The sequence below is a fragment of the Podarcis muralis genome, chromosome 11, assembly GCF_964188315.1.
Source record: "Podarcis muralis chromosome 11, rPodMur119.hap1.1, whole genome shotgun sequence".
Classification (NCBI taxonomy): domain Eukaryota; kingdom Metazoa; phylum Chordata; class Lepidosauria; order Squamata; family Lacertidae; genus Podarcis; species Podarcis muralis.
The window spans coordinates 10,881,404-11,009,384 of NC_135665.1; the positions used below are offsets into that span (position 1 = coordinate 10,881,404).

At 43.6% G+C, this 127,981-nt stretch overlaps 1 protein-coding gene and 1 long non-coding RNA gene across 3 annotated transcripts; one reads left to right on the top strand and one right to left on the bottom strand.

The window, feature by feature from the left end:
- Positions 1-7,991: 7,991 nt before the first annotated feature.
- On the top strand, positions 7,992-88,743 carry LOC114606797 (kelch domain-containing protein 3-like). 2 transcript variants are annotated; one of them, XM_028749363.2, is made up of 19 exons: positions 7,992-8,165; positions 10,062-10,130; positions 11,251-11,323; positions 11,699-11,741; positions 13,633-13,711; positions 20,793-20,881; positions 23,313-23,459; positions 24,471-24,522; positions 32,939-33,039; positions 34,798-34,883; positions 36,850-36,931; positions 42,210-42,295; positions 46,537-46,621; positions 51,815-51,863; positions 56,827-56,917; positions 63,470-63,570; positions 76,436-76,520; positions 80,687-80,791; positions 87,703-88,743. In XM_028749363.2, exons 2-19 carry the CDS (start codon positions 10,069-10,071, stop codon positions 87,805-87,807), a joined length of 1,521 nt encoding a protein of 506 aa, XP_028605196.2. In that variant the 5' UTR covers positions 7,992-8,165; positions 10,062-10,068; the 3' UTR covers positions 87,808-88,743. The 2 variants fall into 2 exon arrangements, with proteins under 2 accessions (XP_028605196.2, XP_028605195.2); XM_028749362.2 differs by having other exon boundaries at positions 7,993-8,165; positions 10,059-10,130.
- Positions 88,744-91,379: 2,636 nt separating this feature from the next.
- Positions 91,380-121,552, bottom strand: LOC114606784 (uncharacterized). The gene is made up of 3 exons (XR_013394618.1): positions 121,332-121,552; positions 114,835-114,948; positions 91,380-91,694 (listed from the first exon to the last, which is right to left on the bottom strand). It is a non-coding gene; the product is annotated as an uncharacterized LOC114606784 (long non-coding RNA).
- Between the last annotated feature and the right edge of the window lie 6,429 nt (positions 121,553-127,981).

The following is a 127,981-nucleotide window of genomic DNA, read 5'->3' on the forward strand; positions in this document are numbered from 1 at the left end:
CATTAAGATTCTGTGGATTTTGTTATTTAATAGGCAAATGTTTAGATTTCAATATAACTTGATGAAGCTTTCTTAATTTCTAAGAATAGTGATGATCCTTGGGACAGGGTATATGAAGACAGAGACAATTCTTAAGATCATATATTGTTTGCATCAGATTGTTCATCCTGTCAAGTCCCTATAACAATTTCTCATTAGAAAAAAAGCAAATTAATAAAAAAAAAATAAAAGTCCCTATAATAATTTTACTGTATTTCTTTTCTTTCAGAGTCTTAACTTCCTCATACACAAAAACAATTTATGCTGGTGATGAGACTCAATCTTGTCATTCAGAAAGATTCAGTATTAAATCATTCAGTGTGAAATAGTTAAAAAGCATAATGAAGTCAGATGCAACAGGGCCTTTGACAAAAGCAGAACCAAAATCTTCCGCTGGGACATTGGATAGTGACTCACAAGAACAGGTTGAAAGAAAAACAGATTTGATGCCAATGCAAGAGCTAAGCACACCAGAAACATCATTTAAAAGTGAAAGTGGATTGATAAAACATCCAGAATACATTTCCTACAAAAAAGAAGATGTGTTGGCTTTTCGAAACACATATGAGGCTGATGATGAAGAGAAATTTGTAAGTGAAATTGATTTGAGGCCAAAAAAAGGAACTAACCATGTCAGATGCAGAAACTTTTGAATCTACAAAACAGTCAGAACGCATTCCCCATAAAAGAGAAGATGTAGTGGATTTCGTCAATGAATATGATGGTGAAGAAGAAGAAGAGATATCTGATACCACAAAAGTGTTGCTGCCCATATCAGATGCAGAAATGTCAGGAGAGCGCAAAGTGGCTTTTGCAGATGACCATTATGATGACGAACATGTGCACTTTGGTAGTGTAACTAACTTGAGACCAGTGCAGGTGCTAACCATATCAGACGCAGAAACTCCAGAATCTACAAAACCAGCTGAGCGCAGAGTGGCTTTCGCAGATGACCAACCTGAAGATAAAGGAGAGCATCTTGAGGGCAGAGCTGATATGAGGCCAGTGCAGGAGATACCGTATTTTTTGCTCTATAAGACTCACTTTTTCCCTCCTAAAAAGTAAGGGGAAATGTGTGTGCATCTTATGAAACGAATGCAGGCTGCGCAGCTATCCCAAAAGCCAGAACAGCAAGAGGGATTGCTGCTTTCACTGCGCAGCGATCCCTCTTGCTGTTCTGGCTTCTGAGATTCAGAATATTTTTTTTCTTGTTTTCCTCCTCCAAAAACTAGGGGCGTCTTGTGGTCTGGTGCGTCTTATAGAGCGAAAAATTCGGTACCAGTATCAGATGCGGCAACTTTGAGATCATTCAAACAAGCAGAGCGCAGAGTGGCTTTTGCAGATGACTATGGTGATGCTGAAGGTGTACATACTGGGAGCTTAGCTGACTTGAGGCCAAGGCAAGTGCTATCCATATCGGATGCAGAAACTTTGGGATCTTTCAGACCAACAGAGCACAGAGTGTGTTTTGCAGATGATCAACCTGAGGGTAAAGGAGAGCATCCTGAGAGCAGAGCTGATGGGAGGCCAGTGCAGCTGCTAACCGATGCCAAGAGTTCAGGATCTACAAATCCGACAGCATACCCTCCCCTCCCAGTAATGGCTAATGATTAAGGATAATGTGAGAGGTAGTTGTTTATTCCTCCCTGTGGCTTTCGTACGGAGCCCCTGGTCGTCTCACAGACTATTGACCCATACACCACTAATCCACTGCCACCAACCAGGTTCTCCCCAGTAAAATCACTTCAGCCTCAGTCAGGTTCTCAATTAATAGAGAAGAGTGAGAAGAGTGTATTTTATTTCAGCCACAAACTTTTATGGCATTCCAAACATTGTTACTCTTTACTTTCTTAGTCTTATTTTCCTCTATCTCTTCTACCTCCCCTCACTCAAGAACCCACTGCCCTAACTGTCTCTCTATTACCAACTGCCTACCAACTGCTTCTCCAACTGCCTCTCCCAACCAGCCAACCCACTAAAACCAACCAACTACCCACCACCAACAACTACTAATTCAAACCTCGGCTAAGCCCTTTTATACACAGGTAGGCTCCGCCTCTGGCTTTCCTATTGGTCTATATTTTTAACCCTATCTTTCCCACCTGTTCAAACATTTTCTAAATGAATGGGCAAACACCACACCCCCTTAAAGATATAATCTGCATTTAACAACAAAGAGCCCTACTGTATCAGGCCGCAAGCCTGCTGGGTCCAGGATCCTTTTCCCACAGTGGCCAATGAGATGCCTATGGGAAATAGGCTGAATGAAACTGCATCTCCCCCCTTGTGATTCCCAGTAACTTATATTCAGAGGCATACTGCCTCCCAACAGTGATACTAGAACTCCTTTGGTGATCACTCGCACCTGAGTAAGATTGTCTTCCATGAACACAGTCTTAACAGTGAGTCTGTAAGTGACTGTGGAGGTCATTTCTGGATCCACATATCCTTCCACAGTGGGGAATTATGTTTGCAATTATGCAGATTGAAGCCAATCAGAAGTTAAGCAGTGTTATAACAGAATTGACAACATTCCGAACGACCAGCTTGCCAGCCCATGTTCTCTGCCAGAATAGATGGAGTGAGGGAGTGTGTTGAGCCTCGTACAGGAAGTTTTTTGGGTCATAGTTTGAGACAGACATGTGTGCCATTCTATGTACCTTGCTCTCTCCAGAACAAAGAAATTCTGTCCCTGCCCTAATTTTGGTGATTCTCCATTCCCACTACAGTACATCCTCCCCCCTGCTATATTCCAGGCCTTTCCTATGGAGCATGGATTTCCCCCTGCTTCAGAATGTATATTTAAGAACCAAACAAATGAAGACCAAATGTTTTTACCAAAAGTTTTCCTTACCTAAACCAGAGCTTGCCGAAACGTGAGTTTAACGGAATCCATTGTCCTTTCAGGAAGAATCAACCATCGCAGATTATTCCGATTTGTATGCTGAGATTGCAATGCCATGTGACAAGGAAACTTTACGAAAGCCTTTCTTCCCATTGCTTACTCCCTGATCTGTGTCCTGGGGTTCGTGGGAAATATGTTTGTAGTGATGACATTTGTTTTATATAAGAGGTCTGATTCTATAACTGATGTCTGCATCTGCAATATGGCTATTGTGGACATATTGTTTGTTCTCAGTCTTCCTTTCTGGGCAGTAAACTACGCTCTGGACAACTGGATTTTGGGGGATTTCCTCTGCAAGCTCACCAAAGGTACCGTATTTTTCACTCTATAGGACGCACCAGACTTATCACACCTAGTTTTGGGGGGAGGAAAACAAGAAAAAAAAATATTCTGAATCTCAGAAGCCAGAACAGCAAGAGGAATCTGGCTTCTGGGATAGCCTCTTGCTGTTCTGGCTTCTGGGATAGCCGCTGAAGCCTCTCCTGGGCAGCGGGATGAAGGCTCCCCCTGCCCGGAAGAGGCTGTGTGCGGGTAAGCTGCCCTCTGTCCCTTCCCCCACCTCCCGCAAGAGCTGCGCGCTCTTTAAAGGGAGCGCGGTTCTTGGGGGCTTATCTGGCAAGTGGGGGAAGGGACAGAGTCCCACGCTCTGTCCCTTCCCCCATCTCCCGTAAGAGCCGCACGCTCTTTAGAGGGAGCGCGGCTCTTGGGGGCTTTTTTGGGAGGTGGGGGAAGGGACAGAGCCTCGCACTCTGTCCCTTCCCCCATCTCCCGCAAAAGCCGCGGGAAGCCTCCACAGGGCAGCGGGGAGTCTTCAACCCGCTGCCCTGAGGAGGCTTCGGGGCGCTATCCCAAAGCCAGAACAGCTAGAGGGAGCGCTGCGCAGCGCTCCCTCTCGCTTTTCTGGCTTTGCCGCGCAGCCTGCATTCACTCCATAAGACGCACACACATTTCCCCTTACTTTTTAGGAGGGGAAAAGTGTGTCTTATAGAGCGAAAAATACGGTACCTTGTTTGAATCTCTATGCTTCAGGCCATCACATAAAACTGAAAGGTGCTGCATCCCTAATATACAGCAGTCTGTTAGATCATGAAGCAGGGGGTGCCAGAGGCCTTTGAATTATATGGGAATCAGATTTAGGCCACCTAATTGAATATCACAAATGGGAGAGCATCTGGACCTCTCCCACCCTCCTCAAAACAATCTCTGCTGCCTTATAGGAGGCATTACTCAAAGTCATCCTCCAATCGCACTGGACACTGACAAAAATTAATCTCTCCCTTTCCCCTTTATGTTGGAAGGGCTATGGAAGGCTTAGTTCATTTAGTCATGCTTGGTGGGAATGTCCCCATGTTAAACTTTTGGAGTAGAGCCTTCTCCATTATATCCACAATTACAGGCCAGCCCCTTTCTCCAATTCTTAGCCCTGCTATCTTTGGATATAGACTTGGGCTCCCTCCTGCACCACAGGGAACTGGTAGGCTTCATACTGACCGCAGCACGATTAGCAGTAGCTTAGCAACAGAAAAACCAGACTGAAATACCCCTCCACATATGGGGAAATAAGATCTGGGATACAGCAATGTCTGAGTGTTTCACCAGACACAGGAGGGCAAAAAAGGCATAACAATTAGAGACACCGTCTTAGAAACATGGACCCCTTTCTTTAAGTATGTTAATGACCGAACTCAAGACCTTGTTATACCAACCGCTCAATATTTCAGTGAAGGGTTTACATTAAGTATTATGTCTGAATATTGAATGTGCAAGTGTATGTCTAGTGACAATGGATAAAACAAAGACAGTACTGCTGGCTGTACTGCTGGCTAAGTATTCTGTGCTATTAATATTTGTTTACAAACCAATAAAAAATGGCTTGTTATAAAGTGCTATTAGAATGGAATACTAAAGATGAGGAGGTGAAAAGTGTAATGATAAGATGGGCACAAGACCTGGGACATAATATTGATTTTGAAAGATGGAAAGTAATGTGGAATAAAACAACTAAATTCACAGCATGCGTGGCTCTCCAGGAGAACTTAAAGAAAATGATGTACCGTTGGTACATCACCCCGAGTAAGCTTGCAAAAATGTACAGGTGCCAGGACAAATTATGCTGGAAATGCAGGGCAAAGGAAGGAAACTTCCTGCATATGTGGTGGACTTGCACTAAGATTAAGGCTTTCTGGGATATTATCTATAATGAATTAAAAAAGATACTAAAATACAATTTTGATAAAAAAACCAGAGGCATTTTTATTAGGAATAATTAATGAAGAAATTCATTAAAAAGATATAAATTTATTTATGTATGCCACAACGGCACAAAGGTGGAAACAGCAGGAACTCCCTACATTGCAAGATTGGAGAACTAAGATGGTAGAATTTGTGGAGTTGGCGAAGCTGACGGGGAGAATTAGGAACTGACCCGAAGAAAAATACCAAAAGGACTGGAGCAAATTTATTTATTACCTGAAAGAAAATTGTACTTATATGAAAACGTTTGTAGCATTAATGTGATATGTTTTGTAATGAGGAATTATGATTGATTTATAAATAAGAATGTGATTTCTTAATGTTATTATATGATAAAGAAGTGACCATGAGAATGCGATAGGTATGTCAAATGCTATAGGGATGCCAGAAAGAAAGACGGAAGGAAGTCAAGGCTCAATGTGAGCTAACAATATAAGTTGTGAATATGTGTATGGAATTATGATGAAATACAGAAAAAATCAATAAAAATTATGTTTTAAAAAATGGCTTTTTTTTAAAAAAAAAAAGAATGGTTCTTTGTAAAGAGGGTGCAAGAGGCCTGATAAAATAAGTAGTTAAATGGGTCACTTTGAGATACGCAAGAAGAGGAGTGGGTCTTTAGGAAGCCAGCATGGTTGATCTAGTAACTACAGTTTTGGGAGGTGTAGCCGGCTTGGCAGTAGCCACAATTGCTGTCCCAGCAGCACTGGGAGCAGCAGGTTTCACTGGAGCTGGAATTGCAGCTGGCTCTGGCTGCAAAAATGATGTCAGCAGCGGCCATCGCCAATGGTGAAGGAGCAGCAGCTGGGAGCGCTGTTGCCGCGCTTCAGTCAGTCGGTGCTGTTGGGCTGTCCGTTGCTACCAATGCTGCAGTGACAGCTGGTGGAGCAGTGCTGACTGCCGCCTTACGTTAAGAAGAAGACACACATGCACAGAGCCCACATCTACTTGGAAGAGTAGTAGTTGGAAAATTATGCTTTGCCGTCAACGGCATAACTCACTTGACTTACCTTAAGCCAGGGGTCTGCAACCTTTAAGACAAAAAGAGCCACTTGGACCCGTTTCTGAAGGGGGGAAAAACTGGGAGCCGCAAAACCATTGCATGCGTGCCGCTGCCCTCCGATCTGACAGCGGGCGGGAAGGTGACGTCGGGACGGTGCGTGACTAACGCACGCACCGCCCCCATGCGACGTCACAGCCAGTACAGCGCCCGCCACAGTGGGGAGTGTCGGGGCGCACAATGCGCCTCCTCCCCTCACTAGTATCCGCCCCGGAGCCGCGGCATAGGTGTAAAAGAGCCACATGCGGCTCCGGAGCCGCGGGTTGCTGACCCCTGCCTTAAGCAAAATGTGATTTTAATCAATGCTATGTTATTCATGGGACACGGGTGGCGCTGTGGGTTAAACCACAGAGCCTAGGACTTGCTGATCAGAAGGTCGGCGGTTCAAATCCCCGCAACGGGGTGAGCTCCCGTTGCTCGGCCCCTGCTCCTGCCAACCTAGCAGTTCGAAAGCACGTCAAAGTGCAAGTAGATAAATAGGTACCGTTCTGGCGGGAAGGTAAACGGCGTTTCCGTGTGCTGCTCTGGTTCACCAGAAGCGGCTTAGTCATGCTGGCCACATGACCCGGAAGCTGTACGCTGGCTCCCTCGGCCAATAAAGCGAGATGAGTGCCGCAACCCCAGAGTCAGCCATGACTGGACCTAATGGTCAAGGGTCCCTTTACCTTTACCTATGTTGTTCCTACTGGCCAAAATGTGCAAAAACAAATAAAGCTTAGAGAATTAAACAACAAAAACAACTAATAATAATAGTCACTTTGATGGAGATTATGTCCCAACTCATATGCACAGGGCTTGATTTTTCACAATTCAATCAATGTGATGGAAAAAATAATTGCAATAGTCAGGAGAGCAGCCCATTGTTCCAATCTAGAGCTAATCAGAATAGCTGAAGAGTGATGTTAACACCACCTGTCTCCACAAAAAGAAAACCACTTCCTGGCCCGCCAGGAAATGCATTGCTTCAGTAAGAGAGAAGTACATTGTTCGTACTTAGATCTAATCAGACTAGCTAGAAAGTGAATACGACAACCTGTCTCCACAAAAGAACATGCCATCTTCCTGACCCCACAACTCCCACTCGGTCATCTCTTTCATCACCCCCTTTGATCCCATCAATACTGAATTTTCCTTTGCGGCCTTTGTCCAGAAGGGTATAAAAACTGGACTCCTAGACCCATTTCCTGTTCTGATTACCCAGATCTGCACTACAGTGGTACCTCGGGTTACAGACGCTTCAGGTTACAGACTCCGCTAACCCAGAAATAGCACCTCGGGTTAAGAACTTTGCTTCAGGATGAGAACAGAAATCGTGCTCCAGTGGCGCGGCGGCAGTGGGAGGCCCCATTAGCTAAAGTGGTACCTCAGGTTAAGAACAGTTTCAGGTTAAGAACGGACCTCCAGAACGAATTAACCTGTTCTTAACCTGAGGTACCACTGTATATATTTAAAGCTTGTTCCATGCACATTGAAACCACATGGCTTCCCTCAAAGAATCCTGGGATTTGGAGTTCCTACCTCGCAGAGGTATCATTTCCAGCACCTTAAGCAAAGTACTGTGGCTTTTATGGCAGCCTGCCATGCAGGGATGTAACAGGTGGTTTCTGTCCTGGAGATAAAATGACGTGAGTTTTTTACATTGTATGGCCGGAATATACAGTATGGGAAGGCTCTGTTTAAGTTGCCATGGCTCCAGGTAACCCGGAAATAATGTGGAGTCAGAAAGACAACTGTGAGGTGTGTGTTTCTTTCTGTGTACCACAGTGTCATAGCAACTGATGTAAGGCAAGGCAGAGAGCTAGATAAAGCTGGTGAATAAAGCAGACTAGAAATTAATATCTGGCGGCACACATAGAGCTTACAGATACCTGTTTCCGGTGCTCCTGATGAAAGATTAAGGAACCACAGGTGAGTGGAGCATGGGGAGAAGAAAGGAAGTCAGTTCTTATTCATGCTTTATAATGACTTTTTCCCCCCTCCCAAGCAACAGCCAATTAGCAGAACTATTAGGCTCTTTTTGGGACGGGGGTGGCGCTGTGGGTTAAAGCCTCAGTGCCTAGGACTTGCCGATCGAAAGGTCGGCGGTTCGAATCTCCGCGGCGGGGTGCACTCCCATTGCTCGGTCCCAGCGCCTGCCAACCTAGCAGTTCGAAAGCACCTCCGGGTGCAAGTAGATAAATAGGGACCGCTTACTAGCGGGAAGGTAAACGGCGTTCCGTGTGCTGCGCTGGCTCGCCAGATGCAGCTTGTCACGCTGGCCACGTGACCCGGAAGTGTCTCCGGACAGCGCTGGCCCCCGGCCTCTTAAGTGAGATGGGCGCACAACCCCAGAGTCTGTCAAGACTGGCCCGTATGGGCAGGGGTACCTTTACCTTTACCTTTATTAGGCTCTTTACAGATTGAAATCCAGAGGGACTTCTGCAAATGCAACTGAGTGTTACCCAGATTCCCTTTCTTATTGCAGCCCTTTGCGTTCTCTAAAAGCTTCTCAAGGGGACCCTCCATGCAACCTGTGCTTGCACAAAGTTACGGTAACATGTATATTAGACTGTATACAGTCAGTCTTTACTGAGTCTTCATTCTGATTTGCTTGCTGGACAGTTATAGGACATTAAGCATCCTTCCTGTGTCCTTCCTGAGTTGCTTTCAGAGTGTTTAAACTAGCGTTACCAGACGTCCCCATTTCCCGGGGACAGTCCCCAGATTTGCGAATAAGTCCCCAGACAAATTCTGTCCCCGGATTTCATCTAATGTCCCCGGGAAATGCAGCAGCAGCAATCTCAGCAGCCCGGAGCAGTTGGCTCTGGCTGGCTTCAGGAGCTGCTTGGAAGTCCCCATATGATGGTGATGCAGGGGCTCTAAGATGCAGCTTCTGGGCTGCCTCCACCTTCCCTGACCCCAGCAACTAAGCTGTGAAGGGAGGCTTCATGCTGCCTATCGGAGCAGCCTCCCAACTCGTACTTGCGTGCAAGCAGGAGTGGGGTGGGGATCTCTCAGGTGTCAAGGGAGGCTTCACGCTGCCTATCAGAGCTTGCGTGCAAGCAGGAGGGGGCAGGGATCTCTCAGGCAACGGGAAGCCTCCCTTCCCAGCTGAGGGACCCCCGCCCCCTCCTGCTTGCACACAAGTAGGGATGGGATTGGGGCTGCTCCGGTGGGAAGGGAGGCATCACGCTGCCGCCTTCCATGCCTGATCCACAGCGCACCGCTCCCCCCCCCCCTGAAGAACCAACAACTCAGGGGCTACCCAGGCTCATGGAGAAAGGAGATAGAAGCCTAGGAGGAAGGGGAAACGTGGCGGTTGAGGTCAAGGCAGTGGCCGCCCCTCTGCCACCCCCTTCGCTGCAGCATCAACGTTCCGAACATGTAGTATGTAATTAATTAATTAATTAAAGTGTCCCCAGATTCATTGAAAAAAATCTGGTAACCTGAGTTTAAACTCTTCCTGTTAGTCATTTGTCCATCCCACAGTTTTCAATGCATTTCCCAGTCACTTTCCAAACTACAGTAAGTCTGATTGTGTGTGTGTGTGTTTTTTAAAGTGGATTTGTTGGGCTAGATTGACAGAGTTCTTTAATTCACTTTAAGTACGCAAACTTAAAATTCCAGTTTGCACATGAATCCCACAAAATAGTGGCAGGCTGAAGGCACCCCTAAAAACTGGGGTGGAGGGACAGCTGTGGAGTAGATTTCCACTTGTACTGTTGGATCCCATAATAAATATCTACCTGTAAACTTTTTTTTTTAACCTACTGTACTCTCAAGACAATTCATACCTCTTTTTCTGAATACATGTTTTTTCAGTAGTTCCAAGATGGCATTAGCAAGTGGACACTGGATTACAAAAGAAGTGATTGGGGACGCTCCAAGTCCTAGGTATGGGATAATGGTAAAACTGGTATCATAATGAAACATAATTGTTGCAGATTGTTGCAGATTTTTTTTGTCTAAAGAACATCAGTTATTATTTACATTTATTGTGTTGAATTGGCTTGTGATACCACTTAACATTAAATAGTAACAGGATAAGTTCCAGATGAGATATATATTTCTGAGTATTTATTATGAATATGTGCATAGTTAAACTAAGGGAGCTATTAATGGTCCATAGCAAAACTTTTGAGATACTAAACAGTGATGTCTAGATTTTCTCAGTCAGTTTTACCATTTTCTTCTTTTGTTTTTTATCACATCACATATTTGCCGAACATTGTTTTAAAAAGCACACCATGAAAGGCAGCAGCTGCCATGCATAATATGACCTGAAGAATCAGAAACCAGGAAGACCAAACTTTGAATAAGGAATGGGGGAAATATATAATTTACCTTAAAAATCACTGTAAACAATTAAAATTATTAGTAGGGCTGGAATGATACTTGCAGCATAACGTAGAACTATGGTTGTAATGGAGATTTAATAGATTTGGATTAATAGAGAAGTTGCAGGAGGAAAAAAAGTTAACATAAGGACCCACAAAGCGTTGGCGGGAAGTCCAGGGGAATCTACAGAATTCTGTTTTTATTTTGCTTGTTTGTCAATTGTTCGTAAATTTCAAAATTTGAAAAACTAAATAAGAGAGAGAGAGAGAGAGAGAGAGAGAGAGAGAGAGAGAGAGAGTGTAGGGATTGCATCACAAAAGCAGTCATCATCCCTGTTGCAATAATGACATCAAAGTGGAAAACTACAGATAATCCCTCTACATATTTCACAGAACTGGTTTCTTTTTCTTTTTCCACCCTTTTCTTTTTTAAGTGAAGGGGTTGTTCTCTGACAGATTCTGTGGATAAGCTTAGTTTGTCCCAGGCTGCGTCAGCTTCAGGTCATGAGAAACTGCTAGCTTGCTCTCTCATATTAATACCCATATTATACTCGAGTAATGAGCTGTATGAATAGGCTCCCACAGTAAGGCTGGCCTCTCCTCTGAGCAAGGGGGAAAAGATTCACTGTTATTGCTGCATCCAAATTCATTTACCATTGTTTCATGTTGCTCTGTAGACACGGACATGCATTGGCAATCGCAGGAAATATAGCATTTATATTTGGAGGCTGTTCCTTTAATGATACGTCTGTAAGTACCACAAGTTGATGTTTGCTGTCCTTTGTTAATTTCATTACCGTTTGACATCTTGCTGTTGTTGGGAGTATAATAAATGGCACGCCTCATGTACTCTTGCTGTTTGCTTTAAATCTTCTCTATTTCCCACTGTACACAAGTACTTACTGAAGAATCACTGCATTCCAGTCATTGTCTACTAATGTGCATTGTGGAGACATGCCTGCAGATTCTCTCCGGGTAACTGTTTAGCTATTATTTCTACTGGTAGTCACTTGAGATAGCATAAATCTGAATGTAATTTTGAAAGCGCTCCTTATCTAGATGACAATATTGATGCCCTGTAAATAAAGATATCAGCTTCAATCTCTCTTTCTCTTTCTCTCCTAGGATGATCAGCTAACATATTTCAATGACTTCTACATGTTGACAAGTGAGATACTATTAATCTTTTCTAGCAGGCAGCTTTTTCCGTGGGTTTATTCCTCCCTTTGGAGTGGCACATATTTCACTATAATAGACCAGTCATTTGTAATGCAAAAAAAGGCTTATCACTATAAAATTGTGGAAGTGTATTGCAAACAATGAGACTAGAATGGATTAAGGTTAGAGGGTTTTTTCTCTCCTCCCAGGCTAGTTTGAACAGCTGTACAACAACAAAGTTATCTTTTCCCCTGGTATGAATGCACCTACTGTGGTCCAGTTTTTTTGGTCAATAAGGCATAGGGAGAACTGTTGGGTGCAAGTGTGATCACGCACTCACAGGTTTTGTGATTTTCTTAAACATACCTTTTTATTTATTGAGCCACATATGTACTCTACATATTCATAGTATTTCCTATAGAAATAGTCATTCTGCTGGCCTTACATCTCATCTCCAAGTTTAGCTTTAAGCAATTCAGTGTGGGTTTTTGCTTAAAAGACAGTTAAGAGACAATATAAGAAATGCATTAGACCAGGCATAGGCAAACTCTGGCCCTCCAGATGTTTTGGGACCACAACTCCCATCATCCCTGACCACTGGTCCTGTTAGCTAGGGATGGTGGGAATTGTAGTTCCAAAACATCTGGAGGGCCGGAGTTTGCCAATGCCTGCATTAGACATCTTGAATATTTGAATCATCATAATGAAAAGCAAGCTGCTCTGATTTTTTTGGATGCAGGAAAAAAAGGCCTTTGACAACCTGAACTGGGATTTATTTTTTATTTTTTATTTTTAGTTTTGCAAGAAATGAACTTTGGAAATAATGTTATTAAATGGGTGAAATCAATTTATACATCACAGACAGCACAGATAGCGGTAGTAAATATTTGACTTAATCCTGTGATATACAGAAGAGGACATGGCGAGGATGACCATTCTCCTGTTACTTTTCATCCTGGTCTTAGAAGTCTTGCTTAGAGGTATTAGACAATATGAGAGAATTATGGGGATAAAGATTTTAAAAGAGACATATAAACTTGATAGCAATTGCTGACGTTTTGATGTTAACTTTAGGAAACTTGCTGCAGGGAGTAGTTCTAATGGATAAGATCCAAGTTTAGCTTTAAGCAATTCAAAGCACTGCCATCAGATGCAGTGCTGCTACCTGGGGTAACCTGTCCCATTTCACCACCTGAGGCAAAATGGGAATGGTCTCCTCTTGTTGTCGTCTCTCCCACCGCCACCGCAACACTCCCGAAATAATGGCAGGAATAACTAAAATTGACTGCACATTAAAATAGATGCTTGTAAAATCAGAGAATTGTAGAGGTTGGATTCGGAATCCTGCCCACAGCCATCCCTGGGCGAACTCGAACCTGTTGGGATCTCCGCTCAGCCAAGCCGATAAAGCCTCATCTTCCTCCGAGCTGAGCCTTTGAAATCGCCTCTGACGTGTTTAATGACCTGAGCCTTTGATAAGGCCTCAAGCACATTCTATCCAGCAGGGTTTCCAGCACAGGGAAGAGTCGAGAGGTTTGGCTAGAGGTCCAAAGAGTTTTATTTCTAAACTATGCAGAACAGAAAAGACATCCTCTCTCTATGAAAGCAGAGAGCAATTGAAACAAAGGAACAAAGGAAGCAGGAAATCACTAACATCACATCCCGTCTCCCTTACCTTGAGACTTCCAAGAGTCTGGACTGTCTCTGGAATGTAAACAGAGTCCTGTGACTCTCAGCAGCTGCACAGTGAGAAACAGAAACTAACAGAACCACCAACCTTCTGGTTAACATTTGTAGCTTTAGCCAGTATGTTTTGAAACTGAAACACTGTATGGATGTATAGATATATGTTTGTGTATGTGTGTAAACGTACCAATCATCTCAAATTCATTCATTTTCAGTTACTTCCACTGATTTGACATGGGAAAGGATACCACAAGATGGCCACATTCCTTGTCCAAGAGAAGGTCATTCACTTTGGTAAGCAAACAATTCAGCAAAATAAATGCTGGTTATTTCTAGTACTTTTATGTCAATCGCTGAAATGACAAGAAGGTGGGCCTATTCTCTGAGCTAAGCGCGCGTATGTGGGAGGAAATATATTGGAATTAAGAGCCTGCCGCCCATGTAAACGTGCATCTGATTGAGACGCAAATACTTACAGTGATTAATCACTCTGCACAGCCATAAGAAAACCCAACTACCACCAAGCATATATTATTATTAATTTGTGAGCATCTGAGAATTGACAAATCTGAGAGAAAACCGATGACCAAAATCCAGAGCTTTGTGTTTAGCAGTTATGAAGATGAAAATGCTCAATTAGTGTTAGCCGTGCACTTCACGTAACAGACAAAGCTGTCATATCCAGCTTGCACACAGAGTCAACCAGTACAATAAATTCAGTAACATAAACATGGTGCTCATGTTTTTGTTTTAACTTTATAACAAAAGAAAGCCTATAGCTACGTTTTTGGTAGTGAGAGATGTATTTAAAGGTAAAGGTAAAGGTACCCCTGCCCGTATGGGCCAGTCTTGCCAGACTCTAGGGTTGTGCGCTCATCTCACTCAAGAGGCCGGGAGCCAGCGCTGTCCGCAGACACTTCCAGGTCACATGGCCAGCGTGACATCGCTGCTCTGGCTAGCCAGAGCCGCACACGGAATGCCGTTTACCTTCCCGCTGGTAAGCGGTCCCTACTTATCTACTTGCACCCGGGGGTGCTTTCGAACTGCTAGGTTGGCAGGCGCTGGGACCGAGCAACGGGAGTGCACCCCGCCACAGGGATTCGAACCGCCGACCATGCGATCGGAAAGTCCTAGGCGCTGAGGCTTTTACCCACAGCGCCACCCGCGTCCCTGAGAGATGTATTTAGAGAGCACATTTACAGGCGTGATGCTCATAGACCATAGACCTGTAGAGTTGGAAGGGACCCTGAGGATCATCTAAGTCCAACCCCCTGCAATGCAGGAATAGGCAGCTGTCTCCATATGGGGATCAAACCTGCCACCTTGGCATTATCAGCACAGTGCTCTAACCAACTGAGCTATCCAGGCTCGTCTTCTCTGGTCGGATTTTTGCTGTTTGCTTTATTCCTCACTTGGTTTCCTGATTTCCATTTTCTAGTAGCCCTAGAGGTGCTGTTTCTTTCACCTGTATCCTGTTTCAGATAAGCTTGGCAGTGATTGCTTTAATCCTCTCACTCCCTTTGCTGTGCTTCCCTAGTGGAGGCCTTTGGGGTATTATTAAATGCACTCCAGCTATGTCCTCCTCACTGTGGCATTAATACAGATGTGGCTCGCTGTTTCCATGGTTGGGTTTGTGCTTTCACACAAGCAGTTTCGATGCCAGTGCCTCCAGAAACTATGAAGATGTTTTCTATCCACTGGTGGGCAGTGCTTGGTGGAATGTATTCACACGGTTTATTGCTTGCTGCTCTCCTCAGTTAGTACCTTCCTTACCTTCCATGGAGGGACGCGGGTGGCGCTGTGGGTAAAACCTCAGTGCCTAGGACTTGCTGACCGTAAGGTCGGCGGTTCGAATCCCCGTGGCGGAGTGAGCTCCCGTCGTTCGGTCCCAGCTCCTGCCCACCTAGCAGTTCGAAAGCACCCCTAAGTGCAAGTAGATAAATAGGTACCGCTTTATAGCGGGAAGGTAAACGGCGTTTCCGTGTGTAGCGCTGGTGCTGGCTTGCCAGCTGCAGCTTCATCACGCTGGCCACGTGACCCGGAAGTGTCTTCGGATGGCGCCGGCTCCCGGCCTCTTGAGCGAGATGAGCGCGCAACCCTAGAGTCGGACACAACTGGCCTGTACGGGCAGTGGTACCTTTACCTTTACCTTACCTTCCATGAGTTCTGGAAGCCTGAAACACCTTGAGGGCATTTGCAGGTATTTGTTTGCCTGTGCCTGCCTGCCTTTTTTGTTTATTGCAACACCGGCAAACTTATCCCAAAGCAAATTTTCATAAATGCCTTTTTAAAAAAACTCCTGAGTCGCCATTCTCTGATTTGGACAAAATTGCAGGTTAAGAAAATAAAAAAGTGTGTTGAAGGCTGTGTTGCACCCCATCACAGCAAGGAATGCGCAGGGCCAGATAAACCACACTGTAGTAAGATGGGGACAAATTTCATGTTGGTTAATACTGCTATTAGGTATTTCCATTCCAGACAATCAAAGGCTTTGAGGATGTCCAGGGACATGATCATCAGTGGAAGTCTGGTTGTTTTGCTGTGTTCAATCAGATCCAGCAGTTTCCTAATAGAGTCTGTTATGTTGCAACCAGGGACAGAGCCCTCAAGGTGTTTCAGGCTTACAGAACCCATGGAAGGTATGAAAAGTTGGGCCAGCCTGCTCTAGCCATTTCCTTCTCTGTGGTCTTCCACTCTAGGAATCATCTTCAACGCTTTAACAAATACAGTGATACCTCGGGTTACATATGCTTCAGGTTACATACGCTTCAGGTTATAGACTCCGCTAACCCAGAAATATTACCTCGGGTTAAGAACTTTGCTTCAGGATGAGAACAGAAATTGTGCAGTGGCGGTGCGGCAGCAGCAGGAGGCTCCATTAGCTAAAGTGGTGCCTCAGGTTAAGAACAGTTTCAGGTTAAGAACAGACCTATGGAACAAATTAAGTACTTAACCTGAGGTACCACTGTAGCATTGCTTAATTTTTTTCTCCTTCTCAAACTCTCCCAAACAAATGTGTGGCCAGCTTCAACCACAAACATGACTGTAATAAGGGAGGATGTGATACCCATGAAAATTGTCCCCCCCAAAAAAATTTCAGTCTGGGAAAAGGGGGAATCCTTGGCCTGGCCCTTTGTCTTCCAGAGGTCTAGAAGCAGAGCTGCTATTCTGTTTGCAGCTTGAAGAGCAATTATTTGCTGTTGCTAAATCACTCACATCTGAAAGCACCTTATTTTCCATTAAAATGGACAACAGGCCTAGTAAGCAAGAATAAGATCAGGCTGCATGTCTTTGCATTCACTATTAGCCCAGGGAAGTAAAACAAAGCCGAGCAATCTCCCAAACCCAGAAGAAGGGGCTCAGGAGCTATTTTAAGCAGCTAATATCTGCTCATTGAGCTCCCCTTACATTTAACTGTTCCCATATGTTAATCATTTGGATTCTCTGCATGCTTTTTTTAAAAAAAAACTTTGCCTCTGATTTATGCTGTTTCTTTTGCTGCCTTTTGCACAGGCATGGCCCATATGGAAACCATATTGCCTGTAACAGGTTTCAAAATGCTGGAGGAAAGTTGGGGGAGGAAAGTTTAAGAGAAGAACTACATGGGTTTCAGTAGTGAACATTGTAGCACCTCAGTCCTGGAGTTTGGTCCACTTGAGAGTGGGGGGAAATGGCACCCGTGCAGCTCAGCTTTGCTACTTTTAGGACCCAGGACAGTGGCAGTGGCCAAGGAATGTCCCAGCACTAGGGCAAGGATCTTGTGATAGGAATTTTGAGGTCTTAGATATATGTTAAACGTTCATAAGTGTACCAACCAAGCACGTACATAGATCAGTACAGGAAGACCAACCTGAAACCATTTCGATTCCCAAACTGAGCAAATGTTTTCTCTGCAAGGTCAAAGGAAAATGGAAATGCCTCCCCATTGCCTTTTCCTTCACAAAATGGGCATGTTTAGCCTGGAGAAGAGGAGGTTAAGGGGTGATATGATAGCCATGTTCAAATATATAAAAGGATGTCATATAGAGGAGGGAGAAAGGTTGTTTTCTGCTGCTCCAGAGAAGCGGACACGGAGCAATGGATCCAAACTACAAGAAAGAAGATTCCATCTAAACATTAGGAAGAACTTCCTGAAAGTAAGAGCTGTTCGACAGTGGAATTTGCTGCCAAGGAGTGTGGTGGAGTCTCCTTCTTTGGAGGTCTTTAAGCAGAGGCTTGACAACCATATGTCAGGAGTGCTCTGATGGTGTTTCCTGCTTGGCAGGGGGTTGGACTCGATGGCCCTTGTGGTCTATTCCAACTCTATGATTCTATGAAATCCTATCTTAATGGCACATTTAAGATATGAATAGAGTGTGAGCTGTGACCTGGCTCAGGAACTACAGTCATACCTCGGGTTGAATGTGCTTTGGGTTGAGCACGTTCGAGTTGCGCTCTGTGGCAACCTGTAAGTAACGGAGTGTGTTGCTTCCGGGTTTCACCACCTGCACATGCGCAGACGCTCAAAATGATGTCACGCGCATGCGCAGAAGCAGCAAAAAGCGACGTGTGCATGCGCAGACGTGCGGTCGCTAGTTACGTTTGCTTCTAGATGCGAACGGGGCTCCGGAACGGATCCCGTTCATATCTAGAGGTACCACTGTAAGTATTTATCATTACAAAAGACTGGCCAGGCTCCCCAGGCAATCCAATCAAGTGACCGTTAAACAGGTAACCTGGCAGACAGGAGGTAAACAAACCACGCAGATTTCTGCTTTAGACCACCTTTTCTGTGATGTATCTGGGGGGTAGTCTTAGGTTACACCCCTTCTGTGATGTATGTATGATGTATGGAGGGGTGGTCTTGAGCTCCAGGGCAGGGAATTTAAAATATCTATATAAGGGCAGGCACACCTTTGTTCTGGGTCCTCCTCCTTTCCTGCGTGTGAGGGGAGCACCCTGTTGCAACAGCTTTAATAAAGATCAGGCTTACTAGCTGCTTTGCTTCTCAATATTCTCTGGTTGGCCTCTGTTATTTTCTCCTACCAATAAGGAACCTCTGTAGGACTCTATATGGGCTCTTGGATACCCCATAAGGGGAAAGGGCAGATTTTCATTTACAACAATCTCAAAGTCAGACAATGTCAGGCAAAAGATTCCTGCATTGCAGGGGGTTGGCCTAAATGACCTTTGGTGGTCCCTTCCAACTCTACAATTCTATGACTTCCTCTCATGAGAGGCAACTACTCCACCATCTGAATCGGAGTCCTCCTAAAGCCAACGCTGGGACAACTTTCTCTAAATAACAATGAAACTTTTTTTCCTCCCTCAAATGTCTACTACGGATAGATGCCAACACAATTTATATTTTTAAAAAGTCTTTTATAGGGGGGCGGGGGGCCTGGAAAACATTTCACCAATGCTTTTTTCTGGGGGTGCACGGAGTATGCATACCCCTAAACATTTTGTGAATCTAAGTTTGGCCTCATTGAGGGGCAGTCTTTCAATACGAGTAGGAAAATGAGAGTACAGTACCCCTAAATATTTTTTTAGAAGGAAAAAAAAGCACTGCATTTCACTTTTGAAATAGCATGCAATTATTTTCCCTTGATTTTTTTAAGCTACCCTTTTGAGGGGTTTTTTGTAATGTTCACAAATAAAATGCATATCTCTGCCAACCTGAGCATGACACTAGCAAAAATGTGCAAAAGGTCTACAAACATTTGTGAGCCAACAGCTGTCAAAGCTACTTGGCGCATTTCACTCCTCCTCCCCCAAATATGTCAGCTAGCTTGAAAAAACAGTGGATTTTTCTTTAAAGAAATGTCTGGATTTGTATTTCTAACCAGATAGTTTATTTGAATATATATATCACTATGTCCAATATGCACAAAAGGGCTTAGAGGGAGCTCCTTTTGGATCACACATCTGCGTGTGTGTTTATGAGTGTGTGTGAGAGTTTTGTAAGTGTGTTTTGCTTGTTTACAAAGCTATTGTACTACCAACTTTACTGTACACTTGTGAAACATGGACCACTTATAAACACCATCTCCAACTCCTCGAAAGATTCCATCAATGGTGTCTCCGAAAAAATTTACACATCACTTGGGAAGACAGGTGAACTAATGCCAGTGTACTGGAAGAAGTAAAGATCACCAGTGTCAAAGCAACGATTGTTCAACATCAACTTCGTTGAACTGGTCATGTTGGGATGCCTGATTATCATCTTCCAAAGCAGCTACTCTATTCCCAACTTAAGAATGGTAAGCGTAATACCAGTCGACAACAAAAGAGTTTTAAAGACGCTCTCAAGGTAAATGTAAAAAAAAAGTAATATAAGCACTGGCAACTGGGAATCACTGGCCTGCAAGCACTCCAATTGGATAATAGCCTGTGCCAAAGACATCATGGACTTTGAAGAAGCAAAAACTCAGGACAAAAGGGAGAAACGTGCTAAGAGAAAAGCACATTTGGCAAATCCTCACCGTGATCAACTCCCACCCGGAAACCTATGTCCCCACTATGGAAGGACGTGTGGATCCAGAATTGGCTTCCACAGTCACTTGCAGACTCACTGTTAAGACCGTTTTCATGGAAGACAATCTTACTTGGCTATGACTGATCGCCAAAGAAGAAGCATGTATGTGTGTCTTGCCCTTCCTGCTTTGGGCTTTGTGTCTATGTGCCTCTGGCATGGAGCCCTTGACAACATTCCCTTGAGAAAATGCCCAAATGGTTTTGTGCAGTGCCATATTGTTTAATGTGCCATTGAAATCCTTTCCCTATCCCGCTGTAATAAATGGATCCTCTGCTATTTCAACCTAAATTCTCGCGGGTGTGAGTTCTTGGTCTCTGAATTGTTTAGGTGAATTCTCTGAACGGTACATGACCGACCGACCCCCCAAAAGCTTATTCTACCTCACAAGCATGTTTAAGGGTCTTAGAGACACGTGGAAACCCCTCTCTCTATACCACCAATACTTTTTTCCTCATCCAGGTTAGTATTCACAGAGCATGCCAGTTTGTCCACCAGCAGCCCAGCCACTTCATTAGTTGAGTAGTGCTATATGCTGCCACTTACATCTTTCCTCGCTGGAATTGCTCACCTTTTGGTTTCCTTTAACTGTTTTCCACAGAGCAATCTGTTTACGAATGTATACACTGAGTCAGCCCATTGCCAAAAGTGAAATAAGGAGTTGTACAGCTACAGGTTATGAGCCGGTCAAAAGTAAAATCTGCCCAGAATGTAGATTATAGATACAACTGTACTGCCATAGGATAAAAGAGCTTGGTAATGTCCACTGTGACCATAAGTGTATATTTTCCATACAAAATTCTAGCCATGGGGGAGGTGGTTTATGGCCGACTGTAAAAATTTCTCAACTTTTCTTTACAGTGTAGTAAAAGGCAAGATATATTTATTTGGAGGTTGTTCAAGCACGAATGCTGAGTGTTGCCTTCCAGGAGTCTACACCTTTGATCTTGGTGAGTAAAAACATGGAATTAGATTGCCAGGGATTTATAGTTCATTTAGTTAATGGCAAGTCAAAGAGCCTTTTGCTCTTGTAGAATAAAAAGCATTTATTAATTTATTATTGTTTGGGGGCGACAGTGGCAGCATGCAACTACGAATTTTGATGATCCCACCCTTTCCCTCAAACTTGTCTTTCTGAGGTAACTTGGTCATGATGGTGGGATCGGGGAGGGACAAACCAGCTTTGCTGAAAAAGCTAATCATTTTAAAATTGCAAGCTTTGAAAGATATAAACAAAAACTCGACTGGGTGTCCCGGCTCCTTGTTCCTAACTTATTATTTCCCTCCGGTAAGTTTATTTATTATTTCTATTCATGGCAAACCGGAGCTCATTTTGCACAAATATATCTCATAGTGGTTGAACAAATGAAAGATGAATGCCATTCAATTAGGTCTATTGCCATGGAGCTCTGAAGCTGCCTTTCCCATGGCACCTAGAGAACGGAAAGGAATGTAGCTCATTTCAAGCTCCTTTTAAGATATATCTTCCCTTTGCTCAGTGAAGGTGATTTGGCTCTTGGGTTAGGTTCCCTGCTGAGAATGTTCCAAATCAAAGGCTCCCTCATTACTGAATGCCAGTTCATAATGTACCATATTTTAAATCCCACTTTAGACTGATTAGTTCCAGAAGGGGAAATACTGTAAGACGCTGGGTGTTTTAGCCTGGGGAGTTTAGCCTGGAGCAAGAACCCAACCCCAATTTTGGCTGGAATTTTGAAAGAAATTGCAATGAAAACAAACGCTGACTGTTTTCTGGAAAGCAAAAGTGTACGTTTCCCCAGATCTGCTGCACAAGGTTTCATGAATGGATGTTTCGGGGTGCAGTTCTGGCACTCCCGGTCAGCCACAGCTCATGCAGTTTTTCACTGGAGAGTCTCTGCATGGGCGAACAAAACTGGCACCTTTACAATAGAGCAGGGTGGTGCAACATGTGGCCCTCGATGCCTTTTTTGGGTGGCCCTTGGCAACATTTGAGGCCCTCCCTTCCCGCAGCCCTCGCAGCCCCCACATGCCTTCCCAAATCTTGGTAAGTGAGGTACTGAGCTTTGAGAACGAGGCATGAGGGTTCTGGCAGGGTCCTAGAGTCCTCCCCAAAACCTAGTTCAGTTTGGAAAGGAGGTAGAAGGTCTCTGGGACCCTGCCAGAGCTTCGTGCCTCTTTCCCAAAGCCCGGTATCTCACTTAACTGGCTTTGGGAAGGCAGCATGAGGACTGAGGGGCATGATAAATTATGGCCTCGCTGCCCACTCCTACAATGTGCTCTACGTGGGGCTACCTTTGAAGGTAACCCGGAAACTACAACTAAAGAATGCAACAGCTAGACTGGTGACTGGGAGTGGTTGCCGAGACCACATAACACTGGTCCTGAAAGACTCCCAGTACGTTTCCAAGCACAATTCAAAGTGTCGGTCCAGACCTTGAAAGCCCTAAATTGCCTCGGCCCAGTAGACCTGAAGGAGCGTCTCCACCCCCATCATTCAGCTGGGACACTGAGGTCCAGCTCTGAGGGCCTTCTGGCAGTTCCCTCCCTGCGAGAAGTGAGGTTACAGGGAACCAGGCAGAAGGCCTTCTTAGTAGTGGCGCCCGCCCTGTGGAACGCCCTCCCATCAGATGTCAAAGAAATAACTTTGAGAAGGTTATTTTAAATATCCTTTTTATTTCATTATATACCATTTCCCAGTAAGCTTTAACCTGACTACAAGACCACCACATACTACAACACACACACCTTTTTGCATCTGATTGCACATCTGAGTACAGCGGTACCTCGGGTTACATACGCTTCAGGTTACATACACTTCAGGTTACAAACTCTGCTAACCCAGAAATAGTACCTCGGGTTAAGAACTTTGCTTCAGGATGAGAAGAGAAATCGTGTTCCAGTGGCGGGAGGCCCCATTAGCTAAAGTGGTTCTTCAGGTTAAGAACAGTTTCAGGTTAAGAACGGACCTCCAGAACGAATTAAGTACTTAATCCGAGGTACCACTATATATATAGTACTGAAAGCTAATACCCAATTTGTGAGCTATTTTGCTGAAATATGCATGAGAGAAGTAGTGGAATAGATGTCATAATTTCATGGCAAAACAGTAAATTCTCAATGATTTAGCACAATACAGAAGAAGTAAAAACTATTTTTTAAAAATACAAAGAGACAGCTTTTTTAAAAAAGAAACAGTTCAGATAAAATAGCCATTTAAAAACCGAAAGCCTTCCTGAAAAGGCAAGGTTTTTGCCAACTTTTGAAATTGGCCGCACAGCTAGCCTCTTTTAGACAGGTTTCAGTATTTTGTAGAACAAGCAGAATGAGAAAGTGAATTCCTTCCTCCCCCAGCCATCTCTAGGATAAGAGACTAATTTACTGTTATTTCCTTATCTTAAGGTTCCTTAATGTGGCAGAAAGTTGCAGCCACTGGCATCGCACCTCAGACTCTCAATCACAGTTCAGCTGCAGTTGGAGAAAACATCTATGTATATGGGGGTACACTATGTGGAAAAGCTGTTGATGACCTGCACGTGTTCAACACGGGTGAGTAGAACTAAATCTCCTTTAAGAAATTTGGTTTCGTATGTGGTCAATCAATCCACAATCATGCAATAGTGCAGACTATAGCCGTAAGTGCAAATAGAGCTTACTTGATTCTAGGGTTCTTTCTTGCTCTTCAGCATAAAGCCCTAGGTCAGGTTAAAATAATATAAAGATATATTTCTAAAAATCAGTTAAGATAATTTACATCAGAAAAATAGGGAGGGTCCTAAAAATTTAAATATCTCTGGTGTCAAATGTCAGGGTGAAGAGGTGTATTGTGGGTATAATATATAGAAGCTCTCCTTGATTTCTCTTTGTTGTTATTTGCTACATCGTTTCCTCCATCTTTTATGATGATCCAAATCTTTTACATCTCCATTGTGTCCAAAATTCACCCTTAAACTACAAGTGATATTCCAATCCTGCTAGCGATTTTAACTGTTTACAATGGTCTTTAAGATAAGTTATAAATTTTCCCCATTCCTTAACATTTTGGTCTTCCCAATTTTTGATTCTCCCGGTCATTTTAGCCTTTTCAGCATAGTCCATCAACTTGATCTGCCATTTTTCTCTGGTAGGAACTTTATCTTCTTTCCATCTCTGGGCCGATAATATCCATGCAGCTGTGGTTGCATACATAGATAGTCTTTTCTGCTCCCTTGGGATTTCGGCACCTAGAGAAGGCACTCTATTTGGGGGCACACAATTTTTATGTCTGTAACTGTGGATTAAAAAGTACATAGACTCACCTTCACTCATATGGTTCCGTTTTGATAGGAAAAAAATAATATTAAACTGCAGAGGTAGCCAGTGTGTTTGGGTTCCAATTTCCATTAGCCCCAGTCAGCAAGGCCAATGACCAGGAATGATGCGAACTGGAGTCCAGAATACCTAAGGGCCACTATTTTTGCCTCCCACCCACTGTTCTATGGAATGCCATTCTTCCATTTTTGTTGCATTTTTTTTTGTCATAACACCTTTGCTATTGTGACAGTTTATGTTATCTTTCAGTGTCCCAAAGCTGGACCCCGGTCAAAACCTCTGGTTCAACCCCTGGTGCCAGGTTAGTTGCTGATTTTTTTATATTTTAAATTTTTAGGTTAGTTGCTTGTTAACACTAGAGTTGAACCGGAATAAGAAAAGCACAAGTAAAAGATAGTTTAGTCATGTTCTCCGCCAGAGAAACTGCTGATGAAGGTGGAATAATATTTGAAGTGTAAGGACCATTTCTCAGACCCTCCACCATTCGTGTCACCTCGCCATTCATATATACAGAAGGTCTTGCTTTAATAGTACAAAGGGAATATTCCGTGCTATGTTGGAGGGGGTGCCAGGAAATAGGAAATTATGTTCACATGTGGTGGGGGTGTAAATCTGTACAATTTTGGGGGCAAAGGGTGTTTAAGGAGATAACAGAAATCACTGGATTAAAGTCCAGAGGTACAGTAGCATTTTTATAAATTTACGATGGGGTGGAAGGTTCACAGGCTACGAAGGACTTGCTCACAAATTTATTGGCAGCTGCACGCATTATTATAGCAAGGAATTGGAAGGGGCAAGCAGAATATAAAATGGAAGAATGGTATAAATCTGAGGAAGTCTCTCTGGCACCTGGTGCAGGGTGCCGAGGGGCGGGGCGAACCGCCCAGTGGCACATGCGCAGGGCCCATACAGACTGTGCATGTGCGGCGCACGTGCGGATGGCGCACGTGTGGCAGACCATACAGACGCTGCATGCACCCTCGGCCGCTCTACAGCTGGGGGGGGGAAGTAGCAGGCCATCTTGTCCCCCCCAGGGTAGCACCCGGGGTGGACCGCCCCCCACCCACCCCTCCATACACCCCGGTATAAAGAGGTGTGGGATATAGCTATTAACGATAAATTAATGTGTCATTAAGGTTAGATGGGGAATACACAGGAGAAATTATTTTGAGGAGATATGGGTGGTGTTTGTAGAATTTGTACTGTTAAAACAGAAGGGGGTCAAACTATCTCAAGAGGTGTTGTAATTTTGGGAGGTTTGGGTACTTACAATGGAATGGTCTCAGTGGTAGGGGGCACATTTTTATTCTTACTTATGATTAATACTTTGTCATAAATAAATAAATAAATAAATAAATAAATTCTGTCCTTGCATCTTACTTAGCATGAGGATAGAGGCCATAAAAATGAGTAAGCAAGTCTGTGGGGACATGTTTTCTGGGTTCTGGGATGGTGTAAAGCAGAATAAGACCCACTTATTGTCTGAACCAAAGATTGTTTCAGGAAGCCATGACTTTCTTCTATGCATAGGCAAAAGGCCCTAGGAGCTGAAAAGATGCTGGCCAAACATTCATGAATACAGTGCTCATTCTTCCTATCATAATAAGTTGATCCCTATATATTCTTTTCCTGACAAAGGGGAGAGCTCTGTTAATGGTGGCACCAAATGGATTCTGAGAAAATGCCCTCCTTTGCCATTCCAAATAAACAAGGAAACAAGAGAATATAATTATCTCTGTGACCCATTGAAGCTTGAGCTGGAACAGCACATAATTTTTGTTTAATTGGGAGTGAAATATTCAACCATACCGGTAATGGGATCTGAATGCTGCCTTTATGACCTAGTCAACACTCTGTGCCATGTCATGAATAGACGTGACTTTTATTGCCTGGCTAAATATTGCCGAGTCTTCCTTTGAAGGAGAGGAGAAATAGCTTAAAAGGAAAACGGGGACACTTGAAGGGTCTTCAACTAGTTCTACAGGGAGTTTGATACAATTGTGAGGGTTTGACTTTGGGCAAGGCTAATAGTGTATAATTTCCTTTGATTCCTGGCCATCTATGCATCTATACAGGGTCCTTCTGAGGATAAAATGGGAAGGGGAAGAAACCAAATATACGACTTTGAGGTCCTTGGAGGAAACTTGGGTTAAAAATGTAATAATAAGTAAATAATAAACTGTGAGACCTCCAGGTGTAGGGCATTATATAAATTCAATAAATAAATAAAAATGAAATGAAATGGCACATTTTGCTCCTCAAGTGCTCGGACGAGAATAATTGTTGCTCACCTCAGATGTTTGCTTAACTATATTAAAGGAGTCTTGTTCCCAATATGTGGTTTTTCCCCCCCTTCACTGGATCTATTCTCTCTTCCACTAGTACCACCATAACTGGAATAGCTAAGACTGGCTTATGAAAAATTATTCTTTGCTCACTCAGAGTGCAGTGAGGAACGCTTTGTTCATTAACAGTGCTCTGGAGAATGCCCAGGAACCTGAACATGACAAATTGCCGCCAACCTAAAATCATTAGGCAATACAATGCACTAGCTCAAAACACAAGCGTGACAAATTAGTGGCGATTTTCCCTCAGCCTCCACGAATTCTGATATGCGTGCCAGGCAGGCAAAAGGAAGTAAGCCCCATTGAACTTCACGGGGCTCACTTCTGAGTAGATAAGACTAGCAGGGTTGGGGAACCCTTTTCAGACCCCGGCTTCTTCCACTCCTGTGGTGGGTGGGACCAGAAGGAAAAGTAGGAGGAGCAAATAATGTAGATATTACCTTTGTGCAGTAGATGAGCTTCTACACGCACAAAGAACCACAGAAGTACTGTTTTGGGGGGACAGGGGCATAGCTGTCAACATTTTCCTTTTTTTAAGGGAAACTCCCTTATTTCGAATAGGATTCCTAGCAAGAAAAGGGGAAAGTTGACAGCTATGGACAGGGGACGGGTGGGTATGGAGGACTCACTGGTCCTGAATGGAGTAACTGTGCCTCTGAAGGACCAGGTGTGCAGCCTGGGAGTCATTTTGGACTCACAGCTGCCCATGGAGGCGCAGGTCAATTCTGTGTCCAGGGCAGCTGTTTACCAGCTCCATCTGGTACGCAGGCTGAGACCCTACCTGCATGCTCTACTTATCTCCCGCTTGGACTACTGAAACGTGCTCCATGTGGGGCTACCTTTGAAGGTGACCCGGAAACTACAACTAATCTAGAATGCAGCAGATAGACTGGTGACTGGGAGTGGCCGCCAAGACCATATAACACCAGTCCTGAAAGACCTACAATGGCTCCCAGTACGTTTCCAGGCACAATTCAAAGTGTTGGTGCTGACCTTTAAAGCCCTAAATGGCCTTGGCCCAGTATACCTGAAGGAGTGTCTCCGCCCCCATAGTTCAGCCCGGACACTGAGGTCCAGCTCCGAGGGCCTTCTGGTGGTTCCCTCCCTGTGAGAAACAAAGTTACAGGGCCTTCTCAGTAGTGGTGCCTGCCCTATGGAATGCCCTCCCACTAGATGTGAAAGAAATGAACAACTATCTGACTTTTAGAAGACATCTGAAGGCAGCCCTGTTTAGGGAAGCTTTTAATATTTGATGAATTATTGTATTTTAATATTTTGCTGGAAGCCACCCAGAGTGACTGGGGAAACCCAGCCAGATGGGTGTGGTATAAATAAATTATTATCATCATCACCATCATCATCATCATCTCTGTTCTGCAGCCAGACAAGCAAAAGGCATTACAGTGGTACCTCAGGTTACAGATGCTTCAGGTTACATACGCTTCAGGTTACAGACTCTGCTAACCCAGAAATAGTACCTCGGGTTAAGAACTTTGCTTCAGGATGAGAACAGAAATTGTGTAGCAGTGGCGCTGTGGCAGCTAGAGGCCCCATTAGCTAAAGTGGTGCTTCAGGTTAAGAACAGTTTCAGGTTAAGTACGGACCTCCGGAATGAATTAAGTACTTAACCTGAGGTACCACAGTATCAGAGTTTGAGGGATGCATTCCAGCCAGCCAAAACACGCAAGAAGGATGCAAAGCACTGGGGATGTGGTATAGAGTTTGGGGGCCAGATAGAGCGACTTGGAGGGCCACATTTACCCTCCCCACCAGGCCTGAGATTCTCAGGCCCTGGTGTACAGCATTGAGCTGTAAGACTTTTGAACGAATATCCAGTTAAATTTGGGCATAGGTAGCCCACACCAGAGTTCAAGCTAACTGTCATAGTGTTACTTTGTCTATCAGCGAGTGACAAAGTCTCATCACTGTCACAATTCATGAAGTTGGGCTATCAATACAAATGCAGATGCGTCAGATTTCAGACACTATAACTTGTGCTAGATATTGATACGATTGCCACCAGAACGCTTCACAGCAGAAATCTTTGGGCTGCGTTTATAAATAAATGACAATTAAGTAGCTTTGGATGAAATTCTGCCTTGGCATAAGCTAGCGCAAACACATTATTATGCCTTGCCTTTGCCAAGATTGATTTTGTGTTTTTTTTCTGTTACTAAACTACTGTAATAAACATAATAAGTTTAAGGAATCGACAAATGTAGTTCCCAGCATAAAAATAATGAGTATTGTTCCAGTTGTATAATCACATTCCTTATGAGCTGGGCAACGAAACAGTTATTGTGATGGAACAAATTATTCAGTATATTTGTATTTACTACAAGGAAAGCAATAATTTGATCATGGGAGGAAGTGGTGCCTTTTGCTCAAACAAGATTCCTCCCCTCTCACACATACATTTTTACCAATTCCCTGTTCCTACTTCAACTCACCCCACATCCCATCCCATCCCAACTGTTTTCATTTTCGTTACGTATTTTGTGGTTTTATATCTTGATTTTATTCTGTAAACCCCCATGAGACCCCCCGGGTATAGGGCGGTATATAAATTCAATAAATAATAATAATAGCCTTATTACACTTCAGCTCACTTGCCTTAGGAGACTTGGTGCTCCTTCAAAATGCAATTATTATTTATTTACAGTAAGGGAACTTGTATACACATTCAGGTCTTTGAGATTTGAAAATGTGGCAACAATGCAATCCTGTACAGGTCTACTCCTATGTAAGTCCCACTAAGTTCCATGAGGGTTACTTCCAGGTTTGCCTATACAGTACTACCTCTGGATACGAATGGGATCCGTTCCGGAGCCCCGTTCACATCCTGAAGTAAACATAACATGCGACTGCGCATGTGCGCAGGTCGTGTTTCGCCGCTTCTGCGCATGCACGTGACGTCATTTTTAGCATCTGCGCATGCGCGAGCGGCAAAACCCGGACGTAACGTGCTCCGTTACTTCCGGGTTGCCGCAGAGCGCAACCCAAAAATACTTAACCTGAAGCTACTTCGACCCGAGGTATGACTGTATAGGATTGCATACAAAATAGGCTTTCTGCAGAATATTAATGCCTCCTTACGTGTGGCAATGCAACCAGGAAGCATTGTGTTACTGGCACCTCAAACAACTATATGACAGGTGTATCATATAATAAGTTTCATTGTCCCCATTGCTTTTCATAGCACTATTCAGGGGTGGGGACTGGCACAGCAGGTGGGCACAGTCATGGGTTGCCGGTGCTGCTTTTAATGGGAATTAGTGGGGCTCAGAGGCCAACTACAGCACATCTGGCTAACCTAGGGCACTTCAGACGTTATTGGACTACAAATCCCTGAGCATTGACCGTGTAATAATAATAATAATAATAATAATAATAATAATAATAATAATTTATTATTTATACCCCACCCATCTAGCTGGGTTTCCCCAGCCACTCTGGGTGGCTTCCAACTGAATATTAAAATACAATAATCTATTAAACATTAGAAGCTTCCCTAAACAGGGCTGCCTTCAGATGTCTTCTAAAAGTCTGTCAGTTGTTTTTCTCTTTGACATCTGGTGGGAGGGCGTTCCACAGGGCAGGTGCTACTACCGAGAAGGCCCTCTGCCTGGTTCCCTGTAACTTGGCTTCTCGCAGCGAGGGAACCACCAGAAGGCCCTCAGTGCTGGACCTCAGTGTCCGGGCAGAATGATGGGGCTGGAGACGCTCCTTCAGGTATACTGGGCCGAGGCCATGTTGGCTGAGCTTCAGAGGTGGTGCTGCTGGGACAGGAGAGAGAAGGTTGAGCCATGAAACACAAACAGGGAATGAGGGAGAGGAGCAAGAGCCAGCAGGTATTTGGGAGGAAAGGAATGAGCATATACAGTGGTACCTTGGTTCTCAAACGCCTTGGTACTCAAATAACTTGGAACCCAAACGCTGCAAACCCTTCCGGGTATGTGTTCTGGTTTGCAAACTTTTTTTGGAAGCTGAACGTGCTCCATTTTGAGTGTTACGCTTCTGTTTTGAGTGTTACGCTGAGGTCTGTCTGGTTTTGCTATTTATTTTGCGTTTTTGTTTTTGCGGCTCTTTTTGTTTTGTTTTTGTGACTGTGTGGAACCCAGTTCAGCTGCTGATGGATTGATTGTGTGACTGCTGTACATTGTTTATTGCTTTCATTTTATGGATCACTGGTCTCGTTAGATAGTAAAATTCATGTTAAATTGCTGTTTCAGGGGTTGTTTTTAAAAGTCTGGGATGGATGAATCTATTTTGCGTTAATTTCTATGGGAAAACGTGCCATGGTTTTGGAATGGACTTCTGGAATGGATTAAGCTTGAGAACCAAGGTGCCATTGTATTTGGGAGGAAAGGACTGAGCATATAGTGAGTAGACTGGGAAGGGGCCAGTTCAGGAACAGGGCGTGTTGCCAAAACACAGAGAATGCACCACCAGAAAAGAGGATAGAAGAAAGCGCCGATTTGCACAAAATCCTGCGTCGGTTTTGATGCATAGATGCAGATTTAGAAATCATTCTGAAGGGTAAAGATGACCAGTAAGAAACAGAAGAGGAGACATGGCTGAGGGTAAGCCAGTGTGACGCATGGCTACCTTAGTAAGGAAACAAGGGTCTACTGACAGTCCACATAAACTCCTGGTCTTCTCGCTCAACTCCTTAGCAGGTACTTGATATAGCTGTGCACTTGAAAACCCTTAGAGTTAATTCAGAGGGTCTGGATGGTAGAGAGCAGAAGGGATCAGCAAAATGGTAAGAGAGAGAGCACTTGACCTCTTCAGACCTGCCGCCAGAGGAGATGACAGTGGTGAGTTTTGATAGCAGTTATTTCATGAAAAGCACACTTGCTGCTGTATAGATGCAACTCTCAGGGCTTCCTAGAGTGCAGGTCTAGAGGAGTGGCTAAGTGACTGAGCGGCATGCTTCAGGAAGAACGGCGGGAGAGCACTGTTGCTCTCGTATTCTGCTGCTTGGCTTCCCAGAGGCATCTAGCTTAGGGTTACCAGACACCCCTGGTTCTGCAAATCTGTTCCTGGGAAATGTGGCAGCGGCAGCCTCAGCAGCCTGGAGCCAGCCTGGTAGCGCAGTTGGCTCTGGCTGGCTTCAGGAGCTGCTCGCTGCTGGCTGCCGTGGCGCCCGCCATTCTTCCTCGCCGGAAGTCCCCATATGATGTGTTTTGCACAAGACACATCGTATAGGGACTTCCGGGAGGCAAACTGGCAGGCACCAGGGAGGGGGCAGCAAGCAGCTCCTGAAGCCAGCCAGAGCCAACTGCGCTACCAGGCTGCCTCCGGGCTGCTGACTGCCGCTGTTGCTGCCACTGCCAAAGGGGAACCGGGGACGACCGGCGGTACAGATCTCCTGCCCTCTTCCGCCTTTGTTTTGATTGATCAGGGGAGGCTCGGGAGTTGTTATTGGGTGGCCGTTGCCCAGTTTTAAAAAAACTCTGCACATTTATGTTTCACAGGGTGCGAAAGGAGGGCTTTGCACCTTTATACAATATGCATGCCTGCTTGGGCCTACGGTCTTTTGCCTTACCATCCCCGTTACTGACTCCCTGTTGCTACTCAGCTTAAAAAAAAAAGGGGGGGGTGTCCCCGGATTCATTAAAAAAAAAATCTGGTAACCATAATGTAGCTGGCCACTGCGTTCTCTCTGTCTCTGTCTCCATCTCTTTCTACTTTCCTCTACATACAGGGGAGAGGAGGAGGACCCAGAACAAAGGTGTGCCTGCCCTTATATAGACATTTTAAATTGCCCGCCCTGGAGCCCAAGACCACCCCCAGAAACATCATACATACATCACAGAAGGGAGGTAGCCCAAGGCTACCCCCCAGATACATCATACTTACATCACAGAAAAGGTGGTCTACAACAGAAACCTGAGTGCATTGTTTATCTCCTGTCTGGCAAGTTACCTGATTGCCTTATCTGAGTTTTGGTCTTTTGTTGTTATAACTACTTAATTCCTGAATCTAGGTCACAGGTCACAGGCTCACACCCTCTTCATAACTTGAATGTGCCCTGAAGACAGGATCTGTGAGGAAAGAGACAATGGGGAAGTATCCCACTTTGACCTTGCAGAGAAATATTTGAGGACAATTTGTTCGGGACCCTTCTGTGGGATTTCAAACATGTGGTTTATATATGCAGTTATGAGCATTTAATTTTTTTATATATGACCTTAAATTCTTATAACAGCAGCAATGGCATCTTGCAGAATACACCTGCCCCCTGCCAAAGAGAACAGTTGAGGGGGGTGCAACCTTATATACTTTTGATTTCCATGGCATTTCTAATTCTGTCTGAGTTAGCTGCGAGGCACACTGTTAAATACAAATGATGTTTTAACTTTTCAGATCAGGCCATGCTTTTGCAACAATCGGAGAAATCATCTATATGTTTGGAGGATGTTCCGACGAAGATGAATATTGCACTGATCTGTTTGCACTGGACACAGGTGTCTTTCATTATTACAGATCATTTCCCTCACTGTATGAATAACTGGGGTGTTTTTTCGGGGGGAGGTACAAATAGATGAAAGGCAATGCAACAACACTGTACCACTTTTGCTTGTACCTCAGTACAAACATCTGAGAAAATCAGAGCCAGACTTCAGATGGATCTTTACTCATGAAAATCAGCTTTGAACACACAATAAACCAGGGAAAAAACAAAATTTATGGAGATATAAGTAAAAACATGCATTCTGTATCATTATTCAGTAAGAAGTTTGCCTGCTCCCAGTTTCCACTTTTAGGCAAAGGCACTTGGATAACTGATAAGCACTGGGGCATTTGACACTTAATTGTATCAAAATTGTATTATACAATTAATGCAATTAAACTGTATTAAAAATTTAGTGAATCCAGGCCAAATTAATTACACTTCGGTAAAAAGTTAGTTACGGCTAGCCTGTCCTATTGATTATAATGGGAACTAAGTATTATTAACTTGGTTTCGATCCCTTAAGAACTCAAGAGTTCTTAAAGAGTTCCCTTATGTATAACTGTACACCATTTCCTGTTGGCTCACTGGCCATCTCCCAAAAAAGCCATGTTGGGTCCTCGGCTTCCACAGAGCTCAGTTCTTCATCATGTCAAATACTGTGAAATTCTTCATTGCAGTTTTATACCACCCTGACCCTCACCGACTGATGTTGTTGGGACACTGGCTTTTTCAATGCTTTGCTTTCAAAGATGGTACCATGTTGCCAGGAAACATTCCAAAAACTAGTCCTTTCTCAGATTGCCTAAAAATAGCTCCGAAATCTTCTCCCTTAATAATGTCAGCCATTACTAGGCTGACGGTTGCTTCACAAGCCTGCAGTCTCTGATCAGTTACTCCAAAAGTTGTGGGCGTAAAATTAGATAATGCAACTTAAGAGTACAATGAGAGATGCAGTGAGACTGAGGGTACATTCTATCATATATGGTGGAGCTGTAAAAGGGTAAAAGAGTATTGGGAAATAATTTGTAATGAATTGAAAAAGATGTTTAAAAGTACCAAAAAGCCAGAGTCCTTAATGATTGGGATAATTCAGACGGAAAGTCCCAGGTGTCAAAAAAGGTTATTTATGTATGCCACTACTGCGGCTCATGTTTGGTTAGTCCAAAAATGGAAAATGAGTGAGGTCCCAACTAAAGAAGAATAGCAACTTAAGTTGACAGAATATGCACAGCTTGCAGCTTTAACATATAGAACAAGAAGAACCTATGTTTAAAGAAGATTGGAAAATGTTTATTGAATATATGGGGGGGGGGGAATTGTGTATATTTGAAAACGAGAGCAGCATTAAGACAGATTCAACAGCGTAAATATGTTTTGATGGATGTAATAATAGAATACTGAATGGTTCAGTTTATATAAAATATGCAGGGATTTATGTTATGCAAAATGAACCATGGAAAGAGTAGAAGAGAAGTCATTGATACTTTAAGGTTGTTTAAATGAATATTCTAAAATGTAAAACGGAAAATTTAATAAAAATTATACAAAAAAAAAAGTGCTGTTAGGAATGCTTAGAATTCCCTAAACTATTTAGTTATTTGGCTGCCCAATAAGTTCCAGTCTGGGACGATGGGAGGTTAGCTCTGTTTTTATAAGAATAAATGGATGGAAATATTGAAGGCCATGAGCTGCATTCCCTGATGCAAAAAAAAAACCCAGGATGCAATGCAGGTTCTATTTGCTCGTTTTCTTCTCTCCTCTTCCCAAGTATTGTTAACGTGGCAGAAGTGTGACGTCAAGGGAGAAAAGCCAATCGGAAGGACGCAGCACACATTTACAGCTCACCATGATAAGGTAAAAGCCTGTCAGTTTAAATCTTCTGTTTCAAATGATGTTGCGTGTTGAGGTCCCCAAGCCACCCCCTAAATAAATCACAATTCACACAGAATTTTTGTTTAAGGTTTTTGGCATAATTTTGGCCACAGCTTTATTAAAATACATAATGTGAGTGGTTGCTTAGGCATTGGTTACGACTATCTGTCCCCGCCCTGGGACAGAATTGGCTTCCGTATTCCAACGAAAACCAGGAAGGGAAAACAATATTGGGGAGAGAATGGGGCTGGGCACCATACTGTCACCCCTCCCCAAATGTATATATATACATACAGTGGTACCTCGGTTTACAAACACTTCGGGTTACAGACTCCGCTAACCTGGAAGTAGTACCTCAAGTTAAGAACTTTACCTCAGGATGAGAACAGAAATCTCGCCACGGCGGCAGCGCGAGGCCCCATTAGCTAAAGTGGTACCTCAGGTTAAGAATGGTTTCAGGTTGAGAACGGACCTTTGGAACAAATTAAGTTCGTAACCAGAGGTACCACTGTAAATATAAATCCAGGGCTCATCCACACTTCCGCATGTGCTGTGCCTAGAAAGCACAAGTCTTGGCAGTTTCCTGCCTGACCCACACTTTCTAAGCATGGGTCCGAGGAGTTTTCCCCCTTGCCCCATTCCTTTCCAAGGGAAAACCTGCTCTTTCGTGGTATATCAGAACAAATGGCAATCTAGGGTAAACCCAAATTCCTCTTAGTTCTGATTGAGCACTAAAGAGCAGTTGTTGTTTTCTTCCATCCCCCATCCTTCCTCATTGCGCTTCGAATTTCACCAGTGCTTAGTTATGCAGAATATCGCCATGTCTATGCAGAAAAGCCTCCCTATTGGTTTGCCAGGCCACACCTGTCATTGGGAGTCCTCTGAAATGCAAGGCGAGGCGAGTTGGCCGCAGTCCAATCAATCCCAGAGTGTTTTAGCAGATTGTTAATTAGCAGAAGCCGGCCATTTCCAAGGCAACCAGCAGTATTTGTCCGCATGTGTCCCCAGATGTTTCATTGAGGTGTGTAGGGCGAGACTAAGGATTACAGCAGACATCCAGACATCAACAATGAGAAGGGATCAAGGGATCCCCCGGGTCTACTTTGTAGGATGGAAGTTGTTCATAGCCATCTGTGTTTTCTAATGGTAACTCAGATTAGCAGATAGCTGCTTTTCTGCCCCCAGCAAAAGTGGGCAAATATATGTGTTTGGGAATTATAGGGACAGAACTACCTAAATTGTATAGAAATTTATTTATGTATGCTACTACAGCAGCGAGGATGCTACTTGCCCAAAAGTGGAAAGAATCAGAAGTCCTAGCAAAGGAGGAATAGATACAAAAACTTATGGAATATTCAGAAATGGCGAAATTTGCCAGAAGAGTAAGAAATCAAGATAACAAACATTTTATAAAAGAATGGAAATGGTTTATGGAATATTTACAGATAAATTGCAAACCAATAAAAGCATTGGCAGGATTATTGTATTAACCTGCAGTTTCATAAGAGTATATATTTAAAGTAGATAATTAAATGAATTTGGATATGCAGAAGATATTTTATAAATATATATATATTAAGGAACTGCAGAAAGAGGGCGAAGGAAGTCAAACTTCGAAATGTTAAATTGATTGTGAAACTAATGAAATGTATAAACTTGAAAAGTATAAATAAAAACTTTTTTAAAAAGTGGACAAATAACGTTACCCATAAAGTTCAGCATAGGTATTAATGTCAAGTCTCTGCAAGACATTTGGCAGGAACAGTTTACTGTTATTAATAAATGGACTTTCTGACTATTAATCGAAAGAAGGCCTTTAATGAGACATGGAACAAAACCAACTCCAGTAACTGTATTTTTGTGTGGATGTTGCCGTAGAGAAGGACAAAGCAAGGATAAAGGAGTTATTTATTACTTTTGCTACAGTTTCTTTTGTTCTTCCTTTCAGGACATTTATTTGTTTGGAGGAACTTCCAAGTCCGAAGATGGGAGTCAAATACCAAGGAATGATATTATGAAATTAAGTTTAGGTGAGATGGGGGAGCAGTGGAAGAACGGGTGGATTAGATAACGTTGTCCATCGTTGCCTGTTTGAAAGTTACTGATTTTTGAGGTGCATTTTTGCTATGCTATTTGAATACTGCCTTTATCTCTACACTTCAAAACACACCGAGTTCTTTCCATTTCGGCTGATCCATTTGTCTGTTGGTTATCCCTTATAATGTTTTTTTCTTTGAATCTGCGCTTCTTTGTTCCCACTTCTGGGGGAAAAAATGTAGCAACCAAAAATAGTTCCTCCAGTAAAATTTGCTGTGCATTTATAACTTCAGGGTAGTTTCTGATTATTGTTCTTAATTTATCATGTCGCAGGGAAGAGGGGGGAACAATTCAAGAGTCTTGTGGCACCTTCAAGACTAACATATTTGTTGTGAAGCTTTTCTGGGCAGAAAGTGCTTAGCAAGTGCTTACATGTTACTGCTGAAAATTTTGTGTGTGCGTGTGTGTGTGTGTGTGTGTGTGTGAGAGAGAGAGAGAGAGAGAGAGAGAGAGAGAGAGAGACCTGGTTCACATAGTCAGAGACAGCCTTAGTATTATGCAGAATGAGGCAGCCACCTGTGACAGCGATGTCTAGAAGTTATTTAATCCACTATTGTTGCATTGTTATTTTTACTGCCAGAGAGCGCTTATGGGAGTTACTGCCTTTGGCACCAGAATAACTTGGGAAAACAAAGATCGACACAAGAACAAGAGAGAAAACAGTTGTTTCTCTCAAAAAGTGCCAAATTTATTTATTGGTACCAGATGCGTTGCGGAAACAATTCTTCCCTTCTTCAGAGACTGATCTAAGAACTGTGATGCATATGCTTTACAGGTTGTGTCATTAACCTGCCACTTTAAAAATGACTGGAGAACAAAGAACGCAAATATCTTTTTGAGGATAATTGTTTCATCCACGTTTGAACTCCAAACATCCGTTTCACACATCGGAATGAAAAGATTTTTTGCCGTCGAAACCGCATACTGTAGCAAAAAGGCTCCGAGGAGTCTAAACCACAAGAACCTCTCAAGTTTAAAAGGAAAAAAAGACTTCTTCACTTAGGAACTCCTTGTGTCCACACTAGAACGTATTCCCAAACCTTCCTTGTGTTGTAAATAAAATCTGCCCTTTTCCCCTTATGGGGTACACAAGAGCTCGTATAGAGTCCTTACGTGGGTTCCCTATTGGTAGGAGAAAATAACAGAGGTCAACCAGAGAATATTGAGAAGCAAAGCAGCTAGTAATCCTGATCTTTATTGATCTGTTGCAACCATAGCTGTCAACTTACAGATTTGAAAATAAGGGACCAGCAGCCTTGAAAATAAGGGACCAGCAGCCAAAATAAGGGACCTGCAGCCAAAATAAGGGACCTGCAGCCAAAATAAGGGACCTGCAGCCTCAGCTGTTCCAGGCACTCCAGTCTTCCTGTCCTCCTGCAGTCTGGTCAAACTCATGCTGGGTAGCTTCGAGAACACTGTCCAACCAACTTTGTAACCAGAGGTTCAACTGAATAGAATCTGAATCACATGCACCACAAGGCCTATGCAGCCTCAACTTAAGATGGCTCCCTGGCCTGGCTTTGCACTGCAAAGTTTGCAGCAGCACGTGCAACAAAATGGCGTCTAGCATTCAAAAACCTCCTCAGCTTGCATTGACTAGCCACACACAAGGCATGCAAGCTCCACCCCCCAGTCGTTCTTAGACTTCTTATTGGGTGAGCAACACAGCCAAGCAACACAGTTGGAGCCTCCCTCCCTCCCTGGCCGGCAGGGAGGGAGGGAGAGGAGCTGCTTCCTTTGAAATTTAAGGGACATCATTTAAGGGACATTTAAGGGACATCCATCAATAAGGGACAGCAGTGGGACATGTCGCTGGAATAAGGGACTGTCCCTTCAAATAAGGGACACTTGACAGCTATGGTTGCAACAGGGTGCTCCCTTCACACGCAGGAGAAGGAGGGGGACCCCAAACCCAGGTGTGCCTGCCCGTATATAGACATTTTAAATTCCCTGCCCTGGAGCTCAAGACCACCCCTCCATACATCATACATACATCACAGAAGGGGTGTAACCCAAGACCACCCCCCCTCAAACATCATACCTACATCACAGAAAAGACGGTCTACAACAGAAATTTGAATGTTGTTGTTTTTCCATTCTGCCAGGTTATCTGATAATGCCTTATCTGACTCCCTTTCCTGGTGGTCTTTTCTTGGTAGTCTGTCACCCTTTGAAATGGTGATGACTAAATTCCTGTAACAAGGAAGGTTTTTTCACCTCCTCCCTCCTTGCAGAGAAACATTTGGTCAGCTTGACAGTCAAAATGGTTTCAGGACTGTCTTCCTGTGCTGCTTCAGACATGTGGTTTATATATTTACGTACGTGTTTGCTTGGTACATTTATGAACATTTAATATATAAGACCTTAAAAGTCTTATTACACTTGTATTTGTATTTGCATGAACAAGACACAAGGCTAAACAGAAGGGGAGCAAATTATTGGCTGGTCGGCCTGGACAGCTCAGTTGTTTGCCAAGGCTGCAGGTTTGATTCCAGTATGGGGCAGCTGCATAGTCCTGGATTGCAGGGGTTGGACTAAATCAAGCACACCCAACTCTCTAGAGACTGTAATCTATTCCCAGTAAGGTAGAGATAAAGGACCCCTAACCATTAGGTCCAGTCGTGGCCAACTCTGGGGTTGCGGCGCTCATCTCGCTTTATTGGCTGAGGGAGCCAGCGTACAGCTTCCGGGTCATGTGGCCAGTATGACTAAGCCGCGTCTGGCGAACCAGAGCAGTGCACGGAAACGCTGTTTACCTTCCTGCCGGAGCGGTACCTATTTATCTGCTTGCACTTTGATGTGCTTTCGAATTACTAGGTTGGCAGGAGCAGGGACCAGGCAACGGGAGCTCACCCGGTTGCGGGGATTCGAACTGCCAACCTTCTGATCGGCAAGTCCTGAGCTCTGTGGTTTAACCCACAGCACCACCTGCGTCCCTTACAGTATAATAAAACTGGCAGTGATCTACCCATTGTCATTGCCCATATTTGTTGAGCTTTTTTTAGGAACGATTGACCAGAGTTGTTGAGCCGTTTGGGGAGAGGATTGCACATGAAATCGCTCGCCCAACAGTCCACTGACCTCCCTCCTCTGCCCACTCTGTTGCAGGCACTGGGAATAAAACCTTTCACAACAGTGCAGGCTATGGCAATGGGACGTAGCGCCGGGGGCGGGGCGTGTCACAATCGCTCAAGAGCAACTGGATGATCACTGCTTTAACTACCGCAATCAACTGGGAGCACCATGGCGATCTACCTGTCGATCACGGTCGACCAGTTGGACATTGTTGGACTAGATGATCCTCAGGGTCTCTTCCAACTCTACAGTTCTGTGATTCTAGGTCTCACATACTCCTTCCTGGTGGATGGACTTGGCTAGGTGGCTTCCAAAGCTGGTAGAAACCATGCATCCTGCTTTGAGCACCTTGGAGGAAAGATAGAAATGTAATAAAGTGGGTTCTCCTTCACAGAGAGCACGTGTTGCGGTGGGGGCAACCATGACATCCCCTGTTGCTGGGCGGGTTAGTATGGATAGCCACAAATTTGATTAGGCACCTCCAATTGTTGCTGGGGAGAATTTAATGTTGCAAAATTGTTTGATTGATGGAGGTGCTATTTATTCCCTGTTGAGCTGCCTCTTTTCGCTGTGCATATCGGATCACCCTCCCACCCTCCCTTTATTTAGGGTTTGTTGGTGCTGACCTTGCTTTGCCTGTCCTGGGGGTCATCTGCTTTTGGGGCAGGGGCCTGGTAGGAATTTTTACCATTTGGCTGATTGGCTGGTGCCGTTTGGTTTTTTGCCTACTGCGTAGCAAACCGTCACAACTTGTAAGGTTGTGGTTAGGCATTGGTTAATTTTGGTTGGTGGAGGGGATGTGGTTGGCTGTGCCTGCCCCTCCAATGCTGCTGCTGCAAGGGTATTCCGTTAAAGCAGGGGTCTGCAACCTTTAAGACAAAAAGAGCCACTTGGACCTGTTTCCGAAGAAAAAACAACAACTGGGAGCCGCAAAACCATTGCGACATTTAAAACAAATATATCTCCGGAGCCGCGATCTGACAGCGGGCGGGAAGGTGACGTCGGGACGGTGCGTGACTAATGCACGCACCGCCCCCATGCGACATCACAGCCAGTACAGCGCCCGCCACAGTGAGGAGTGTCGGGGCGCACAATGCGCCTCCTCCCCTCGCTAGTATCCGCCCCGGAGCCGCGGCAAAGATGTAAAAGAGCCACATGCGGCTCCGGAGCCGCGGGTTGCAGACCCCTGCGTTAAAGGAATCCAGGGGCTCGCCATGCTCTTGTCTGCACCCCTATCAAGAGCCCTTGGGAGCATTTGGGGAGAGGTGTGAGCTTGGCGCCCAGCTCTATTCTCTCCCCAAAAATGTTTATCCTTACTGACTTCTGCAGGCTTGCGGTTGTCGGTTCTGCTTTCGGTGCGTATTGCGTATCTCCGGGCAAGCCAAGTTTTAGACATTTTCAACAAAATAAAAGATTGCCCAGGATTTTAACTGATTTTATACCTATCGTTGGGGTTTTTTGTTTGTTTCTTTGTTTGTTTCTTTGTTTTTTACTGTTGCTATGATAATTGCTTTTGTTTCTGATGTTTTTGATCTGTTTTATATTTGTTTTATGGTTCTCTTTTGTGGGCTATCGTGAAAATCTAGATTAATAATAATAATAATAATTGTGAGTGATCTAAATGATCAATGACTTAGATCAAGGGGTCAAAATAATGTACAATGTGATTCTTGTTCTCAGCACTCGTAAAGCATTTTGAGAGAACTGACAAATGCAAGATAGTTTATATAGGTGCCAGGTTTATTGCAGTACAGTTGGCTTTCCCCTTCTATTCCTGAATCTAGCCTATTTAGATTGAAGTTGTGGCTGGCTTTAGTAATTTTGAATTCAGTAACTGCACTCTGTAAAAAAAAGAGGCAATAATCTCTCTCCTAGGATCTTTCTTTTTCCACTACCCAAGTACAACTGGAGGATTAACTCATTTCTGTTACAGATCCCTTGTAGCTTTTCTTACTCCTTTTCTCTCTCTAGCGTGTCTTACAACAATTATACAAAGCTCAGGCATTCAGAGGTTTCTCAGTACTATATTTATAGCACTGAGAGCACCTTCGGCATAATCCACGGGAAAGAATCATTGTTTAGATTATTGTCAGTGAGTTTGCTTTCATTATTATTATTTTCTTTTGTGCCGTTCAGCACGGATGAAATGGAAGATGCCACTTTACGTAGGTATCCCCCCTGCCTGCAGACGGAACCATGTGGCGTTTATTCTTCATAGCCATGTAAGTGAAAATCATTTTGAAGCCAGGAGCCTGGTATTCTTCGAATTTTACTGCATTTCAGCCTCTCTCAGTGGACGGATCCATAGAGCTTTTCCATGTTTCGAAAGATTGCAGAATACAAGAGAGCACTTAATAATATGCTGAGCTTTGAAATGGAAACAGGTAACGGGGACTGCTAGATCACTCTCAGAAAGTGAGACTGGGTGTATCATATGGGTTTAGTGATTAAGGCTGCAACCCAAATCCCACCTACCTGGGAGTAAGCCCCATTGAATTCAATACTCCTGTCATCTTTTCTCTTTTCAGAGAATCAGCTGTGGGGGATGGGAGCGATCAAGATCAAGGGTGGGATGAGGGAAGTTGACTTGTGCCCAGGGCCGGATTTAGGTTTGATGAGGCCCTAAGCTACTGAAGGTAATGGGGCCCTTTATATGTCCAGCTGTCCTTTGTCAACAACAAATTGTCACTGTTTTTTGTGTTGAATATATGCTATGTGGTAATTTCTGGACCTGATAGGTATCTAAAGCCATTTGCACATGCAGAATGTAGGCACCCTATATATAGAAATGAGCAAACCAGTGATATTTTAGGGTTTGGGCTAGCAAGCGGGGCCCATTACTTACATCATAGTAGCCTACACAACACAAAACACTGTTGCTGTATGTTTTATATGTTTTTTACCTTATATTTTGGAAATGTACATCCAGGTGTTTTTTTTCTTTAAATTTTTTTGGGGCCCCCAAGAGAGTGGGGCCCTAAGCTATAGCTTGTTTAGCTTATACATAAATCCAGCACTGCATGTGCCCTGGGTGGCAGATTAAAAGGTAAAGGTAAAGGACCCCTGACAGTTAAGTCCAGTCGCAGACAACTTGGGGGTTGCAGCACTCATCTCACTTTAGAGGCCGAGGGAGCTGGCGTTTGTCCGCAGACAGTTTTTCTGGGTCATGTGGCCAGCATGACTGAGCCACTTCTGGTGAAACCAGAGCAGTGCATGGAAACGCCATTTACCTTCCCACCAGAGTGGTACCTATTTATCTACTTGCATTTTTGGCGTGCTTTTGAACGGCTAGATTGGCAGGAGCAGGGACTGAGCAATGGGAGCTCACCCCGTCGCGGGGATTCAATCCACCGACCTTCTGATCGGCAAGCCCAAGGGGCTCAGTGGTTTAGACCACAGCACCACCCGCGTCCCTCTGGGTGGCAGGCTAGGAGGGTGCAAACGGGTGCAACGTGGAAGAGAGAATAGAAAAGAAATTAATGGGACAGAGCTCCTAATTCGCCCTAACCTTCCCCTGTATTGCAGTCCTGATCTGACTTCCACACCCATTTTGTTCAAAACAAAATAATACTAGGGATTCCAATAAGGTCATCCATAGATAGCAATTATTGAATGTTAGCTATATTCTTATATGTGTTCTGATCATTTGGGAGTACTGTATTTTTTGCTCTATAAGACTCACTTTTTTCCTCCTAAAAACTAAGGGGAAATGTGTGTGCGTCTTATGGAGCGAATGCAGGCTGCACAGCTATCCCAGAAGCCAGAAGAGCAAGAGGGATTGCTGCTTTCACTGCGCAGCGATCCTTCTTGCTGTTCTGGCTTCTGAGATTTAGAATATTTTATTCTTGTTTTACTCCTCCCAAAACTAGGTGCGTCTTGTGGTCTGGTGCGTCTTATAGAGCGAAAAATACGGTATTTAGCTAGGTACTTTCACTGTTTGCCATTTCCTGTCATCCTATCTGCTTTGGGAGAGTCAAAGGCAAGGTCTGTTGGTTACTGGGATGGTAGAGGGATTTACTAATATCGAGAACTGAATATTGGGAGTGTGAGGGATGCCTGGATCCTGGCCTGAGCACTGCAGTCAAAGCCAGATCCATTAAAAAGGCAAAAGTGACTGGTCAGTGCTTGTAACCCCAAATTTATTTTTATTTTTATTTTTTTTAATAATATTTATTAGGCATTTCCAATTATAACAATATCAAAAACAAAACATCCCAATTTAAAGTCTTATTTTCCAAATCATCTTTCCAGGACCTCCCCTCCCCTCCCCCTCTTGCATTCCAATTCTTACAAATAAGTTCAGCAATTTCTTATCCCAGATTTTAAACTTAGTGTCATTATCCCAATTTAAAAATATTAACCCACCTCCTAAAATCGACTTAATCCCTTCCACGCGTTCTCCCCTTTAATATACATAATAGATTAAAATATAATAAAATAAAATGTAGTTTTACACCCTTTGGATTCCAAATTTCCCTCCCCCTTTCCCCGGTTGCGTCCCCAATATTTCTCAAATCTAATGTCTTCCTGTAGCTCCCACATTATTTTTTTTTTTTAAACCATAGTCCTTTACCAGTCATTTTTAATTTTGTATATCCAATCTTGGAAGGAGTCTATCTCAAAAGGGCCCATTTTTCCCATCCAGACTTTTTTATACTTGGGAGTGAAAACTCCAGTTTTACTTCTTTATACTTTTTCTGGATGTTCCAAATGTTCCCGCTTCCAGCTTTATCCATTTGTCGATTGTTCTTGTTGTTCTTGTTGATCTGTCTCCTCTTTTTCCCCTCCTTTTCTTTTCCTATTTTCCTGCACAGATGATCCAATTCAAAAAGTCTCTAAATTCCTCTGCAAAGGCTCTGTTATTCAGGAACCAAACATGATGCCAAATCCCTTCCATTCTTCGGTAGATAAGTCCATTGTCTGCTTTACATGTGTAAGCCTCTGTAGCCAAAATAGTGTTCCATTTCTGCAGTTTCCCAGGAGATAAAGAGTTCTGTTCAAATTCAGTGCTGACAACTTGTAATATCCCTCAGCTCCTCTAGGTGAATTGCAATAACTCAGTTCCCTTCCAGATCACAACCAGCAATCATAGTAACTTAGTATTCCTTGTTTTAAACATTCTAAATCCAAATTATAACAAATGTAACCGGTAAAGTCCTTGCAACAAAGTTCTTTTTTGTTCTTCTGCTTTGACAGCTCTTTGACAGCTGTCAAAACCTCTCCTTGTCTTCTCCGGGCGCTCTAGCTAAAACGCTCCCAGGTTCCGTGGGGGGGTTGCTTTTTAATTCACTTCCACTATTCTCCTCCAGCTCAGTCTTATAATTTTCCGTCGCGAAATTTGATAACTTTTTCAAAATAGGGTTGCACTCGATCTTAGATGTTAAGTCCTTTGCTTTAACTCCTCTACAACAGGGGGGGGGGGGCTGACTTCCTTTTTACGCCCTCCCCGCTCGTTCCAAATTTTTTATAAATTTTGTCCTTTTTAATCCAAGTTCCAATTACTCACGGGTTATACTTTGAGTCCGAATTTCCAATGGAAGAAGTCAGCGCTCTCCGTCGAATGGCATGCGGCTTCACTCGGCAGGGGAAGCGGAGTACTCAAAGCACCCCCCCCCCTGTCACCCGTTCCGTAGCCTTTAAAAAGGCTCCTTCGCGGGTCGAGGGGGGGCTTAAAAGGTGCCAGCCGAGTCACCATGTCCATGGGTTTCAGCGCCCATGGTTTTTGAGGGTCTCCGCGTCGCCGGAGCGGGAAGACCCAACCCCTGCCGAGCAGGCTCCCTCCGGAGCTCGGAGGGAGTCCGCCATTCGGCGATGGCGCCAACCCGGAAGTCCTGTAACCCCAAATTTATGAAGGGTATTAGATTGAGGAAGACAGTCTTATCCTATCATATTTCTGAAAGGTTCAAGAGTTGCTGCTGCTGTTTTTGTTCTTCAGAAAGCAATAAGCAGGCACAGCCCTTCCCCGTTAGACAATGTCAGGATTTGGGGTGGGGGAGTAGATAACTTACAGGGCCCAAGCAAGGATAGCAAAATTTATAAGCTCCATGCATTTTCCAGTGCTTGTTAGTCATACCCAATGGGCCTGGTTTGGGAGGAAAGACTGTTAATTTGCGGTATGTCAACCCTCTTTGGCTCTTCGATGAAACACACTATGCAAGTATAGGACAAATGACAGCAAAGTTTGAACACTGTCCGCTCTAATTTCAAAGTGCAGATTTCAGAGTGGGAGTTTGCTTACAGTTTATTATCTGAGACCAGTGGAGATCCCTGGCATCTTGACTTTGTTGGATAAACCCTCCACAATGGCAATTTCCAAAGAGACAATTACGAAATTATGAAATTGTGTGTGTGTTTGTGTGTGCTCCAGACCAAAAGCTTCCATAAATGTGATTTGTGTTACCATTGTTTGAATACAAATTAAGCTAATACGTTACTGCTCATTCTTCTTTCTCTGTATTCACAGCTTTATATCCTTGGCGGCACAAATGAAAAAGAATTAAATGACCTCATGGGAATGAAACTGATAAATCCTTCTGACAGACAGCCGAGTAAGTTTCGTTAAGTTTTTGATGACGCGCCATTAAATTTGAACCCGTTCCCATCACTCAGTTCCGCACCACTCTCACCATTGTGAAGAGGCAAGTAGAAAGTTCTAGGTTTCCAAAATCATTTATTCTTCACAGAACCAACTAATCATTGAACACACTTCTCTAACGTTAGTTTTGTGTGCTGGATATTCACATAAAGTGTTACTGTCCAGCTTTTTTTAAAAAAAACAAAATAATTCAAACTCAAAGTGCATAACTTCCTCGCTCGCCTGATTTCATTGCTGAATATGCTCTATTAGTTTGTCTCATGAATCAGTATCACAGAATGAGTTAAGCCTCATAAAACTGATTTCACCAAAGGTAAATTTCTATACGCTATAAATCTTGTAGCCTTATTGGAGTTCACCGATTGGGTCTGCATTGCTCCCGGACAGGAGGAAGGAAGTCAAATGACACCGAGGTTGGTTCAAAGAAAGATTTTATTCTGCTCTCCGGATAGCAGAAGGCACTTGTGTGATTAGCCCACAGCAAGTCCAAAGAAACGAGAAGTTTCATGCAGTATATATTTCCTCCAGGCACCCTCTCCCTCCTTCCCCAGGAATCCAACCACGTCAGCCTATGTATGCAGGTTGACATCACAGGTGTTCCTGCTCCGGCACTCTTAACCATAAAAGGGTATTCCTTCCTGTACTTCTGACCATAAAAGGCTATTCCTGTTCCTACTCTTATCTTGGAGCAAGAGGTCACCAACTCCAAGAACACTGGGCACTGTTCCCAGACTAGGTCTGTGTTTCAGAGTGTGTCCAGAACGTAAGATAAGACCTAGATGTGTCATCCCTGTTCTACTGGAACAGTCAAGGCCATCCTTGCCATCATGAACTGATAAAGGAGAGGGCTCTGAGCACTTGTTTATTCAGCCGGGTTTTTGTTTATACATTGACTCAGAGCTCAAGTTAATGGATTTTAGCTAAGGAAAAATAGGGGTTTTGGTGCCTGTTTCAAACTGCCTGCACAGTCAGTTTTGGGTTTGGGAAACCCATTCCTTCAGACAGTGCAGAGCTAAATGGACTGACTCCGTAAACGGCAGCTTCTCAAGTTCTTGTGTAATTAGGGTTACATTACAATCTGGATTGCCTTGTAGATATGGAATCCACCTTCCTGCAAATTTGTACCGAAAAAGACTGAACTATGGCAATAACTGAGCAAATGTTTGAGGGAGACCTTCTGGGGCACCCTCTTCTACTCTTCTGCAGTGGTACCTCAGGTTACAGATGCTTCAGGTTACAGACGCTTCAGGTTACAGACTCCGCTAACCCAGAAATAATACCTTAGGTTAAGAACTTTGCTTCAGGATGAGAACAGAAATCGTGTGGCAGCAGCAGCAGGAGGCCCCATTAGCTAAAGTGGTACCTCAGGTTAAGATCAGTTTCAGGTTAAGAACGGACCTCCAGAATGAATTAAGTTCTTAACCCGAGGTACCACTGTACTATGGTTTTGCTGGGCTGATTATTATTTCCTTTTGGTACCATTTCAATGCTATTGCTTGTTTTCATGGTTTTGTGTCAATTTGCAAGGACATCCCTGTGCGGCAAAACTTCCCTTTCTCTCCCCCCACATGCCCCCCCCCCCCATATCTGGTCTGGAGAGTAGGGGAACCCTATACAGCATCTCCTCAGGCTGCTTTCTGAAAAGCACTTGTTTGTTTGTTACATTTATATACCACCTCTCTCTCCCCCCCCCCCCCGATCTCAAGGGGTTGGACATGGTTCTCCTCTTCCTCATTTCATCCTCATGACAGCCCTGTGAGGCAGGTTAGGCTAAGAGATGGTGACTGGCGCAAGGTTGCCCAGTGAGCTTCGTGGCTGAGTGGGGATTCGAACCCTGGTCTCCCAGGTCCTAGTCCAATGCTCTAGCCCAGGGGTCAGCAAACTTTTTCTGCAGGGGGCTGGTCCACTGTCCCTCAGACCTTGTGGGGGGCTGGACTATATATTTTTTTAAAAAAATGAATGAATTCCTATGTCCCACAAATAACCCAGAGATGCATTTTAAATAAAAGCACACATTCTACTCATGTAAAAACACACGGGTTCCCAGACCGTCCATGGGCAGGATTTAGAAGGCGATTGGGCCGGATCCAGCCCCCGGGCCTTAGTTTGCCTACCCATGCTCTAACCATTACACCACACTTCTCTCTCATGGCCTTATGCAGAATGGTGGGAATGGGGCTATAAGTGTTTGCTCCCTTCTTGAAGTGGTTTTAATTGCTGTGATTAAACTTTATTTAATGGTTGTTTGTGTTTTCTAGCTGTGGTTTGAGTGCTTCATTGTTTATTGTTATTATTAGGTTTATTACCGACTAGGGCAGGTTAGGGCAATATGAAATACAATGTTAAAACCATGTAAATCAATTACTGTTCTTGTCAAACTGTCTCTTTTCATTATAACATTATCAGCAATAGCCAATTAAGTTATACTCAGAGTACATCCACTGAAATCAATAGACTTTAGTTTCTTTGTCCATTTTAATGTTATTTTTGGTTCTAATTTGTGAGAGACTACAATCATGTTTCTCTGTTAGAAGAATGGGCTTGGATATCACTCATTGTTTTAATTTATTCATTAGCCACATTGAGCTCATTAAGGAAAGACAATATATAAATGCTTTAAATCAATTGATAATCCAAAAATATAAAAGGGTTTTAAACACAGGAAGAGAAAGAGAACAAATTACAGTTCATCGGACAACTTGTCACTTCTCCTTGACTGATAAATGATCACAGAATTATCACAGAAAGGGGATTGATAAGATTATTGCTGACTTATAATGATTGAAAAGCACTTTGAACATTAAAACTGTTGTAGAAATGATTGATATTTGAAATCCATTTCAGAGGTTCTTCCAAGTAGTTAACTACATTTTATGCATCAAAGGCTTGAGAGGTCCGTATAAGCTACTAATTTTATTTTGCTGTGAGCATTGGAACATTATTTAAAAACAAGAAACAAATCCTCCTAGATCTCTCTCTGTAAATTATGACAAATAAAAACAGTGAACACCATAATGTTAGCATTGCGGATATAATGGAATTACTATACATTGACTTGACCCTTGCCATTGTGCAGAAGCAATGTAATTTGTGGCTTTATTGAAAGCCATTGAACACTCATATGTTCCTGAAGAATAAATGTCACTATTCCACCCCATAGAACAGAGTGAGAAATTAGTGCCTGGATTACTGCATATCAGCATAGATCTACTAAAGTAGACTTTATACTAAATGTGCTGTTGCAACCAAAACTGTAGGGCCATATGTAGTTCTCTGTTCAGGGATGCGGGTGGCGCTGTGATCTAAACCACTGAGCCTCTTGGGCTTGCTGATCAGAAGGTCAGTGGTTCAAATCCCCGCAATGGCGTGAGCTCCTGTCACTCTGTCCCAGCTCCTGCCACCCTAGCAGTTCAAAAGCACACCAGTGCAGGTAGATAAATAGGACCGCAGTGGCAGGAAAGTAAATGTCATTTCTGTGCGCTCTGGTTTCTATCACGGTGTTCCGTTGTGCCAGAAGCTACTGTTAGGTCCATCATAAGATGTCCGCCAACTTCTAATCACAGATACCAGTGGCCTTCAAGCAAGCAAACTTGCCTTATTATCACTCCCTAGCATCCCACTGCCAGAGGATTGCCTCCTTCCATTCACCACTTTGCCTCCTCCAAGTGGAAGAAACCTGGGCAGTGCTGAATGTCACATCCATTGCCAGGTGTGTCCTGCTGGAAATAGAAAAGGGCTTTCCCCTTGGCCTGCCTTTATATCTACTCAGTTGCCAAGTGCTTTTGTGACATCACAAGAAATCCACAGCCAATGGCAACAGCTGTGGAGGCATCATCTTCATTGCTTTGAGCCTCACAATGGCAAGAGGACCTATCAGTGATTGTGTGCTTGTTTATTTGGGACATGGGTGGCGCTGTGGTCAAAACCACTGAGCCTCTTGGGCTTGCCAATCAGAAGGTCAGCAGTTCGAATCCCCATGACGGGGTGAGCTCCCGTTGCTCTGTCCCAGCTCCTGCCACCCTAGCAGTTCGAAAGCACACCAGTACAAGTAGATAAATAGGTACCGCTGTGGCAGGAAGGTAAACGGTGTTTCCGTGCACTCTGGTTTCCATACGCTATCCCATTGTACCAGAAGTTGTTTAGTCCTGCTGGCCACATGCCCTGGAAAGCTGTCTGTTGACAAACGCCGGCTCCCTCGCCCTGAAAGCGAGATGAGTGCAGCAACCCCATAGTCACCTTTGACTGGACTTAACTGTCCAGGAGTCCTTTACCTTTTACCTTTCCACCTCCCATTCCGCCACTTTGGGTAAAATGGGATGTGCCGCATGGCCACCACCATCTAGGCTGCTCACCCTACCCCACCAACATCCGCATTGGTTTTGGGCTCTGCAAAATCTCACATGATTTCAGCATGATCTTGCCCCAAATCAGCACAAATGCTGCCAGTAGGGCAGGCAAGGAACTGGCTGGGGCACCGCCTGAGGCAGAGTGGACCTGCCTCATTCTACCTAATACCTGGGCCGGCTCCATCTCTGTTACGTTTAGCAGAACATCACAACATTCTGCATTTCTCCTCCCACACTCCGCATCTTTGGCAGCCGCGTGGGATGGAGAGGTAACTGTGAAATTTCCGATATCATGAAACGTATTACGTTCTGTTCAGTTGTTACAAAGAGGGGGGTAGAATTTAAAACACACAGCTGTTGTTTTTGACAGCTGGATGTTCGGCAACGTATCTGTTATTAGTGCTTAGACGCCACTCTCTCAGACTAAATTTTGTCAGCAAACATAAAAAATGACTTTACTTTTAGACTTATTTATATATTGTATTTCCATACTGCCTTTCTTCCGAGGCACCCAAGGTGGCTATAATATTGTAAAAATAAATATTGAAAGATATAAAGTGTTACGCTGCTGACGTGAACATGCCCTCAGTCTTGGAGGAAGAAAGCCATAACATTTTTGCTAGGCTCATTTATCACCTGCAGAAGCTACCAAGCAACCCTTGTATATGCATAATGGTAATTACGTTGCCTTGGACAAAACAGACCTCACGGTTTTTTCTTAACGATCAAATGGTAAGCTGTTGATTTCTTTTTAACTGAAACCTAGTGCCGAGCCAATGGATGTTTCTGTCTCTTTTCAGTTATGAAGGAGATTCTTTCAGAACTGGGAATCCAGGGAGTAAGCAGCAGGTATTGTGTCTGTCATTCTTCTTTTCCTCTTATACATTCTCAGAGGGAAAGGGGCCGGAAACACCAATTATTCTTGTAATAATGGTAGTTTGTATGTAATGAAATAGTAAGGAAAACCTCTCCTGTATAACTGTGTGTGTGTGTGTGTGTGTGTGTGTATATACACGCAGACACACACACACACACACACACACACACACATATATATATATAGGACGTGGGTGGCGCTGTGGGTTATACCACAGAGCCTAGGACTTGCCGATCAGAAGGTCGGCGGTTTGAATCCCCGCGACGGGGTGAGCTCCCATTGCTCGGTCCTTGCTCCTGCCAACCTAGCAGTTTGAAAGCACGTCCAAGTGCAAGTAGATGAATAGGTACTGCTCCGGTGGGAAAGTAAACAGCGTTTCCATGCACTGCTCTGGTTCGCCAGAAGCTGCTTAGTCATGCTGGCCACATGACCCGGAAGCTGTACGGCTCCCTCGGCCAATAAAGTGAGATGAGCACCGCAACCCCAGTCGGTCACAACTGGACCTAATGGTCAGGGGTCCCTTTATCTTTACCTTTATATATACACATATATATATACACACACACAGAGAGAGAGAGTATATATATATTTATTTGGTTTTTCAAATTAAAGTTTTATAATCACATATCCAACATACAACATAAAAATAAGATTCCAAGGAATCTCCTGGATTTCCCTCTTCCCCTTTGTGGGTCCTATTGTTAGTCATTTCCTCCTGCATCTTTTTTGATAATCCAGATCTTTTACCTCTCCACTGTGTCCAAAATACACCAATTTTTCCAATCCTACTTACGATTTTAACTGTTTACAATGGTTTTTAAGATAAATTATAAATTTCCCCCATCCTTATTAACATGTTGGTCTTCCTGATTTCTGATCCTTCCGGTCATTTTTGCCCTTTCATCATAACCCATCAACTTAATCTGCCATTTTTCTCTCCCGTATATATCAACACAATGAGTTTGGGATTGTTCCCGCAGCTTTTAGGCTGCAACCTATATCCACTTCCCTGTGATCGAGCCCCATTGAACTCAGTGGGACTCAGTGGGAGCAGACATGTATAGAGTTGACTTGTTAGGCCACATGCTTATACACCAGAGGTTAGGACTCCAACCACTAATGGCCCCAGCCAACAAGGCCACTGGTCAGGGATGATCAGAGTTGTAGCTCAGTCTGTATAACATTTACTGCACATGTAACTTGTTAAGATAGAGTTGTACATTTATCCACTCCATGTTTACAGTATCTCCAGGCTTTGTCTCGCACATGGCACCTTAGTATGTTTGTTTGAATGGTTACAAGTCTATCTCTATTCTAGCTATTATTCTAGTAAATTTGGTTTTATACTTATAAGCCAGTTTGTGGTGGTGTTGTTTTGTTGTATTATTATTACTGTCACCACATTTGATACTTTGTGTATAAACTTACTAGTCACCATATATGTCATTTTTCAGTTAAGCATTACAGTGGTACCTCGGGTTACATACGCTTCAGGTTACAGACTCCGCTAACCCAGAAATAATACCTCAGGTTAAGAACTTTGCTTCAGGATGAGAACAGAAATTGTGCTGCGGTGGTGCGGCGGCAGCAGGAGGCCCCATTAGCTAAAGTGGTGCTTCAGGTTAAGAACAGTTTCAGGTTAAGAACGGACCTCTGGAACAAATTAAGTACGTAACCAGAGGTACCACTGTACGGGATAGTGCACTGCATAAATCTAAAACAAGCAAACAAAAAGCGGAATAAAGGAAAATCCCACCATGAGAAAAACATGGTAAAAAAAGAAGCAAATCATCATACAGTAATGTTAAAAAGAAATATGGACTATGGAAATTTGATGATACAGAAAGGCAAGCCATAAACCCATCACAGCCTTAATGCAGTATTACAGTGGTGCCTCGCAAGACGAAATTAATTCGTTCCGTGAGTTTTGTCGTCTTGCGATTTTTTTTCGTCTTGCGAAGCACGGTGTCGGAAAAGTTTTGGAAAAGCTTCAAAAATCACCAAAGTCTTCAAAAACCTCAAAAAAGGCTACCACACCGCGTTCTATGAGTTGCTCCTCGAAGTCAAGTCGCAACTGTATTAACGGTGTTAAAAAAAAGGAAACAAACTTGCAAGACGTTTCCGTCTTGCGAAGCAAGCCCATAGGGAAAATCGTCTTGCAAAGCAGCTCAAAAAACAAAAAACCCTTTCGTCTTGCGAGTTTTCCATCTTGCGAGGCATTCGTCTTGCGAGGTACCACTGTATTCTTCATAGATTCTATTAAAACCTGTGGCACATAGATTGAAGAAAACGAGCTTGAAATTGGCACGCTAGAATCCAGTGTTCAGATGTTGCTTTTTGCACGTGCAACAATAGAATTGTTACCACGGGCAAAGAAAATGTTTTCTTGTTTCTCAAGGGTTCCATACGAACATGGTCAGGTTATCTGCACAGTTTCCAAATGACGAGAGATATCTGGTTGCTCACATACAACACCCCCCTGTGCCTATAAATATCTAGCTGACTTCCTTTTTACATAATGGGATGTTGATGAAATAAATTGCTTGAAGACGTCAAAGGGAGGGATGGGTCTCTGACTTTTTTCAAAGAAGCTTGCTGTGGATGGGGAGAGAAGAGGGAGAGATTAAGGATTCAAGGACAACACCGACAAAATCCTCAATTCAGGTCCTGCCACTAGCAAAATGTCCGTCATTTCAGCTATTCCTAGTATATATTGTTACACACACACACACACACACACACACACCAGTCTCCAACGTGGGATCCCAGGGAGTTGAAGGCACGTACCCAGGGTCTGTGTTTCCTTTTGGTAAAGATGAGGCACAGCGGAGAATGTGGTGTCTTTATGATATATGGTTTATATACAAATCTATACTGTACAGCCTGAGCCTTGGATGGCGGTATCCACAGCAGTCACACTCCAAGAGGTTCTGCCCTCCTCTCATAAGCTCAGCATTGGATTCAAACAACCCCCAGCTATAGCCCTCTAAGTTTCTACTAGACCATGGATAGGCAAACTAAGGGCCAGGGACCGGATCCGGCCCAATCGCCTTCTAAATCCGGCCCGCGGACGGTCCAGGAATCAGCATGTTTTTACATGAGTAGAATGTGTCCTTTTATTTAAAATGCATCTCTGGGTTATTTGTGGGGCATAGGAATTTGTTGATTTTTTTTATTTTTCAAAATATAGTCCGGCCCCCCACAAGGTCTGAGGGACAGTGGACCCGGCCCCCTACTGAAACAGTTTGCTGACCCCTGGTCTAGACCACTACTTCCTTCTCTGTTAAAAAGGTAAAGGTACCCCTGCCTGACAGGGCCAGTCGTGTCCGACTCTAGGGTTGCGTGCTCATCTCGCTCTAGAGGCCGTGAGCCGGCGCCGTCCGAAGACACTTCTGGGTCACGTGGCCAGCATGACGAAGCTGCAGCTGGCGAGCCAGCACCAGCGCAGCGCACGGAAACGCCGTTTACCTTCCCGCTATAAAGCGGTACCTATTTATCTACTTGCACTTTGATGTGCTTTCGAACTGCTAGGTGGGCAGGAGCTGGGACCGAATGACGGGAGCTCACCCCGCCGCGGGGATTCGAACTGCCGACCATACGATCGGCAAGTCCTAGGCACTGAGGTTTTACCCACAGCGCCACCCACGTCCCTTCCTTCTCTGTTGCTTAACTCCTAATGCTGGCCTATTCTAAAACACATGGCTTCCCTATATCTGTACCCCACCTATTCGCAAGCTCACACACTGAATTCCTTTCATGCTTTGTGTTCTAATGGCTCATTACTCCGCAGGCTGCCACTTCATGCAGGAGCACAGACTGGCTAGGGCTGCTATATTTTGAAGAGTCAAAAAGAGGATTCTAGGACGACTCTCATTTTAAATACCCCTGCTATATGCTAGGGCTATAGAAGCTGAAATACATTGCCGAAGGGGGCAGGAGAGGAGAAGAGGAAAGCAAGTCTTCAACCACAAGTTATGTCTATGTCTCATCCAAAAAGTACAGCCAGAAACGTTTTGGCAAAAAATTTTTACAAATCCACCCAGGCAGAATTTTTATCCCTGAGAAAGAGGACATGTCCTGGAAAAAGAGGACACATGGCAACCCTAAGCCTGGCTTAGTTCTTAACACATGTTAATTTCCTAGGATTTGGAAGTGTCTCTTTTTTCTTATTCTTTTTTAGTGGTGAAAAGAAAAGAAAAAGAGAAAAGTGAATGAAAATGAAAATAAAAGAAAAATGCTCAATTCCATCTCTATACATTAGTATGCAGATATAATTTTATTATCCTAGTAAAAAAATATTTATCAATAACCTATATTCTGTATAAAGTCATCCAAATATCTTTATATTTATCCAAAGGAAGTCTGCATTTATAAGCGGTCTGTTCACATGTTGCTACTATTGTCATGTTGTCAAGCCATTCGTTAAGGGGAATCATATCTCTGGTCTTCCAGTTCATCAGTATCCGTCTCTTAGCCACCATTAGGGCATGTCAAATCCAATTTTGCTGTCCTGTTATCAATTTCCATAAAATAGGTATATAGTTCAAAAGAATATTCACCTCTGAAAAATCTTATTTTTTTTCATAGCATCTTGTTTATATAGTATGTGTCTAATACATATCTTAACAAACAGGTCTAACAACCAGTTTTTAGCACTCCAGCCTTAATTAAATTCTAACACTAGCTTAATCTGGAATTTAGGGTGTCTTGTATCCACAGATTCATAACAATATAGATGAGAGACACGTTCAGGAACGGCTTTGAATCCCTTAAGCAATTAGCTTTCCAAAACCTTATCTCCAATTACGTGCATATTTTATGTGCAAAGCGGGTGAAATACCTTCTCTGCCTCTCTCTGTCTCATTATGATCGTGTGAAATTAGTATAATCCTAAAATCAATCTAAACCCCACCCCCCTCATGTTTGAATGTGCAGGTTTACTCCCACCAAAATCCCCAAAGTGAAATATGAATTGACAGAATCTCCTTTGCTATGTGGATCCGTTTCTCCACCGCCTCCTGTTCTGGTAAGTGCCTTATTTCCATTTTGCCTGATCAAGAAATCTTTACAATTTCTCCATGCTGGACGTAGGAACATGTGAGAGGCTTCTTTGCCTTGCAGCTGAGCGCCTGTGGATTCGCAGGATATGTTTAACACTGTGACATTACACCTTAGGTGTGCTTCAAGTATCTGAGGGGATCCCTGTGTGTATCCGCCAACCAGTGGCGTAGCGTGAGTTGTCAGTACCCAGGGCAAGGCAAGTAATTTGCGCCCCCTAACCCTCCACAGTGGCACCCCCCCAGTGGGCGGTGACCCGGTGGCTCGGATCGGATTCGCACAGCCAGCACTGCAGTGAGAGAGAGAGAGAGTGAGCCAGGTAGGGGCAGAGAGCTGCGAGTGCGAGCGCCCCCCCCCCCCGATGTTGCGCCCGGTGCGGCCGGCCCCCCCTGCACCCCCCACGCTACGCCACTGCCGCCAACTCACCCACCTCCCAGCGAAGAACAAGATCTTTTGCTGAAAAGGCAACAGGCCAGAGCCGTCTTTCCCATGCGGCTTAGTGGTGCGTTGCGCCAGGGCACCAGCCTCTCAGGGGTGCCCTAGCAAGTGGGGGAGCTGCGCGGCTTTGCCGGCAGCCTCCCCTTTCACTGCATGCCTTCCAGCTGTGCCCTGTCAACAATATGGCGGGCAGGCAGGCAGCTTCCCTCCCAAGCCTCTATGGGGATCACCCTCCCACAGAGGCATGGGGGAGAGTTGCGCGGGGGTGCACTCCCATGGCTGGCAGTGTGCAGCTTTGCTCCCCCCACTATCTGTGGTAATTTGGGGGCGCTGATCGGATATTTGCACCCTGGCGCCGCATCTGCTAAAGACGGCCCTGCAAAAGGCGCTGTTCTAAGTGTGCCTTAAGTGAGGTGTGACCCAAGAACAAGCACACAAACCAAATTTTGGAAAAGGGAAAGTTCATTTATTGAAACTGAAGAATAAAAGGAGTGTCTCCACCCACATCATTCAGCCCGGACACTGAGGTCCAGCTCCGAGGGCCTTCTGGCAGTTCCCTCACTGCGAGAAGTGAGGTTACAGGGAGCCAGACAGAGGGCCTTCTCATTGTTGGCGCCTGCCCTGTGGAACGCCCTCCCAGCAGATGTGAAGGAAATAAACAACTATCTGACTTTTAGAAGACAACTGAAGGCAGCCCTGTTTAGGAAAACTTTTAATGTTTGGTGTTTTACTATGTTTTTATAGCAGTCCAGAGTGGCTGGGGCAGCCCAGCCAGATGGGCAGGGTATAAATAAAAAATAATAATATTGTTATTAAAAGCATATAAAGAACTGTGCAGTTTTAGGACTAATTTAAGTGTGGCAAGATGGGCATCTAATTGCAATTCTAGATGCATTTGATTATAGTCCTGACACGTTGATAACTCTTAAGCAAAACAATTTAAGATATTCCATGCTAGGGACGCAGGTGGCGCTGTGGGTAAAAGCCTCAGCGCCTAGGGCTTGCCGATCGAAAGGTCGGCGGTTCGAATCCCCGCGGCGGGGTGCGCTCCCATTGTTCGGTCCCAGCGCCTGCCAACCTAGCAGTTCGAAAGCACCCCCGGGTGCAAGTAGATAAATAGGGACCGCTTACAAGCGGGAAGGTAAACGGCGTTTCCGTGTGCGGCTCTGGCTCGCCAGAGCAGCGATGTCACGCTGGCCACGTGACCCGGAAAGTGTCTCCGGCCAGCGCTGGCCCCCGGCCTATAGAGTGAGATGGGCGCGCAACCCTAGAGTCTGTCAAGACTGGCCCGTACGGGCAGGGGTACCTTTACCTTTACCTTTACCTTTATGCTAGGAGAAGGAAAATGGTGAGGGTTGGAACTATGGCGGACTTTCATACAAATTTGTAGAAATCGGCAGAGATTGCCAAGTTATACCTTTTTTCTGGCTCTAACTGAGCCACTACTTGTCAGCAGAAGGATAAAAATGTTGGGGGGAGCCTCTTAATCAGACTCAGGAGTGGGGTGCCTTAGGCCTGCAAGGTCTCTCGCTCTTGCTCTCCGCTCCGAACCCGAGGCATCAAAACCCTTCTGCAAAGCATCATGGCCTAAAATGAAATGAAAGCTGTCTTTTCGAGGGCAGAGCGAAAGTGACACGGCAGAGCTAAAAACGGCCAATAAACTTTTTTTTAAAAAACAAACAAACACACAACTGCCTAAATGCGCTTTTCCCTCTCATAGTTGTATTATATGAGGGAGGGCTGTTAGTGAGATCCAAATCAAAGGTGACCCATAGTGAGAGTGTTCCCTTACTCTCCTCAGAAAATGGTAAGGGGGCATATTGTATGTTTATGACTCATCTTCCCTGCCACTGTCGCCACCCCAGGCAGTTGTGCAGCATGGCTTCAGCTTGTTAGAACACCTTTTTGATACACAACCCTTGAGCCTTGCCATATAAAATTTATAATCACTCCTAGCCAGGGGGACCGCTTTGCCCACAGTGCTAGATAAGAATTCTTCAAGACCAGTATACCCCCGAACATTTCTTCAATGAAAATAGGGGCGTATTATTATTATTATTATTATTATTATTATTATTATTATTATTATTATTCCCTGCCCATCTGACTGTGTTGCCCTAGCCACTCTGGGTGGCCTCCAACACATATAAAAACATCATAAAACATTAAACATTAAAAAAAACTTCCCTACACACGGCTGCCTTCAGATGTCTTCTAAAGGTTATATAGTTACTTATCTCCTGGTCTCCAGGTTTGCTTAACTGCATACCCTCCAATATTTCTCCAATATTGGGGACAAAGGAAAAGCGGAATATTCCGGGATCAAAACAGAAACCAGGACTGTCCCTAGAAAATAGGGGCACCTGGAGGGTATGGACCTGTGTCAAGGATGCATCCGGTGGTTTGCCACTGTTGTTGCCTGCCTGTTCTCCTGCATTTAAAGCCAAGGTATCTCTGTCATGTCATGAGGTATTCAGTGGAGACCATTAGGTCAGAGCAGGAGAAAATGCAAAAGGGGAATATATATATATATATATATATATATATATATATATATATATATATATATATATATATATCCCTGGGTATACCATGGCTTATGCCAGGCCCCAGGCCACTGAGATGAACCAGGTTCTGGTGCCATAGGTCATCCTCGCAGGGGCATCGGTGAAAAATAAGACAAAGGTAAAGTGTGCTGAATGTCTTGAGCATTCTTCCTTTAGTGCCGTAAGCCTTACGTTAATTTAAAAAGAATGACTTCCTGCCAGATGGATTTGACATATGTATCTAGGATTTCTGCTTGGTTGGTTTTTGGAAGTGTTTTTTTTTCCATCAGAAAGAAAGAAAGAAAGAAAGAAAGAAAGAAAGAAAGAAAGAAAGAAGCAATGTTTTTCCTAGAGAGTAGTAAGGAAAGAATACTATTTCATACCCTCCAACATTTCTCCAATTAAAACAGGGACGTCCCATTCCACAATGATAATTTTACTATTTATACCCCACACATCCGACTGGGCTGCCCCAGCCACTCTGGGCGGCTTCCAACATATATAAAATAAAATATTGAACATTTAAAAAAAACAGCAACACTTCCTTATTCAGGGCTGTCTTTAGATGGCTCAAGGGTTGGATAACTCCATACCTGCCAACATTTATCTGATGAAAATAGGGGTGTCCGTGGGTGGCGCTGTGGGGTGATCTCCCATTTCTCAGTCCTTGCTCCTGCCAACCTAGCAGTTCGAAAGCACGTCAAAGTGCAAGTAGATAAATAGGTACCACTCTGGTGGGAAGGTAAACGGTGCTTCCGTGCGCTGCTCTGGTTTGCCAGCAGTGGCTTAGTCATGCTGGTCACATGACCCAGAAGCTGTATGCCGGCTCCCTCAGCCAATAAAGCGAGATGAGCACTGCAACCACAGAGTCGGCCATGACTGGACCTAATGGTCAGGGGTCCCTTTACCTTTACTTTAAGGAAAAGTAGGACACTCCAGGTTCAAATCAGAAACCGGGATGGCTTCTGTAAATCTGGGACTGTCCCTGGAGGGTCTGCTATTTCCCCTACTGAGACAGGTAATATTTCACAGGCTCGTGGTTACTGCATCACTTCCGACCCCCTTGGCAACCTGTGCTATGGAGCACCAAGAGATATCCTGCCTCAAGAAGTAGATTTTGGGGTATCATGAAAGACGATTATATTCTTACCCCACCTCACTTGGATTTCTGCCTCTGGACCAAAATAGCCCAGGCTGTCTCTGACCCACAGAGCCCCAACATGGTAATTTGTTGGCGATGTGGCTGATTCCTGACACTGGGCAGCAACAGCAAGGAGAGACATAGCTTTCTTTTCCCGCAACACACCCACAGCCCAGCTTCCCGCCCTTTGGATTAAATGCTAAATTTGGAAGTGTGGGAACTGCCCCTTGACAAAGAGGCAAAGGTGGCAGTTTTGTTAAAGGGGGAAAAAACCCCTCCAGAACCCCAGTTCTACTGAGACCAACCAAGATGTTACAAAAACACAGCAGGCTTTCAAGTTCTCTAGAACTTCACCAGGCAAGATGTCACACAGGGTACTGTGTGAGGGGGAAACAAAGCATTTTTCGAAAGCTAGGTTAGTGCTGTAGCCAAGAGATCGACTTGTAGACTTAATTCGATTTTCAAAATTGAAAAATTGAATTGTCTTTTTCTCCTGTGAGCTTTCCACGTTAACACGGGGTGCATGATACAGCTGAAAGCCCATATCTAACTCAGGGTGGATCTTCAGACAGGAGGAAAATGCTATAAATTAGTCAGAAATTAAATTGTTATGACAAAAGAGTGGGGAAACGCTATGTAAAATCGCAAAGACTTTTTCTTTACTCTGCAGCGCCATCTGGTGTTGCATGTTTATAACACATTCAGAGTGCTGTTTTTTGAATAGCTGAGTTCGAAGTATTATTATTGTAAGCTGTCCTGCAATAATATAATACTTGGGACTCAGGTAGTCAAAAAACAGCACTCTGAATGTGTTATAAACGTGCAACACCAGTAGTGATGTATGGAAGTGAGAGCTGGACCGTAAAGAAGGCTGATCGCCGAAGAATTGATGCTTTTGAATTATGGTGCTGGAGGAGACTCTTGAGAGTCCCATGGACTGCAAGAATATCAAACCTCTCCATTCTGAAGGAAATCAGCCCTGAGTGCTCACTGGAAGGACAGATCCTGAAGCTGAGACTCCAATACTTTGGCCACCTCAAGAGAAGACTCCCTGGAAAAGACCCTGATGTTGGGAAAGATGGAGGGCACAAGGAGAAGGGGACGACAGAGGACGAGATGGTTGAACAGTGTTCTTGAAGCTATGAACATGAGTTTGACCAAACTGCGGGAGGCAATGGAAGACAGGAGTGCCTGGCGTGCTCTGGTCCATGGGGTCACGAAGAGTCAGACACGACTAAACAACTAAACAATAACAACAACAAGCTGTCCTGCAGTCAGTTTTGATTAAGGGTGATGTTTGCAAATTTTAAACAAATGGATCCAAGGGCATAGTTGATTTCATGCACACATATCGGGGTGCTGAGATATTCCTTGAGATGCTTTGCGACTGCTAAATTCTGCAGGCTGCTGTTGTGTAAGTACTGATTCCCATGCACTGGTGCAACTGGAGCAGTTTTGCCCACATGCCTGCCCCAGAGTATCAAACAGCAGGCTTAAAATTTAACAAATATAAATAAATGAACCCTTTTTCTAGCGCAGCTGTGTTTGCCATTCTTGTTGTGTAAGGGAGCCCTTAGAAACCCTTCAGGTCTCCTTTTTGTACTTCTTCCAGCACTGCAAGAGAAAGTCTTTGCCTCTCTATTGATCTACATATATTGTCTCCTGCAGATGTGAATTGAAAAGCATTGCTCAGATGCTATTTCAAATAAACTATTTGCTGGAGGGACCCATTTAAACGATCCTTGAATCATTTGCTTATATACATTTCCCGGCTTGCCCCATTATCACCATTGCTTAGCAGATTAATTACTCTGTACTTAATTTGCTTAGCAATTAAACCACCAATTAAATATTTGTCTACATAACATACTCCTTGGCAAATGAATTAATTAGTAGTGAACGTTGAGAAATGACTTGTTAGGCAGGAGGGCATTGTGTTTAAAAGAATAGGTTTGGTTACATTGTGCTACGACTTATTAAGAATAGCTTTATTAATTAAATAAATGCCGAGGATTGGCACTAATCCCTTTAGGTGCTGGAACATAAGATAGGATAATCAAATGCAAAATCAGAGGGAGATCTCCTAATAAGTTGTTGCAGAGGGGGTTCGACAGGAGGGTGAATGAGAGAACAAGATTATGGACCACTTTAATTCTGGATCAATATTGTAACAACAATATTCATCTCTCCCTTTTCACTGCCACCAATGAGGCAATAAGTGTGCCAAAAAGGGGACTGCGCTATGAGGGGAGAGAAATGTGACTCTTTACACTGAAAGCCTGCTGTCTCTCATAGTAGAGGAGTTGATTTTTAGAAAAGAGGCGGCCGGGGTGTGTGTGTTAATCCTTATTTATAGTAGCTCATATTAACTAATACTTAATGGCTTTCCACTCAGACACCGCAGCTGCAGGATTTACGTTCAGTGCGTAACCAAGCAATGGACATGATTACAAAGGCCTTTACTTTGCTGGACTCCGAGTTTCAGAAGCTCAGCACGTAGGTATTGTTTGGCATCAATGGAAATGTTGTTTCTTCTTCTTCTTGATCCTCCACTCTCTTTTTTTTATTCGTTTTTGTCTTTAACAATTGTCATCACAAATAAATAATGATCATATACACATAGTCCCCAGACTTCCCTCCACCCCTCAGTGGTTTCCCTTGTTATTGTTTTCCAACTGCATCTTCTACTGTTCTCCATATTTACTTAATACAGTGGTACCTCGGGTTACATACGCTTCAGGTTACAGACTCCGCTAACCCAGAAATATTACCTCGGGTTAAGAACTTTGCTTCAGGATGAGAACAGAAATCGTGCTCTGGCGGGGCAGCAGCAGTGGGAGGCCCCATTAGCTAAAGTGGTGCTTCAGGTTAAGAACAGTTTCAGGTTAAGTACGGACCTCCGGAACAAATTAAGTACTTAACCCGAGGTACCACTGTACTCAAATCTCACCATAGTCCTTGTTACATTGCAAGTGGTTTTTTTATAATCCTGCCATTGTTTTTAATTGTTTACAGTGTTTTTTTAAGTAACAAATAAATTTCCCCCATTCTTTATTAAATTGATCATCTTCTTGATTTCTGATCTTCCCAGTTATTTTCACCATTTCGGCATAGTCCATCATTTTTACTAGCCATTCTTCTCTTGTGGGTACTTTGTCTTCCTTCCATCTTTGGGTAAATAACATCTGCGCAGCTGTCATAGCATACATAAACAATATTTTCTGCTCCTTTGGTATTTGTGGACCTAGAATTCCTAGTAAAAAAGGTTCTGTTTTTTTCACAAAAGTAATTTTAAACATTTTTTTCAACGCATTATAAATCATTTCCCAATATCCTTTTGTCATCTTGCATGTCCACCACATGTGGTAGAATGTGCCTTCTTTCTCTTTACAATTGTTTCATCTAATGCACGGTTTCCCAAACTTGGGTCTTCAGCTGTTTTTGGACTACAGTTCCCATCATCGCTGGCCACTGGTCCTGCTAGCTTGGGCCGATAGGAGTTGTAGTCCAAAAACAACTGGAGACCCAGATTGGGTCTCCAGTGAAAGACAACGGTGGATGTCTTTAGATGATTGAAATCAGCATATGTTTGACAATAAGTTATAGAAAGTTTATTGCTGTGGGGGGACTTCCGGCGAGGCAGCATGGCGGCAGCAGCAGAAGAAAAGAGCTCCTGAAGCCAGCCAGAGTAAAAGGCTCTGGTGACCGATTCCCGGACCCCCCAGAACTGCTGCTGCCAGCACTGCCAACGGAGAGGAACTGGGGGTGCCCGGGCATCTATCAAAGGAGCCAAAACACCCCCCCACGACCTTGATTGAGCCGGAAAGGCACCCGACCCCCCCCCCAACAGCCGAGAGGAGCTCCAAAACCCGGAGGACAGTGGAACTAACGCAAAGAGGGAGAAAGAAAGGGAGAGAGAGGAAGAAGAAGAAAGAAAGAAAAAGGAGCCCCAAATTTACCGTTGCTGCCCCCATCTCTGCCGACGGGAAAGCAGAGGAGAGGTAGGTGAGCACGGTGAAGGCAAAATAGGCTTCGGGGAGGAAGGAAAAAAAAAACAAAAACGCACGTGGCTGAGCCCTACCGGGAGCTCCAGCGGCAAGGAGAACACAGAGAAGCTGCATAACAAAGGAGACCACAGAAAAGAAAAAACAACCTCCCCCCCCCTTTTTTTTAACACCCCCTTTTTTTAACCCTTTCCTCCCCCTCCCTCCCTCCCTTTAAAGAAAATATATATATACATCTTTCTTATCCCTCCCCCCCCATATACCTACTTTTACCACTTTTCTTTTTAAAAGAGGGGCCACTGCTGCTGCAGCCACCCTTTATTTGAATCTTTACTTTTATTTCTATCTTTTCTACTCACTATTTAAAGACACACTTTTCCACACACACATCCTCAATTTAAACCTCATTTTATTTCCACCTCAAACCCCCCTCTTAAGATTTAAAATGGCAGTACCCAGAAAACAGCCCTGAACCATCACAGGCCATTTCCTGGGACTGCCACTCCGCCCCAGACTTTCCACTCTCTTTTACCTACCCTCTTTTACCTATACTTTACTCATTTAAAAAAAAATAAAAATAAAAAGCTTTATTTAAAGACACCCCCCCCTTTTTTTTTTTTTTTACCTTTAATTCTCATTTTTATCTTTTACCCGTACATTTTTGGTTGCTTTTCTGCAGACGGAGAGTGGTGGCGGTGGTTGGGGGGACATATTATTATTATTTTTTAAAAGACAGAGCAGAGCCATACAATTATTCTTCTTTTCTTTCTCTTTTTAAAGCTCTTGTTCGCCTGCTCCTGAGGGGGGAATCTTTCGCCCCCAGCTACGACCACCACTCTCTTTTAAAACAAAAATTTCCTCCATATACCCATTTGGAGAACAAAAAATAACTGCATGGTTTTGTTTGATTTGTTTTTCTTAAGAATAATATTTCCCCCTGGTTATTGTTGTTATTTTTTGCTTGTGGGAAAGTAATTAAAAATGGAGGAAAATTAAACATATACCCTCTAATCTCTTGCATCTCTACCTGCTAACCCCCTTCCCTTTATATGAACTGTCTGTCCGTTAGTATACCCATCTCTACTTACCTGCCCCCCCCCCCCCGCCTCGGCGGCACCGCTGAGGCATCTACAGAAGCCCTAGAGAAGTTCTTAAAACACAGGCTAGAAGTGACACAAATGACCACCTAATCGAAACGCTCTGTAAAAGCCACCAGCCAACAAAGCCTGATCAGCTCAGCAACCCAACAATACCCAGGAATCACCACTGCCACAACTCCTAACCACCACACGCCCAACCCCAAGAGGACGCCAAGCCAACCTCAAACCAAAACCATCAGGGAGACCGAGATGACACCAACCAGGGAGATGGCAAACAATGCTAAGATGGTAGCTCCCCTTCAAGATGATGACCACCCAATAACGAAACGAGATCTGAGGGAAATGGAAGCACGATTAGAAGAAGCACTGAAGGCCACAATGGCTCCCATGCAGGTACTAATCAACAATCTAACCTCCAAAGTGGAAGCTCTAGAGAACAAGAACCAAATGCAAGAAAGAATAATAGAACAATACCGGGAGGAGAACGCACGTGTGAACAAGAAACTGGACGAACTGGTAAACCAAATGGAAGCAGAACACAACGAGATGAAAATTAAGCAAGCCGACCTTGAAGACCGCAATAGACGTTGTAACATCCGCTTCCGCAACTTTCCTGAAAAAACAGAGGAGAAAAGCCCAGCAGACCTAATTATACGCTGGCTGAAAAACACAATCCCAAGCCTGAAACTTGAGGCAGAGGACTTGGAGAGGGCTCACAGAGCCCTAAAACCTATGCCAAAACCCAGCGCCCCCCCGAGAGACATCATTGTATGTTTCACACGCTACCGAAAGAAGGAAGAAATATGGCACCAACTCAGAAACTCAAGCAACCTTCGATATGGAGAAACCCCCATTCTGGCCTTACAGGACCTATCTCAGGATACCCTAAACCGGAGGAAAAGCCTGCGCCCATGCACCCAGCGTCTCCAACAAGCAGGGATCAAATACCGATGGGGCTTCCCCTTCCGCCTCATTGTAACAACGAACACAACACAACACATGGCTACCAACATACCTGAGGCCCTGCAACTACTAAAGAACCTTGAACTCGACCTCCCGCCGGAATGGAAACCGACAAACCCACCAAGCGACAGCCCCAACCACGAGGAAACAACAGCAAACAACTGGACAATGGTACAGAAGAAAAAGATACAACAGAAGCGGCGCAACAACGCAAACCAATACAGGCAAGCATCATGCTCAGAACCGTCCCGCCGGCCATACGACACAAGAAACCAGACCAAGATCAACCAAACCAACTCATCGCAGATGGACAACCCTACAACAACAACAACCCCGGCTGAAAGAAGCAACCAGGAAAAAACCACAAACTGAAGGACTGGTGATTCCCCCCCCCCTTTTTTCCCCTCCCCCCCCAAAACATAGATTTAGTTAACACCATCAACACCCCCCCCAGCCCCGCACCCCCACAGAAATCCCCACCCCAACACCAGTCCAGACGACCTCAACCACATTCCCCATCACCCACACCTTCAACATCCTCATACTCCATACTAAGGAAAAACAACTCCAACCTTAATAACACAACCCACAATCAGGCTAAAATCTGATACCCAACCAGCACTATGGTGGCACCAGAGCGTACCAGCACCCACATCCCCACCCCAACACACCAACAATGTTGCTCATAATACTGGCAACACTGCTTACAAACCTTATACCTGACAGCGACGTTACAAAGTCACTTCACACTGTCTCGCTGATCACCCCCTATCGCAGACAACAGGGGGGACGGCCTGTCCTTGAACACGGCCTTCCACACCAGCTGAGACCTAGGACCAACTGGCTAAATGCCAGATGGCCCAAAATACCCCAAACAAACACCTATATGACTACATATAGGAAACTCCCTACAACTTACCCCCTACTCTTTAACCCAAATCTCACTCTAATCCTACTAGCCCCCCACCCACCACACCCTAGGTCAGCGCAACCCCACTGGTTCTTTAAACAACACGAAGAGAGAGACACAAGACAACCCGAACGGGTTGGCAGGGAATCGCCCCACATAATAGATAAACAAAATGGCTAACCTAAAAGCAATTACATTAAACGTGAGGGGGCTGGGAAACCCCATCAAAAGAAAACGCATCACCTCATACATAAACACCATGAAACCACACATCACCTTCCTACAAGAAATACACAATCCACCCAAAGGCAGCAAACTCCTGAGCGACCCCCGCTTTAGTCAACAGTGGGTCGCACGAGGCTCAGGGAAAGCCCGTGGTGTAGCCATAATACTCAGTAGGGACCTGAACTTCACTGCCACAACAGTCCTCAAGGACAAAAAAGGCAGATTCATTTTCGCTAAAGGGACACTAGATGGCAAAATCAAACTGACAATCGGCTCCATATATGCCCCAAACACGAAACAACTAGAATTCTTCCAGAAAACACTAAACAAATTCCTCTCCTTCTCTGAAGGGGAAGCAATCCTAGGAGGGGACCTCAATCTAAATATGAAAGGTATATCCCTGAAAGATATCCACCCCACAACCCCATGGGCAACCTTCCTCCGAAGGAAACCCCCAACAACCAGGAACTCTTACAAGTTACTAAAAATGCTAAAAAACAGGGGTCTCTATGACATTTGGGGTGAGCAAAACCCGGGAGACATCAGCCATACATTCCAATCGGGACGCCATGATACAGTGTCCAGACTGGACAGCATTCTACTCACACAGGGTCTGATTCCCTCAGTAGAATCAACAAACATAGGTAACATTAAAATCACAGATCACGCCCCAGTAGAAGTCACTGTTAAAATAGGAGAAGGAACACAAACCACCCCATCCTGGTCCTTCAGTCCCATCCTAACTACAAACAAACAAATTAGAGAGAGTCTCACAAAAACCCTCCAAAACTACTTCAAAGAAAACGATGTAAACAATACAACAACCCCCCTCCTATGGGACGCAATGAAAGCGGTCACCAGAGGAGCTTGCATAAAAGAGAAAACATTCCTTAAAAAACAAACCTCCTCAAAAATTAGCAAAATAGAACAAGACATCACAGCCCTCTCATCACGCTACAAACAAACAGGATCTAAAAAACTCCTCAAACTTATAGAACAGAAAAGGAGAGAACTAGACTCCTTAGAAATCAACAAAACAATGATCAACATTCTATACTCTAAACAACGTTTCTATGAATATGGAGGGAAAAACTCCAGATTACTAGCAAATAGATGTAGGAAAAAAGCACTCAAAACAAGAATACACTGCATCACCAAAAAAGACGGCAACATAACATTCTCCCCCAAAGAAATAATTTCAGAATTTGCAGAATTTTACTCCAACCTATACACCTCCCATAACCCACCAGAGAGGGAAATCAAAAAATTTCTAGCAGGACTGACCATGCCTACCCTAACTGATGAGGAACAGGAATTCATGGATAGCCCTATCACCCCAGAGGAAATAGATGCGGTCCTCAAAAACTTGAAACCACACAAAGCCCCAGGCCCAGACGGCTTCACAGCAGAATTCTATAAGAAATTCAAAGAACCCTTGATGCCCTACATGACCCGCCTATTCAACGACATCATAAAAGGAGGCCCCATCCCCAAAACCTGGACCCACTCCAAAATAGTCTCCATCCCAAAACCACTAAAAGACAGCCTCAAAGTAGAATCATACCGCCCAATCTCATTAATAAACCAAGACTACAAGATATTCACATCAATCTTGGCCAACCGCCTAAAAATCTTCCTACACAAGTTAATAGCCCCAGACCAGACTGGCTTTGTCCCTGGCCGCAATATAACAGACCCCATCAGGAAACTACTGAACCTGATCGAACACAGCAAGGCAACCAAACTCCCATTGACAATTATGTCCCTAGACATACTCAAAGCCTTTGATTGCTTGGAGTGGAAATACATATTAGCAGTACTAACTAACATGAAATTTGGCCCCAACTTCCTACAAATCCTCAAACAAATATACTCCCAAGCCTCAGCAAAATGCAGAACTAACAATATGGATTCTAACACTATAGCTATCCAAAGAGGCACGAAACAAGGATGCCCACTGTCTCCCTTCTTATTTATCCTGGCTCTGGAACCCCTAGCAATCCGCATCCGAGCAGCCGCAGACATCAAGGGAGTGGAAATAAAAGGCAGGACCTATAAATTAGGGCTCTTTGCAGATGACCTAATGGTCACAACACCAGACCCCATAAGCACAGCAACCTCCCTAATCAGAGAACTCAACGCATTTGCAATGGTGTCGGGCCTACAGGTAAATTTCACAAAGTCAAAAGCTATGTGCTTCAACACCCCTCCTCACACCCAAAAAGAACTCACGAAGGTCACCAAAATAAAACTTTGCCACACCAAGTTCAGATACCTAGGGGTACAAATAACCAGAAACCTCAATAAATTATACCTCCACAACTACAAGCCCCTGTGGCGACAAATTAACAAAGACCTAAAGAGATGGAATAACATGAATTTCACTCTCTCAGACAAAATAGCCATGATCAAAATGATCACACTCCCAAAACTAACCTACCTATTCCAAACCCTCCCAATCTGGATCCCCTCAACCCAACTTCACAGTTGGCAGAGAAAACTACACTCTTTCATCTTCTCACATAAAAAACCAAGAATAAGCCCCAAATACCTGCACCTCCCCACCTCAGAAGGAGGATGGGGAATCCCCAACATAGAAGCATATTACAACGCCAACCAAATACGCCATATAATCCCATATATACTAGAAGATGAGACAAAACAATGGGTACACCTAGAGAGGGACACAATTGAAAACACCTGCACCACAACATACCCACTCCTCCCAAACAAACTAAAGAAAATTCCCACAACACTTAACAGGTACACACAGACCATGCTCAAAGCATGGAAAACACAAATAGGCAAACTATCCCCAACCCCATCCCCACTAATCCCCCTGGCATACCACCCATTATTCCACCATGCAGCACAAAACCTCAAGATAAAAACCTGGCGAACCAAAGGCTTGTATCGCCTAATAGACTTTTATAAAAATAACAAACCCTTGTCAACACAAGAAATACAAGACAAACTAGAAGACACCCAAATGCCCTGGTTAACACAACACCAACTACATGCCCTCTTAAACAACCCAACAGTAAAATCAGCAGCAACTAGGCCCCTGACAACCTTCGAAAACCTCCTCCTAACAACAAAGGGAAACGGTAAAGGGATGGTATCCGCAATATACAAAATACTACTCCAAAATCTCGCAAATCCCCTAGACGCAATCAAAAATCAATGGGAGAATGACATAGGCTATGAGATAAACCCCACTCAATGGACCAGAATGTGGTCTAAACCCCCCTTTAAATCCATATCAACGAAAAGAAAAGAACTCACACTGAAACTCACCTACAGGTGGTACCTAACACCAAGGAAACTAGCGCTAATACACCCAGGAACCTCACCAAAATGCTGGAGAGGGTGCACCTCCACAGGCACATACTTCCACATGTGGTGGGAGTGTCCCAAAATCCAACTATTCTGGACAACAGCCATACAAGAAATTTGTAAAATAACTAAGCAAGTAATAGACACCACCCCAGAATTGGCCCTACTAAACATCTTCCAAGACAACAATGCCCATTTACACCACAAAGAACTCATAACCCACCTGCTCTCAGCAGCCAGAAACACCATAACCAGACACTGGAGAGACCTGTCAGGAGTAAGCATGGACCAATGGTATCAAATAGTATGGGAAACAGCCCTACTAGAAAAATTAACTAATAAACTGAAACTGACACGGGGACAAACAGAAGAAGATGCCTTCACCCCGGTATGGCTCCCCTTTATCACACACACAGCCCAACAGGACAATGACAATAATCCACCAACAGCATACAAATCAATATGGCTAACCTGATCCAAAACACCCACCCACCTCACTCACACACGAAAACAAAGATCACCACAGCCAATCACAAGCAAACAATCACACCCTAGGCCAACCCCAACCTCTCTCACCACCAAAGGAACACAAGTGAACAACACAAGCACGCTGACACCAAACTCTACATACATTAAACATAATAGAAACACCGCCACCCAATCCCACCCTTATCCATCTTCCCTCTCTCCACCCCCTTTCTCTTTTCTCTCCTTTTTTTATTTTTATTTTTATTTTCTTCTCCCCCTAATGCCTCAACAAATGAAACGGATTTGTAAAAATGTTACATGGGGAAAAATATATATGAGGCACTACACTTCTGTAAAACAAGAAAATCCTTAATAAAATATTAAAAAAAAAAAAAAAAAAAGAAAGTTTATTGCTGTGAAAATGCTGGATGATGGTTCTCATTGCTTTAAGGCGTGGGAAAACCTCACTGCAAATTTAATTTGGACTTCCCCAATGTGATAAGGTGGGGAAGGGGGAGAATCCAATATAAAATCACATGTTACCCAACGTTGTGGGGGTGTCATTTTGCGGGGTGCGATCTATTACCACACTACACCCTGTATATACTGGTGAGCTCCTCGTTGGTGGGACCGGGCGCGACACACATGTATTCCCCTGCCCCAGTTTTTAACCCAATGTTTGGTGCAAGTTTGGTATATCAGAAAGCTTGTATCTTAAATATTTTACAACGTAATTGGCCTTGGCATAGGTCAGCAAAAAACCTGAGGACATGCCCACAGTAGATCTCAGGTTTCCAGATCTCAAGGAGAGTGGGGAAGTAATAATTGAGGAGGGGGGACAACACAGAGTGTGAATAGATCCCATCAATACATCCCACTAGTGTGGACAGGAAACACTGCCAAGAGTTCAGCTGAGAAATCAGGTGTTATAAGGGGGGGGGGAAACCCTGCTCCTTTTCCCTTATGGGGTATCCAAGAGCCCGTATAAAGTCCTTAAGTGGGTTCCCTATCAGTAGGAGAAAATAACAGAGGCCAGCCAGAGAATATTGAGAAGCAAAGCAGCTAGTAAACCTGTTGCAACAGGGTGGTCCTCACTCACCACATGCAGGAGGGAGGAGGGACCCAGAATAATGGTGAACAAGCCCTTATATAGACTTTTGAAATTGCCTTATATAGACTTTTGAAATAGCTCAAGACCACCTCCCAAAACATCATACATACATCACAGAAGGGGGCAGCCTACAGCAGAAATCCTGTTTGCCAGGATATCTGTTAATGGTCACTGATTGCTTTACCTGGGCAGCCTGACCATTCTTTTGTGATGGTAAATACTTTTAGTTCCTGAATCCAGGTCACAGGCTCACCCTATTCATACACAAATATGCCCTTAAGACAGGTAAGCAAAAGACAATGGAGAGGCTTTCACCATTTCCTTACTCCTTGCAGAGAAATATTTGAGGTTAGTTTGGGAGAGTCAAAATGGTTCAGGATTGCTCTCCTGTACCATTTCAGACACGTGGTTTATATACTTGTGTATGTGTTTGCCTTGTACATCATTTTATATTTGGGACCTTAGAATTCTTATAACACAGGTTTTGTCCAAACCTAGGTTAACCTCAGGTTTGGACAAAAGTGCACATAATAAAATTTGCACTCTTGTATGTACACAGCTTGATGCTGGTGGCGCTGTGGATTAAACCACAGAGCCTAGGACTTGCCAATCAGAAGGTCAGCGGTTCGAAACCCCATGACAGAGTTAGCTCCTGTTGCTCGGTCCCTGCTCCTGCCAACCTAGCAGTTTGAAAGCACGCCAAAGTACAAGTAGATAAATAGGTACCGCTCCGGCAGGAAGGTAAACGGCATTTCCGTGCGCTGCTCTGATTTACCAGAAGCGGCTTAGTCATGCTGGCCCCATGACCCGGAAGCTGTACGCCGGCTCCCTCGGCCAATAAAGCGAGATGAGCGCTGCAACCCCAGAGTCGGCCACGACTGGAGCTAATGGTCAGGGGTCCCTTTACCTTTACCTTTATGTACACAGCTTATGACGCCTATCCTGGAAGGAGTACACATTCCGCTTTCCTCTGCATCTAGCATGCTCCCACTGCTGGCTTGTGAAGCTGTATACTCAGACTTTAGCCACAATCCACATGTGTTCCTGTAGTTTCTTGAAAAATACTGCATTTTGATCTGTCCCCTGAAAAACCTCCAGATTCGATCCAATTTGAAAATTTAAATGGGGGTTGGGTTGTGCATTTGTTTGTTTGTTAAAATAAAAAATAAAATAAACTGGGGGGGGGGAGAAAATGTAAGCCACATGAAGACATCCATGCCCCCCTTGTGCCTCCTCATGTGGACAAACTGTGGTTGACTTGGAAACACATCAGGCTTTGCTGATGTGTACAATGACATACAAATGGGATTTGATACACAGCAGGGGTGCTGGTGGAAATAGCTCCCTGGTTTCCAGCCCAAAGTCTCCTCTTAGCAAACAGACAGGCTTGCCAAAGGAAATGCAGAACGCGCAGCGCCACTTTCCAGCTCTCTGAAAAAGCCGGCATGCCACCCGGGGAAGGCGCAGTTGGAGGAGGGATAAAAATATCCATGGAGGAAGCTCAAAAGTTGTATGAGAAAAAGTCAGCCCCCAGCCAAACTAAGTTCCACTTCTTTATAAGCTTCCCTAATATAAAACCCATCTCATTTCAACTCACAGGCTACATTCTGGTTGCACCCCTGAATAAATTTCCTCCTCATTAAAAATTAGTCCTCTCTTAATTAAGGACTTGGGACGCGGGTGGCGCTGTGGGTTAAACCACAGAGCCTAGGACTTGCTGATCAGAAGGTCGGCGGTTCAAATCCGGGGTGAGCTCCTGTTGCTCTGTCCCAGCTTCTGCCAACCTAGCAGTTCGAAATCACGTCAAAGTGCAAGTAGATAAATAGGTACCGCTCTGGCAGGAAGGTAAATGGCATTTCCGTGCGCTGCACTGGTTCGCCAGAAACATCTTAGTCATGCTGGCCACATGACCCGGAAGCTGTATGCCGGCTCCCTCGGCCAATACAGTGAGATGAGCGCTGCAACCCCAGAGTTGGTCATGACTGGGCCTAATGGTCAGGGGTCCCTTTACCTTTCGCTTTAATTTAGGACTTATTCCAAGATTCTAGGTCTTCTTCAATCCCCTTCCTTTAATTCTGTCCCTGAATCCCGTCAAAACTACATAATACTTCCCACCCAAGCCAGAAAAAAGAACATTGCAAGCATTTGTCTCTCTCTGAAAGAGAGACACACTTTTCTCAAACTAATTGCCCAGACCAAAAGCTTCTGTCTCTAAATGGGGGGTGGGGGGGAATTGTCTAAGAGAAACACAATATTTCTTTTTAACAAACGTGTGGTGCCAACCTCACCAAAATAATTCACAGATGAATGAAGCTCAGCTTTCTACTCCCCCGTGCCCTGAAATTAAATCTTCTGGACCTATATTAGCGTAACATTTAACTATGATTTACTTAAAAGTGATCTATGGGTTTCTACCTTTGAGTTTAACATAAAAGCACACATTTGAGTAATTACCAGTCAACAGGCAAAGTGATTGCTCACCTGCCTTGACCTTGACGTGTCCAGTTCATATTTTTAGATCCCTGCCCTTTCATCCTATCTTCTATAGCACCCGCCCTGTGGAACACCCTCCCACCAGATGTCAAAGAGAACAACAACTACCAGACTTTTAGAAGACATCTGAAGGCAGCCCTGTTTAGGGAAGCTTTTAATGTTTGATGCATTACTTAATTTTAATATTTTGTTGGAAACCACCCAGAGTGGCTGGGGAAACCCAGTCAGATGGGTGGAGTATAAATAATTTATTATTATTATTATTATTATTATTATTATTATTATTATTAGGGTGCTTTTCCATGAACTACTGCTTCCCAGTTTAACCAAACAGAAGCATGGTTAATTCTTAACCCTGAGCAGGAAACTTGTAAAATGGAAAGGTTCTCAAAAATATTTAAAGAATTAAGATATTTCATCCCTAATTAAACAAAAAGTTCTGTGTTGTCCTGGCACAGGCCTGAATCAGTCACAGAGATTCTCTCTTTTCCCCCCTTGTTTATAATTAAAATAGGGGGAAACCAGGATTCACTTGTCTAGGGTTTCTTCAAGCTCTGTCAACCATCAAGACTCATCTTCAAAGGAAGATATAGAGATTACCACTGTTTTTATCTCAACATCTGTATGGTAGGAAGAATGATCCCTGTATTCAAGGAGGATCTTTCCTGCTCCTCCAGTCTTCATGATCATTGTGGCTTCTTGAATCCAAACATTTAAACCTTTTATTTTCTCCTATGATCGTCTTTTTCAGTGCAAAAGCTGAACTGGTCCAGGAAACACTGAATTTTCAACATGAAAAAGAGCAGTTCAACAAACATTTTAAAAATCAACAGAAGGTAGGTTTCTGCTCCTCCATGAAATTCTGGGCCTAGCACTCCTACATCTTCTTAGGTAGCTTTCACATGTGACAATTGTTTGGTACACTGATGAGTAAATGGTCAAAACAGGTTGAAGCAAGAAAAAATCCAGTGATGACCACTGAAAACTTTTAGGATTGCTGGTATTGCTTAATGACCTACATTTGACATGAAGAACATGGTTAGCAACCATCAACACATGACCTGCTCTGGAGAGATGTTTGAGGGTTGAGTCCCTCTAATTGTGATTTGTGGGAGCGGGTGGCGCTGTGGTCTAAACCATGGAGTCTCTTGGGCTTGCCGATCGGAAGGTCGGCGGTTTGAATCTGCGCAACGGAGTGTGCTCCCATTGCTCTGTCCCAGCTCCTGCCAACCTAGCAGTTCGAAAGCACATCAAAGTGCAAGTAGATAAAGGGGTACCACTGTAGTGGGAAGGAAAACAGCATTTCCAGGTGCTCTGGAACTCGTCATGGTGTCCTGTTGCTCCACAAACGGTTTAGTCATGCTGGCCACGACTCGGAAAGCTGTCTGTGGACAAACGCCGGCTCCCTCAGCCTGAAAATGAGATGAGCGCCACAACCCCATAGTCTCCTTTGACTGGACGTAACCATCCAGGGATCCCTTACCTTTTACCTTAATTGTGATTTAATGGTTTGATGCAGTGACGCTTCTGTTGTTATATTGTTTTGAAATACTGTCCTCTTGCTCGGTTTTTGTTGTTGTTGAAGCACGTGATTTATAGTGGTACCCACTTAGGGTGAAACAAGGATCAGACAGACGCAGCAATTTGGAGAAAAAGAAGGTGAGGTTTTATTGCTGAGCAATAATGGACCCAGTTGGAATGCTTTCCAAAAGACTGGGACCCCGAAGCATACAAGTCCTGAGGTTATATACCTGAGCAAATCACAGATCATGAGACAATTATGAGGCAGTCACGAACGCCAGCGAAAAATAGCCAATTAGCGCTTCTTGCCATGCCCCTGGCCGTACGCAGAGTTCACTCCCAACTTCTGCTTTCCATTGTCTGCACAATGATGCACAGTCTGACCTTTTCCCTAGTTCTGACAGAACAGGGAAATGAGACTCAGGGGGGGAATCTCCTGGCGCTACCTCCCCCTATGCATTCTGCTTCATGTAGGGAGTTTATGTGGTTTGGCCCTTCCTGTTTCGTGGACCATTTTAGCCTGGATTTGAGGGGAAGATTTGTACCAGTGCCTTCTGATTCATGGCTTCCCCTTTCCTCTAGGGCAGTGTTCCCCAACCTTGGGCCTCCAGCTGTTTTTGGACTACAATTCCCATCATCCTTGACCACTGGTCTTGCTAGCGAGGGATGATGGGAGTTGTAGTCCAAAAACAGCTGGAGGCCCAAGGTTGGGAAACACTGCAGTGTTTCCCAACCTTGGGCCTCCAGCTGTTTTTGAACTACAATTCCCATCATCCCTGACCACTGGTCTTGCTAGCTAGGGATGATGGGAGTTGTAGTCCAAAAACAGCTGGAGGCCCAAGGTTGGGGAACACTGGTCTAAGGTGCAAGGATGTTACTAGGTAAAAGGTCGGTTCTGGACTTGCGGTTCCAAGCAGTTTGCAGTTAGCTTAGGCAAAAGCTTTCTTGATTCAAATGGATTTATAAAATCACTGTAAGCCCTGTTATGTGTGAGCATATATGAATATATTGATTATTGATAACTGATTATATGGGTAGCCCCCCTTTTCTTGCTTTATTGTTACCTGTGGAAAGATAATATTTAAAATGGTTGGAAGAATTCTAGGCCAGGGATGGGCGGACTTTCGGTTTGTGGGAACTTTTTAAACTACAACCCCAAGATCTACCAATCGGAGGCTGGTGCAAAAAGATTTCCATTGAGAATTAAAGAATTCTGAGCCCATAAATATATCCGAGTATCGGAACTGAATGGAGCTCACAGCCCCCCTGCACAAAAACCCACTCACAGTTATCCCAAACTCCCTTCATTTCAGGCATTTAATTTAGGGTTTGGTGGGGTGTGTGGGATTTTCTTGCTGCTATGGTTAAACGTTTGGGAGTAAGGTCTCCTTGCGGATCCACTGCAAATCACACGAGAGTTCTAAGAATCTATCTTCCCACCACCTGTGAGCATTTTAAATTGGATCTCTGGAGCTATTCTGAATGTCTCAATGATCTCCATCACTGAGATCTGGTTGTGGCCATTAGAACATTAGAACAACAGTCCCTTGCCAGCAGGGGCAGCCCTTTTCTTAACATAGCGCAAGAGTTGAATCCGATGGGTAGAGACCCCATTGGCAAGGCCTAGTGTTAATCTATCACATGGCAGTCCAACCTATGGGTCACCTGTGGGCTACAAGCTAGGCATTCAAGAGAAAGCATCAAACATGAAGCATGAGTTTATATTTTTGTGCCTTTTTTATGGTATTGATATTTTGTTGAAAAGTTTTCAGTTACAGTGGTACCTCGGGTTACATACGCTTCAGGTTACAGACTCTGCTAACCCAGAAATAGTGCTTCAGGTTAAGAACTTTGCTTCAGAATGTGAACAGAAATCATGCTCTGGCAGTGCAGTGGCAGCGGGAGGCCCCATTAGCTAAAGTGGTCTTCAGGTTAAGAACAGTTTCAGGTTAAGAACGGACCTCCGGAACGAATTAAGTACTTAACCCAAGGTACCACTGTATAAAGAAATACAGTCAAACCTTGGTTGTCAAACGTAATCCATTCCGCAAGACCGTTTGGCTTCCGAAACATTTGACAACCGAGGCGCAGCTTCCGATGGGTTGCAAGAGCTTCTTGCACTCACGTGGAAGCCGTGTTGGGCGTTCGGGTTCCGAAAACCGGAGCCTTTACTTCCGGGTTTTTGGCATTCGGGAGCCGAAACGTTTGAAAACGGAGCCATTCGAGAACCGAGGTTTGACTGCAAAGTGATACAAAGAAAAAAGAGGAAGAGAAAAATAAAAAGGCACAAAAATGTGTAGAGAGGAAAAAAAACAATATATGAATATATAAAAAATACCCTACTCTTTTATAGATTTGTTATCATTATCCCAATACATATACAAATATTAACAGCCTACTACATTTTGTATAAACTCATTCCAAATACTGTCATATTTATACAAGCAAAATCTATGTCTGCAAGCAGTCCGTTCATAAGTTGCGAATGTTACCATATTGTCGATCCATTAATTAAAGGGGATCATATCTTTATTCTTCCAGTTCATCAATGTGAGTCTCTTGGCTACCACTGAAGCACTGAGAATCCATCTTTGTTGTCCCCTTGTTATCTTCCAATGCCATGCATTGTTAATGATAGCGCACACATCTGTTTGTGTATTAAGTTTTTTTGAAAATTAAATATATTAAATCTATTGTGTATTTAATTATATGTATTAATTGTGCATCTAAAATGATATTAAATAGTACTGAATATATTGCAAATACTTTAAATTATTCCTTCCAGTAGCACCTTAGAAGAAGTGTGCATGCACACGAAAGCTCATACCAATAACAAACTTACCGTATTTTTTGCTCTATAAGACTCACTTTTTCCCTCCTAAAAAGTAAGGGAAAATGTGTGTGCGTCTTATGGAGCGAATGCAGGCTGCGCAGCTATCCCAGAAGCCAGAACAGCAAGAGGGATTGCTGCTTTCACTGCACAGCGATCCCTCTTGCTGTTCTGGCTTCTGAGATTCAGAATATTTTTTTTCTTGTTTTCCTCCTCCAAAAACTAGGTGTGTCTTGTGTCTGGTGCGTCTTATAGAGCGAAAAATACGGTGGTTGGTCTCTAAGGTGCTATTGGAAGGAATTTTTTTATTTTGTTTCGACTACGGCAGACCAACACGGCTACCTACCTGTAACTTTAAATTATGACATGGGAATTTAATTCAGTGTGTGGGTTCTGTGTCAAAGTTCTCTTGCGGCCCACTTCATACTGAATGTCGGACCACCCTGATTTATCAGATGCTTTTTGGTCCTGTTCTGCTACTTCTGCTTTCACTCCTGGCTGTGCAATGAAAATAGCTTGTGGAGCTGTGCCAGCTCTTCCACTCCTTTCACGGTTATGTTGGATCTCGTCCTATAACTTTAAATGTGTGACTGAAAAACACTTAAAACCTTTACGAGTGTGGATTTTATTTTATTTGCAAAAAAACCCCAGGAGCTCCAAGAGATGCTGGAGAAGCACAAAGTTCAGAATGAAGCGTGGCTCCAAGCCAGAGCCGAAGAGAATGACAAAGAAAGAAAAGAGCTCTGCAAATTGAGGGTAAATATTACAAGTTAGGGCTTCTCCTAATGCCCTGTCCCTAAGGCTTGCTTTCCAGGCTATTCGCGGAACATTTACTTAGAACTGCACACTGCTGTTGTGTGTCGAGGTCCCCAAGCCACCCCACCCAAATAACTCACAACGCACACTTAATTTTTGTTTAAGGTTTTTGGCATAATTTTGGCCACAACTTTATTTAAATACAAAACCATGAGTGGTTGTTTAGGCATTGGTTAAGACTATCTGTCCCCCCGCCTGGGGACAGAACTGACTTCCGGGCACCACCGAAAGACAGTGCGGGGGAAAGCAAGTCGGGGAGAAATGGAGCTGAGTCACAGACCCTCACCTCTCACCCGCCTGCTCCCCGAAGGCTTGCCGGCCCTAGTCCCATTCCAGGGATTGGACGAAAAGATGGCAAGCCCCAGGATTCCTTTAACGGAATTCCCTTTCCGCAGCAACCATGGAGGGGCAGGCCCAGCCTATCCTAACCCCTCCTCCACCAATTTATAACCAATGCATAACAACAACCTGTGACGATTTGCTACGCAGTAGGCAAAAACCAAATAGCCCAGCCAATCAGCCAGATGGACAAAATTCCTACCAGGCCCCTGCCCCAACGGCAGACGACCCCATGACAGGCATAGCAAGGTCAATGCAACAACCCCTTACTCAAGGGCGGGTGGGCGGGTGATCCGTTGCACACAGCAAAGAGAAAGCTCCAGGCTGCGTGTAGAGTACTTAAACATTTTACCCCTCCCACCAAAATTGCAACATAACTTTTACCCCAGCGACCCAGTGAACCAATCACTGCCCCAGGCCATCTTTAGAGACCCTGCCTGGTAAGAGAGGGGTGGCTCAGCAGACCCCACCGCAACACGTGCTCTCCATGAAGGAGAACACGCTTTGCAAGAACTGTACTTCCAGCATTGAGGGGGTCCATCTTTCGTTCTGCCAGACATGAAACTTGTATGTTAACCTGTTTCATACCTTATACAGTCATACCTGGGGTTAAAGACTCTTCGGGTTAAATCTTTTCAGGTTGCGTCCCGTGGCAACCCGGAAATACCGGAAAGGGTTACTTCCGGGTTTCGCTGCTTGCTCATGCGCAGACGCTCAAAATGACGTCATGCGCATGCGCAGAAGCGGGTTGGGTTCTGCTCATGTTGCGAATGGGGCTCTAGAACAGATCCCGTTTGCAACCAGAGGTACCACTGTAATTTCATTTCATTTTCATTTCACTTTTAATTTACATTCTGCCTTTCTATATTGCTATACACAGGTCGGTTTACAAGCTGAAGAAACAACAAAGATTGCACACCTCATAATCCGACCCAATACAAAAATGTCACAATAAAAACGTAATTTTAAAATAAACAACTTAATCAATTAGAATATAAGAGTACATAATAAAATTAAGGTAAAGGTAAAGGTACCCCTGCCCGTACGGGCCAGTCTTGACAGACTCTAGGGTTGTGCGCCCATCTCACTCAAGAGGCCGGGGGCCAGCGCTGTCCGCAGACACTTCCGGGTCACGTGGCCAGCGTGACAAAGCTGCATCTGGCGAGCCAGCGCAGCACACGGAACGCCGTTTACCTTCCCGCTGGTAAGCGGTCCCTATTTATCTACTTGCACCCGGGGGTGCTTTCGAACTGCTAGGTTGGCAGGCGCTGGGACCGAACGACGGGAGTACACCCCGCCGCGGGGATTTGAACCGCCGGCCATGCGATCAGCAAGTCCTAGGCGCTGAGGTTTTACCCACAGCGCCACCTGCGTCCCTATAATAAAATTAAATACCAGAAAATAATAATGAAACAGAAATTTGCTCTTAACAATTACATTAAATAATTTCTAAACAACAGCAAGTCACAATAACACAATACAAACTGAGAAGCAAAGACACACAACTTATAAAATTATTATTTTTAAATATCCCTGAACTGCTCTTCTTCCTTCCCAGCTGCTTCTGCTGTTCCTAAATACCAGTTGCTCAGGTCCTGTTCACTGGTTTCCCACGGGCTTTTGGTTGGCCACTGTGAGAACAGGATTCTGGACTAGATGGGCCATTATTACCTGATCCAACAGGCTCTTATGTTCTTATGCTATCTGGGTGTTTTCTCATGGTACTAAATTTCCAGTCTTGGCCACACTGCAATTTGGGGAGAGCAACAATAATTTTCCAGTGCAAGTTTGCCCTTATATGGAGTTAGCTCACTTGCCGTGTGCCTGGTGAAAGGACCAAAAGTCATTTTTTTCACAAAGACTGTATTCCAGGATTAAAAGATCAGCAGCAAGCTCTCTTTGACTGCAAAAGTAGAAATAGTGCAGTTTAACGGATGGGCCTCGTTTCCCTTTGCCTTTACACAAGGAAGTGACCCAAACAGAAATGCAGAGATGACTCACATATTGCTTGTTCTGACTCACAGCATTAAATTGCTTTCGGAGAGTGTAATTTGCGATAGCCTGCAGTTCCTTGGTGTGTGAGTGTGTGCACAGACTTTTCTACTGTCAATGTTTCAGGGATACCATGTTGGTGGGGCCATAAACATAATTTGTTCCCGTTCAGACCTAAATTCATCACTGATTTTAGAGAATTCCTGTGCTGAGGGTTTGGTTTTTAAAACAAAACCATAGCTCTTGCTCTGTCTACTGATTATATTATTTAAACAAAACAGTAAATGAAACAAGTGATTTATTTATTTTTGGCTTTGTGCATGTAAAATAGCATGCCCTCCAACATTTCTCCAATGAAAATAGGGACGTCCCATTCCACAATGATAATTTTACTATTTATATCCCGCATATCTTACTGGGTTGCCCCAGCCACTGTGGGCAGCTTCCAACATATATAAAAACATAATAAATCATTGGACATTAAAAAAAAATTCCCTATACTGGATTGCCTTCAGACACCATATCCTCCCAACATTTTCCCAATGAAAATAGGAACATCCTAAGGAAAAGTGGGACATTCGGGGATCAAATCAGAAACTGGGATGGCTTCTCTAAATCAGGGACGTCCCTGGAAAATAGGGACACTTGGAGGTTCTGAAATATGCTTTTCAGATCATTTTTGCGGTTCACTTTAAACCAACCACATAATTCTGCTCTTCAGAAAGATATGGGCCTGTTACTAAAGCAGCTTTACTTTTTATGTCATTTTAAATCTTTCTTAAAATCCATATGTATCTTGAAATGTTTAAGAGAACTCTTTGCTCACTTATTTGGAAATAAGTTATCCTGAAGTCATACAGATCGGGGTGTGCAGCTACCAATCTAAGTCGGAATCATTCCTTTTTCTTTGTTGAGAGCACATCCAAGTACGGTATGTTCCAGGCATCTTGAGAAATGGTAAAAACAACACAACTGTGCTATAATTCTCCCTCCAGGACTGTGGTAACTATGGCATAAATAACCAAAATTAGATCAATTTCAGCACTTTTTTTTTTGCAACACTGAGCCATAGCCTAACAACAGTCCTCTCCACAGCCCTTTTTTATCTTTTCCTAGTACAGTTGGAGTTTTTGAGAAAGTACCATGGGAACCAGTCCCCAAATGACCGCTGTGAGGACATGACATAGAAGAAAATGGCTGCCAAAAGAGCAGAATAAGAGTTGAGGTCACAAAATGGTGTGGGCATGCGCCCAATCAGTGGGGAAAAGGCTGTCTGAACTGTGGGATGGAAAGCCAGCTGACTTGGCCCCAGCCGGAGCGTCTCCCTTCTCAGTCTTGCTGTTGCGGAGATCCATCAGTCATCCTCCTCCGACGTGCGTCCATGACTCATGCAAGAGCACACATTACTCAGCAGAGTAAACACACAACAGACCAGGCTCGAGACGTGGACACTATACTAAACTATGCATTTATTATACATACTGTATTTTTCGCTCCATAAGACACACTTTTTCCCTCCTAAAAAGCAAGGGGAAATGTGTGTGCATCTTATGGAGCGAATGCAGGGGGGAGGCAGGCAGGAAAAGCCCCCAAGAGGCAGTCAGTCCCTTCTCCCTCCTCGGAGAAAAGCCCGCAGGAGCTGCCCGCTCCTTAAAGGGTGCGCGGCTCCTGTGGGCTTTTGCGGGCGGTGGGGGAATTGCCATAGCCGCGCACAGCCTCTCCCGGCCGGAGAGGCTGTGCGCGGCTAAATAAGCCAAGACAGCGAGCGGGAAAAATATTTCAATAATATTTTTTTCTTGATTTCCCCCTCTAAAAACTAGGTGCGCCTTATGGAGCAAAAAATACGGTAAATCAGGACAAAGAAATACATGGCCTCTCTCCTTGTCGTTCTTCTCGGAGAGAGAGAAAAACAAAAGCAATACAGAGTGGCTGTTCCGCTCATGGGACTCCAGCAATCTGTGCTGGAATGTAAACAGACATGTGACATGTTACATTCCCACATATCTGCAGCCAGGGTGGAATGGAATTCCCAACAAAGGCACCTACATCAGCCTGCACTTGCTCTCAGAGAGAATCTCTTCAGACTGATACTTTTGCAGAGGACTATTTTTCCACATGTCTGCCTTTTTGACATTTCCATGTAGAGCCCTCAAACAAACTATAGCCTCAAGGTTGGAAGAACTTAAGAAGCCATGCATTCTAACCTTCGCCTCCCAAGAAGGATCCTCTCCACACTTTAACATTTCTGGGCACAATTCAAAGTGTTGGTGCTGACCTTTAAAGCCCTAAACAGCCTTGGTCCAGTAGACCTGAAGGAGCATCTCCTCCCCCATTGTTCAGCCCGGACACTGAGGTCCAGCACTGAGGGCCTTCTGGTGGTTCCCTCACTGCAAGAAGTGAGGTTACAGGGAACAAGGCACCTTCTTGGTAGTGGTGCCCGCCCTGTGGAACATCCTCCCACCAGATGTCAAGGAAATAAACAACTATCCGATTTTTAGAAGACATCTGAAAGCAGGCCTGTTTAGGGAAGCTTTTAACATTTGATGAATTATTGTATTTTAATATTTTGCTGGAAGCCGCCCAGAGTGTCTAGGGAAACCCAGTCAGATGGGTGGGGTATAAATAATAAATAAATAATAATAATATTATTATTAACTCATGTAACCCATGCTGCAGTACACCAGCACTGCAAACAAGGTGCACCTTCAAGATCTTCTGGATTCAGGGTGCCTCTCTGCACATCACATGTCTTTGTGATGTTGAATTGAATCGCGGTTGGTGCCTCTGATGGCAGAGTCACAGCTCGGTCTGTGCATCTATTCAGAGGCTCTGTTGAATTCAGCTGGGCATATTCTTGTGGGTATTGGATTGCAGCTTAAAACAACTGCTCCATTGAAAGCCCACTTGAACCTGAGCTGAAAACGTTAGTTTAGGTAAAGCATAAGCCAGTTGGCCTATCTAAGGTCTCTATGAGTTTGGGTTTTTTATAATAATTTTTATGAGTTTTCAGTTACAATAATCCAATAATAGCCTCATTATAAAAATGCCAAGTTATAACACAATTACTAAAACCAATCCTTCAGATGCCAAATTATACAATTTAGTTGGCCTCCTGCATGCTAGAATTGATAGTTTGATGATTTGCTTTATTTCTGCCTTCCAAAATCTTTTTAATTTCAACTACACTCCCTTATACAACAACTGCAATACTAACGACTTCTATTCCCATTGACACATTAAATGATTTATAAATCTACAGGCGAAGCATTCAAACTATATCCTTGTTCTCCCTGTGCGTGGCAATTATTCTGTCCGTGATGTTTCTTCCTATCCTTGTAAAATATTATGTCAACCCTTTCCTGGTTGTTGCTGTCCTCCATCATGCCTTGGGCGGACCTAGTATCCCACTGTTGTTTCAGAAGTTCTCCATTGCTCCGTCCTGTGCCCCATTGTTTTGCAACCTTAGCAGCAGCTGCAAAAATCATACTGTCCAACTCCCAATATATATCCTGTTTTCGCCATTTTTCTCTCAGCCTGAGAAGGAGAGTGAACTGTTGAGCTTCAAATACAGTCGTACCTTGGTACTCAGATGTTTTGGCTACCGAACGCCGCAACACCGGAAATGAGTGTTCCAGTTTGTGAACGTTCTTTGGAACCCAAACGTCCAACGGGGCTTCTGCAGCTTCCAATTGGCTGCAGGAGCTTCCTGCAGCCAACCAGTAGCTGCGCTTTGGTTTCCAAACATTTTGGAAGTCGAATGAACTTCCAACCGATTCCGTTCAACTTCCAAGGTACAACCAGCAACTCAGTAATGAATAAACTCTCTATGAGTTGGCCCATTGAGAAACCAACAGAGCCTCATTTGGTCCACTCTGGAGTTGGATTTTGCCATCAAGTATTTTAATTCTTTTTGGATTCTTTCAACTCGACTTAATCCTCCATAGCATGAACTGGGAATCTGTGATTCCCCAGATGTCATGGGACTACAAGTTCTAGCATCCCTTAACATAGGCCCACTCCCCCCTCTGGCGTGTACTGCAATGTACCAATGCAACTTGAAGCACAGGAGAACGGTGGGATGACTTCACTGTGTTCTAAGCAGCTAATGTGTTCATGGCCTGAGACAGAGGGTTGTATCCAACTGCGCTGTTCTGCTTGTACAGCAGGCTTCCTGTTGCCCAACATAACTTCTCCCTTCTCTTCCCTGCCGCCACCCATGCACCTCTCAAAATCTGTGCCTGGAGACCTTGTAGAGCATGGATGATGGCGAGGGGAGAGTAACAGGAAGTCTTGCTGCATAAGCAAGTGTTACACAGTGTTAACTACAACCCAGAGACTTGTCTTTTTTAAAACAACAACAACCTGTTATATGTTTTTTGCAAGAAACATGGATAGGTTGTAAAACACATGCTCAAATTATAGCATTGCGGGGCAGGTCTAAAGGAAGATGTCCTATCTTGCAGTTCATTCCCGTGGCTCCAAAAAATAATCTAAAACCTGGTTTTCTTGTTTTGTCACAGGAAGAGATTCTCAATGACCAGGAAAGATTGAGAGACGAACAGCAAAGCGTTTATCAGCGCAATCAGCAGCTCCTTTCTATAATGCAGCAGTTCAAAGGAATGTGAACCGTTTGCTGAATAAAGCCTGGTCACATGCTCTAGATCATAGCAGCTACACAGCACCACTTGAACAACTGAGCTCTTATGTAACAAAGATCCCGTTACCATACAAACTGAAGTTTGATCTCGATAACTTTCCATCCGGCCCCGGGATGATGGTTCAATTAAATCCCCACTCACTTTGGGAAATATTCTGAGTTTTTGATTCAGTATTTTATATGTGTGTATATATATATATATATCTCAGGTGCTTGTATGTGCTGACATGGCATTTTAAAATGGACAAAATGAATATAATGCTATATTCATAACTTAGGAAATTTGTTCTTGTTAAGAAAGATTAATGGATTTGCAAAGCTAGGAAACAGGGAGAGAGATTATGATCAGAAAGCCGCTTTGATTCCCTCTCCCTTTTTCAGACTTTGGAATGGGATACACTAGGAGACCACGAATTCTGCTCCAATCCTTATGTGGTAGAAGTTACTATCTGAAATCACAGTACCGAGGACTACTGAGAACATATGACTTTAGGAGGAAAGGACTGGTGGAGGAAGGGCGAAATGTAAATTCATTTTTTCCTCCTTGTCAAAAATTTGGGCATGTTGGATCTGTGCACATTAACTCTTAACTTTTCATGAGTGTCATAGCGTTCTATGTGTTCTGTGAGTTTCCAGTAAGAGGTAGGGGTGTGTGTGTGTGTGTGTGTGTGTGTGTGTGTGTTAATGCATCTTGATTTGGGAGGATTGGTAGAACAATCATGCTGGAATCAAAGATAGGTCACTACTGTGCCAGTGGAAGAGTCTGAAACACATATCGTACCATTGATGTCATTATTTGAAAATCACTTTCCTGCAGGTAGTTTGAGGATCAGAAAGCACCTTGTGCCATACAGTGAGAGAAAGAAAATGAAAGTTTTTATGTGAATAAAGTTTGTGTTCATAATATTTGTTTATTTAGTGCCTTGAACATCACATTAATCATCAACTTAAGCATGGCAACACAGAAATAAGTCCAGTAGAACTTTCCCTGGGAATTTAAGCAATCTTAATAGGCAAAGAATTATGGTGCTGGAGGAGACTCTTGAGAGTCCCATGGACTGCAAGATCATCAAACCTATCCATTCTTAAGGAAATCAGCCCTGAGTGCTCACTGGAAGGACAGATCCTGAAGCTGAGGCTCCAAGACTTTGGCCACCTCATGAGATTTGAAGACTCCCTGGAAAAGACCCTTATGTTAGGAAAAATTGAAGGCACAAGGAGAAGGGGACGGCAGAGGACGAGATGGTTGGACAGTGTTCTCGAAGCTACCAGCATGAGTTTGAACAAACTGTGGGATGCAGTGGAAGACAGGAGTGCCTGGCATGCTCTGGTCCATGGGGCCACGAAGAGTCGGACAACAACAAGCATTACAACTGGAGTCCGCAGTGCCTTGCATGTAGCTACATAATAACTTAAGTTATTATGTCACTCTATAGGTAGATGGTTTTAAAATTACGTTCTGGGTATCTGGGTGATAGAATAGACCATCCTGACTGAAGTGATTTATGGCCAGGCCTACAGGGGCTTTGCACAGTAGGACATTTTTTTATCTAGAATTTATTGAGAACCATTTGCTTTGAAGATATCTTGCTAACTTTGGTAGAGCTACTCTGGATAGTTTTGAGGGTTGTCGTGCGCACGCACACACATAATCACATCAAAATTGATAGTGAAAAAAAGGAAAAGCTTAGCTTTCTTAGTGGATGTTGCCTTTGTCCTTGGAAGCATTTTAAATAATAGAGAGTTGTTTTAAGGGGCATTTGACTCCAAGCAGATCATTCTTCAGGAATACAAGATCAATGACTTATTCTCCCATCCCCCAACATCAACAAGAAGACGTTTCCAAGAATTTAGTATGTCATCTCATCGGTCTTCTATGGTGAGCCCTTAAAGCTATATATCTTGAAGCACTTCCCTCGGATCTGTAAGGATGCTAAAGTTCCAACTAGCATGAAAAATGGTTGCTATAGCGTTTAGCCCCCTCCCCCCTCCCCAATCGAAGAGGCTTCTATTCAGCTTCAGTTAGCATGATGCTGTTCAAATCCTGGGAAATCTCAAAACAAAGTCTGCCAACAACTACATAGATAGTTATTGATACATTTTTTTTGTTTCTTGCAGGTGCAGCTACACTCTAGCAAGGCTGCTATTCAGTCTAAAATTGTAATGGTTTAAAAGTCTTGGCCTCTGTCTCGGGAGGTACTGAGCCTTCTCTCCCATGTTTCTAAACACACATGTTTCAGTACGAAACTGAAGTCATCATGTACTCTAGTGGTTTTCCAGCCTTCCAGTTCTTTTTCTGTGCTTGAAACGGCAACCGATGGATTAGGAGCTGTCCCACTTCCCTTATTCAGTAGATTGGTTGGGCACTGCTTCTTTGACCTCCATTGTTGAAAAACATACAGCATACATTTCCATAGGTTTTCAATAGATCTCATGCACCTATAGAGGGACACAGGTGGCACTGCGGTCTAAACCACTGAGCCTCTTGGGCTTGCCAATCAGAAGGTCGGCGCTTTGAATCCCCGAGATGGAGTGAGCTCCTGTTGCTCTGTCCCAGCTTCTGCCAACCTAGCAGTTTGAAAGCACACCAGTGCAAGTAGATAAATAGGTACTGCTGAGGCAGGAAGGTAAACAGTGTTTCTTTGTGCTCTGGTTTCCATCACAGTGTGCCATTGTGCCAGAAGCTACTGTTAGATTCATCATGAAACGTCCAACAGCTTCCAACCACAGGTACCAGCAGACTTCAAGAAAGTAACTTGCCTTATTATCGCTCCCTAGCATCCCACTGCCAGAGGATTGCCTCCTTCCATTCACCAGTTTGCCTCCTCCAAGTGGCAGAAACCTGAGCAGGGTTGAATGTCACATCCATTGCCAGGTGTGTCCTGCTGGAAATAGAAAAGGGCTTTCCCCTTGGCCTGTCTTTATATGCACTAAGTTGCCAAGGGCTTTTGTGACATCACAAGAAACCCACAGCCAATGGCAACAGCTGGGGAGGCATCATCTTCATTGCTTTGAGCCTCACAATGGCAGGTGGACCTATCAGTGATTGTGTGCTCATTTATTCAGGACACAGGTGAAGCTGTAGTCTAAACCAGTGAGCCTCTTGGGCTTCCCAATCAGAAGGTCAGCAGTTCGAATCCCTGTGACGGGGTGAGCTCCCGTTGCTCTATGCCAGGTCCTGCCAACCTAGCAGTTCAAAAGCACGCCAGTACAAGTAGATAAATGGGTACCGCTGCGACGGGAAGGTAAATGCCATTTCCCTGCACTCTGGTTTCCATCACAGTGTCTCGTTGCGCCAGAAGCGGCTTAGTCCTGCTGGCCACATGACCCAGAAAGATGTCTGTGGACAAATGCTGGCTCCCACAGGCATAAAGCAAGATGAGCGCCACAACCCCATATTCTCCTTTGACTGGACTTAACTTCCATGCGTCCTTTACCTTTACCTATAACTCTACATAGGATCTCAGGACAATAATAATCAACCTTGATTATGGTTCATCCTATTTGTGATCTTATTCCATTAAATGGAACCAATTTCACCCTACTGAACCCAGAGGAGAAAATTGATATAAATAAAATATTATAATTCACATTAGGGAGATATCTTTATTAGGGAAGCCAAAACATTACAAAACAGCACACAAGCTTTTGATTTCTTTGGGACTCTTAATCAAACGATATGGTAAACAAAACAAGTGTGGGAATTATAGACGGAAGGGAGGGAATCCGCTGCTGTTTGATCCATGGATGGAGCCTGTATTGAGTTACACACTTCAGAAGGAAAGTGTAAAGAGGTAGCCGATACACATATGAGGCTCTCTTTCATGCTTTGCAGGTTTCAGGTTCCATGTGAGGCTGATGGGAAAAAGAAACATTCAATGCTTGAGTATTCTTTTGAAAATTCAAAATCCAGGTGTTTCCCACATCTGTCTCCTTCTCACAGGGGGAAACACACAGGAAGAAAATGAATGTGGAAAAACTAAGTGGTTTTTAAAAAAGGAATAAAGCTGGAGATTAATTTTAGTTAGCATGCTAGGTAAGAAAAGGCCGTACAGACCTAGCAGTTTGTCAGCGATGGTTCTGAGGGGTGGGGGGATGTGTGGGCAGAGGAAGCAGATGAAGGGAAGGAGGAGGATGGGAAAGAGGAAATATCTTAGTTTACAGAAAGGTTGGCACACACAAACCACTTCGTTCAGGGCACTAAGCAGCCCCCAACATTTGTTTTTATTATTACAAATCTACTTATTTGAGGAGCATAGAAAAAAAGGGTTATGGCAATAGGGGCCACCCTTTTAAATGTCAACAAACATTCTGCAACACCCCCCCCCCCGAAATGCTAAGGAGCTCTCACAGCAACATGGACTGCAGATGTATAACAGATCAGCTTATTTTATTTTCCATGGTAAGGAAACGTCCAGATGAAAGGAACAAAAAATATAGGCTGGCATTATGAGCAGCACCAAGTCTGTCCAAGTCACACCGTACTCCCATTTGGTTTAGCATTTACGTAGATTAGTAGCAGTTCTCTAGGGACTCAGACAGAAACCTGGACATAGCAAGGATTAAACCGGGGACCTTTGCATGCAAAATGTGTACTTCGACGCTAAGCAGTGGTCCTTCCCAACTGAATTTGATTAGATGATAAAAGGATCAAGGGGGAAATATTTTGTGCTTCCAAGAGTTGAATTGGAGGGCATGTTTGCCTTCCGCCTTAAATCTTCACGTTGTTTGTGCAGGGAATAGGAGACTCATGGCGTACTTGTTTTAATGAGCTGTTGCCCCATTCCTCAGAGAGCCATATATCAGTCTCCTGTTTGTCGAAAAAACAACAGCAAAGTGAATCCTGCTGAAAATGTGGACTGCCCATTCACCTGGGTATGTCAATTGCTATGTAAATCAATTTTCCATGAAAAACAAACACTTGAAACAGACTTGCAGAACTAATAAGGAGGCGGGGGGAATGAAACATGATTAACTATAATTTTAAAATATTGTTATATGGGTTGGTCTGGATATCATATTCGGGTTCCGCCCAAGGCTCCTCAAACTAGTCACTTTATTAACAAACTTAGGTAAAGCCATTAAGCATCTCTTCACATGGCTAACGTGTACAGATGTGCAATTGCCACAGAAACTAAGTCAGCGATGCTACAGGAAGGCAGGTCTTTCTCCTCACCCCTGGATGAAACCAGAGTCCTTTCTGTTGGGGATAATTCAGACTGAAATTCCCAGGTGTGAAAAAAAAGTCATTTATGTATACTACTACTGTGACCCGTGTTTTGTTAGCTCAAAAATGGGAAACGAGCGAGGCCCAACCAAGGAAGAATGGCAACTTTAGTTGACAGAATATGCACAACTTGCAGACTTAGCATATAGAATAAGACAACAAGAACATACATTTAGAGAAGACTGGAAAACATTTATTGAATATATGGGAAATAATTTTGTACAGGTGAAAATGCTGGCAGCATTAAGATAAATTCAACAGTGTAAATAAGTTATGATGGATGTAATACAGTGGTACGTCAGGTTACATACGCTTCAGGTTACAGACTCCGCTAACCTAGAAATAGTACCTCGGGTTAAGAACTTTGCTTCAGGATGAGAACAGAAATCGTGCTCTGGCGGCACGGCAGCAGCAGGAGGCCCCATTAGCTAAAGTGGTGCTTCAGGTTATGAACAGTTTCAGGTTAAGAACGGACCTCCAGAACGAATTAAGTACTTAACCCGAGGTACCACTGTAATGGAAAACTGAATGGAATAGTTTTTGTAAAATATGCAGGGATTTGTGATATGTAAAATGAACCATGGAAAGAGAAGAAGGGAAGTCATTGACATTTCAAGGATGTAAAAATTATTTTAAAAAATTATTATATATAAAAGAGATGTAATCAGGGTGCGTAAGACAGGGGCTGGTCTCATGCAGAACTGAGAGCTGTGAAGACATTCTGAAGACTTTCTCTCTGTGCTGATCCAAATTGATGACATGAAGGGCTCCTCTAGAAACCAAACCGGGCAGCAAGCTCTGTTGGCGTGTGAATGCTCTAAGCTACTGGTTCCCAGTTGGTTGTCTTTGGACAAAAGCCACCCAGGGGGTTTGCGGCACCATTCACATAACAAAAACTACAATAGAGATATCAAAAATTTCAAAAGTCAGGGGTCCATGGTTAGGGAACAGGGGTTCCGCAGCTACTTGGAAACCACTGCTCTAAGCCCTCCCAGCTTATGCTCAACTTCTATATATGTCTAAACAAAAACCATAAACAGTACAACTGTGCCACGCATGAGGGCTATGTTCCGGGGATGGCGCATGCATGCAAAAGCACATATACTCGAACCACACCCTTGGAACATAAGGTGACCTGGACTTCCGGGTTAGCGCCATCGGCAATGGCGGAGTTCCTCTGACCGGGAGGAACCCGCTCCGTGAAAATCGGGTCTTGCTGCCGCGGCGAAGGCGGAGACCCTTTAAAAATCCCAGGCGGAGGAAGCCTGGGAACGTGGGATTCGGCTGACACCAGGAGCGCCTCCCCTACTCGCAGGGAAACCTTTTTTCGTGGATCCGAAGCGACGTGGGGTGAGCAGCGCGGTGTTTTGAATCGACCACTACTTTTACGGAGTGAAGCCGCACAGCTGTTGCCGGAGAGCGCTGACTTTTTCCTGTGGACAATTGGACTCTAAAACAAGTGCCCGTGAGTAGAAACGGAAAATTAGATTAAAGAAACATTTTAATTTGGCACCGAAGCGGGAAGGCTCAAAACAGGAAGTCCGCCTTCCGCTTTTGTAAATAGACTGAAGCAAAAACCTTGCAAGCTAAAGTCTGGAAAGTCGTATATAAAGATCTAAATTTCCTTCATTTATAACCACCAAAACCCCCCTTGGAAGCAGGAGAAAAGGGGGGGAACTTTGATTGTTCAAGCCTGCAGGAGAGAGAGTAAAGAAAGATAAATTTCCACCGTCTCAAACCTGGGAACGGGATGCCAGAGACAGAAATTTTTGGGGAGGTTCATTGACTGTGAATGGAACGTCTTTGACAGATAGCTAAAAAAGAGAAACAAACTGATTCCAATGTTGCCTTTTGCATTCAAAAGAAACAAAATATTTGAAAAATGAAAGTATTTTTCTTTTGTTGGACCTGCTTTTAAAAGATGGATACAAATAGAAATTGTCTCCTCTAGAGGGAGCTTGTTAAATTGTTACTGGAGTCGATCTGGGGATTTCACAGCTGGGAGATTAGGATCGTGGGACCAGACTCTGACCTTCAGTAAAAAATGTGTCTAGAAGAAGTTTTGGTGCTTGCTCTTTGCAAGACAAGCGCTTTGTTGGAGCAGTTGCATGAGAAGATGGATTTGATGACTGTTGCAGTTGAAAACTTTGGACAGGCGGTGAATACCCATATAGAAACCATTCAGGAACTGGCTCAGGAACCTGTTTTGACAGGGCAAGTGCAGAAGATAATGGAGGAGGTTGCTGTTGGACCTCAGGTGACACGGGTGGAGAGACCCGAGGCCCTGCAGGAGCATAAGCAGGGAAGATTGAATCTGGAGTGGGCCAGGGGGGGTCTGGAGTTGTGGGGGCTCTCCATTTTGGAGGGACTTTGAAATATGCTTTTAAATATTTTCTGGACTACACTGCTGACTGTGGGGAGTGGGACTGTGGGGAATGGGCTGATCTGCTGAGGGGAGATGGAGATAATTTTGGGCTGGAGTCTCCCCAAGACCTACTCCTCAATGAGAAAGGAAAGAAATTAAGAAAGAGATCATCAAAAGCCAAGGAAAAGTGCAGGTATAAAAAAGAAGAAGATCTGCAGAAGGGACATGGAAAAGACTTAAGAGCCTCGGACATAAGACTACCAGGTTGATGGACTAGATGGAATGGACACTAAGGACTGACACAACCCGAGACCAGGAAAAAGAGACGTTGGATGAAGATTGGAAGAAAGTTTTAAAAAAATTTACAGTGGTGCCCCGCAAGACGGAAAACCCGCTAGACGAAAGGGTTTTCCGTTTTTGAGTTGCTTCGCAAGACGATTTTCCCTATGGGCTTGCTTCGCAAGACGAAACGTCTTGCTAGTCTTGCGATTTTTTTCCCGCTCCCCCCCCCCTTTTTCTAAGCCGCTAAGCCGCTAATAGCCTTTTAGCAGCTAAGCCTTTAATAGCCGCTAAGCCGCTAAACCGCTAATAGCGCTAATCCGCTTAGCCGCTAATAGGGTTGCTTCGCAGGACGAAAAAACCGCTAGACGAAGAGAATCACGGAACGGATTCTTTTCGTCTTGAGAGGCACCACTGTATTTTGGGAATTGGTGCAAAATTAACAAATATTAGAGAAAATGTTGGAATGAAACTATTTGGCTTTAGTAGAAATGATATAAGGAGTTATGTATAAATAAGTATTAAGTTTTAAGCTTTAAGGTATTTTATGGTAAGATAAGGTTAAAATAAATCAAGGCAAATTGAATGACAGAATATAGTGAAAGATGGAAAGGACTTGCTGAGTTAACTAATAGGTTAGATTGTTAAGATAAATTACCCAACAAAAATTGAGAAAGATGGAAAGAATTTGCTGAAACAATTAATTAAACTAGAACACAAAAAGGGAGGTGTGAGGAGGTCGATGAAACAAGCAAATGAAAGATAGAGATATGGAATATTGGGTGTGTGTGTGTGTGTGTGTGTGTGTGTGTGTGTGTTTTCTGTATTGTTGTATTGGTTTTTATGTACTTTTTTCCCTTCTTTTATGTATTGTAATGTATGTTTTAATATATTTTTTGCTGTTTTCTTTTTTTTCTTCTTTTCTGTAATTTTTAAACTTTTAATAAATATCATTTTTTTAAAAAAGGAACATAAGATGACCTGGATGGACGCCAGATTATGTGTACAGATATGTAGGTGCAGAGCATCCCCCAACCAAAAACTAGTTTGTTAAGAAAATCCCCAAACTCAGTTCCATGGGTGACTCTGGCTCATCTCTCTGCGGTAGCTTATCTTAAAGTTTAAGTGTCTATACGCTTATCACATTTAGAAATTTTAAATTTATTGTTGTACATTGTTTTAAAGGTTTGTTTCCCTTCTGGGATTGTACCCCCAAGTGTGTTTCATAAGCTGGTCTCCGACCGTAATAAATTATCTAATCTAATCACACCTTGGAACAGCCCCTGTTTGAGCATCCTTACTTTTCAGGAGTTGTGAACTGAGTGGGCCTTGCTCAATGTATATATTAGGAGAAATCTGCACTAAAATATTACTTGATTTCCGTGAGGACTTTTTTCCCCCTTAAATCACAAAGGTGGCAAACTGAGCTTGATGTTGGGGGGGGGGGAAGACTTTCAAAAAGATAGAGAAACTGAAAGTGGGGGCTCTGCTAAGGGCGCCGCGGAAGATGGCTGACAATGCCATCTCTCCAGCTCCCACGAGGTAATTTAGAGGCTGAAATGGGAGTAATCAGCCTCCCAAATTCTTCCCGGTGGAAGGAAAGATGCAGTCTCATCCGCAGCTGCCCAACAAACCACCCCCGAGTTCGTAAAGAAGGAGGGGGTGGGGCACTGGATGGAAAGCCCTTGAGGGAGTTCAGATGTCCTGGACGCTGTCCCCGTGAGCGCTCCAAGTTCCATTTCTTAAGATAAAAAATTGGATTTAAGATCTTGGACATGCTTCAGGCGAAGAAAGGGTAATTAATCTGCCAATTAAGCCAGACACTGAGGAGCCAAGAGTGACGGAGAGGAAGAAAGATAACATCAAAGAATAACATCTAAGCCGGTACGTTGGAACGGAACGGAAAGGAGAGGGGATAAAACTTTTTCTTTTTCTACTACGATAATACCTAACAACGCCCCCCCCAGAAGAACTGTCTACATTACTTACAGCAAGTGAGATTGGAAAATATAAACTGTGTGGAAATAACAATACTAACTAAAGCCTCTGTTTTTTTGAAAAACTTGGAAGAAGATAAAGGACTCTCCGGAAGGGTGATGTGATGCACTATTTAATTGGGATGCGCCATTATGGGATAGACCACATTGCAGAGATAAATAATCATGGGGGAGGCGAGCCCTTAATCTGTTATTATATCTGTACTTTAAGCCCAATTTGGCAAATCTCCCCTGGAAAGACTAATGTTTGATGCAACCTGTCTGAGAAAATTAATGAGCGAATGCCTAGATTTTATTTCATCGGAACTGAGAGAAGATGGCGTCTGCCACCAGAGAAGGACATTTGGATTGATTCGGCATAAACACCAGCATGTGAGGACATACTGCAAATAATAGACTTACCAGCTGCAAGGAAAGTCATACAAATTTCACACAGAAGCAGATTATTACGCACTTCAACTCGCCTGTGAAAACAACTCAGAGGCCATGAAAGAAGGAAAGATAACAATAGGAAGATTTAAAGAAGGAACTATTGGAAACTCAAAGCAGTAGAAACATAAGATGATTGGACCCCACTGAACTTGAAGCATGGGAAGCCCCAACAAAAATTTATAATTTGGCAAAATATTTGGACTATATGATATGTATTTGTATAATTTGGAATATTTAATGTGATCTGATTGGATTGTTAAAATGGAAAACTTAATAAAAAAAATTTAAAAAAAAAAAGAAACTGAAAGTGATAGATTTGCCATTCCTGAGACTGAGAGATGTTGCCTGTTAGAGATCTCAGAAAGGGTGTTCCACTATGTGGGAGCCACAGTGCAAGAGAATCTGTCCCATATCCTAACAGATCTAATTTTTGTCACTCAGGGAGCCATCACGAGGCAACAGATCTAAAAGGATGAATGAGTTCCCTGAGTGAAAGATTCAAGAAAACATTTTCATATAGCACCATCAGACTACTTACTAGAGAATAAGAGACAAAATTTCCACGAACTTGAAATCTTTTGTTCCTTGTTTCACCAGCCATTTCTGCTTTTTCTTTCTATTCTTTGGCTGCTGAGAAATTCCCCTTTTATGCTACTTGGGGGTGTCCAAAAGTAGAACTGTGGTTTTATAACTCAGGAGGCAAAACCACAGTCTAGTTCAGCAAACCTGACAATTACTGACTGACTGCTAAGCACACTAAGAAGTCAAACAGCCTTTCCCAGCAACACAGAAAACTCCATTTCGTTTCCTTCCAGACTTCTAAAAAGTCTCTGCTCTGGTTTCTTTTATTTAAAAAATTACTTCCTTTTTTCTTGGTGTTCTTGACGGCGGCAGGAAAAGCGGTATAAGTAGATGATTTATCTTCAAACGTAGCCTTTTTAATGTACTGGAAACTGCATTAGTAACAAATATACTAAGAAAAGGGAGAATTATGTGGGAGATGGAGGCTGCCATGGCAATGGAGAGGGGGGGAAGTAGCTTAATTTCTCAATAGCCGAATATCATACTATAGAAATGTGATGCAGCTGAATCACTTCTGAACATTCCCAGACGCAATACCTTGACAACAATCTGAGAAAACTTAAGTCTGGGTTTTAAACTGTGTCATCTCATGCCAGAGTATAATATATATGGTTGTATAACACACAGAAAGGACGCGGGTGGCGCTGTGGTCTAAACCACAGTAGCCTAGGGCTTGCCAATCAGAAGGTCAGCGGTTCGAATCCCCGCAACAGGGTAAGCTCCCGTTGCTCAGTCCCAGCTCCTGCCAACCTAGCAGTTCGAAAGCACGTCAAAGTGCAAGTAGATAAATAGGTACCACTCCGGCAGGAAGGTAAACAGTGTTTCCGTGTGCTGCTCTGTTTCACCAGAAGCGGATTAGCCAAGTTGGCCACATGACCCGGAAAAACTGTCTGTGGACAAACACCGGCTCCCTCAGCCAGTAAAGCAAAATGAGCACCACAACCCCAGAGTCGTCCGCAACTGGACCTTATAAAACACAGAACACAAGCGAATAGCTCAGAGCTGCAGGAGGCACTGTGTTCTAAAGCACTGAGCCTCTTGGGCTTGCCAATCAGGTCAGCAGGTTGAATCCCCGCCAGCTCCTGCCAACCTAGCAGTTTGAAAGCACAACAGTGCAAGTAGTTAAAAGTGTACTGCTTCGGCAGGAAGGTAAACAGCATTTCTGTGTGCTCTGGTTTCCGTCACGGTGTTCCGTTGCACCAGAAGCAGTTTAGTCATGCTGGACACATAACCCGGAAAAGCTGTCTGTGGACAAATAATGGCTCCCTCAGCCTGAAAGCGAGATGAGCGCTGCACCCCATAGTCGCCTTTGACTGGATTTAACCACACGGGGGTCCTTTAACTTTAGCTTTACCCTTCATCTGCTTGCTGCAGTCTGAGATGAGCTCTCCAGATAATGTTTTCACCAACATCTGCCAGCTTCTCTTAGGTCCATCATGAGATGTCCCCCAGCTTCCAGCCATGGATACCAGCAGCCTTCAAGCAAGCAAACTTGCCTTATTATCACTCCCTAGCATCCCACTGCCAGAGGATTGCCTCCTTCCATTCACCACTTTGCCTCCTCCAAGTGGAAGAAACCTGGGCAGTGCTGAATGTCACACCCATTGCCAGGTGTGTCCTTCTGGAAACAGAAAAGGGCTTTCCCCTTGGCCTGCCTGTATATCCACTCAGTTGCCAAGTGCTTTTGTGACATCACAAGAAACCCACAGCCAATGGCAACAGCTGGGGAGGCATCATCTTCATTGCTTTGCACCTCACAACGGTGGGTGGACCTATCAGTGATTGTGTGCTTGTTTATTCAGGAAGTGGGTGGCGCTGTGGTCTAAACCACTGAGCCTCTTGAGCTTCCCGATCAGAAGATTAGCAGTTTGAATCCCCACGATGGAGTGAGCTCCTGTTGCTCTGTCCCAGCTCCTACCATCCTAGTAGTTCGAAAACAACCCAAAACTTGCCAAAAATGGGATGTCCAATTTATTTGGGGCAGTTGAAGGGTTTGATATACTAGTAGCAGATAGGACCAGAGGATACATTTCAGAAATTGAAGAAACCACCAGGAACGGCCAAGTAGGGGTGTCACTTGTGGAGGGTCCCAAGGGCTGAATAGAAGGCCAGAGGAGCCCCATATTTTGCCTCAGGCCCCAGGCTCCCTTTGCAAAGATTTAATGTGAGAGATTTTACTTTCTTGGGCTCCGTGATCACTGCAGATGGTGACAGCAGCCACGAAATTAAAAGACGCCTGCTTCTTGGGAGAAAGGCAATGGCAAACCTAGACAGTATCTTAAAAAGTAGAGACATCACCTTGCCAACAAAGGTCCGTATAGTTAAAGCCATGGTTTTCCCAGTAGTGATGTATGGAAGTGAGAGCTGGACCATAAAGAAGGCTGATCGCCGAAGAATTGATGCTTTTGAATTTTGGTGCTGTGCCAGTGGAAGAGTCTGAAAAACATATCGTACCATTGATGTCATTATTTGAAAATCACTTTCCTGTAGGTAGTTTGAGGATCAGAAAGCACCTTGTGCCATACAGTGAGAGAAAGTTTTTATGTGAATAAAGTTTGTGTTCATAATATTTGTTTATTTAGTGCCTTGAACATCACATTAATCATCAACTTAAGCATGGCAACACAGAAATAAGTCCAGTAGAACTTTCCCTGGGAATTTAAGCAATCTTAATAGGCAAAGAATTATGGTGCTGGAGGAGACTCTTGAGAGCCCCATGGACTGCAAGATCATCAAACCTATCCATTCTTAAGGAAATCAGCCCTGAGTGCTCACTGGAAGGACAGATCGTGAAGCTGAGGCTCCAATACTTTGGCCACCTCATGAGAAGAGAAGACTCCCTGGAAAAGACCCTGATGTTGGGAAAGATGGAGGGCACAAGGAGAAGGGGGCGACAGAGGACGAGATGGTTGGATAGTGTTTTCGAGGTTACCAGCATGAGTTTGACCAAACTGCAGGAAGCAGTGGAAGACAGAAGTGCCTGGCGTGCTCTGGTCCATGGGGTCACGAAGAGTCGGACACGACTAAGCAACAACAACAACATTATCTACACAGGATAGAATTCCATAACCTAAAACTTGAATTTAAGGATTTGACAAGGGAAGATGCTGTCTTCTCCCATTTTCTGGAAACTTCCTACATGTGTTTCAATGCAATTGTGTGGCATTATGAGAGTGAGCTGCATACCAATGTTTTGGGGTTTCTTTTTAACTATTACAGCTGTGATAACTTACTATTATTTTGCTTTATTCGAGGAGAGCTGAACTCACTTTCAGTTTCTGGGTTAGAAATGTTTATGCAAGTTGACCATAAAAATCTCAGCTGTTCCTCATCACACACAACTTCCTTCATTTTTCACTGTTATTTTTTCATTCCAATTTTCCCAAACCTACAAAGGAAAAAAGAAAGAAAGAACCAAGAATTTTCCTGTGGTGATACAAGTTGCAGACATCCGAGGTGTTGACTTTAAAGTGCTTCAGAACAAAATGCCAGTATTATGAATCATGGAAGAACTTCTCACCCTTTCAACAAGAAAACTCTTTCATGGAAGGAAAATGTATTTGGTTACATAACTCCAGCGCGCCTGCCCAACACACACCAAACTCAAGACTAATTCAAACCAAGTTTATTTGGGAGAGATGCAAACTGAAACTCCAAAAATAAAAGTCCTGCTTCTCTCTATTGCATTGGGGGAGGGGGGAGTCCACATAATTGCTACCAGGTTTTTATTAAACAGGTGAAGTAAACGAAGTATAGAATTACTACTTCTGCTTAGGGACAGGGCTGCATATAAATACTAAGTAACCTTTAAAGCCCTATGCGGCCTAGGACCCATGTACTTACAGGACCGCCTCTCCTGGTATGCCCCGCGGAGGACCTTAAGGTCCACAAATGACAACACCTTGGAGGTCCCAAGTCGCAAGGTGGTTAGAATGGTCTCAACTAGGGCCAGGGCCTTTTCAGTACTGGCCCCGACTTGGTGGAACGCTCTGTCACAAGAGACTAGGGCCCTGCAGGACTTGACATCTTTCCGCAGGGCCTGCAAGACAGAGCTATTCTGCCTGGCCTTTGGTTTGGACTCAGTCTGACCCTTATGTTTCCCTACCCTTATGGTTTTGATCTGTGGGCTACTATTAAAATGAGGCTGCATTTTAAATTGTATTTTAACCCGTATTTTAAATTGGTTTTTTTCTTTTCTTTTCTCCCTACCCCCCTTATGTTTTTATTGTAATTTTACTGGTGTTAGCCGCCCTGAGCCCGGCTCTGGCCGGGGAGGGTGGGGTATAAATAAACATTTATTATTATTATTATTATTATTATTATTATTATTATTATTATTATTATGTGTTCCAGGAGCTTGACATATGTTAACTTTTGGGATTGCTGTTAAGGCCTTCTAAATTAAGTCAGTAGTATAGTGAAAGGAGATGGGTGTGAGAGAGGAAGGCGATAACTTGCTAAAGGCCATCCTGTGCATTTGTGGTTGGGACTCGAGCTACCTTAGTCAAAAACAGTGTTTTGAATGCATTATAAACATGAAGCACCAGATGGCGCTGGAGAGCAAAAAATAAATTATTTGCGATTTTCCATAGTGGTTTTGTTGTTGTTGTTATAGTCATTTAATTTCTTATTCATAGCATGTGTGTGTGTTTTCCCTGTGTGTAGATCCACCCCGAGATGACTCAGAGTCGTCTGCTTCCTAACCTTTAGTTTCAACTGCTGCTACACCACATCATAAACAGAGCGAAGACCTGGAGCCAGTGGCAGACCACATGCTAAGCATGAAGAAGGCCCGAGATGCACTCCTTCGCAATAAGAAGATCAGGAAATGGGAAATACTCCTCTCTGCCCAAGACCCTGGAGGGCTGCCACTCGTCAGAGCAGACAACATTGTGGGCTAGATGGGCAAATACGCTAACCAAGTATAAGTCAGTATAAGCCCCATGTTCCACACTCTGCTGACACTTGTCTTTGAAAAATCTCAATTCAACGATTAAAAAAACCTAGTTTGGTCAGAGCTAAGGCCTTCTCGTGTTAGCTCAAGCTCCACAAAGCCAGGAAATTAGAAGTTAAGGTCTTAACAGGCATGCCTCACCATCAGCAACAATGTTGTCAAAGGACACCAATTGTGCTTCTTTAGGTGTTGTGTGTATGCGCTGCAGAAAATCAAGTGGTTAAGCTCATGGTTAACATGCCATTTAGCAAAGCTGTCTTTACTAGGCTGACAGCAACGTACACCACTATGCATACACACACTATTTACAGATGTTACAAGTAGTCTTCTCTCTCTGAACCCAGAGAGGGTTCTTCAAAGTCCTTTCTGGGTTAAAATCTGCAGCTAAGTCCTTAGTTCCGTAGCTTTCAAGGTTCTGCAACTCTTCACAAAGTCTTCAGTCTTGTCCACAATTCCAGTTCTTCCTCTTCCTGCTCCACGCAGTCTCACAAAATTCTCCTACTGTCCCCCACACCGAATGTTGTAACCTGTGCTCCTTATCTACACAGGGTTATGTGCCAATTCCACCCAGCAACACTGATAAGACACTCACAAGATGCCTGAAACTGCATGATGGGGAATGAGTTATCTCTGCTAACTTATTCAGAATAAACCCTTCTATTTTTATTTTTTATTTTCCTGAACAATCCTAGAAAGAGGCTGGAGGTGAAACAGAGAGCCATTCTATAAGGTATTGGAGAATTCCTACTAATTGTATTATAGAGAAAAAATATTAAGTTCTCAATCACATCTGTAAAAGAAGTTTTGACTGAAACTAATTACACTATAAAACCATTAAGCTTTATCCTACATTGGATTCTTGCTAATTAAATTCTACTTTTGTTTTCATCGTGCCTCCTCTTAAATTTACTCCCATTTCAAGGAATAAGTGGTCCCAGGAACCCCACAACAATAAGAGTCCTTGTAGAGGAATTACCGGTATAAGAAATGCTACCACATACATAGAATCTCTGAATACAAAGTTGTTTCTGACAGGGAGCATCAGAACTTTAAGTTTAAGTCACCCAGACATTACTTCACTCCCATTTTTATTGAGGGAGTTTGCTACATGTTCCTCCCAGTGGGCGTCAGGAAGTCAAGAAGCTGCTGAGGGATGTAACATCTATCACATCCGCAAATGAGTTGCTACCTTGATGTTTGAGCTTCAGATTGTTTGCTAGGTTTCCAGGTAAACCCTAATATCCGTAATGAACAAACAGGTAAAAATATGCACCCCTTATAGCAGGGGTCAGCAAACTTTTTCAGCAGGGGGCCGGTCCACTGTCCCTCAGACCTTGTGGGAGGCTGGACTATATTTTGGAAAAAAATTATAATGGACAAATTCCTATGCCCTACAAATAACCCAGAGATGCATTTTAAATAAACACACACATACTAAAGGTAAAGGGACCCCTGACCGTTAGGTCCAGTAGTGGAAGACTCTGGGGTTGTGGCGCTCATCTTGCTTTACTGGCTGTGGGAGCCGGCGTTTGTCCGCAGACAGCTTCCGGGTCATGTGGCCAGCATGACTAAGCCGCTTCTGGTGAACCAGAACAGCACATGGAAACGCCGTTTACCTTCCCGCTGGAGTGGTACCTATTTATCTACTTGCACTTTGACATGCTTTCGAACTGCTAGGTTAGCAGGAGCTGGGACTGAGCAATGGGAGCTCACCCCGTTGTGGGGATTCGAACCGCCAACCTTCTGATCGGCAAGCCCTAGGCTCTGTGGTTTAGACCACAGCGCCACCCATGTCCCTAGCACACATTCTACTCATGTAAAAACACCAGGCGGGCCCCACCGTCTGTGGGCCGAATTGAGAAGGCGATTGGGCCACATACGGCCCCCGGGCCTTAGTTTGCCTACCCATGCCTTATAGTGTGCAAAAAATGCATACAAACAATTTATTGAAATGAAGCCTGGTTATATATGTATTCCCATACAAGTAAAATACAACAGTCCATGGCAATAAACTCTGATTCCTTCATACTTAGCGATGTCGGGGCATTTGCATTCTCTTCACAATGCAGCTCTGTCATTTTCTTCACAGTGCTCCATTGTTAAGAACAGGTGCTAGTCCACAAAAAGCTTATGGAAGGAATGGGGAACTTTTCACCCTTCAGATGTTCCTGGATTGCATTTGCAGCTCTCATGTTCCTCTATCGCTATTCATGTTGACCGGGTCTGGTAAGAGTTGTAGCCCAACACCATCTGGAGGGCCACCAGGTTCCCTACTTCCAACTTACGCAGGGGCGGACTTTGGGCGTTCAAAATTTCAGCAGTGTCCCCTGCCTCACACCCTTCGTTCTGCTCAATTCACTATGCCATAGTTGTGATGCACTGCAGTAGCCCCAAAGCTCCATGCCCAGTATGATTAAAAGGTAAAGGTAAAGGGACCCCTGACCATTAGGTCCAGTCGTGGCCGACTCTGGGGTTGCGGCACTCATCTCGCTTTATTGGCCGAGGGAGCGGCGTACAGCTTCTGGGTCATGTGGCCAGCATGACTAAGCCACTTCTGGCGAACCAGAGCAGCACATGGAAATGCCGTTTACCTTCCCGCTGGAGTGGTACCTATTTATCTACTTGCACTTTGATGTGCTTTCGAACTGCTAGGTTGGCAGGAGCAGGGACCGAGCAACGGGAGCTCACCCTGTCACAAGGATTCGAACCGCCGACCTTCTGATCAGCAAGTCCTAGGCTCTGTGGTTTAACCCACAACACCACCCGCGTCCCGCCCAGTGTGATTGCAATTCCCTAAATCCACCTCTGACTTATGCCAGAAGACTGCTGTTTTCCCCTTTGCATAAAGTTGCCATATTGCAACCGACAAATCCTGTACAGTCATACCTCTTGTTACGTTTGCTTCATGATACATTTTTTCAGGTTGCATCCCGCAGTGACCCAGAAGTACCGGAAAGGGTTACTTCCGGGTTTCGCCACTTGCGCATGCGCAGATGTGCAAAATGAGGTCACGCGCATGTGCAGAAGCGGCGAATTGTGACCCACACGTGCGCAGATGCGGGTTGTGTTCCTTTCAGGTTGCAAACGGGGCTCCAGAACAGATCCCGTTCGCAACCAGAGGTACCACTGTACAGTGGTACCTCGGCTTAAGTACTTAATTCGTTCCGGAGGTCTGTTCTTAACCTGAAACTGTTCTTAACCTGAAGCACCACTTTAGCTAATGGGGCTTCCTGCTGCCGCCGCACCACTGGAGCATGATTTCTGTTCTCATCCTGAAGCATAGTTCTTAACCTGAAGCACTATTTCTAGGTTAGCGGAGTCTGTAACCTGAAGCGTATGTAACCTGAGGCACCATTGTATACAATTTTAACAGTTCCAAAGCAATGCACCTGCCGCTACTCCATGCCTAATTCCTTCACCAGCTCCCTTGGACTTGTAAAGGGTAAAAGAGTACAGTCGTACCTTGGTTTTCGAACAGCTTAGTTCTTGAACATTTTGGCTCCCAAACACCACAAACCCGGAAGTGACTGTTCTGGTTTGCAGACTATTTTTGGAAGTCGGACGGGGCTTCTGATTGGCTGCAGGAGCTTATGGACGTTTTGGAAGTCGAATGGACTTCCGGAATGTAATCCGTTTGACTTCCAAGGTACGACTGTATTGGGAAATGGTTCATAATGAATTGAAAAAAATGTTTAAAAGTACTTTCCCCAAAAAACCAGAGTGCTTTCTGTTGGGAATAATTTAGACTGATTTCCCAGGTTTCAGAAAAAAGGTTATTTATGTATGCTACTACTGTGGCCCATGTTTTATTAGCCAAAAAATGGAAAACGAGCGAGGTCCCAACCAAAGAAGAATGGCAACTTAAATTGACAGAATATGCACAGCTTGCAGACCTGACATATAGAATAAGAGAACAAGAAGAACATACGGTTAATGAAGATTGGAAAACATTTATTGAATATATGGGAAATAATTGTGTATAGCTGAAAACGCTGGCAGCATTAAGGTAAATTCAACAGTGTCAACAAGTTTTGATGAATGCAAGACTGGAATAATGAATGGTAGCTTTTGTAAAATATACAGGGATTTATGATATGTAAAATGAACCATGGAAAGAGAAGAAGGGAAGTCATTGGTATCTTAAGGATGTAAAATGAGTATTTTAAATTGTAAAACAAAAAATTTAAATAAAAATTATATATATAATTCCTTTAACAGCCCGCTGTCCACTATCCTTCCTCACTTGGTATAGGATAAAACTAGGGTCTTGCTTGTTATATCAAGCTCAGAGGTGCCCAAGACATCACGTCTTCTAGAATTGTGCAAGTCCCTGTGGAATCTTTATACTGTGCTGAACGGCAGGCAAATGTGGCAAGAGAACTAATCAGTCAAGAGTGGTGTCAGCACAAGATCATCCTATTTCACTTCCACTTTTTTGAAGAGTGACTTCTGTTGTAAACAAAATCTGCCCTTTTCCCCTTATGGGGTATCCAAGAGCCCGTATAGAGTCATTACGTGGGTTCCCTATTGGTAGCAGAAAATACAGAGGCCAACCTGAGAATATTGAGAACCAAAGCAGCTAGTAAGCCTGATCTTTATTAAAGCTGTTGCAACAGGGTGCTCCCCTTACACGCAGGAAAGGAGGAGGACCCAGAACCAAGGTGTGCCTGCCCTTATACAGACCTTTTAAATTCCCTGCCCTGGAGCTCAAGACCACCCCTCCATACATCACACATACATCACAGAAGGTGTGTAACCCAAGACCACCCCCCACAAACATCATACCTACATCACAGAAAAGGCGGTCTACAACAGAAATTTGAATGTTGTTGTTTTTCCTGTCTGCCTTTCCTGGTAGTCCGGCCATTCCTTTGAGATGATGATTACCCAATGCCTGTAATAAGGAAGGCTTTTTCACTGTGGGTTAAACCACAGAGCCCAGGACTTGACGATCAGAAGGTCGGCGGTTCGAATCCCCGCGATGGGGTGAGCTCTCGTTGCTCGGTCCCTACTCCTGCCAACCTAGCAGTTCGAAAGCACGTCAAAGTGCAAGTAGATAAATAGGTACTGCTCTGGCGGGAAGGTAGACGGCATTTCCATGTGCTGCTCTGGTTCGCCAGAAGCGGCTTAGTCCTGCTGGCCACATGACCCGGAAGCTATACGCCGCTCCCTTGGCCAGTAGAGCGAGATGAGTGCCACAACCCCAGAGTGAGTCACGACTGGACCTAATGGTCCTTTATCTTTACCCCTCCTTGCAGAGAAACATTTGCTTAGTTAAAATGGTTTCAGGACTGTCTTCCTGTGCTGCTTCAGACATGTGGTTTATATATTTATGCATGTGTTTGCTTGGTACATTTATGAACATTTATTATATATCTAAGACCTTAAAATTCTTATAACAGTTCCGTCACAGTAAGAATGCAGCAGTGCAAACACTGCTTTGATTCTTTAAAATTCTCTCAAAATATTTGTGATCCTTAGAAAAACAGGAATCATTTTCTAAATTTGTCATACCTCCTGGCAGACCACGATTCCCCACGTTCAAGGGAAGGCTGGCGCGTGTGGTTGTCCGTGACACTGTTTTCTTCACACCCCCCCCCCTTTTTTTTTGGCCTGCCATGTTTACTCCCCTTATTATAACCTTGAGCATACAGGTTCTCAAATGCTAATTCCATCTGCTCAAGCTGTCGAAAAAGAGTTTCATAAAGGCACCTGCATTCTCCTTTAGTGGAACAAATCCCAAGAAATGTTCTCTTATGATAACCTCAGGCTCAGACATCTCATCTGTTTTTCCTTTAGATAAGCACAATTCCACTTTCCCCCCAGTTGGTTTTCTAAATGGTTAGTATTCCTCTCATGTGAAGACAAAATTGCTCCAATATTATCCTACTCTTCTGAACATGTTTCTTGCAACTTTTTTATTTTTAAAGAAAACTTATTTTGAGGCTGAATATATCAACCATTGATTGCGTACTTCTTCACCATTTGCTAGTCTCCTTTTGTACTATATAGGGGGAAATTATTATTTTTTGTCTTTGGGGAAAGCATGTGTAATAGAATTTTAAGGTCATATATCTATATAATAAATGTTCATAAATGTGCCAATGTCTGGAGCAGCACAGGAAGACCTTCCTGAAACCATTTTGACTCCCTGAAACCATTTTGACTCCCAAACTGACCAAATGTTTTCTCTGCAAGGAGGGAGGGGGTGAGGGAACTTTCCCATTGTCTCAGGAAGTGGGAAATCACAATCTTAAAGGGTGACAGACTACCAGGAAAGGCAATCAGATAAGGCATTGTCAGATAACCTGGCGGACAGGGGAAAAAACAACATTCAAATTTCTGTTGTAGACTACCTTTTCTGTGATGTAGGTATGATGTTTGTGGGGGGTGGTCTTGGGTTATGCCCCTTCTGTGATGTATGTGTGATGTATGGAGAGGTGGTCTTGAGCTCCAGGGAAGGCAATTTAAAATGTCTATATAAGGGCAGCCACACCTTTGTTGTGGGTCCTCCTGCGTGTGAGGGGAGCACCCTGTTGCAACAGCTTTAATAAAGATCAGGCTTGATCTCTGTTATTGGCCTCTATTGGCCGGTTGGCCTCTGTTATTTTCTCCTACCAACAGGGAACCCACATTAGGACTCTATACGGGCTCTTGAATATCCCATAAGGAAAAAAAGGCAGATTTTGTTTACAACACATGTGATACAACCTGCTGTGGTCCATGTTATACAGTGGTGCCCCGCAAGACGAATGCCTCACAAGACGAAAAACCCGCAAGACGAAAGGGTTTTCCGTTGCGGAGGCGCTTTGCAAGACGAATTTCCCTATGGGCTTGCTTCGCAAGACGAAAACGTCTTGCGAGTCTCGCCATTTTTTTCCGCTCCCCCCCCCTTTTTCAAAGTCGCTAAGCCATTAATAGCCTTTTAACAGCTTAGCCGCTAAGCCCGCTAAGCCGCTAATAGCGCTAAATCGCTAATAGCGCTAATCCGCTTAGCCGCTAATGGGGTTGCTTCGCAAGACGAAAAAACTGCTAGACGAAGAGAATCGCGGAACGGATTCTTTTCGTCTTGCGAGGCACCACTGTATTATAAACTGTAAATTATCACTGCAGTAGTTAGCACCTTCACAGTAATTCAAGTCAGGCACAATCTTTTGCAGTACTCTAACTTTTTCGTGACATCTTTTTCGTCTGTGTGTTTTCTAGAGATACCTTCAATTTGTGAGACTTCTGTCTCAAAATTTATATCATTTGTAGTAGGAGCACCACATTCAGTTCCCTTACTGCTACTTTCGACAAGATAAGAGCCTCGTCATATTCTTGTTGTTCAGTTGCTTTCTGTGTGCAAAGGTATTTCAGGAAAAGTCCCTCTTTGCTTTGTTTTCTGCCTGGTACTGGGCTCCAGGTGTTAATTTTTTACCAGCCATAGCTCACTGGAAATTTTTTTTTAATGAATCGAAAAAAAGGTTTAAAAGTACTTTCCCAAAAAACCCAGAGTCCTTTTTGCTGGGGATAAGTCAGATGGAAATTCCCAGTTGTCAAAAAAGGTTATTTATGTATGCCACTACTGCAGCTAGTGTTTTGTTAGCCCAAAAATGGAAAATGAGCAAAGTCCCAACTAAAGAAGAATGGCAACTTAAACTGATGGAATATGTGCAGCTTGTGGACCTAACTTTCAGAATAAGAGAACAAGAAGAATATACATTTAGAGAAGACTGGAAAACGTTTATTGAATATATGGAGGAAAATTGTGTATATTTGAAAACGTGGGCAGCATTAAGATAAATTCAACAGTGTAAATAAGTTTTGAAGGATGTAATAATGGAATACTGAATGGTTTATATAAAATATGCAGGGATTTATGTTATGCAAAATGAACCATGGAAAGAGAAGAAGGGAAGTCACTGATGCTGTAAGGATGTTTAAATGATTATTTTAAATTGTAAAACAGGAAATTTAATAAAAATTGTAGAAAAAGAAAAATGAATCCATTTTCTAAATAAGATTTAGATGTACCGGTACCTGTAAGACTTAAAATTAAGTGGATTTTCACCTTTTATGTGTGTATAGCAAAACCTCCAATCAACTCTACGGTCTATTTCGTGTATACATAAAAAACCAATTCCAATTTATGAATGGCTTTAAAATGATAAAATTCTTCCAAATATGAAAGTAAAACGTTATCAGAAATTTATAAAATATAACAAAAACTAATCTGTAGCATACTGAATTCCTCTGAGTTGAGCACTCTAGCTGCCCTAATGATAGCACTGGCCCTGAAAAAAATAGTAAAAGCAAATAAATGAGCCACTGCAGATTTTTCAAAGCCTTTGTTGCAGACTGATCTTATGTACGTTTACTCAGAAAAAAATCCTCCACATCCCTTTAAGTAAGGTACAGAGGATCGCCTCCATTGTATCGCTTCTGCAAACATCCTAACTGTGTTGCAACTTGCTCCGGGAATGACCTTAATCAGTTTGTTACAGTGCCATGTAATGGCAAACTACCGAAAACAAACAATAGTGGGCATCTAATTGGTTTATTATCTCCTATATTTGAGTATCTGCGAAGAGCATTCCAGACCGGGCCTCCTTTGCACAGCTATTTTGTCAATGATTACAGAAGCACTGCCACAATGCCTTTGCTGTTATTCGCTCCTGTTAACAGAGTTTATATTTATAGTATGGTACGGTAAGAAAGATTAAGACTGGTTAAAACGTCCACAAACATGAAAGCAATGTGACAATAAAAGTCAAGTAAGAGTAGATAAAAACGTAAGTAAAAGGATGAATGCATATTAAACCACAGAGCAGCAAACAAACAAAATTTGGCCCAGTAGATCAAACAACTATTTAAATAAATAGAGTTTTATCTGCTGGCAGAAGGCTATCAATGAAGTGGCTAGTTCAGCTTCTCTCTTTAGGGAATTCAAAAATCTGGGCACTAAGAACGCCTCTATTTCCATGTCAAGTGTTCGCAGGGCAGAGAAAAGGGACTCTCTGGATGATCTCAATACAAGGCACATATTATGGGAGAAAGCAATCTTTCAGGTAGTCTGGACTTTTATAGAGTTGGTGTATTCTCATCATAGGAACACAACTAAATTTCCAGAGCAATTTGTGGATGCAGGAGGCATCTGCAGCAAATATGAATGTGTGCATAAGAAACTCAGGTTAATCCCTGTTCGGCTACAAAGCTTAGCAACTTGCTTCCTGGACAGGCTGCTATCCCTCCATCTACAGTGGTACCTTGGTTCTCAAACGTAATCCATTCCGGAAGTCCGTTCCAAAACCAGAGCGTTCCAAAACCAAGCCGCGCTTTCCCATAGAAAGTAATGCAAAATGGATTAATCCATTCTAGACTTTTAAAAACAATCCCTAAAACAGCAATTTAACTTCAATTTTACAATCTAACGAGACCAGTGATCCTTAAAAGGGAAGCAATAAACAATGTACTGCAGTCACACGATCAATCCATCAGCCGCTGAACTGGGTTCCACACAGTCACAAAAACAAAAGAAAAAGCCGCAAAAACGAAAAAGCAAAATAAATAGCAAAAACGGACAGACCTCAGCGTAACACTCAAAACGGAAGTGTGGCACTCAAAGTGGAAGCGTAACACTCAAAACAGAGCATGTTTGGCTTCCAAAGAAAGTTCAAAAACTGGAACACTTACTTCCAGGTTTGCAGTGTTTGGGTTCCAAGTTGTTTGAGTACCAAGGCATTTAAGAACCAAGGTACCACTGTACATTATTTTTGTGAGGCTAACAATGTTTCTTCAAGGGGTAAATAAATGTGACAAAAACAACAGAAAGCAGCTGAACCTTAAAAATAAAAATAAAAAATGCATTGACCACCTGGCAAAAAGCAGAACACTATAAAGTTGTGCTACATTCCTCTGTAATTGCATACTTGCACCCCAGATATAGTGCAAGATTCTGTGATACTCCAAAAGATGGCAATTATTTTGTTCACAGAGAGTAGAAAGGAACTGCATCATCCTGGAGATAGCAACAGAAAAAGGATGGTTTAATAAGGGAAAGTGAGGTAGAACAAGCAGAGAGATAGAGGCCCAGAAGGGTATTACAAAAATGAGTGATTATTTAATTTTAAGTAATGGCCTTTAGGGTTGCTTTTAAATCTGAGAAGTGTAATACGAAACTCTGAAGGGGGTGGTGTGGACCGCACTGTGGCATGAGATATTAAGGAGGGCTTAGCTTGTTCTTTATCAAGTCAGCCATTCCGGAAAAGATGGAATATATTCTGTATTTAGTATTTTTGTGAGGGACAAGAGCACACCTTGTTTTTTCTGTAGAGATCCCTCCCGGACGCCAGTGAAAAATTTCTGCAGAATGGCAGTTGAAATGAGTCTCTCAGGTAGCCTATCTTGCGCACGGGTACTCAGAAATCAGCAAGCACCACTTCATTCAGTAATGCTTACTTTTGAACAGGGATGGCAAACATGGAGTTCAGCCACATCTGGAGGACTGCAACTCATTATTATTATTATTATTATTATTATTATTATTATTATTATTATTATTATTTGTTATGTACTGAGTTGAATAGGATCCAAATGCAGCAGTCTGATTGGTCCGCAGGAGCCACCCAATCCAGCTCCAGGTGGAAGTGAATCCGCAACCTGATTGGGACTACAGGAGAATCCAGGAATTAGCCAATCACGTGCAGCCCATTGTGTAAAGAATGTATATAAAGCAGATATTTTGGGGGAACTTTCATTCCTCACTACTATGAGCTAATTAAAGAGCATGAAATCCACACTCGACTCCGAGTATATTTCATTGTTATTAGAATTAGAATTTATATACCGCCCTATACCAAGAGGTCTCAGGGCGGTTCACAAAAAAGATCTCAATATATAAAATCAAGATAAAAAAAAATAACCCAATAACACCCTCCAAAAAAGAGCCACGTTTTAAAAGGGTATAGGATATCAGTCAGGTCAACCAAAGGCCTGGTTAAAAAGGAACCTTTTCGCAAGCTTCCCTGGGGAGAGCATTCCACAGATGGGGAGCTTCCTACTGCCAATCAGAAGATGCGCCTTGGTTTTTGAATGTTTTGGAAGTTGAACGGACTTACAGAACGGATTCCATTTTACTTCCAAGGTACCACTGTAATAGGTAACTGCTTGTTACTCACCTGTCTTCAGTTTGAATCTCTGGACTCTACTCTTCATCTGACAGATATTGCCTCCTTTTATCACTTGAGAGCCATCAAAGGAAGGCAGGGCAGGGTCCAACAACTCTCAACGCCCTGTTGGTGTGATGTGCAAGTCATTTTGTGCAGCGTACAGTGGAGGAGCTGAAGTTGATAATTAGTAATAGCATATTGCCTTTATATCCCATAGTTCCTCAAAGTAGCATGCATGGTCCCTGTGTTGGCCTGGGACTCGGGCTCGGACTTGGAACCAGAGGAGACTCAGTCTGCACCAGATCCTTTGCCTCTGAACCAAGTCTGGGGCCTGATCCTGAAGAGTCCCAGTCTGCAAAGGTTCCCCTGCAACAAACACCAGCTGGGCCAAGTCAGGGGCCTGAGCCTGCCCTGGGTCCAGATGTGGGGATTACCTTGTTGCCTTCAGCTGGGCCATCACTTACAGCTGTTTGGTCAGGGGAGGCTGAGGCGGCCCCTGGGTCTAGTAAACCCCCCAACATCTCCTGAGCTGCAGAGACTAAGGTCTGAGAGAAGGAGAGACCTGAGTCCTCGCAGGAGGAGTGCTTGCCTTCGGGCGAAATAGGGAGGTGAGTCACTGGGGGATCAGGACCGGCCGCTACCCCGACAAAGATAGAAGGCTGTAGGACCCCACCCTGGGTTGCGGGAGCAACATTGCTGTATGCTAGATCCTGCCTGAGATCCTGTACCTGTCCTTGCCTGGTTTCCTGCCTCGTGTCCTGCATTGGCCCTGTCGACTGTCTCCCAGCGGAACCTTTGGATCCTGGACTGGACCTGGACAGCATTTCACGGGTTACCCCCAGGCCCAGCACAGTCCCCATCTCCCCATTTTATCCACACAAAAACTGTGTGAGGTTGGTTAAGCTCAGAGAGACTGACTGGCCCCCATGACACACAGTGAGCTTCATGGCTGAGTGGCGGCTTGAACCCTGATCTCACAGGTCCTAGCCCAACACGGTAACCACTACACCACACTGCCTGTCTGACATAGGAGCCAACTCCCAGGGACTGAGGTGCCTTCGGTCCCCACCCCCCAAAAATTGAGAGGGTTGGGCCTCCCAAAGTTGATCAGTATTGCCATTCAAATGGTGTGCGTGCGCCACATCTTGCGATTGATTAAGTGGAGCAGAGCTTACCTGTCCCGTCCCCGCCGCCACCCTCAAATGTTTTATTCCGGTTGGCACCCCTGCAGTCTCTGAGATGAATAGTAATATCTGCTAGGCTATTAACCAGCAGGTGCTAGCAATCAACCAAATGAACTTGGAAATGTGAGGCTGGATAAGACAAAGGAAGAGTTGCAGAATAAGAGTAGGCGCTTTGAGGCATATAAGAGTCAGCCGATTGGGTAAATTAGGCTATTGGCTGAGCCTCAGTCCCTCTGGTTGACCCTGCACTAGCTCATAGGTGCCCATGGATGTGTTTTGGGTGGGGTCCTCCTAGTTTGGGCTGAAGACCATAGACAGGTGTTGAATTTGGCAGCACAACATGTCCTGCTCTACAGGATTACACATTTCTCTCTCAAGAGTTGATATTTTCATTGAACTAATCAATATGATCCAACATCTGTTTCTTGGTTAATCCCCCACTTTAGGCTTCATTAGCATACTGTGAATGATTTTTGTGTGTGAACATGTGGTGTATTACACATCCTTTTGGAACTCTTTAAAGTGTGCAGGGGGTTTCAACAAGCTGAAAGCAAAGATCACCAGTGTCAAAGCAATGATTCTTCAACATCAATTTCGTTGAACTGGTCATGTTGTGCAGATGCCTGATTATCGTCTTCCAAAGCAACTACTCTATTCCAAACTTAAAAATGGAAAGTGTAATGTTGGTGGTCAACAAAAGAGGTTTAAAGCCTGTCTCAAAGCAAATTTTTAAAAATGTAGTATTTGTTGTTTAGTCGTTTAGTCGTGTCCGACTCTTCGTGACCCCATGGACCAGAGCACGCCTCTGTCCTCCACTACCTCCATAAACACCAACAATTGGGAAACTCTGGCTGCGAGCACTCCAATTGGAGAGCAGCCTTTACCAAAGGTGTCATGGGCTTTGAAGACACTCAAACTCAGAATGAAAGGGAGAAACATGCTAAGGGGAAGGCATGCTTGGGTGATCACCTTCTGCCCAGAAACCAATGTCCCCGCTATGGAAGGACATGTGGATCCAGAATTGGCCTGCACAGTCACTTACAGACTCATTGTTAAAACCATGTTTATGGAAGACAATCTTACTCGGCTACGAGTGATCGCAGAAGAAGAATAAGAATTGGTTGTTCTGTTAGAAATTTCTGAGAGATCCTGCTATTTACTTGCCTGCGTTGCAAGATCTGCCTACTTACTATTACCTTCAGCTTCCTGTTCTTTAACCAGTTACTTATCTAAGCGATGATGACTTCTCCAATCCAAAGAATGTCATGAAGCAGGACTTTTCCTCGTCGGATCATCCCAAGTCTTCCTTAGACTTGCTCTTCTTTATGCTTATAATTCTGTTCTCTATTTAATCATGCCTTCTACCAACTTACTCAGAGCAGATGCTAGTAGTCCTGATCCCTTTTAGGGACGAGGGAGAATCAGTGTTATGCTGGTTACTTTTCAGTCTTACAGTAAAAATGCCAGTTTTAGTGACAAGTTGTATTTACTTATTTTTGACAGGTCAATAGTTTAATATTTGATTTATTTATGAACATTTGGGATTATGCCATTGGGAACTTGATTTCCTCTCTCTTCAGTTTAGAGGATTATATATTGACGTCTCTGGTTTAGGATCTAAATATCCTCTTTCCCATTCATTCATTGAAAAAGAAAATGGGAATGGGATAACTTAAAAAAATACAGATATTTTATACCTCAAGGGTCATGGTAATAGATTTGGGTGGCATGCATATTTATGGTATGAAATGACAAAAGTGCATAAAGGACTCTTGAACCATCTGGTAAGAAAAGCAATTTATGGTGTATGGGGAAAATATAAAAACTTGTTAGAACAGAAAACACTATGGTGGTTTTCCCCAATAGAAGCAATATCCTTAAAAAAGGTTAATGTGAAAGGTGAGTGGGCAACATATAAAGAGTTGCTCACTAAAGAGAACAACAATTGAAATTAAAAAGCATTGAAGATATAAGACAGTCACAGATTGGATGCAATATCATCAAGTAAAAGTGTTTAAAGCAGATGATAAAAAAAGGATTTAGTATAGAAATTTCAGAGTTTGAAAAGGAATTACTGGAAAATAATGTGAAGTTATTATCTAGAATGTATAAATTGTTGCTAGAATGGCATACGAAAGATGAAGAAGTCAAATCAGTAATGATAAAATGGGACAAGATATTGGGCATAATATTCAATCTATGTCTTGGGGAAAAGTATGGAAGGAAGACAAAATTTACAGTGTGCTGTGCGTTGAAGGAAAACTATATGAAAATGATGTATAGATTTTATACATATATTTTAACACCAGTAAAATAAGCAAAGCTGTATAGAACTGCTTCTATTGTTTGCTGGAAATGTAAAGAGAAAGAAGGCACATTCTACCATATGTGGTGGACTTGCAAGATAACTAAAGCATTCTAGGAAATGATTTATAATGAATTGAAGCAAATGTTCAAAATAACATTTGTGGGGGGGAAAGATGCTTTTTCATTAGGCATTTTAGGTTCAAAGATTCCGTGATAGAAGAAAAGACTTTGCGTCTTTTCTGACGACAGCAGCCTGGATACTACTGGCCCAAAAAAGAAAAGAAGACAAAATTTCAACCAGAGATGATGAAGATGATGATGGATTATGCCGAAATTGACTGGGGAAATCAAAGACCAGGAAGAATTTCAAGGAATGGGAGAAATCTATAATATATTTAAGAGAACACGGTAAACAACTAAAAACCTTGATTAGAGTAATGCTTGTAAAGTACAAAATACAATGGGAAAAAATAGATAATCATATTTCTAACAATTAGAAAAAATAAGATAAGCTGAAAGAAAAAGGGACTGATAATTGAAAACAGGGAAGGGAGGTGGGAAGTCAAGGGATTCTGAGAATCCTAAACTGTGAAGGTGAATGATACGTTTGAATTTAAATTTGTTTTGTAATAACTCTACAGATCCAAGCAGGGTGTCTAAGGGTGGGTTGGTGTTTCTGACATGTGGGGCATGAGAGCAAAACAACAACAACAACAACAACAACAACAACAACAACAACAACAACAATTATTTATTATTTATACCCTGCCCATCTGGCTGTGTTTCCCCAACCACTCTGGGCGGCTAAGAAAGGAGGGAAGCAGGGAGCAAGAGTCTGGTTAGATGGAAGGCCCCAAGAGAGACCAGCTAGTGAATCCTAGTCGCTGTGGGATATGGAGGTTGTGGGGAGAAAGGGCCTGCAGAAATGCTGCCCTATGTGGCAAACTATCCCATAAGATCCACTGTCCTGTAATATCACGTATGAGCTTTAACTACTGATGAAGCCCAGGATGGAGAAACAAGGCCAATATTCCGGAAATCCTTGTGAAAGGACTCTGTGAAAGGACTCTGTGGAACTGTAACAACCTTGAATGTGGATTGCTTGGACCTTATGAACAGACAGGTGGAATAGACACCATTACGCGGATGGACCTTATGCATGAACTGATTAGAGAATGATCTGATCCACTGGGTCTTCTGCTTTGTTCGTTTCTTGAACTTTATGAGTTACTTCTGTTGAAATTTATGATTGATACATGAATAGTATACCTTATTTATCTAAGAACACAGCCGGTTACGTCTCGTGTGTTTGTTGAGTATGCTTTACGTGACCATAGGTTTGTTTGTTGTTGTTTTGCTAGTCTTAAACCAAGCTCTGCATAGAAAAATGGAACTCAGGAAGGGTTGGGTGTGTGTGGAAAGACCCCAACCAAGCACAGCTGGGGAACCCCGGTTTTGCAGGGAACAAAGATTGTGAAGGGTCCATGGAAGCGAAGGCCAGCCAGTACTGGGAACAGGATGGGACACATCTTAGCAGTGAGAAGAGTGGATCCTCCATGTGTTGAGGAACCACACGGATGCAGAGAAACATCCCCCTGTCTGCAAGTTCAGCATGTAGCCAACTTTTCCTGAGTGACAGCCATGATCTAAACCAGTTTCAAAGAGGCTCAGTCGAGGTGAGCCTTAAGGGAGAACATGGGAGCAGTGGGAGAAGTCTAGGCAAGGTGGTTTGTCTGGGGGCTTTGAAGGAAGAAAATGAGTGGAGAAGGGAGTTTGGGATGAGTGGAGAAGGGAGTTTGGGATGAGTGGAGAAGGGAGTTTGGGATGAGCCTACACCAGGCATAGGCAAACTTGGCCCTCCATCATCCCTAGCTAACAGGACCAGTGGTCAGGGATGATGGGAGTTGTAGTCCCAAAACATCTGGAGGGCCGAGTTTGCCTATGCCTGGCCTACCCCAACATCTAACGTCTCTTGAGTCACAAGAAAGGAGATTCCAACTAAACACCAGGAAGAAATTTCTGGCAGTAAGAGCTGTCTGACAGTGGAGTGGACTCCACTGGAAGATGGTGGACTTTCCTTCCTTGGAGGTTTCTAAGGAGATGTTGTATGATCATTTCTCATGGATGCTTTAGCTGAGATTCCTACATTGCAGGGGGTTGGATTAAATAACCCTTGGGATCCCTTCCAACTCTACAATTTGATGATTCGATGTCACTGAGGGAAACAGGTATGTCACTGTGCCTGTAAGTACCTTAGATTTCTAGAAGATTTGTGTCCACAGGCCACAGTCATAGTGCAGATTAAGGGATATGCTTGTTAACCATCATTTCAATGCTGCTAGGATGGCTAAAAATGGTAAAAGAACCAGCTACTACATTCCCCCTGCCCCATGAGTTTTTAAAGACAGAGCTGTTATTTTAATCTGAATTACTATGATTGCCCTTAGAGTCAATAAAGACAGGGATTAACATAGCAAGTATAACCATACACTGAAAGAAAGAAAAAGCTTTATTATTCTTTCACTACCCTGATTCTTTGAACAAGAGGTGCATACTAGAAACTAATCAAGAGGCATTCATAGGTAAAGTTGTGTATTCATATGGTAATTGCTGTTAAGACCTGATCATTAGAATTTACAAAACATAACTTCACAGGATGAGTCCTGAAAGTTGTCTTTGATCACCTTAGGCAATTATTCAAGGAAGGAAGCTAATCCTGGTGCTGACTAGCTTTCCATAGGTTTTATGGCGAGCTGCCTGCTAGGATTTCCACCTGCCCTAACATTGTGAAAAGAGCTTGACTATTTAACTGTGGCAGTTTTGGTCAACTCATTATTATATCACTACGGCAAACTCCTTCTCCCACTCTCTCTGCCTCCTGCACAACTTCCCATGCGGGTTCTTCCAATCATGCTAGCCGATTCCTTCCCAACACAAATGTTCCAGAGGTACCGTGATGTGCTACATCATGCCAGATTTCATGAGATGCTGTTATGGGTGTGTACCTGGACTCACCTGTGTGTAGCCAGCTGAGAGATTTAGGATCTTTTGTTGGAGTTATGACGTGCGCTTGCTAGGGATGTGCGTAGGGTTGCCATACGTCCGGAATTTTCTGGACCTATCTGGAATCCTGCAGCCTCAAGCAGTGTCCGGGCGGAATTCGGTGGAATGTCCGGGAGTGCCGTTTTTGCCAATTTCCCTCAGAAATAGCTCAAAAACCAACCAATTTCTTTGTGATTCTGCAAAAAAAAAAAAAAAGTTAAATAACTTTGGCCAAAAAATGCTCAACTCTTCTGTCCAGATTTTCACTTTTTGAAATATGACAACCCTAGATGTGTGTTAGGGACGTGGGTGGCACTGTGGGTTAAACCACAGAGCCTAGGATTTGCCGATCAGAAGGTCGGCGGTTCGAATCCCCGCAACGGGGTGAGCTCCAGTTGCTCGGTCCCTGCTCCTGCCAACCTACCAGTTCGAAAGCACGTCAAAGTGCAAGTAGATAAATAGGTACCGCTCCGGTGGGAAGGTAAACGGCATTTCCATGTGCTGCTCTGGTTTGCCAGAAGTGGCTTAGTCGTGCTGGCCACATGAGCTGTATGCCGGCTCCCTCGGCCAGTAAAGCGAGATGCGCGCCGCAACCCCAGAGTCATCTGCAACTGGACCTAACAGTCAGGGGTACCTTAACCTTTACATTTACCTTAGATGTGTATTAACTTCTAACTCAGTCCCCAAGTTAACCCTAACCCTGACCCTAACTCAGTTAAAAGCATTAGCTCAGTTGGTTGGAGCTTGGTGCTGAGAACACCAAGGTTGCAGGTTCGATTCCCTTATGGGGCAGCTACAAATTCCTGCATCACAAGCGGTTACCTAGATGATCCCCAGGGTTCCTTCCAACTCTTAAATTCTATGGTTTTAACTCGCTTAACTCTTTAACCCACAAGAATTTCTCACACAAAGAAATAAAGAAAGCTTGGTTTATTATATAAAACAGGAGTGTCAGAATATATATCATCATCATCATTTTAATTTTTTTGTATGCCGCCTTTCCATAGTTAAAACAATGCTGAAGGCGGCTTACAACATGACAAGATTTACATAATTACCAACATAACAAAAACCATCAACAATAAATAAAACGCATCAAAAAGTACACAACCAAATGGAAAACAATTTCCACATAAAATGTTGCTTTAGACAACAATGTCACAGACTAATCAGGTAGCCAATACACACCTTAATTAAAGAGTAAAACATTCCCTAACTATTCTAAGAGGCCTACATGGACATGACAATTTTGCCATAAACTCACACTAGAAGCAGAGAGAGGGAAGGAAAATGTACCTGTCCTTAAAGCGAAGCTGGATAAGTTCTCTCCTGTTGGAACTATTTGAGCTAACTAACCTTTGAATTTTTATTTTTTTTAAAAAAAAACTTTTCTTCCAAGGCATGTCAGTGGAGAGGGGGCTGTAAATGAGTGATTCTTCAGTTTCCATAGTTCCTTCTGGAATTTCCTGCCAATGCCGGATTAAACCCTGTGGAGGCCCCCAGGCAGTCGAAATCTTGGAGTGGGAGGGGGGCGCATTGCAAATTATCTCCTAATACATTTTTGTAATTTTATTTCAAGATCAAATAAATATTATTTTGACCTGTTCTCGCGGGGAGCCATGGGCCAGTGACTGTTCGGTAATCTGGCACTGTTTCCTGACGAATCCTTTCCTCGCCCACCTTATTGAAAAAAGGGTAAAGATGGCCATCTTGTTTGCTTAACGAAAGGGTGACTTTTTATTTTTTTAAAAAAATAACTTTTTATTAAAGATTTTCTTGGTTTACAAAAGTACATGCCTTGTCTCTTTTTTCAAGTTGCACAGTCTTTTCTACAGATCAGTTACATTTGTTATGAGATATTAGTGTTGTGTACAGTATAAGGTTGGGGAAGAAGAGGGGGTGGTGAAATATATATATATATATATATATATATATATATATATATATATATGTATGTTTTAAAATAAATACATTTATGTCAGGAAAGCAAACAAACCTGCAAACAAACATACAATCAAACAAACAAACTATAAATTGACAAACAGACAGTAGCAATATATGAAACAACACAATTCTTATAACTAACATCCTTTGTACTCCCAATGATGTGAACGATTGTAAAGCTTGTAAAACAAGAAATTAAAAATGACTTCCAATTAGTCTCGCTGTACTTTATCTGTTGATTATCTTATACAGCACAGTTACATATTTCTTATATAGTTTCTGTTAACTTCCCTACAAACTTATATTTATACAATGCAAGGTTCAGTCTAATTCTGACAAGAAGTTTCCTTTTATACTGTAATTTTTTAAGTATTCTTTAAAAATTCTCCAATCCTTATAGACTATTTGTTTTGTTTGGCCTCTTATCCTTCCTGTCGTCTTTGCTAGCTGCAGGTATTCTGTCATTAGGATCTGCCAATCCGCCGTGTTAGGTAATTGCTGTATTTTTCCAATTTCTTCCTACTAAGATTACATTGTTTTACAGTGTACATGTGGGGTTTTGTGTCAGCGTCAACTAGATTGGTTCTCTTTCTATTCGCTTGTTATATTTCCTCGGTAGCGAGAGAGGTTGGAGGCACAGGGTGTGGTTGGTTGTCCATGGTTGACTGCAATGGGGTTTCCCATACAATTTGGTACCGCTGGCCCATGTTCACTCCTGACAGGTCTCTCCAGTGTCTGGCTATGAGGCATCTGGCTGCTGAGAGTAGGTGGGTTATAAGCCCTGTATAATGTGAGTGGTCATTATGATCTTGGAAGATGTTCAAGAGGGCCAGTTCTGGGGTGACTTCTAATACCTGTTTAGTTATTTTGCACATCTCTTGTAGGACTGCTATCCAGTGTAATAAGAATTTTAAGGTTTCAGATATATAGTGGTACCTCGGGTTACATACGCTTCAGGTTACATACGCTTCAGGTTACAGACTCCGCTAACCCAGAAATGGTACCTCGGGTTAAGAACTTTGCTTCAGGATGAGAACAGAAATCGTGTGGCATTAGCGGGAGGCCCCATTAGCTCAGGTTAAGAACAGCTTCAGGTTAAGAACAGACCTCCAGAACGAATTAATTTCTTAACCCGAGGTACCACTGTTACACCTCTTCTGTGATGTATGTATGATGTATGGAGGGGTGGTCTTGAGCTCCAGGGCAGGGAATTTAAAATGTCTATATAAGGGGAGGCACACCTGGGTTCTGGGTCCTCCTCCTTTCCTGCGTGTGAGGGGAGCACCCTGTTGCAACAGATAAATAAATATCAGGTTTGTTAGCTGCTTTGCTTCTCAATATTCTCAGGTTGGCCTCTGTTATTTTCTCCTACCAATAGGGAACCCACATAAGGGCTCTATACGGGCTCTTGGATACCCCATAAGGGGAAAAGGGCAGATTTTGTTTACAACACCAGAAGGGTTGGATTTTGGGACATTCCCACCACATGTGGAGGTATGTGCCTGTGGAGGTGCAACCTCTCCAACATTTTGGTGATCTTCCTGGGCATATCAGCACCAGTTTCCGTGGTGTTAAGTACCACCTGTAGGTGAGTTTCAGAGTGAGTTCCCTTCTTTTGGCAAAGATGGATTTAAAGAGAGGTTTAGACCACATTCTACTCACTTGGGTGGGGTTAATTTCATAGCTTATGTCCTGCTCCCATTGTTCTTTGATTGCATCAAAGGGGTTTGTGGGATTTTGGACCAATTAAATGCCCAATAATAATAATAATAATAATAATTTATCATTTATACCACACGCATCTGGCTGGGTTTCCTCAGCCACTCTGGGTGGCTTCCAACAAAAGATTAAAAATACATTAAAACAATCCAGCAGTAAAATCAACCGCCACTAGGCCCTTGACCACATTTCAAAACCATCCCCTGACAGCAGAAGGACATGGCAAAAGGATGGTATCCACAAAATACAAAGGGGTGAGAGACTTTTGATAGTAAGTCTTATCTGCACTTGGCCATCTCAGGTCTGTGATCTGCCTTCAAATCACCATATCATTGTGGGGATGGATCTCACTGAGGAATTGAATATCCTTGACGACTACTTTTGCATGTGTTAACCTTTAAGTAAGATGTGTGTGAATTCAGGATATTCCTGAATGCTTTTCAGCAGGAGGCTAGAATCAGGCTGGTTTCATGGTTACTGGAGTTCATCACAGAGGGCCTTGTGTAACATTATGTCAATCCCATACTTATGCCATAACCTATAGAGATAAACCATGTCATAATAAAATTATTATTATTATCATTACTATTAGTTCAGATCCACACACAATGCAACAGCCTGACCAAGAAAGTTATCATTCAGAAGGAGTTTACTGATGGCGTCAAGTCATTATTATGTCATCATTACAGAAGCATATTTTACAAAATAATAATGAATTGATTATCAAAATATTGTAAACACAATCAAAATGAAATATTACAATCCAATATTCACTAATTTACAATTTATTTCTAAATCATCCTATTTAAAAGTCTGTCTTTAATGCAGTATAGTACAAAGATACTGTATAATATTTTCTAAACATTTATAAATTTCTATAAATTAACAAAACTAATTATGACAGCAATAATTCCAAGCCTGTTCTTGGGCTATATGCTTAATAGTATGCTTAATAATTAATTCTCAAAATGCTCCCCTTTTTACCTTTTCTTAAGCGTACTGCTCCTGTTAATTTTGTAATTGTGGCAAGATACCAAATTCTCTTAAGCCATCCTCATTCGGTTTGAATCAGCAGAGCATGCCATTTAGCTGCTGTTAATATTTTGGCAGTTGTCTGCAAAACCCTGACTAGATTTCCGTGTTCTGGTCTTGCATTTTTTTTAGATATCCCAGAATTGTTAGTTCATCTGCATGTGATTTCCAGTTATTTCTTGTATATGCTCAATAACATCCCAAAAGCTTTTATTTTTCTCGCACATCCAGCAAATACAAGGATAATCTATAACTTTCTAACACACACTTCCAACACGTTCCACTAACTTCTTGATGTATCTTTGCTGCATCTCATAGATGTTATCTTTTATATTTACACGATATAGGATTTTGAAAGCCCCAGGACCTCTGCCTCAGGCATCATCTGAACCCAGTCTGGGGCCTGATCCTGAAGAGTCCCAGTCTGCACAGGTTCCCCTGCAACAAACACCAGCTGGGCCAAGTCAGGGGCCTGAGCCTGCCCTGGCTCCAGATGCGGGGATTACCTTGTTGCCTTCAGCTGGGACATCACTTACAGCTGCTCCACTACCGGTTTGGTCAGGGGAGGCTGAGGCGGCCCCTGGGTCTAGTAACTCACCGACGTCTCCTGAGCTGCAGAGACTAAGGTCTGAGAGAAGGAGAGACCTGAGTACTTGCAGGAGGAGAGCTTGCCTTTGGGTGAAACAGGGAGGTGAGTGGCCGGGGGATCAGGACCGGCCACTACCCCGACAAAGATAAAAGGCTGTCGGACCCCGCCCCAGGCTGCGGGAGCAACATTGCTGTATGCTAGATCCTGCCTGAGATCCTGTACCTGTCCTTGCCTGGTTTCCTGCCTCGTATCCTGCCTTGGCCCTGTCAGACTGACTCCTAGCGGAACTTTCAGGTTCTGGACCCGTCCTGGACCACGTTTCATGGGTTACTCCTGGGCCCAGCACATATATAGTCCCAAATATATAGTCCCAAATATTAAATAACAGCATAAGAACAGCTTAAAATGAAATACAGAACTGTTATAAATAATAGCAGTGACAGAAATTAAAATGCTCAGTGCTCCTCACCCCCCTGTTTGCCACCGAGAAGTCTTCTCACCCTTTGGGTTGACTGGAGATGAGTCAGCCACAGAGAACTGGCTGCTAGAGTCACTCTGGAGAAAGATGTAAAGGTAAAGGGACCCCTGACCATTAGGTCCAGTTGTGGACAACTCTGGGGTTGCAGCGCTCATCTCGCTTTATTGGCCAAGGGAGCCGGCATACAGCTTCCGGGTCATGTGGCCAGCATGACTAAGCCACTTCTGGCGAACCAGAGCAGCGCACGGAAACGCCATTTACCTTCCCGCCGGAGCGGTACCTATTTATCTACTTGCACTTTGACGTGTTTTCGAACTGCTAGGTTGGCAGGAGCAGGGACCGAGCACCAGGAGCTCACCCCATCACGGGGATTCGAACCGCTGACCTTCCGATCGGTAAGTCCTAGGCTCTGTGGTTTAACCCACAGCGCTACCCACGTCCCTGGAGAAAGATGTACTATGAGCCAAAGCTAAGCATTTAGGGACACTGAAAACACAAGCTGCTTTTGTTTCAAGGGAATTACGTGCAAGTGGAACTTCAAGGAACACCCAACTTAGGTCACTCTTAAAGATGTTTGAGCACTCCAAATCCTTTGCCCATGCACACGTACAGAAAATAGCTCTGCAACATGAGATCTGCCTTGATTGCATCCTCAATTATTACATCCTCAATTATTATTATTGCATAATTGTTCAGATTCTTATATAATTTTAGATGGCATGGCTGCAGCTATCATGAATAGACCATGCTGCAGCACATCTGGCCGGATATGGTTTTACTATTTATTATTATTTAATTTATATACCACCCTATACCTGGAGGTCTCAGGGCAGTTCACAGAAAAGATCAACATAAAACCCC

What these genes read in the sequence shown, in the direction of transcription:
- LOC114606797 (XM_028749363.2), top strand. Translation starts at nt 10,069, where the DNA reads ATGGCATTAGCAAGTGGACACTGGATTACAAAAGAAGTGATTGGGGAC. An exon ending in TCTGTTTGCACTGGACACAG is followed by an intron (nt 33,040 to 34,797) that starts GTGTCTTTCATT and finishes CCTCTTCCCAAG; the next exon opens with TATTGTTAACGTGGCAGAAG. An exon ending in TCCTTCTGACAGACAGCCGA is followed by an intron (nt 46,622 to 51,814) that starts GTAAGTTTCGTT and finishes GTCTCTTTTCAG; the next exon opens with TTATGAAGGAGATTCTTTCA.